This window comes from Salvelinus namaycush, chromosome 34, assembly GCF_016432855.1.
Source record: "Salvelinus namaycush isolate Seneca chromosome 34, SaNama_1.0, whole genome shotgun sequence".
Lineage (NCBI taxonomy): Eukaryota > Metazoa > Chordata > Actinopteri > Salmoniformes > Salmonidae > Salvelinus > Salvelinus namaycush.
The window spans coordinates 23,881,087-24,024,577 of NC_052340.1; the positions used below are offsets into that span (position 1 = coordinate 23,881,087).

A 143,491-nucleotide genomic window follows, 5' to 3' on the forward strand; every position below is an offset into this window, starting at 1 on the left:
ACATTATTGTACATAATTCATCATACATTCATGTGTAGGCATCCACTAACACAAGACTGTTTTGTTACTGTAGTCTGTCGGGCCATTGGTGTGATGCTGATGTGTAGAGAACATGGAGGCCTTTGAAGACTACACCTGATCTTCCATTATATTGATATAAAGTCATATTTTTTATATTTAATTAAAACATTTTTTTTTTAATGTAGATGGTAGATCAGCTTTAATATTTCAGATACATTGTGGCTTCCATCAATGTAATGTTCTGCATAATTTCCAATCTCCCATATTTTGGGGGGAAATATATATAAATGATATACAATATATATATTTTTTTATGTATTGTCTTTTACTATTTTCCCCTAACCCTGCCATCCCTTCCCTAATTGGAGTAAACTAATGGACAACAACACATAGGCTTCTACTTCCAGCTTATACATACTATATACATTTTACGGACACAATATATTTTACAATAGTTATCTTTTGTTTGTTTTTAGTCCCATCCTTCAGCTCCACTCAACCTCTCCCATCCATCTCTGAACACCATACAGTTTCTATTTGTCATATATGTTTCAACTGTGCTGTGATGTTTCACAAAAGTTCTAAATGTTTCTATTCTCATAGATTCTACATATTGTAAATTAAAGATAAACATTTTTGCTAAGAGTATTATTATATTATTGATCGATTGACTATTACTTTTTAAATCACCCAGCAGTGCTATTTGCAGAGTTAACTCCAGGTAAATTCTGCAATTCTTCAGCCATTCCTGAACCTGCGACCAAAAGCAAGCTAGATATGGAAAGTATCAAAACATATTATCTAATGATTCTGTTTTTTGCAGCAAAATCTGCAGAGCTGGGAAGGTTGTATCCCCCATATACAGTGGGGCAAAAAAGTATTTAGTCAGCCACCAATTGTGCAAGTTCTCCCACTTAAAAAGATGAGAGAGGCCTGTAATTTTCATCATAGGTACACTTCAACTATGACAGACAAAATGAGGGAAAAAAATCCAGAAAATCACATTGTAGGATTTTTAATGAATTTATTTGCAAATTATGGTGGAAAATAAGTATTTGGTCAATAACAAAAGTTTATCTCAATACTTTGTTATATACCCTTTGTTGGCAATGACAGAGGTCAAACGTTTTCTGTAAGTCTTCACAAGGTTTTCACACACTGTTGCTGGTATTTTGGCCCATTTCTCCATGCAGATCTCCTCTAGAGCAGTGATGTTTTGGGGCTGTTGCTGGGCAACACGGACTTTCAACTCCCTCCAAAGATTTTCTATGGGGTTGAGATCTGGAGACTGGCTAGGCCACTCCAGGACCTTGAAATGCTTCTTACGAAGCCACTCCTTCGTTGCCCGGGCGGTGTGTTTGGGATCATTGTCATGCTGAAAGACCCAGCCACGTTTCATCTTCAATGCCCTTGCTGATGGAAGGAGGTTTTCACTCAAAATCTCACGATACATGGCCCCATTCATTCTTTCCTTTACACGGATCAATCGTCCTGGTCCCTTTGCAGAAAAACAGCCCCAAAGCATGATGTTTCCACCCCCATGCTTCACAGTAGGTATGGTGTTCTTTGGATGCAACTCAGCATTCTTTGTCCTCCAAACATGACGAGTTGAGTTTTTACCAAAAAGTTATATTTTGGTTTCATCTGACCATATGACATTCTCCCAATCTTCTTCTGGATCATCCAAATGCTCTCTAGTAAACTTCAGACGGGCCTGGACATGTACTGGCTTAAGCAGGGGGACACGTCTGGCACTGCAGGATTTGAGTCCCTGGCGGCGTAGTGTGTTACTGATGGTAGGCTTTGTTACTTTGGTCCCAGCTCTCTGCAGGTCACTCACTAGGTCCCCCCGTGTGGTTCTGGGATTTTTGCTCACCGTTCTTGTGATCATTTTGACCCCACGGGGTGAGATCTTGCGTGGAGCCCCAGATCGAGGGAGATTATCAGTGGTCTTGTATGTCTTCCATTTCCTAATAATTGCTCCCACAGTTGATTTCTTCAAACCAAGCTGCTTACCTATTGCAGATTCAGTCTTCCCAGCCTGGTGCAGGTCTACAATTTTGTTTCTGGTGTCCTTTGACAGCTCTTTGGTCTTGGCCATAGTGGAGTTTGGAATGTGACTGTTTGAGGTTGTGGACAGGTGTCTTTTATACTGATAACAAGTTCAAACAGGTGCCATTAATACAGGTAACGAGTGGAGGACAGAGGAGCCTCTTAAAGAAGAAGTTACAGGTCTGTTAGAGCCAGAAATCTTGCTTGTTTGTAGGTGACCAAATACTTATTTTCCACCATAATTTGCAATGTGATTTTCTGGATTTTTTTTTCTAATTTTGTCTTTCATAGTTGAAGTGTACCTATGATGAAAATTACAGGCCTCTCTCATCTTTTTAAGTGGGAGAACTTGCACAATTGGTGGCTGACTAAATACTTTTTTGCCCCAGTGTATATAACATTCTATTGGTTGCAAGAATTTTGTATAATCATTTAAATTATGTATCAGTTCATAAACCATGTGCCATGGAAACGGTACATTGAAAATCTCTTCACAATTATTTTGCAATCTATATGGCACAGCTGTCAATTATTTTGTCCTTAAATGAAACTGGTATACATATTTATTTATCACAATTTCCTTTAGCAAATTTGGTCTTTAATCCACTTGCATCTTCCATTTTGCGGTAATGCTGCAAATAGTTGGTTGTAATTTTGTGTAATTTTGTTGTGTGTGACATAACTCCACCAGTCCTATTTATGATAAAATTTACAAAGATTATACCTTTTTAGATTATACCTAAATATAGTTTTTTTATCAATCAATTAGTATATTTGAGTTTAACCATAATATTTGTTCCTATATTTGTTTTGTCTTTTCTGGTGGATTAAACTGAAATCGCAACCAACTTTCTATGGCTTGTTTTAAAAATAACGATATTTTTGGAGATTATTTCATTTTCAAATAACCAAAAGTGAGAGGTTGCAATTTGAATAAAGGGATATAGGCCATTCTTGAACATCGGTTGAGACATTCGTACTAATCTGCTAGAGAACTAGTTTGTATCTAAGTATAACTTCTGTATTACTGAAGCCTTTAGTGAGAGATCTAATGCTTTAATATTGAATAATTTCTGCCTTCCGAATTCATATTAATTATTTAAATAGGCCCGTTTGATTTTCTCTGGCTTGCCGTTCCAAATAAAATTGAATATTATTATTTAAGTCGCTAGCTGTAGGCAAGGCCATAAGCAAATTGGTAAATTGGGATATGACTAAAGAGTTAATCAAGGTGATTTTACCACAAATAGACAGGAATTTTCTATATTAAATTAAATTAAAATATATTGTAGTGAGAATTTCTTTCGGGATATGAATACCGAGTATGTCCACTTCACCGTCAGACCATTTTATTGGTGAACTACACAGTAATGTAAAAGTTGTCTTTTTTAGTGATCCAATACGAAATATAGTACACTCATCATGTAATTCAGAGAGGTTAGAAAAAGTATCTAGATCATCTATGAGGCTGTGGGTTTAAAAGCAAACATGAATCATCATTTTACAATGACACCTTTGTTTTTAAGCCGTGGATTTCTAGGCCCTTGATATTATTGTTGGATCTGATTTTAATAGCTAACGTTTCATAATAAATAGATATGCTGATAGTGGACAAACTTGTTTTACAGTTTAATACGTTCGAGAAGTATTTACTATTTTACAGCTAGGTGTCACACCCTGATCTGTTTCACCTGTCTTGGGCTTGTCTCCACCCCCCACCAGGTGTCTTCCATTTTCCCCCATTATCTCCTGTGTACTTATACTTGCATTTTCTGTTTGTCTGTTGCCAGTTCGTCTTGCCATTTTCCTGTTCTCAAGATTTGTTTATAGTCTTCCCGGTTCTGAACTTTCTGCCTGTCCTGACCCTAAGCCTGCCTGTCGTCCTGTACCTGCCTGACTTTGACCTAGTTTATGAACCTCTGGCTGCCCTCGACCTGTCATTTGCCTGCTCCCTGTGTTATAATAAATATCTGAGATTCTAACTATCCGCCTCCTATGTCTGCATCTTGGTCTTTTTCTGAGCCATACTAGGTTTACTATGCATAACTTTAACCCATTGTATAAGAGATTCTCCAAAATTGAAATATTCCAGGCATTTAAATATAAATTCCAGTCGTACTTTATCTGAATCCTGCGTTAGGAAGGCCACCAAAAATGTGGAGATTTCCATACCCAACTACAACATTTTCCATCAAGATAGAACTGCCAAAGGAGTTGCAATCTACTCCAGAGATAGTCTGCAAAGTTCTGTCATACTTTCCAGGTCTATGTCCAAACAGTTCGAGCTTCTAATTTTAAAAATGAATCTCTCCAGAAATAAGTCTCTCACTGTTGCCGCCTGTTATAGACCCCCCACAGCTCCCAGCTGTGCCCTGTGTGAATGTGAATTGATTGCCCCCCATCTATCTTCAGAGTTCGTTCTGTTAGGTGACCTAAACTGGGATATGCTTAACACCCCGGCAGTCCTACAATCTAAGCTAGATGCCCTCAATCTCACACAAATTATCAAGGAACCCACCAGGTACAACCCTAAATCCGTAAACATGGGCACCCTCATAGATATTATCCTGACCAACTTGCCCTCCAAATACACCTCTGCTGTTTTCAATCAGGATCTCAGCGATCACTGCCTCATTGCCTGCATCCGCTATGGGTCCGCAGTCAATCGACCACCCCTCATCACTGTCAAACGCTCCATTAAACACTTCTGCGAGCAGGCCTTTCTAATCAACCTGGCCCGGGTATCCTGGAAGGATATTGACCTCATCCCGTCAGTTGAGGATGCCTGGTCGTTCTTTAAAAGTAATTTCCTCACCATCTTAAATAAGCATGCCACTTTCAAAAAATGTAGAACTAAGAACAGATATAGCCCTTGGTTCCCACAAGACCTAACTGCCCTCGACCAGCACAAAAACATCCTGTGGCGGACTGCACTAGCATCGAATAGTCCCCGCGATATGCAACTTTTCAGGGATGTCAGTCAGGAAAGCAAAGGCTAGCTTTTTCAAACATAAATGTACATCGTGTAGCTCTAACTCCAAAAAGATTTGGAACACTATAAAGTCCATGGAGAATAAGAGCACCTCCTCCCAGCTGCCCACTGCACTGAGGCTAGGTAACACTGTCACCACCGATAAATCCACGATAATCGAGAATTTCAATAAGCATTTCTCTACGGCTGGCCATGCTTTCCTCCTGGCTACCCCGGCCAATAGCTCCGCACCCCCCGCAGCTACTTGCCCAAGCCTCCACCGCTTCTCCTTCACCCAAATCCAGACAGCAGATGTTCTGAAAGAGCTGCAAAATCTGGACCCGTGCAAATCAGCTGGGCTAGACAATCTGGACCCTCTCTTTCTAAAATTATCCACTGCCATTGTTGCAACTTCTATTACCAGTCTGTTCAACCTCTCTTTCGTATCGTCCGAGATCCCTACAGATTGGAACGCTGCCGCGGTCATCCCCCTCTTCAAAGGGGGGGACACTCTAGACCCAAACTGTTATAGACCTATATCCATGCTGCCCTGCCTTTCTAAAGTCTTCGAAAGCCAAGTTAATAAACAGATCACTGACCATTTTGAATCCCACCATACCTTTTTCGCTGTGCAATCCGGTTTCCGAGCTGGTCACGGGTACACCTCAGCCACGCTCAAGGTACTAAACGATATCATATCCGCCATCGATAAAAGACAGTACTGTGCAGCTGTCTTCATCAACCTGGCCAAGGCTTTCGACTCTGTCAATCACCGCATTCTTAACGGCAGACTCAACAGCCTTGGTTTCTCAACTGACTGCCTCGCCTGGTTCACCAACTACTTCTCAGACAGAGATCAGTGTGTCAAATCGGAGGGCCTATTGTCCGGACCTCTGGCAGTCTCTATGGGGGTACCACAGGGTTCAATTCTCGGGCCGACTCTTTTCTCTGTATATATCAACGATGTTGCTCTTGCTGCGGGTGATTCCCTGATCCAGCTCTACGCAGACAACACCATTCTGTGTACATCTGGCCCTTCTTTGGACACTGTGTCAACTAATCTCCAAACGAGCTTCAATGCCATGCAACACTCCTTCCGTGGCCTCCAACTGTTCTTAAATGCTAGTAAAACCAAATGTATGCTTTTCAACCATTCGCTGCCCGCACCCGCCCGCCCGACCAGCATCACTACCCTGGACGGTTCTGACTTAGAATATGTGGACAACTACAAATACCTAGGTGTCTGGCTAGACTGTAAACTCTTCTTCCAGACTCATATTAAACATCTCCAATCCAAAATTAAATCTAGAATCGGCTTCACTCACGCCGCCAAACATACCCTCGTAAAACTGACTATCCCACCAATCCTCGCCTTCGGCGATGTCATTTACAAAATAGCTTCCAATACGCTACTCAGCAAACTGGATGCAGTCTATCACAGTGCCATCCGTTTTGTCACCAAAGCGCCATGTACCACCCACCACTGCGACCTGTATACTCTAATCGGCTGGCCCTCGCTACATATTCGTCCCAGACCCACTGGCTCCAGGTAATCTTTCAGTCTATGCTAGGTAAAGCGCCGCCTTATCTCAGCTCACTGGTCACAATAACAACACCCACCTGTAGCACGCGCTCCAGCAGGTATATCTCACTGGTCATCCCCAAAGCCAACACCTCCTTTGGCCGCCTTTCCTTCCTGCCAATTACTGGAACGAATTGCAAAAATCGTTGAAGCTGGAGACTTATATTTCCCTCACTAACTTTAAACATCAGCTATCAGAGCAGCTAACCGATCGCTGCAGCTGTACATAGCCCATCTGTAAACAGCCCATCCAATCTACCTACCTCATCCCCATATTGTTTTTATTTACTTTTCTGCTCTTTTGCACACCACTATTTCTACTTGTACATCATCATTTGCTCATCTATCACTCCAGTGTTAATTTGCTAAATTGTAATTACTTCGCTACTATGGCCTATTTATTGCCTTACCTCCTCACGCCATTTGCATATATAGACTTTCTTTTTTTCTATTGTGTTATTGACTGTACGCTTGTTTATTCCATGTGTAACTCTGTGTTGTTGTTTGTGTTGCACTGCTTTGCATTATTATGGCCAGGTCGCAGTTGTAAATGAGAACTTGTTCTCAACTAGCCTACCTGGTTAAATAAAGGTGAAATAAAATAAAACAAAACAATTAAAAGTATTTTCAAAGTCAGCTATGAATACCAGGCCTTTTTTCCCCAGATTTTTCATAGTGTTCTATTGTTTCCAGTACTTGTCTTATATTATCTCCAATGTATCATCCATGTAAAAAACCTGTCTGATTAGGATTAATAATGTCACGTGTGCTCTCTCTCCGGCGCTCTAGTTCGCGATGCTCCCGCTCCTCAGCCGGATCGACAGATTCCTGTGCCTCAGCAGAGGTGACCGGTCCGCTCCTGATTCCCGGGATCGTAATATTGGTCGGCGTCCTGCGGCAGGGGCCGCGCGTCAGGGACGGGGTACTGTCATGTGTGCTCACTCCCCGGCCTCTAGTTCACCAGGCTGCTGATTATTGCGCACACCTGTCACCCGCATCAGCGGGTTCCTCCTCTGTAATTTTCTGTACAGCTGTCAATTTTACATTATTAATAGGAAACAAATCCTTACAATTAACTTTGTTTTGTGGAGATGGAGACTGAAACAAAAATATATGCTTAAAGTACTTTGCTTCATCTTTCAAAATATTGTTTGGTGAATCATGGGTGAGCCCGTCATTTGAAAGTTTCAGTAAATTCTTTTTGGTAGCATTTCTATGCTGAAGATGAAGAAATGTTTTGCATTTTTCACCATATTCCATCCAGTCTGCTTTTTATAATATATTACACTTGTTCTTTCTTGAATAAGTTCCTCTATTTATTTGTGTTTTTCCTCTAATGTATTCTGTGCCTATATGGTACAGTTTTTTTTTGCTATCTATCTGTACTGTTAGTCACTCTATTTGCTTTCTTAATATGAATTATTTTGACTTAAATTGCTTTTGTTTTAAAGATGGAAAAAGTAAGTTATAATTTATTCTGTCCTGGTAAAAAACAAGTTGACATCCAATAAATAGGCTTTGATTACATATCCAATACCCTCTCCCACATGGACATTCTGTAAGAGTAATGTATATGCCAATTGTTTCATGGTCTGACTGAATTCTGTCCCCTATCAACACTTTTTAAACTTTTGGTGCCAGTGAGAATGACATAAGAAAGTAGTCAAGATGACTAGCTTGATTGAGCCTCCCCCATATATATCTCCCCAGGTCAGAATATTTAAGAGTCCATATATCCACTAGTTCCATTATATCCATGATATTTGTAATTTTCTTAAGTGTATATAGGTGATAGTTTGTAGTGTGATTTCCTTTACTGTCCTTTGAGGTATTTAATTAAAACCATATTATAATCTCCCACCATAATAATAGTCTTGTATTGCTTGTAGGCTTGATCAATTATTACATATGTTTTGAAAGGAGCTTGGATCATCATTATTTGGACCGTATAGATTCATGAGTCAAATCTGTTTATGATCCAATAAAATATTTAAAAGAATCCATCTACCCAGATCTGTTTGAACAATTTGCACATTCGGATCAAAAATACTGATCGTCTTTTCTTATTATCTGCTAAGCTATTACATTTTTAACTAGCAATAATTATTTCACCGTTTACCATAATGACACACAATTTTAAATTATATTTATCGTAATAATTGTTTGTAAACTTACCATAAAATATTACCATCATGATTGAGTGTCCATACAGCTATACCATGGTATTTGCACTGCTACTGAGTAAACCTCCAATTTTCTCCACTATTCCACCCGCTAAAACCTCCCCCGATCCCAAGTTGGATTGTCGTCCCAGGGACTGGCAGACCACCCCTGTCCACCTGTATCCTAGGGCCACTGTTCCCCGGGCGCCGAAGACGTGGATGTCAATTATGGCAGCCCCCCGCACCTCTGATTCAGAGGGGTTGGGTTAATGCGGAAGACACATTTCAGTTGAAGGCATTCAGTTGTACGACTGACTAGGTATCCCCTTTTCCCTTTCCCTTTGAGAGATTGGGACCAATCCTTTAAAAAGAGCACATTTTGCCACCCACAGAACAGAAGCAGATTAACTGCCAAAAGCATTTCCAATGCACTCACCTCGATTGTATTATATACAGTTAATAAAAAAATATACAGTACCAGTCAAAAGTATGGACACACCTACTCATTCAAGGGTTTTTCTTTATTTGTACTGGTTTCTACACTGTATAATAATAGTGAAGACATCAAAAATAAAGAAAAACCCTTGAAAGAGTAGGTGTGTCCAAACTTTTGACTGGTACTGTATATAGAGTTGAAGTCGGAAGTTTACATACACCTGAGCCAAATACATTTAAACTCAGTTTTTCACAATTCCTTACATTTAATCCAATTAAAAATTCCCTGTCTTAGGTCAGTTAGGATCACCACTTTATTTTAAGAATGTGAAATGTCAGAATAATAGTAGAGATAACAATTTATTTAATCTTTTATTTCTTTCATCACATTCCCAGTGGGTCAGAAGTTTACAAACATTCAATTAGTATTTGGTAGCATTGCCTTTAAATTGTTTAACTTGGGTCAAACATTTCTGGTAGCCTTCCACAAGCTTCTGGCCCATTCCCCCTGGCAAAGCTGGTGTAACTGAGTCAGGTTTGTAGGCTCCTTGCACGCACAAGTTCTGCCCACACATTTTCTATAGGATGGAGGTCAGTGCTTTGTGATGGCCACTCCAATACCTTGACTTTGTTGTCCTTATGCCATTTTCCACAACTTTGAAAGTATGCTTGGGGTCATTGTCCATTTGAAGACCCATTTGTGACCAAGCTTTAACTTCCTGACTGATGTCTTGAGATGTTGCTTCAATATATCCACATAATTGTCCTTCCTTAAGAGGCCATCTATTTTGTGAAGTGCACCAGTCCCTCCTGCAGCAAAGCACCCCCACAACATGATGCCGCCACCCCCGTACTTCACGGTTGGGATGGTGTTCTTCGGCTTGCAAGCCTCCCCTTTTTCCTCCAAATATAACGATGGTCATTATGGCCAAACAGTTCTATTTTTGTTTCATCAGACCAGAGGACATTTCTCCAAAAAGTGCGATCTTTGTCCCCATGTGCAGTTGCAAACTGTAGTCTGGCTTTTTTATGGCGGTTTTGGAGCAGTGGCTTATTCCTTGCTGAGCGGCCTTTCAGGTTATGTCGATATAGGACTTGTTTTACTGTGGATATAGTTGCTTTTGTACCTGTTTCCTGCAGCATCTTCACAAGGTCCTTTGCTGTTGTTCTGGAATTGATTTGCACTTTTCGCACCAAAGTACGTTCATCTCTAGGAGATAGAACGCGTCTCCTTCCTGAGCGGTATGACGGCTGCGTGGTCCCATGGTGTTTATACTTGCGTACTATTGTTTGTACAGATGAACGTGGCACCTTCAGGCGTTTGGAAATTGCTCCCAATGATGAACCAGACTTGTGGAGGTCTACAATTTTTCTTCTGAGGTCTTGGCTGATTTCTTTTGATTTTCCCATGATGTCAAGCAAAGAGGCACTGAGTTTGAAGGTAGGCCTTGAAATACATCCACAGGTACACCTCCAATTGACTCAAATTATGTCAATTAGCCTATCAGAAGCATCATTTTCTGGAATTGTCCAAGCTGTTTAAAGGCACAGTCAACTTAGTGTATGTACACTTCTGACCCACTGGAATTGTGATACAGTGAATTATAAGTTATAAATTATAAATAATCTGTCTGTAAACAATTGTTGGAAAAAATGACTTGTGTCATGCACAAAGTAGATGTCCTAACCGACTTGCCAAAACTATAGTTTGTTAACAAGAAATTTGTGGAGTGGTTGAAAAATTTGTTTTAATGACACCAACCTAAGTGTATGTAAACTTCCGACTTCAATTTTTTACTGGGTGGCAGGTAGCCTAGTGGTTAGAGTGTTGGACTTGTAACCAAAAGGTCCCAAGGTCAAATCCCTGAGCTGACAAGATAAACAGCTGTCATTCTTCCCTTGAACAAGGCAGTTAACCCACTGTTCCTAGGCTGTCATTGAAAATAAGATTTTGTTCTTAACTGATTTGCCTAGTTAAATAATGTTTAAAAAAAAATATATATATACACATATAAATAAATCTTGCATATCTTAATTTACTTCCACAATTAACAAATAATATGCGTAATAATGCTGGCAGTTCATACGAAGCATTTTTACCTATAACCAGGATTAGCATTACATTAAAATTACATTTTTGGAAAGCAATTATTATTTCTGCAAACAATTATTGTGATTCATCCAGTATTGTCCCTAACATCATTACCCAATAGCAACAGATATGGGTTACATAAACCACACACACACACACCCCACCCTTCCCCCACAAACAATCACAAGCTCAGATGTTCAACAGTTGTTCCATCCCCGAGCCCAACTCAAGAGAAGACTTGATTTGTGAATGCATGGATGTAAAGTATTGGGTGGCAGGCACAAAATGCATCAGTTTGTGCACTTTACCATGGGGCTGGCCATGGGCCTCTTTGTGTCACACCCTGATCTGCTTCACCTGTCCCTGTGATTGTTTCCACCCCCTCCAAGTGTCGCTTATTTTATAAGTGTATTTATCCTTGTTTTTCCTGTCTCTCTCTGTGCCAGTTCGTCTTGTATGTTTTCCAAGTCAACCAGCGTTTTTCCCGTTCTCCTGCTTTTTGCTATTCTCCTTTTTCTAGTCCTCCCGGTTTTGACCCTTGCCTGTTTCTGGACTCTGTACCCGCCTGCCTGACCTTTCTGCCTGCCTTGACCACGAGCCTGTCTGCCACTCTGTACCTCCTGGACTCTGATCTTGTATTGAACTTTTGCCTGTCCACAACCATTCTCTTGCCTACTCCTTTTGGATTAATAAACATTGTAAGACTCCAACCATCTGCCTCCTTTGTCTGCATCTGGGTCTCGCCTTGTGTCATGATACTTTGGTGTTGTATAGAGTAGGAATCAGATCCCCATTGGTACAAGTACATTCAAATCACAGTAGTATCACACTCTCCAACACATTTACCAAGACCTGAGCCAAAGAATTAAAGAGGGTTCAAATAGATTTAGTTCCTTTTGAGAAAAACATCACAGGTTGTTAGATATTGGAATTGACAGATTCAAGTTGTTTTCATGCAGCAAACAATCCTCAACCATAATCGGGAGAAAATATTGGATTCCACTTCTTTGTCAGCTATTTTAATATCAGAACATATTTCCCTATGAATGAAAGTACCCGGTGTGAGATGAAACAAAATTGCACAAAACAACAGTTGAAAAAGAACATCAAATAAAATAACCCCCCATGTAGAATACTTACAGACAAGAATTTATGTGACTACAGGCTACATAGAAATGAATTGATTCTTTTCAGATGTCTTATACTGTCTGGATTCTTACAATAGACCTAGTCATCAAACATTTACATATCCTGCTTCAAATCCACCGTACCATCACAAGGCTTATCAAAGGCATTGCTATAGGGAGAAAAATATTGCAAAGATGGGCTTTACTGTTACCTGCTACTTTCTCAGAGACAAATCATCTCCTCTTGAAACAGGTAATCCATTTCATAAAGATTGTGTTTCACTAGAACAGATTAGTTTTGAATGGCACAATTAGATAATCTCCATATGAAATTAATGCAACAAAGGATAAAAATTAGGCCCAAAGTTAAATTGTTTCAAATAGGCCATTGGGGGAGGCAGTGGAGGTTGTGAGGAGTGAGAAGGCACCAGAGCAGGGACACAGGGGCTTGCTCAGTCAAGTGCTGAATTACTTAGAACCCCCCCCCCCCCCCCCCCCCCCCCATGTGTTCCTGCACTGAAACCTTTTCTACCAAAGGTAATTAAAATCTGCAGCAAGCACTTAACAAGATTAATTCCATCTTGATCTCCAAAATAAGGGGGGTTGTCAACATATGTGTCTCAGGATCTCAAAATATGTTTGAGCTAGGAGGCACTGCACTCTAATAAATTCCCAGGTTTTCTAAAATAACTCAAGCAATGAACTTCAAAGTAAACACACCAAGACCGTCATGAGGAGGGTACAACAACACCTTTTCCCCCTCAGGAGATTGAAAAGATTTTGCATGGGTCCCCAGATCCTCAAAAAGTTTTACAGCTGCACCATTGAGAGCATCCTGACTGGTTGCATCACCGTCTGGTATGGCAACTGCTCGGCATCTCGGTAAGGCGCTCCAGAGGGTGGTGCGTACGGCCCAGTACATCACTGGGACCAAGCTTTCTGCCATCCAAGACGGTAAGCTGTCATTGTAAATAAGAATTTGTTCTTAACTGACTTGCCTAGTTAAATAAAGGTTTAAAAAAATATTATGATAATAATTAAAACTGTACTGGAGCGCCAAGTCTAGGACCAAAAGGCTCATTTACAGCTTCTATCCCCAAGCCATAAGACTGCTGAACAATTAATCAAATGGCCACCCGGACTATTTACATTGACCCTTCCCCCCACCCCCAATTTGTTTTTCCACTGCTGCTACGCGCTGTCTATTATCTATGCCCCCTGTATATAGCCTCGTTATTGTTATTTTATTGTGTTACTTTTTATCATTTTTTACTTCACTTTATTGAACTGTATTGTTGGTTAAGGGCTTGTAAGTAAGCATTTCACAGTAAGGTCTACTACACCTGTTGTATTCAGCGCATGTTACAAATAAAATTCGATTTGATTGGAAACAGTATCTCAAGGCTTATACAATGCTAAGTTTCAAAGTGTAACCTGCAGCTTGTGTTTACTGGTAAACATAAATATATCACCACACAGAATATTTGCTGTACACACACGTTATGTGCACATCGCATGCTGAACCGTCTCTTTTAGACCAATCATGGGCTCATGGGCTCTCCGCATGAGTCAGGGGTGTAGTTTTTTCCAAACAGTATTCATTGCCATGTTAATCTTAGTTTAGCAGTCAGAGCATTAAGGTACTGGCCATTATGTTGTTATTCAGCGCCCAGGGCAGTCAGAGCGTTAAGGTACTGGCCACCATGTTGTTATTCAGAGCCCAGGGCAGTCAGAGCATTAAGGTACTGGCCATCATGTTGTTATTCAGCGCCCAGGGCAGTCAGAGCATTAAGGTACTGGCCACCATGTTGTTATTCAGCACCCAGGGCAGGCAGAGCGTTAAGGTACTGGCCATCATGTTGTTATTCAGCGCCCAGGGCAGTCAGAGCATTAAAGCACTGGCCACCATGTTGTTATTCAGTGCCCAGGGCAGTCAGAGCATTAAGGTACTGGCCACCATGTTGTTATTCAGTAACCAGGGGAGTCAGAGCGTTAAGGTACTGGCCACCATGTTGTTATTCAGCGCCCAGGGGAGTGAGAGCGTTAAGGTACTGGCCATCATGTTGTTATTCAGTGCCCAGGGCAGTCAGAGTGTTAAGGTACTGGCCACCATGTTGTTATTCAGCGCCCAGGGGAGTGAGAGCGTTAAGGTACTGGCCATCATGTTGTTATTCAGTGCCCAGGGCAGTCAGAGCGTTAAGGTACTGGCCACCATGTTGTTATTCAGCACCCAGGGCAGTCAGAGCGTTAAGGTACTGGCCACCATGTTGTTATTCAGCGCCCAGGGCAGTCAGATCATTAAGGTACTGGCCATCATGTTGTTATTCAGCGCCCAGGGCAGTCAGAGCGTTAAGGTACTGGCCACCATGTGGTTATTCAGCGCCCAGGGCAGTCAGAGAATTAAGGTACTGGCCACCATGTTGTTATTCAGCAACCGGGGCAGTCAGAGCGTTAAGGTACTGGCCACCATGTTGTTATTCAGTGCCCAGGGCAGTCAGAGCGTTAAGGTACTGGCCACCATGTGGTTATTCAGCAACCAGGGCAGTCAGAGAATTAAGGTACTGGCCACCATGTTGTTATTCAGCAACCGGGGCAGTCAGAGCGTTAAGGTACTGGCCACCATGTTGTTATTCAGTGCCCAGGGCAGTCAGAGCGTTAAGGTACTGGCCACCATATTGTGATTCAGCAACCAGGGCAGTCAGAGTGTTAAGGTACTGGCCACCATGTTGTGATTCAGCAACAAGGGCAGTCAGAGCGTTAAGGTACTGGCTACCATGTTGTTATTCAGCGCCCAGGGGAGTCAGAGAGAGAAAGATGACGTCAGCCTGGCCTGGGCCATCTTTAAAACCAAACAGACTCTGGCTCCTCTCTTCCACATGACTGTTGTAGAAAAACAAAACTGGTAGTTCTACCAGTAACAGGTCTTGGGGGCTTAAGCCACACAAATCCCCCAGATTCAAATGTCATAGGGCTTACCTTCTCTGCTGTTTTGCTTTGCCCACTTGGCCAACCTTAGAGTGAACTACCTCTGTTGAACCAATCTATTAATCAGTTATGTTTGATGATTGAGCCGTTGACAGAAAGTTGAACCGGATCAGGTGTTACCTGGCTGTAAATTGAGAGAGGGGGTTGGAGGACAGGAGTTCTGTACAATCATCCCTCTGGGGCTGGACAACATGCTCTCCACAGGTTCTTGTCACCACTCTTGTCATGACAGTAACAAATTACTTTTGCCTGTCTTTTTTGGTTTGACTTTGCAACTTTGGAATCGCGGTTACCTAAACCATTACATAACTTCAGTTGTTCCATGAGGGCTAGAGCCATGAGAGCTCAAATGCTTAATAAGCTAAAATGTTGAATGTAAATTGCCTTTCACGTACGTTTTCTTGCCCATATCATCATGGTACCATAGTGCATCTCAGTTATCAAGGGAAGGATCACTTATACGGCAAGAATGTTAATCAACTCAATCATATAAATACAGTTGTTTTTATTGTTTTGGTGCTATTTTCATAAGTATGTGGTGAATTTTAAAAACTCAGTACAAAACTCCAAACTGGTAACCCTTGTAATGCACAAAGTCTCATATTCAAAACGTTTTATTGTGTATTAATTTTGCTTGAAGACATCTTTCAATACACAACCATTGATACAAAATCTAAGTTTACTGTGATGAGAACATTGATTTAATTGCAAAAAAACAACACAATGATATCTTCTCAATTTTGTTATTTGAACAATCAAATCAAATCACATTTTTTTTGTCTCGTGCAGAATACAACAGGTGAAATGCTTACTTACAAGACCTTAACCAACAATGCCTTTCTAAGAAAATAGAGTTAAGACAATATTTACTAAATAAACTAAAGTAAAAACTGTTTTTTTAAGTAACACAATAAAACAACAATAACGAGGCTATTTACAGGGGGTAGCGGTACCGAGTCAATGTGCGAGGTAATTTGTACATGTACAGTACCAGTCAAAATTTGGGACACACTTACTCATTCAAGGGTTTTTCTTCATTTTTACTATTTTCTACATTGTAGAATAATAGTGAAGACATCAAAACTATGAAATAACACATATCATGTAGTAACCAAAAAAGTGTTTAAAAAATCAAAATATATTTTATATTCTTCAAAGTTGCCACCCTTCGCCTCTATATTTAACCAGGCAAGTCAGTTAAGAACAAATTCTTATTTACAATAAAGGCCTAGGAACAGTGGGTTAACTGCCTTGTTCAGGAGCAGAACGACAGATTTGTACCTTGTCAGCAGGGGGATTCGATCGAGCAACCTTTCGGTTACTGGCCCAACATTCTAACCACTAGGGTACCTGCCTTGATGACAACTTTGCACACTCATGGAATTCTATCAACCAGTTTCACCTGGAATGCTTTTCCAACAGTCTTGAAGGAGTTCCCACATATGCTTTTTTATTTAACCTTTATTTAACTAGGAAAGTCAGTTAAGAACAAATTCTTATTTACAATGACGGCCTACAAGCTGAGCACTTGTTGGCTGCTTTTCCTTCACTCTGCGGTCCAACTCATCCCAAACCATCTCAATTGGGCTGAGGTTGGGTGATTGTGGAGGCCAGGTCATCTGATGCAGCACTCCATCATTCTCCTTCTTGGTCAAATAGCCCTTACACAGCCTGGAGATGTGTTGGGTCATTGACCTGTTGAAAAACAAATGATAGTCCCACTAAGCACAGACCAGATGGGAGGGCATATCGCTGCAGAATGCTGTAGTAGCCATACTGGTTAAGTATGCTTTGAATTTTAAATAAATCTTTAACAGTGTCACCAGCAAAGCAACCCTACACCATCACACCTCCTCCTCCATGCTTCACAGTGGGAACCACACATGCAGAGATCCTCCGTTCACCTACTCTGCGTCTCACAAAGACACGGTGGTTGGAACCCAAAATCTCAAATTTGGACTCATCAGACCAAACGACAGATTTCCACCGGTCTAATGTCCATTGCTCGTGTTTCTTGGCCCAAACAAGTCTCTTCTTCTTATTGGTGTCCTTTAGTAGTGGTTTCTTTGCAGAAATTCGACCATGAATTTCTGATTCACACAGTCTCCTCTGAACAGTTGATGTTGAGATGTGTCTGTTACTTGAACTCTGTGAAGCATTTATTTGGGCGCAGTTAACTCTAATGAACTTATCCTCTGCAGCAGAGGCAACTCTGGGTCTTCCATTCCTGTGGGGGTCCACATGATAGCCAGTTTCATCATAGCGCTTGAAGGTTTTTGCGACTGCACTTGAAGAAACGTTCAAAATTCTTGAAATTTTCTGGAATGACTGACCTTCATATCTTAAATTAATGATGGACTGTCATTTCTCTTTGCTTATTTGAGCTGCTCTTTACATAATATGGACTTGGTCTTTTACCAAATAGGGCTATCGTCTGTATACCAACCTTACTGTACCTTGTCACAACACAACTGATTGGCTCAAATGCATTAAGGAAATAAATTCCACAAATTAACTTAAGGCACACGTGTTAATTGAAATACATTTCAGATGACTACCTCATGAAGCTGGTTGAGAGAATGCCAAGAGTGTGCAAAGCTGTCAAGGCAAAGGGTGGCTACTTTGAAGAATCTCAAATATAAAATATATTTTGAGTCGTTTAAGACATTTCTGGTTACTACATGATTCCATATGTGTTATTTCATAGTTTTGATGTCTTCACTATTATTCTACAATGTAGAAAATAGTACAAATAAAGAAAAACCCTGGAATGAGTAGATGTGTCCAAACTTTTGACAGGTACTGGATATAAATCAGGTATTTCTGTTTATTATTTTTAATTTAAAAAAAAGTCAAACCTTTTTTCACTTTGTCATTATGGGGTATTGTATGTAGATTTATGAGGAACATTTTTCATTTAATCCATTTTAGAATAAGGCTGTTACATACAGTACATCTCTGATTTTGACAATATCAGATTTTCGAAAACTTACTTTGAAGTAAAATCAGAATAATCATCATTATAATAGTACATTGCAGTATATATATCATACTTTATATGTTTATACTTTACAAACATACATTTTAATTATTCGTTCATTATTATTAATTATTATTATTTCATCATTAGTTCTCAAAATCTGTAGTAGACAAGCCAGTTTAAAATCTATAGGTTTACCAAACGGTTAATTGATGACCAATTAAGAACAGTCGGATTAAGTAATAGTAAAATGTATTTTAACCATTGATAAGAGAATCATATCAAAAGTTAAGTGAGCTCTGCATTGTGAAAGGCAAGTACTTAATATAAACATACAGTTGAAGTCGGAAGTTTAGCCAAATACATTTAAACTCAGTTTCACAATTCCTGACATTTAATCCTAGTAATAATTCCCTGTCTTAGGTCAGTTAGGATCACCACTTTATTTTAAGAATGTGAAATGTCAGAATAATAGTAGAGAGAATGGTATTAGTATTTGGTAGCATTGCCTTTAAATTGTTTAACTTGGGTCAAACGTTTCAGGTAGCCTTCCACAAGCTTCCCACAATAAGTTGGGTGAATTTTGGCCCATTCCTCCTGGCAGAGCTTGTGAAATTGAGTCAGGTTTGTAGGCCTCCTATCTCGCACACACGTTTTCAGTTCTGCCCACAAATTTTCTATAGGATTGAGGTCAGGGCTTTGTGATGGCCACTCCAATACCTTGACTTTGTTGTCCTTAGCAGAAAAGCACCCCCACACCATGATGCTGCAAGCCCTGTGCTTCACTGTTGGGATGGTGTTCTTCAGCTTCCAAGCCTCCCCCTTTTTCCTACAAGGTCTACAATTTGAGGTCTTGGCTGATTTCTTTTGATTTTGTAACGGCAGTCTATTTCGTCCTCCTCATCGGACGAGGAGAGGCGAGAAAGATCGGAGGACCAATGTACAGCGTGGTAAGTTTCCATGATTTAATAACAAGAAAACTAGACAAAATACAAAACAACAAACGTACTAACCGTCACAGTCCCGTGTGGCACAAACACTGACACAGGAAACAACCACCCACAAATCCCCAACACAAAACAAGCCACCAAATATGATTCTCAATCAGGGACAACGATTGACAGCTGCCTCTGATTGAGAACCATATTAGGCTGAACACAGAAACAGACAAACTAGACACACAACATAGAATGCCCACCCAGCTCACGTCCTGACCAACACTAAAACAAGCACAACACATAAGAACTCTGGTCAGGACGTGACAGATTTTCCCATGATGTCAAGCAAAGAGGCACTGAGTTTGAAGGTAGGCCTTGAAATACATCCACAGGTACACCTCCAATTGACTCAAATTATGTCAATTAGCCTATCAGAAGCTTCTAAAGCCATGACATAATTTTCTGGAATTTTCCAAGCTGTTTAAAGGCACAGTCAACTTAGTGTATGTGAACTTCTGACCCACTGGAATTGTGATACAGTGAATTATAAGTGAAATAATCTGTCTGTAAACAATTGTTGGAAAATTTACTTGTGTCATGCACAAAGTAGATGTCCTAACCGACTTGCCAAAACTATAGTTTGTTAACAAGAAATTTGTGGAGTGGTTGAAAAACGAGTTTTAATGACTCCAAACTAAGTGTATGTAAACTTCCAACTTCAACTGTATATTTCTAGATGAAACACTGATTAAGTTTGGTGAAGAAGTGACTGTATGATTTTGTGTGTTGTGCTTAGTCAATTGAAAATGTGCTTAGAATTTTGAAAAATCTGCCTTTTTGATGATCTGTTTTGAGTTTTGTACTAAGAGCGGTGAAAATGTTACCACATACTTGTGAAAATTGCACCAAAGCAATAAAAAAAAATGTATATATTGATTTGAGGCAAAAGAATATAGGCTAGCTACCCTTGCCTAACATGGCATGTATGGATTCCCTTTCTACAGAATCCAGTACATTGGAATTTGAAAGGGGTTCATTTAATTTATTTAAAGCCTGGAAATATGGGAAAGTACAGGCCAAAACAAATTGGTTCAAAAACTACTCCAGAGAAAATACTTTTTGATGTAATGACAGCTCTTTCAACCCCTAGCCCAAAAATGGTATCCGTAGATCTAGCTCCTTCGTCTGTGGTTGAAAAATAGTGTCTTTAATGTTGGATTTCTATGTCATCTCTTTGATATTCTTGACATGTCATTTTCACTCAAATCTATCAGGTTTTATCTTGCCTTTTCTGCTATATATCTCCAGCTTTTGCTTTAAAGATTAAATGGCTAACCGAATATCAACCTGCTTTCTTTCTCACAAAGATTTCTGCTTTGTTTGAATTTGGATCTGTAGCGAATGATGGGGAACAGAAAGAGGACTATTACAACATATTTACCTCTAAAGTCAAACACAGCTGGGTCAGAGGATTAGCAGGCTAAGGTTTTCCAATGCTTTCAATTGTTATAAAGCTACACTACAGTGAATAATAAGCATATAAAACTGATGATGAAGTAATTAATACCCTGATACCTAAAGTGTAGTAAGTAAAGTAGTATTAAAATAGTAAACTATTATTGTTTGTTAACATCTTTCACTACATTTTGGAAAGTCTGCTGTCTTTGGAGACTGAGTAAAATGAATCAGCAAAAGGGTCCACAGTCCCAGACTTGTTCGAGGCAAGACAACATTGCAAAGTTGGAGATCCATACTCTTTGGCAGCTTGGCAGATGCATAGGTTATTGCAGGTCTGTGAGCAAGCCCAAACCATCCCCATGATAGACACAATGTTTATAATTACATATCAAAATCCAATAATCAAGATACTGTAGTGTTCCAGTGCAATAACTATAAATTGTACTAGACTCCTAAATTAATGTGGGATTTGATCTGGCCTCACATCAAAGAGAGGAAAGTTCAACATTAAATGATTTTCCAGTTTGCCTGTTTAAAAAAAAAATATACAGTATATATACATTTAAACACAATCCATAATTAACCTGTATCATTGTCTGCATCCATTGCATTAGCTTGTGATGTTATACAACAGTTGGATTAATGAAACGCTTCGGACCATTGTGCACATGTTGCACATTGGGAGAAAAGCGTAATTAGGTATCTATAAACATAGCCGGTAAGATGTTCTGCTGTCAATTTTTTCTCTGGAGGGGGGGACCAGATTTATTTTTTTGCCCGTGCTACAGACGGCTATATCGGTACGCTAATACAGGACTAGTAAAGGCCCAGTGCACTACTTTTGTAAAGAAAAAAACATGTTTTATTCAGATTTCTCAGTGGGTGCTGCAGCACCCTCAGAACCCCTACTTTCCCGCGGCTATGTCTATAAATCTCACCTCATTAAACACACAATTTTCAAAAGTTATCATTTGTTTCTTTTCTGGGTTTGCGTTCTGATTGTAAGCCTGCAGGCGGAGAAAACATAAGTACGGTTGATTCCAGAGGCATCATTAGCTGACAAACCAACAAATAATTGCAGGTTTGGGTGAGCATAAACATTAGTGATGCCTGACAGCTGCCTGAATCCTAGCAGACAGGCCGATGTCTTTATGAATAATTTCTCCACCTCTCTAGCTACCAGCGAGTAACATTTAGGGATATAACAGGTACCAAACAAACAGCACAACACAGCACAGCACAACACAGCAGCATGCATGGCAGACTACACAGTGAATGCCACAGACTGAGTAATAGAGGCTGGGAATAATTAGCCCAATTGAAACAATATGACGGGCCTAACTACAATAAAGATGCAACCTGCCTTGTTGCTTTAATAGATAGCATCAATAACCCATTTTTATTGATTACCTTAATATAATGATGGACGACTTGAAGGGGATCAAACACAGAGATCTGGAACTATGAGGAGGATGAGTTCTGAAAAAAAGTTTAACTCTACAGAGAACAATAACATCGATTCCGACACTGACTCTTCGCAGAGGCAGAGCTAACCTGCCATCGACCACTGGCCGCTCGCACACTCAATCAGATTAACTAGTGAAGCAATCATCGATTGGAGGCTCTGCTGCTGGCTGACACAGGGCCGGCCATTAAGTGGATCCTCATCTCCCATGGACACAGCACAGAGAGAATGTCAGGGTCACTGTGTTCTCCGTCCGCTCTGTTCCACGGCCTTGTCACAGAGCCTATTCACTGGGAGACTAATCACTCCACCACTGGCCCCTGGAGGAGATGTGACCTAGGCCTCCTGCTTCATGGGACCTGCAATATCATGTCCCCAAGGCCCAGCCAGGGGACAGCATGCCCTGTGTCATATCATACATGCTGCTTCTCCACAACGGAACACAGAGACAGAAGCAGGATTACTATCAAGGCTATGATGGTGTAATTAATGCACCATGTTTCATTAAAATGTCACTCTGCTGTCCTGTTCAATGCCTTATATAGCCTATTCAGAGCATGAGATGATAAAATGCACTTAGGTAATCAATATATCATTATGTTACAGTCACTTAAGACCCTCAAAATAAGTAATAAAAACTCCCCAGCAATGTAATGATTTCAACCCATGAAAGAGGTATGTTGACTGCCCCTAGATATAACTAGTTTTATTCTACGAATTCATAGAAACGCAAGGTTATTTTTATTCACCCTGATAGCAAGGGCAATGTCACAAGATGTCTCAAAAGATGTCAAGGCGAGAACATTCTCTTTCATCAAATAAAAGATGTGAGCATCGGTACAGTGGCTCAGATATGACATGATATGCTGTAATTCATTATTCCCTGTGAAACCTTATTATTTAGCTCTGTGGATAGCAAATGCTTTCCAGTGCATACTAAATATTACTACTAAATTACTGGGTATTCATTATCATTCTTTCCCTCCTAAACAAAAATATATATTTTCCTAGCCACTGTGCTTCTACATCTGCATTGCTTGGTCTTTGTGGTTTTAGGTGGAGTATTTGTATGAGCACTTTGTGACAATTGATGGTGTAAAAAGGGCTTTATAAATATATTTGATTGATTTAGTATTGTACTATTTTGTGTGCACCTTTTAGAACTAACAAAGCTACATTTGCTAGGATTTGCATAATATGTCATTTGTAATCTGTAACACAATAAAAAAAACTGCATTATCTTGCAATCTTGTATAGTATGTGGAGTTAGAGACTCTTAGAGATAAAGTTTTTAATGTTCTTGTTCAACTATCTCAACTATATATGTTGGCCATCACTTCTTTCAGATGTTCAGTCTTGGGGTTATTTGCTTTAGCCTTGCCTACCCTAGCTGGTTTATGGGTCTCCTGAGATCCCAGCTCAAGTGCCAATTATACCAACCTGTTTTTGTTTGGTAATTGAATGCCGAACGAAGTCTAAGGCTTTGTCACCATTCTGACCCAATCATTCTCACCCGTGTGGAAAAAAATAAATAGTTATCTTTTTCTTCCTGTGCAGTCAGGCATATCACTCTCACAGAATATTGCTTTGTGGTTCACTCCTAATCAAATTGCATTTAGTTTTTCACAACCAGTGCACACAGTACATCCTTACAAAACCATTGTACTTGAAATCCTTCTCCGGTTAGATACATTTTCACCCCCACAAATCGGCTTTTTACCCAAGCTTGACCACTCAGTTAACAGCACAGTGAGAGCTAAGTTCACAATGTCTGGTTTTGTCAAATGCAAACTCCATAATCTCACTCACTTCTGATTCTCAGTCTCACCTCTGAATGTCTAGCAGCATTAGAAATTATGCTCTGCTCGTCTGATCAGAGCACAACCTCATGAAATTGGTGCTTTGATGGAGTCACTGGCAGAGGCTTCAAGGTAGATATGAAGCTCAACAGACACAGAAATAAACTCTGAGTCACAGAAACCATCTAAAACCCACTGCCATCTCAGTTAACTGCAGCAGCAGCACACCTCAGCCTTGTACATATTACCTCGACTAACCCCGCACATTGACTCGGTACCTCCTGTATATAGCCTCGTTATTGTTAAGTAATTTGTGTTCATTTTTATTTGATTTTTTTCTTTAGTTTATTTAGCAAATATTTTCTTAACTCTATTTCTTGAACTGCATTGTTGGTTAAGGGCTTGTAAGTAAGCGTTTCACAGTAAGGTCTACACCTGTTGTATTTGGCGCATGTGACAAATATAATTTGATTTGAAAACAAGTAAAGCCAGCAGCAGCACAGTCTGAGTCTAGTGGGAGTATTGACTGTATAGTACTACCTACCCAAACACAAGTACTGACTGCTCACATCCTCTCCAACCTTTAAGATACCTCTGTCCTCATTATAATCAACACAGGATTAAAGTTTAACACCTGACGTTGCACAATGCTGAGCCTCTAATCAGGATGTTAGTGAGGCGCTAGTTTGAACACCTACTGTCTCTCTCTGCCATCAGCAACTGAAATCAGGATTCAGTAAGGGAGGAGCGATGTAATCTAGACATCATGCATTTTACATTTGAGTAATTTAGCAGACACTCTTATCCAGAGTGACATAGAGCAGACATTGGCAGATTTTTCACATAGCGGGCTCGGGGATTTCAACCAGCAACCTTTCGGTTACTGGCCCAACGCTCTTAACTTCTAGACTACCTGCCGCCCACATCATGCATTTTATTTCAGTCATTAGCATTAAAAACTTGGGTGGCACATAAAACAGCACCTTAGCTATGAGGAGTCACAATAGAAACTGGCTGCAGTGGAGACTTTAGTGCTAGCCCACACCCCACCCTTTTCACATCCAGCCTGGCCTCAGAGCCATACGAAACATACTATACTTGTTTCTGAGCAGCTCCAAGATGTATGATATCTACTTATGGTCTAGTTACTTTAGACAGAAACAAAAGTAGGGAGGTTGGTCGGAGAGGATGCGTGGGTGTAATCCACGACAGTCTAGCAATCCAAAGGTTGCAAATTCCACTGGTATTTTATTCAAACTATCTCTTGCAATGCAAAGAGGCAATGTAAAATAACAGTGCGCTGCAGTTATGAATTTAAACTATGAAGAGCCACCTTGAGCCTCCCACTGGGCAGAAACTGGCTGAATCAACGTTCACTGTAATGATGTTGAATCAACGTGGAAAACTTATTGATAGGGGAAATTCTTGTTTTTTAACCTAAATCCAATGACATGGTGACACATTTTTTTATTTCACATTGAATTCACATTAGTTGACAACTCAACCAAATGTAAATCAAAACTAGACGTTGAAATTACATCTGTGCCCAGTGGATTATTTTGGCCACTGTGTATGCTTATACTTGTCTTACTTCACACATGTACAAATGCGTATTAATTTCAAAATGTGTTTTTTGCATATCCCACTCTCCCTGAGACCCTCTGAGCGTGGGGTCACGGACAGGGTCTGCCATTATCAACAGCGACCCTGGATCAAGTAGGGTTAAGTGCCTTGCTCAAGGGCACATCAACAGATTTTTCAAATTGTTGGCTCAGATATTCTAACTAGCAACTTTTTCGTTACTGGCCCAACACTCTAACCGCTAGTCTGTGTGTGTGTGTGTGTGTGTGTGTGTGTCTGTGTGTGTGTGTGTGCGTGTACGCGCGTGTGTGTAATGCAGTGCGGAGTGGGATCCACAAGATTGTGGTAGATCCTGGGCGGAGTTGCTGTAAAATCCTACCCTACAGAGCTTCCCGTCGTCGCTCACTCGATGCGCTCCCACATTTGTTTGCCAATGCAAGTGAGAGAGCACATGTTATACAGCAGTAACTGCACACAGTGAATATTTAACCCTGAAGTTTACGGAAAGAAGTTAGCTGATCGATAATAACAAACATATTATCGACCTTTAGGAACAGCAGGGCAAGGATATCTGGCTTTCGCCAGGATGCATTTTTCCAGCTGTCTGTGTGCCCTCCTCGTCGCTCTTGTCTACCAAGGTACTGTATTTAGCCTATCATGCATCATATCTTACATTGTTTAAAAGAAAACTGATACATTTTGTCATAATTTTTAACAAACACATCATGGGAACTGCATGGTGGTGATGAGTTTGTAGACGATACATCTGAAGTGAAAATACTTGTCATTCGATTAGCAATTTTGATTTACACTGAGGTTTGTGAATACAGAGTTATAGCTAGTTATAGTCATGGTTAGAACGTTATTTTGCAACTCTACCATTATTGCTCATAGCATAACTACTGCGTAACTACAAGTTGTATAGCGCATTAAGTGTGTACAACCTCTGGCCACACTTCGTGGGAGTGTTGAGTATGTTTCGCCAGGTGATAGTCATGCGCTCTCAATTTGGGAGCGATGTCCTCTCATTTTATTTCAATAATTACAACAGTAAACCAACTTTTCACAATAATTTGTGTGATAAACGTGTGTGGTAAACGTTCATTCCCAAACATATACATTACGCACTCAAACGCGCACACTTGTTTCCCCACGAGGCAGGAACACCTTGCAGATTAAAGTTAGGCTTTTTTACATTCTGTAAATGTCGTTAAAGAAAGCTTTTTTTCCAATCCAACAAGTATGCACCATGTGTTTAAGCATTCAGACTCAACATTTAACCAAACTGCAGTGGAGCTCTCAATAGTCCTTTGGGAGAGGGAAAAATCTGTTCTCAAAGCATTTCGTATTATTTTTTACGTAAATCAGAGACACTCCATTTAGTATGATATGTTACATTTCGTATGGTATGTATTAATTTATGGATGTCCATCACCCATTTCATATATGTTACGAATTACAATTACTATTATATGTTACGAATTTGCAAACTTTCAATATGTTACGAATTTGCAAAATGGATGATTTGTTACGAATTCTAGCTAGGTGGCGTTAGCTAGGCTAGGGGTTAGGTTTAAGATTAGGAGTCAAAATCAAATCAAATGTTATTTGTCACATGCGCTGAGGGGTTAGGTTTAGGGGAATAATTTGCTAAAAGGGTAAAGGTTAGGGGAAGGGTTAATTAACATGCTAAGTAGTTGCAAAGTAGCTTAAAAGTAGTAAGTAGTTGAAAAGTTGCTAATTAGCTATAAAAAAAAATAAGTTGTCCGTGATGAGATTCGAACCCACAACCTTTGGGTTGCTAGACGTTTGCGTTATATGCCCGACCAACCAACCTCCCTTTGTTTTTGTCTTAAGCAACCATCTGTCTTATGTAACCATACCAAACAGAACATATCATACTAAATGGCTCGTCTCGGAATTACATACAGAATAATACGAAATGCTCTGAGACCAGATTGGGAAGGGAGGTGGGTGATCTGACTTAGGTCCTCCTCTGTCTGACACTGTCACTTGACATGCCTGTCATTGTAAATTACAGTGTGCCTCCCTTGTCACTGTCACCCGCTCTCAGGCGTTTGTACTTGAACTGGTTGGAAAAAAGAGCCTCCCCTATAATAATAGCATGTCACGTGTTAACAGTTTTTCTAGTTGGACTGTGTGTTGTAGTTCTGTTGCCAATTGCAGCAGTTTTTAAAACAGTGGAATTTGAAGGCCTTTAGGGTGGGGCTGTAATTTAGGTTTATAGCCCTCCACACCAACATTTGATGAGTAAACATGATGCTGGCAGTTTGGCCGTCAGTCCTCCATAAATGGTGAAACCATGTGTCTGTTTGCTTGTTCTATGGAGGATTGATGGTGACTTTTCAATGTGCTGGTTACTCATTACAACTTCATATGCAGTGTCATTTTAAGAAGCACTAGGCAACCATCTAGTTATTCATCTTCATCAAATCACAAAATCCCTTAGTCTAAACACCACATATTTCATCTATCACTCATGCCACCTTGTAAATGTTGAATTGGAGGTTTTAAACTAAGTGCTCAGTTTGTGAAGGTAGTTTTCAGAATAGACACCATCAGTCAGTAATTAGATACACTGTTGATCTTTTATTCCAAAAATTCTCCTCTGGCAAGCGGTTCAGGCCAATCATGCTCAAAACCTCCCGCAACCTGAACAGTTTCTTTCCCCGGGCTGTGGCCCTCACCAACCGGCCATTGGGCCCATAGAAACGAAAGGACTATGCACTCTATGCTGCACACGGGATCAAGCCATCTCTGAACTGTACACAAAATAACTGCACTATACTGCATTGCACTCTGTTCATCTCTCTGCATTTAGATATATTCATACTGATACTGTACATCCACTGTATATCAACTGTATACCCATCATATATTTGTTTACCGACTGCACATTCTCTTATATGTTTATCCTCAATCTATCTAGTTGTATATAATGTACCATATGTAAACTTTGTTTAAACTCCACTGTCGGTATTCTGGCTCTAAATGTTGTCTATCACTAGCAGCACCATATCACCAAGTCACATTCTGAGTATGTGTAAATGTACTTGGTGAATAAAGGTGATTCTGATTCCGTTGTTTTAGAGGGAAGCGGAGGTTGTTAAATGCAGTTCCTCTGGCTCAAACACTGAGAGCTGTGACCCTCGGCCTAGACCAGATAGTGCTGGAAAAACAGGGCCCTGAAAGACTTTTAGAACAAATAGTCTGCGTAGATCCATTTGTTTTTTTGTTCCCTGCTTTCCTCCACCCCTCCCCCACCCTCATCCTACCCTCCCTGGAATAGACAACACTCAGTATCACACCTGGTATTACTCGTCAAGCAAGTAGGGCTCTTCATTTGCTAATGGACTAATCTGGCCCCTGTTCGCATGGGGACCACAAGGTTTCATTGTCTGAGTGAAACCTCATTGAAATATGTTCATCCACTTTCTCACTCTCCGTAACCAGTTTTTGTCCTGACATGATAGATAAATGTTCAGTTGATTGGTGTAGAGAAAGACTGGAGCGATTTGTGTTCTCAGTTTGCACTTGGGATTTGCGCATGTTAATTTGTGTGACTGTGCACGTCACGTCTTGTTTAGAGGCGGGTTTGTCTAGATGTTTGTGGTTGTTCTATCTCCCGTTGACTCCTTATACAACGTGGCCCTTCATGCAAAATGTCGTTTCATGGATGGAAAGCACAATAACATGAAACTCTTCATCCTTAATCGTAGATGTTTATGATCCAGATCCTATTTACAAAGGAGAGTGTATGTGGGGCAAGACAGTGATATCAGATAATGCAATTGTAATATCGTTATTAACTTGATGTTCTACAGTTAAATAAAGGTAAAAAAAAATTTTTTTTAATGCTGATGACAAGTTTCATGACGGTGTTACAGGGAGGTGATAGAATATAGATAAATATAGATTAGAATATAAATAAAGTGCCACTGCTATGCTGAAAATGCCACACTTAGCTCTGAGGAGAGTGGGTGTCACTCAGGATGACATCATCATTTTGTGTGCTCTACACTTGCATTTACAGGTCTTCAATCTGTAAATCATTCCTGTAGTATCTTTGCAGAAAATGTCACCATCCTACATCATAATACTGCAAATATGGATGTTTTTAATGAGACAGTATCAACAGTTTGGTATACAAGACTATATATTTATTCCTATGTGTGTCTTTCTCTCCTTTTCTGAATTCATTTCCTACCCCTCATTTAGATATGAATTACTGGAAATGGCCTCAATCACACATCATACCCAATAAGCATACCACCTTTATCCAGCTTTGCAAATTTTCAACTCGCACTAACAGCTCTTAATTTCCTTCAAAGCCACTGTGGGACAGTCAGTGTTGTGTTTGAACTGACATTTTATGTATGTCATAGGAAATTGCAATGAGCAATGTTAAATGGTCTCATTCATTGAGGGTGTCTCTTGCTTTCTCAGTCTTTCCACTATATCATTGAAGTGCTAGAAAACAACTGGTGAAAAAAGAAAATAACTTGTATATTTCGATAAGGGGCATCATATTTTGGGCAATCTGGGAGTGGGAGGACATATTCATTCTAGTAAACCAACTGCACTATTGTGGCTCTGCCTCTTTATAATTCAATCCAGATTAGGGTCACAGAGACTAATTTAGTTTTAATCCACTTTGAGGCCTCTCGAGAAAAGGGGTGAGTGAAAAATGGAACCTATCCTTTTACCCAAATGCTGTGGATGAGGGTGAGCTAGCCAATAGGTCAGGGTTCCCCAAATGGCGGCCCATGGGCCAAATTTGGCCCGCAGGTGGTTTTTATTTAATTGGGAGGACAATGTGTACAGAGACAGTTGACTAGGTGGAGGGTCCAGGATCCTACTGAGGGACCTGTAGTGGTTGCAATGGCCCTGCTCTCTGTGTGTTCCCAGTCGTTAGTAGGACCAAAATTCAGTGTCTTTATGTCTACATATCATTACGATAACTGCTGGTGAACTGGCCAACATTTACCTAGCTATTTGAAGTGGAGCTTTCCCGTTACAGCTAATATCACAGGTGAGAGGGAGAGCATACAGCTCCATGAATTAAAACTCTATAAATCATCCCTACACTTTTAGGAAAAAGGGTTCCAAAAGGGTTCTTTGGCTGTCCTCATAGGAGAACCCTTTTTGGTTCTGTGGAAAGGGTTCTATATTGAACCTAAAAGGATTCTTCCTGGAGCTAAAAAGGTTTCTTCAAAGTGATCTCTTATGGGGACAGCCGAAGAACCCTTTTAGGTTGTAGACAGCACTTTTTTTCTAGGAGTGTACATGAGTGAGAATAGGCTATGATATGCACACATCTAGCATACTAGATTCATTCACTCTGGTTCAATCTCTGATTTCTCCCCTGAAATGTTAAATTCTCAGTATTCACTTAGTTTAGAGAAAAGTATCGGCACTTTCTGTTAAGAGCTCAGGATTCTCCGACATTATCTGTCGTGAGAAAATGTTTCAGCACTACAGAGCTATAGTCAGGCAGCAATGAGAACATTTAAGCCAACACAGAGAACAGTGTATTTCCGCAATGTATAAAAGAGTATTCACAGTGACTGGACACACAGCTTTGCTTAAGGAAAATGAAAGGGCTTGTGTGGCCAGTGTAATCAGTCTCAAACAATGACTCACTGGTGAAAAAAACATTTTGTCTGCCTGTGACAGTTTTACACATGAGGGTATCAGTAAAACAGCCAAGGGAGTCTCAATTACACTAGCTAGTATGATTAGCTCGTCCCAGTTTTAGAAAGGAGCGGGAGATACGTTCTGTTTCAACATTCATGATTGAGATTTCCCCTTAATCCTCCCCTTATCCAGAACACTCACAACTCTGCTTGTATTGTCACTGGTTAGACAGGTTATAAAGGCCTGGGTTGGGTTTTATTAGACAGCTTAAGATATATGACATGTTTTACATATAGATTACGTTTCCAGTCACACATTCCTGCGTGAAAGCTATAATGTAAAAATGTTGGAGAATGGCACAGAACACCCTGGTATTTCATTGAATGGAGATGCCAGCCTTCGAGTCCGTATATGTATTCTACTCCCCATTATCTCTCAGCAATCTTTCTTCATCATAGCACTCCTGCTATTCACACACAAAAAATATATTTATTTGTTATATGAAGGGAGTGACTACATTTTTGAGAAAGCCTTTAATAACAGGAGTGAGATGACTGGTCCCTGGTCCCTTATGCCGAAATGCACCCATTGAAATGCATGAGGGTATCTTTGGTTTTGGGGAAAGCCTACAGCGCACTGGAAACGGCTCTACCCCTGTTTTGGGACAAAAAAGTGAGGTTGTTTCTCTGTTTTGTTATTCACATTATCCCCCCTGCTTTCTCTGGTTTCCTGCGGACTCCCCCCGACAGTATTGATGCTGACTTCTCCTGCCGTCTCCTCTCTTTGTCATGAAGATGGAACAGTGCACCCTCCTGGGAGGGCATTGAGTATCTTCCCCCTGTTCTCCCACCTCCCATATGCGCAAGGCAATCCAAGCCTACTGGGGGAAAATAGGTCTGGTCCATATGAAAGCTAATGACATGGCCCATAGTGAATGACACAACAATCTTAGTTGAAATATTCCTTGGAAAGCTTTTTACTAGGTGTGATTTAATTAGAATAGTTCATTAGCTGCATGAAGAGGAAGGGGAGGTGTTCCCAAGCTCTTTGTTCTCAGAACTCATAGAAGAAAATGTATCTTGTCTTGTTTTCCTCACATTGCCTGATGGAATCTGAAAAGAGAAAAAGCCGAAATAGTGTTTCCCATTATTGAGAGCCTATTAAGAGCTCTCAATAAGAGAGCTCCCAAGCACTAGGAACTCAACCAGACCCACTAAAGGTCAGTGGGGAAACTGCCAAAATGTACACACCCATAAAGTGATTATATTGCCACCTATTTACATGGAGTCAGGGCTGAAGCAGGTGGTACTATTGTATCACACCTATTTTTGACTCTGCAATTCAGAGCGGTCTATTGAGATGACAATGTCATTGTCCAAAAGATGAAGCAGAAATAAGAAGCAGTGGGCAATAAAATGTCATGCAATTTTCACTTTCCCATTCACTTTTAAATCGCTTTTTGGTCAGAAACAGTCCATCAATAGTGACTGGTCTCTATTCATTCAAACTTTATTTTGCAATTTTCAGCCATGAAAACACAATGTCATATTTAGTGTAGCTCCATGAAGTATCCTGCCCCAGGGATCCAAACATAAGTGTTTTGTGTCTGCATTTGACCTCAGTGGGCCCCCATTCTAGCCTTTATAAAAGCTAGTTCTTTGTGCACTGTTGATGTCCCTCATCTATCCTTCTGAGAAGGCGGCACACTACGGAGCCTGGAGCTATCTATGATTACATGCTGCTTCAGATGAACTTGCAGGAGTTCTCATTCAAACCCAGAGAGCGCCTCACTTTCAACAGGGACAGACACTCAGTCACTGCATATCTCTGCTTTCTGGAGATTAAAACGCCTGTCATTTTTGCATGCCAGGGTATATAAACTCGTAAAAATACAGAATATCATATTCAACCCTTTTTCTTCAGCCCACTCACATGTCAAGAGTACAGGGTACTCTTTCTTAGTTGCTTTAAAGTATTCTTCAAGGTCCTAAACATGTTGCTCAGGAAGTTTCAAATGCATGCTTCCTCTCATGCGTTGGATTCCTGGCTGTAAATCCCAGGTGGTAAAGGACTTTGTAAGAGAGTGGTTTTTATGCTGATACTTATCTGGCTGTGGCGCTCTCGCTGCCTGGAATTCAAAGCCTTGTATTAGCCTCGGATGTATGGAGTTCCTTCACCTGATGCATACATGAAAAATCCAGAACCAAGGCTTTTGTGATCATTTGTAACAATACATTTTAGTTCATCTTTTATATATTCTAAACATAAATCTGAATTATTCTTTTTACCATATGATAAAAGTACGTTGAAAGGTGTCTGGTGAGGTTGAGAACTAGACATATTTACTGGTCAGTCACTGGTTGATTCTGGCCTTAAGGCCGTGATACTCATAAAACTGCCTTGTGAACGACCACTGCAATTTACTGTTTATATAGAAGGTATGTACAGTACAGTGTATTTTTTAAATTAAATCTAAGTACTCAGAATTCTTCACACCAGCTCTATTATCTTAGATGTTGAACCACTTCACTTTCAATTAAGTAAAATGATGCTCTAGTCACTGTGTGGATGCCGTTGATAATGAATGCCATGTAAAACTGTGAGGTGTTTCATTAGCTAGTTGTTACTGTGCAGTAGCTGTAGTCTAACCCTTCCATTGTCAGACGTTAGTGGGTAGGCGAAAAGCCTATTGTGCACCATTTAGATGGAGAACCTAATTGTCTAATGGGACCCATCTTGAGAGGTCAAGTAGCCCCATGTTCCTGCAGAGAATTCTGAAAAGTACTTTAACTCCCATCGGAGCTGTTAAACCAGGGTTTCCCAAACTCGGTCCTTGGGACTCCAAGGGATGTACGTTTTGGTTTTTGCCATAGCTCTACATAGCTGGTTCAAATAATCAACTAATTATCAAACTAATCATCAAGCTTATCTATGCATTGTCACTTCACCCCTACCTACATGTACAAATTACCTCGACTAACCCGTACCCCCGCACATTGACTTGGTACCAGTATCCCCTGTATATAGCCTCGTTATTGTTATTTTATTGTGTTACTTTTTATTTAAAAAATTACTTTCGTTTATTTATTAAATATTTTCTTAACTCTATTTCTTGAACTGCATTCTTGGTTAAGGGTTTGTAAGTAAGCATTTCACAGTAAGGTCTACACCTGTTGTATTTGGTGAATGTGACAAATAACATTTGATTTGATTTGAAAAGCTTTGATAATTTGAATTAGCTTTGTAGTGTTAGGGCAAAAACCAAATGTGCACTCTTTGGGGCCCCCAGGACTGAGTTTGGGAAACGCTGTGTTAAGCAGTGAGACAGCTTAAGACGCATCACAGGAATTTGCAATGAAACACTAGAATCTGTTCTACAATTGTCACGTTCTGACCATAGTTCTTTTGTGTTTTCTTTGTTTTAGTGTTGGTCAGGACGTGAGCTGGGTGGGCATTCTATGTTGTGTGTCTAGTTTGTCTATTTCTATGTATGGCCTGATATGGTTCTCAATCAGAGGCAGGTGTTAGTCATTGTCTCTGATTGGGAACCATATTTAGGTGGCTTGTTTTGTGTTGGGGTTTGTGGGTGGTTGTCTTCTGTCTTTGTGTTCTCTGCACCAGATAGGACTGTTTCGGTTTTGCCACGTTTGTTATTTTGTATTGTGTTCATGTTCAGTCGTTTATTATTAAAACTTGGACACCTACTACGCTGCGTCTTGGTCCGATCCCTGCTACACCTCCTCTTCAGACGAAGAGGAGGAAGGCTGCCGTTACAACAATGATGAGTCTTTTGCTTTAGAAACACCTTTCATGTTAGAGAGAAGGAATTATGTTTTCTAAAGGAATCACAAACAAATTCAGCTGCATAGTTCCGTGTCAAATAAATGGTGCATTATTCGAAGTGCCAGCCCAGTATATGAGAGCGAAGCAGTTGTAAAATAAACTTCCAGGTGTTTCATTTTGAGTAATGGAGGTGCCATAACCCATTATGAATGTGTTTACATTCTCACCTGCAGTAGATACAACGAGGAGAGGATTTCTCTTTTCCTAATGTAATGATAGTGATTTCATTTAAATCCTCCGGGTTATGCAATAAGAGATTCTCACAATGGAAAATGCATAACAATTGGCTAGTCATATTAGTTTATGTGTTGTATGTATGACTGGGTATGGCATTCCCCCTCTCTCTCTGAGGAATTTTCTGGATTACCTGTCCCATGCTCCAGACCTTGCCATTGTGTGTTTGCCTATAAGCAGATCTGACACAGGGAATGCATCACAGTGGAGAGCATCACTACCCCTGTCTGCCATTACATGCACATTTACCCAGACAGTAATGTCTCCAGATGGCCTCACCAGTAATTGGATCGCTTTGTCACCCTTTGGCACCAGACAGTACTTTTCCGGGTTCTCATATACATTCTTTATTGATGTCCATGCTTCATAGAGTGTTGTCTCATATTGTGATCCCCACACAGAATGTTGCTGTTGCTTGTTCTTTTGTCCGTGTGGACTGTTGAGAGGCTGTTGTTCTGTACGTACGGAATGTTCTAGGGCAGGTTTTTCATTTGACTATTCAAAGTGTGAGGATCCAGCCCAAGAGCTCTCCAAGCCAACGGACTCTTTAATCAGGAGATGTTTCCTGCGTGGATTCATTCTGTTGGAATGATATGAGTCATACAGCTGAAATGTTGCTTATCGACAGGCTCCTGTGAAGTTATCGTGTCTTTCTGCTGCTGGTGATAGTGAAGGCAAATCAGCTCATTATCAGGAAAATTGGCAAACCTCCTGTTCAAAAGCACCAATGTTGGAATATGTTCTGTACAGACAGACAGGAGGGGATACTAGTGAAAGGCGCATGGCGCCAGGCTAAATGGTTTAAAGCACTTATGTTGATATATGGCTGCTCTCGTGTGATGATGGAAGGAGAAAATGTAATGGCCATTGAGTCATTTGTAGTAAAACTAATGAAAATATGTTACACCTGAGAATGAATTCTCATAAACGAGGGACACCTAATACTCGATGTGAGGTGACAGTTCTAACAATTGATTGATTTGAAAAGTAAATACAAGTGTTCAACTTCTCTCCTTTGTTTCTGAAGAACATAATAATCTTACCAGAACATTACCTTTTTAAACAAGTCATGTTCTCTACCCCACTCTGTGTATAAAATGTATTCATTTTAGTTTTATAATACTCCCTGTGTTTTCAAGCCTTTAAAAAAGGGAACATTTGTCAGCAGTGGGCAGTGAACTTAAATAAGCAATTTTGTCTTGTAATTGTGAGGGGAAGTGTGGCTGAAGTATGCAATTTTCTCGAAGTGCTTGAATGACATTTGAATGTATGCAATTTCTCACATGGATTTTTGTGACAATGCCACGTTTTATAATAATGGGTCAAAAGCATACTTATATTATAATTTTTCACACGGCCACATTTGCATATTCACTGTATGTAGTACACTTACCATTTTATGCTTACTGTAATCCCGCCAAAATCCCTGCACAGAAATGCTTATTACATACTTAGTGGAATACAGCCTCTTGAGGATTTAATCACATCTTATGAAGGTTGATAGTAAATTCATTATCTTTTCTGTACAGTTGTCTGTTGGGGAACAGCTTTGCATTGCACACTTTAATTGACTGAAAGCCTACTTAAATTGAAAACTACATCTGCATATTATGATTATGTTGGGAGAGCGCTCAAGCACTGCAGTGTGGTGGTTAGAAAACGACAGGTATTAAAACCTACTGCCTCCCGAGTTTTACAGGCTGCATCCTGCTCAACCAGTTTGAAAAATACTTTTTAATTAAAAAAAAAAGTTGTATAATTGTAAGTGTCGCTCTTTGCCAGCGAGGCCAGGCGTGGAGACAGTGATAACAGTGTAGTAATAGTTGTAGTAATAGTTGAGTTCAGTAGGGCATTGGGTTTTCAACTCATGCTGTCCTGGAGGCATCCATGTTAGTCACTGGACTGTGTGCTCAGTCTGTTATTGGACCAGCACAGCGTTCCCTCTCTCCCTTTCTCCTTAATCTCTGTGTTAATCTCTCTGAGGGAGTGAAGGGGGAGATCACTGCACTCTATTCTAGATCCATGGCTCAACATTGACCTCAGGGTCAACAGGCAGAACCTTTGGCAGCCTAGCCCAGAACCCTAGAATGGGGGGTGCCAAAGAGTGTGCCAAGTCCCACACAAAAGCTTTCTCTGTTTTGTTCTGCATGTTGAATGTTACTTCCCGGTCCACTTTATTTAGATAGTGCATCTGTAGATGCTCTACCGACTGTCCACAGAATATCAGTAACATTTTTACTAACTATCTACTAACCCTAGCTCTAACCCTAACCTTTACCCTTATCCTAACTATAAACTGAACCCTAGCCCTAACCTTAACCCTTACCCTAACCCTTATTCTAAACCTTACCCTAACTGTAATCTTAGCAAGCAGATGCTTATCAACAGAGAGTCATAATATCAACAAACTATCTGTAGAGCATCTAAAGATGCAAAATCTGCGTTATACAAATAAAGTGTGACCTACTTCCCTTGTTATACATTTACTAAAGCAGAGTAAACAATATTATTTCTGCAAGGAAGACACTCGAGACAACACATCTTCCTTTTGGAATTGATAGCAACAGTAACTAGGAGTGTGATATCCCCCTCATAAGTCAAATCAAATATTATTGGTCACATGCACCGAATACAACAGGTGTAGACTTTACAGTGAAATGCTTACTTTCGAGGCCTTTTCCAACAATGCAGAGTTAAAAAGTAAGAGAAATATTTGCTAAATAAAAAAGGAAATCGTAACTATATAGAGACTATATACAAGGAGTACCAAGTCAATGTGCAGGGGTACGAAGTAGTTTATATATATATCAAGGATATATAATAAACAATGTAGCAGCAGTGTATGTGAAGAGTCTGAAAGTGTGTGTGTGTGTGTGTGTGTGTGTGTGTGTGTGTGTGTGTGTGTGTGTGTGTGTGTGTGTGTGTGTGTGTGTGTGTGTGTGTGTGTGTGTGTGTGTGTGTGTGTGTGTGTGTGTGTAGGTAGCCATTGGATGAACTGTTCAGCAGTCTTATGGCTTTGGGGTAGAAACTGTTCAGGAGATTTTGGGTCCCATTGTAACGCTCAATGAGGGAATTTGTGTGGAGTCAGGTGCAGGGAGCAGAGGATACGGTAAAAAACATGTCCAACCGAAAACGTACAAGAGGTGACGCCGAACACAGGCGTAATACACTCCACCTAAGTACACACTGGTATCTAACCGGACAGTGGAAAACCCACAATAATAAAGAACACCTCTTAATTAACAGAAACAAGCCCGCACAAACACAAGCGGGCTAATCAAAGTTAAATAACACCAACCCAACAACCCCAACAAGGAACAGGTGAAAACAATTAGACAAAACCAAACGAAAAGGGAAAAAGGGATTGGTGGCAACTAGTAGACCGGTGACGACGACCGCCGAGCGCCACCCGGACGGGAAGGGGAGCCACCTTCGGTGATATTCGTGACACCCAGACTTGGCACTCTGGTACTACTTGCAGTGCAGTAACAGAGAGAACAGCCTATGACTTGGGTGGCTGGAGTCTCTGACATAGCCTTAGACTTTGGACACATTTTCAACCTGTCACAGTAGTTCTCCAAAACATGTGACGTTGGTTGGTGGGCATAACATTTTAAAATACACAGACAGGATGCCCATGCAGGTATTTAATCATCTGTGTGTATTATCTGCATTCTGTGTGTTCATTCATGTTATCTGTGTTGCCTTCTGAGTGACCTCAAACCCCCAGTGTTTAGAATGTCAAGCAGAACACAAACTCTCCGAATTCACAGCTAATGCCCTCTTAATACCAACCAGGCTGCGGACCTTATTGGAATGGAAGACAGGCCTGGTCTGTTTCACAGTGAAGGGTTGAAAGGTCAGTTCTGTCATTAGATGTTCCACAACACAGTGCACTACTTACTGGGATCATGAGGAAGCATCAAGCACCGCTATGGCAATTACACAAGATGAAAGCCATTGCCGGCAGTTAGTTGAACAAATGGACATATTTGTATTAGCTTTTTTACAACATAATAAGACATACATTATTGATAGCGCAAAGTACAAACAAACAATGAAACTGTAGGTTCGGTTGAGTGTATACACCCATTAATCATTCATTTTGCATCGGGGAAATGTCAGCTCCTGCTTCTTACACCATCTAATGAAGCACTTTCAGATCAATAGCTGGATGGTGTTTTGTTTACACATAAATATAAGTGATCAGCCTTGGGGTCGTATCACCTAACTCCCTCCACACACACCCCCATCCACACAGCCAGGGCAGGAGTGGGGCTGCTAGCATGATCGAGGCTATAGAAAAGGTTTAGTTTACGCTCAACATAGGTATTTTGTGGCACCAAGTGTGATCGGTATCTACCGGAACAGCCTGCTACCATATGTAGATAGCATAAATACAAGGGGCCCCTCCAGCACCCATGGAATGCAAATGTTCAAAGCACCAGGTACTGGGGGAGAGAGCGAGAGAGAGAGAGAGAGAGAGAGAGAGAGAGAGAGAGGAAGGGGGAAGTAATGAGCCCTGCAGGGGATGCTTTAGGAGGAGTGCCTGTAACTGAAACGTACTAGATGTTTGAATGCAGGTTAAACACCAGTCATTCTTACACGAAAGGCAATGGGTTAAGAGCAGCCTATAGCTTTGGTTCTTCTCTGTTTTAATCTGACTACTCCAAAGTGCCTTTCCTTGTCATTGTTGATATAATAGGCTTGCCACAAGGGTGTTGGGTGTCCAGGCTTGCTTGTGAAGTGGTTTGTTACAGGGACATTGTTAGAAACCCCCAGGGCTACTAATGAAATTGAACTGAATGGTAAATTGAATGTCAAACGAACCCAGTCTGAGAGAGGACTGGGCCTAGAAATTGTGCTCATGCTCTGCTGCTTGTGTGCTAGCTTTGCCTCAGGCAGGGAAGGATAGGATAAGAATTTTATGGCTGGCCGTATGCAAAAAAAAAAAAACGTGCTGTCTGATGCAATACCTGTTGAAGAGGTGTGTTGAGAGTAGGAACACTTTGATGTCAAGAATGTTGTCTTCGGGTGCCAAGACCATTTTGAAGTTGCCTTAATAACACTTTTGTCAGAGCGCAGTCATACCAAGCCTGTCAGAATGGACCAGTGGGCTATGTAATGATTTACCTGTGAGGAGGCTAATGTCTTTGTAAAGAATAGAAAGACCCTCACACTGTTTCTGCTCCCAATTCACCGCTTTGTCTTTTCCATAGACATGGCGGAATCAATTTAATTTCTGCAGCAATTAGAAGAAACATGTTCTTCAAAGGTCACATGTCGACACAGCTGTTGAGCAGATGTTTAGTGAATAAGCTGGAAAGAAATAACACTGAGGTAAGAATGTCTGATTTGTCATCAAGTTCATTCAAAGTCGAGACTCCAAAACGTGGTTCTGACTTGGTAATCAAGAAGCTCAATTAGCCCTCCCACACTGTTCTTTCACTCTGTAGTCTGACTAGTTCAAAGTTACATTAAGTGCTTCCGTAATATACAGTACGTAACCCATAGACTACTATGAGGTAATCTCAGTTTCTGCAGAAGCAGCAGAATGAAGTCATTGCTAAAAATCTGGATGCAGTGAATTAGATTAGGAGTTAATGGACCACAGGGGAAGCAGTGTAGCTGTGCTTTGTTAATGGCCTGATGTGGCATTAATGGCACGCCGTTAATGGGAGATGTTGGTGGATCTTTGGGGTCAGTACTGTGAGCCTCTGTTGGGGTTTGTTCCTTGTTCCTTGTCAATCATTGGCTCATTGGTGAAATTAGCATTCAGACAATTGCAGACAGAAGTTGACAACAGGAACATAGCACGCATGTTTCCGAGTAAGTTCTGCACCCCACCTAAGGGCACAGCTGATTTTATACATGTGATCACTCCCTAGTGGTATGATCACCTACGTCAATGTATGTGTGTATCAATAAACTGAGGTTACCTTATAAGACAACCTAGTACAGTAGTTTCTCTGAATTTATTAGAATTGTCCACTGTCTCACAAGATCAAAATATCAAAACCAGACAGTGGTTACATCTCTTTATCTATTTTCGGTCTGACTCAGACCTAGCCTGCAAGCACACTCTCACAACAGCCAGGGCTTAACCACAAAGACTAATATAGATGGCTTATGCAGCGTATAGTGGCAGAGTTTTTAGACACTTAGCAACAGTATCTTATTATAAGGCCTGCAGCAAAACATATGAATCTTAAGGTCCCCTTAATCAATAAGGGGAGGGTCTTTGGTACCCACCCCCTACACCTCCCATGATCTGGCCCTCCCTTATCTGGAGAGACGTCCCTTAACCACCCCTCCCCTGGGGTCCCCTCCCCGGCCGCCCCCTTCAAATACATCATTCACAACATAATGGATGTGATTTCAGAGTGCACTTATCCCGTAACCCAACAGAAGGCTGCTGTTTCTGAAAGCAGTTCCTGTACCCTCCCTGCTCATCCAGAGATAATTTATTAGGTTTTTTAAGAGACTTTACCGGAGCTTGCGTCGGGTTTGAGTGCGTAGAAGAGGACATTTGAAAGGCTAATGATTCCCACAAAATCAATTTCAGGCCAACCATGCTGGTCTTTCTAATTTGGTGGCTTTTCTTTTTTCTTATAATGTGCTTTGTCTCTTCCTGTCTGTCTCGTCCACATACATACATGCATACATGCATACATACATACATACATACATACATACATACATACATACATACATACATACATACATACATACATACATACATACATACATACATACATACGTACGTACGTACGTACGTACATACATACATACATACATACATACACACATACATACATACATGCATACATACATACATACGTACGTACGTACGCGAACACACCCTCATTCACCCTAATGTCCTCTCTTTTGTACTGCAGTATGGCACATCAGTCCTTAGACATAATGGCATAGCACAGCATAGATATAGCTTTGTAGTGTCCCAAATTTGAACTCTGTCTGTATTCTTACATAAATCCAGCTATACTAATATAGGTAGCTGCCAAATGTCATTTGGGAGTGAACTATCCCCTATAAAACACAATTATCAAACTAAACTATACATAAAAATAAATAAAAAATTATTCAGCTTTATGGTAAGGATTTATTCCTAATTACTCTCAGCTCCAAGGTAAACAGCATCCCCAGATATTCCTCTTTCTAAGTGAGTGCTCTGCTCTAGCATGTGAACATTTTTAATTAAACAATTTCAGTTAATTGGAAGTTAGAGATACAAGATTTTCTCTCTCGATTGCGCTGTCAGCAAGATTCAAAGCCTTCTTTAAATGAGCATAGGATAGATTGCAGGTTGCAAATGGAAAATGTAAGTATTAATCATTTACTGAAATGATCTGCCAATACTTTCCTCGTTTCATCACTGTAAAATCAACTGAGCTATTTTAGGCATTTACTGTTGGCAATAAAGATCAGTAACATACATTTTTTATGTTCAGTGACTCCTGAGCTTGAATGCTATTGAGCTGGAACCTGTGTGAATATCAAGGCCTGTTTTCTTCTCTGTGACACTGGGATGTGGAAGGCTTCTCTCATGGGAGGGCAGGTGGAGGAAAATGAGGCACCTGTTCACAAACAATGCACAGACTGCTGGGTAATTTGTTTGCATCACCTGGCGATGGCTTAGGGCTCAGAGGAGACAAGAGACAGAGAGAGGCTTCGTATTGTCTGCCTCTTTGTGTTTTACTCTTCAAAATAAACTCTGGTGATGGAGAATCTAGAATAGACTTTTCAGCAGGTGTTGCTGGTGCCTGTGTTGTAGGGTGATAAAATAAATGTGTTAAAGGGCAATTCCACCGCTTTTCAACATCATTTTCATTATCTCCAGTACAATACCAGTGTCACTGTCTACATATGTGAAAACGGCGCATTTCTATGCTTTGTAGAAAATAATATAAAGTTAAAAAGTTTTACCCGATGACATCATAAAAAGTTCGCAGTGATTCGCAGTGGTGTGGAGAGCCAGAAAACACCCTCCCTCAGGCTAGAAACTCGTTGCAGGTTTTGAAAATCACAGTTTTATTTGTACTTTTAATCCTACCTTTTGATGTCACAGACAAACGTTTTTTAGGACCTTTCTTGTTATCGTTTTAACCACAGTTCATAGAAACGCGCTGTTTTCACATACACTCTGTGGACACCACTTCAAATGAGTGGATTTGGCTATTTCAGCCACACCTCTTGCTGACAGTTGAATAAAATCGAGCACACAGCCATGCAATCTCAAAAGACGAACAATGTCAGTAGAATGGCCCGTACTGAAGAGCTCAGTGACTTTTAACGTGGCACCGTCACAGGCACTGTCAAATTTCTGCCATGCTAGAGCTGTCCCGGTCAACTGTAAGTGATGTTATTGTGAAGTGGTAATGTCTAGGGGCAACAACGGCTCAACCACAAAGTGGTAGGCAACACAAGCACACAGAACGGGACCGCCAAGTTCTGAAGCGCGTAGCCTAAGATCCCCATGCGCAATGCCAAACGTCAGCTAGAGTGGTGTAAAGCTCGCCGCCATTGGACTCTGGGGAGGTGGAAATGCGTTCTCTGGAGTGGTGAATCAGGCTTCACCATCTACCAGTCCGGCGGATGAGTCTGGGTTTGGCGGATGCCAGAAGAACGCTACCTGGACGAATGCATAGTGCCAATTGTACAGTTTGGTGGTGGAGGAATAATGATCTGGGACTGTTTTTCATGGTTCAGGCAAGGGCCCTTAGTTCCAGTGAAGGGAAATCTTAACGCTACAGCATACAATGACATTCTAGATTATTCTGTGCTTCCAACTTTGTGGCAACAGTTCCCTGTTTTAGCATAACAATGCCTCCGTGCACAAAGCGAGGTCCATACAGAAATCATTTTTCGAGATCGGTGTGGAAGAACTTGACTGGCCTGCACAGAGCCCTGACCTCAACCCCATCGAACACCTTTGGGATGAATTGGAACGCCGACTGTGAGCCAAGCCTAATCGCCCAACATCAGTGCCCGACCTCAGTGACCTTTGTGGCTGAATGTAAGCAAGTCCCTGCAGCAATGTTCCAACATCTAGTGGAAAGCCTTCCCAGAAGAGTGGAGGCTGTTATAGCAGTGAAGGGGGTACCAACTCCATATTAATACCCGTGATTTTGGAATGAGATGTTCGATGAGCAGGTGTCCACATTCTTTTGGCCATGTAGTGTATGTAGACACTGGTTTGGTGCTGGACATAATGAATGAGGTTGAAAGGTGGCGGAATTGCCCTTTAACCTTATTAGTGGAACCCTGTTGGGTGTCTTTTCAGCGCCACATCCTGGATAGTATTAGAATAGTATCATTATGCACCGATCAAACAAAGCATAGGTAACTGTGTATCATGCTGTCACGTTCATTGAAAGGATCGGACCAAGGCGCAGCGTGCGTAGAGTTCCACATTCTTTAATAGTGAAACTTGGCCTCCCGGGTGGCGCAGTGGTCTAGGGCACTGCATCGCAGTGCTAACTGCGCCACCAGAGTCTCTGGGTTCGCGCCCAGGCTCTGTCGCAGCCGGCCGCCCGGCAGCCGGCCGGTGGGGCGACGCACAATTGGGCTAGCGTCGTCCGGGTTAGGGTGGGTTTGGCCGGTAGGGATATCCTTGTCTCATCGCGCTCCAGCGACTCCTGTGGCGGGCCGGGCGCAGTGCGTTCTAAACAAGGGGGCCAGGTGCACGGTGTTTCCTCCGACACATTGGTGCGGCTGGCTTCCGGGTTGGAGGCGCGCTGTGTTAAAGAAGCAGTGCGGCTTGGTTGGGTTGTGCTTCGGAGGACGCATGGCTTTCGACCTTCGTCTCTCCCGAGCCCGTACGGGAGTTGTAGCGATGAGACAAGATAGTAATTACTAGCGATTGGATACCACGAAAATTGGGGAGAAAAAGGGATAAAAAAAAATAAAAAAAATAAAAAAAATAAAAAAAATTGTGAAACTTACAACAAAAACAACAAAGAATATAACAAACGTGCAGTATTGTAGTGCACATGGCAACTATACAAAAACAAGATCGCACAACACAAATGAGGAAAATGGCTACCTAAATATGATCCCCAATCAGAGACAACGATAAGCAGCTGTCTCTGATTGGGAACCATATCAGGCCAACATAGACATACAAAAACCCCATGACATACAAACGCCCTAGACATACAAAAACTAGCATACCCACCCTAGTCACACCCTGACCTTACTAAAATATATAGAAAAACAGAGGTCAGGGCGTGACAGTACCCCCCACCAAAGGTGCGGGCTCCCGGCCGCAAACCTGAACCTATAGGGGAGGGTCCGGGTGGGCATCTACCCTTGGTGGCGGCTCCGGTTCTGGACGCAGCCCCCCCTCCTTACGCTAATCCCTCCGCTTTTGTGGAACCGGACCATGGATCATCGCCGGAGGCTCTGGACTGCAGCTCGTCGCTGAAGACTCTAGACTGCAACTTGTCGTTAGAGGCCCCAGACTGGGGATCGTCGCTGGAGACCCCGGACTGGGGATCGTCGCTGAAGACCCCGGACTGGGGACCGTCGCTGGAGGTTCCGGACTGTAGACCGTCTCAGGAGGTTCCGGACTGTGGACCGTCTCAGGAGGTTCCGGACAGTGGACCGTCATTGGAGGTTCCGGACTGTGGCCCGTCGTTGGAGGTTCCGGACTGTGAAACATCGCCGGAAGCTCTGGACTGGGAACTGTCGCCGGAAGCTCTGGACTGGGAACTGTCGCCAGAAGCTCTGGACTGGGAACTGTCGCCGGAAGCTCTGGACTGTGGAGGCGCACTGGAGGCCTGATGCGTGGGACCGGCATAGGTGGCACCGGGCTGATGACACGCACCTCAGGGCGAGTGCGGGGAAGAGGCACAGGACATACTGGACTGTGGATGCGCACCGGAGACCTGATGCGTGGGACCGGTACAGGTGGCACCGGGCTGATGACACGCACCTCAGGGCGAGTGTGGAGAGGAGGCACAGGACGTACTGGACTGTGGAGGCGCACTGGAGACCTGATGCGTGGGACCGGTACAGGTGGCACCGGGCTGATGACACGCACCTCAGGGCCAGTGCGGAGAGGAGGCACAGGACGTACTGGACTGTGGAGGCGCACTGGAGGTCTGGAGCTTAGAGCTGGCACAATGCGTCCTGGCTGGATGCTCACTTTAGCTCCATAATTGCGGGGCGCTGGCACAGGACGCACTGGGCTGTGAAGGCGTACTGGCGATACAGTACGTAGAGCCGGCGCAGGATTTCCTGGTCCGAAGAGGTGTACTGGAGACCAGGAGCGCTGAGCCGGCAAAACCCGTCCTGGCTGGATGCCCATTCTAGCGCGGCAAATGCGGGGAGTTGGAATAGAGCGCACCGGGCTATGAATGCGCACTGGAAACACCGTGTGCATCACTGCATAACACGGTGCCTGACCAGTCACACGCTCCCCGCTGTAAGCACGGGGAGTTGGCTCAGGTCTAAACCCTACCTCTGCCAACCTCCCCGTGTGCCCCCCCCCAAAAAAGTTGGGAGCTGCCTCTCGGGCTTCCGTGCTAGCCGTGTCCCCTCGTATCGTCGCCGTTCCTCTTTCGCTGCCTCCGCCTGCTTCTATGGCAGGGTCTTGTCCCCTGCCATTACCTCCTCCCAGGTCCAGGATGTCCTCCACTCTCTTTTCTCCCGGGCCCAGGATCCCTGCTCCTCTTGAACATGCTGCTTGGTCCGTGTGTGGTGGGGTCTTTTGTCACGTTCATCAGTGTTAGCTCTCTGTGTAAAACCAAGGGCCAGCCGTGCTGCCCTGTTATGAGCCATTTGCAATTTTCCTAAGTCCCTCTTTGTTGCACCTGACCACACGACTGAACAGTAGTCCAGGTGCGACAAAACTAGCGCCTGTAGGACCTGCCTTGATGATAGTGCTGTTAAGAATGCAGAGCAGCGCTTTATTATAGACAGACCTCTCCCCATCCTAGCTACTTTTGTATCAATATGTTTTGACCATGTATCAGAACTCAGGATAAGACTCAGATGCAGACAGCTAGAGTCACAGATGTTTATTGGCCCAAGCAGGGGGAGGCAAAAGACAGGTCAAAGGCAGAGGTCCGTAATCCAGGGCAGAGTCAATAAGGTACAGAACAGCAGGCAGGCTCGGGGTCAGGTCAGGCAGAGGTTCGTAAACAGGTCAGAGTCAGGCAGGTACAGAACGGCAGGCGTATAGTCCCCGCTGTTCCATAAGGTGTATTTTTTCTGTTTTTTTTAAATCTAAGGCTCATGGTCAGTGCAGGCAGAAATGGTCAGAACCGGGGAAACTAGGAAACAGAACTTGAGAAAGCAGGGAAACGGGAAACACGCTGGTAAGACCTGACAAGACAAAACGAACTGGCAACATACAAACAGAGAACACAGGTATAAATACACTGGGGATATGAGGAAGATGGGTGACACCTGGAGGGGGTGGAGACAAGCACAAAGACAGGTGACACCATGACAGTTTACAATCCAGGGTTACTCCAAGCAGTTTAGTCTCCTCAACTTGCTCTTATTTCCACTTTATTCATTACAATATTTAGTTGAGGTTTAGGGTTTAGTGAATGATTTGTCCCAAATACAATGCTTTTGAAATATTTAGGACTAACTTATGCTCTTTGTTAAGTGTTGCTGTCATTTCAGTCGCTGTGGTAGCTGACGTGTATAGTGCTGAGTCATCCTCATACATAGACACACTAGCTTTACTCAAAGCCAGTGGCATGTCGTTAGTAAAGATTGAAAAGAGTAAGGGGCCTAGACAGCTGCCCTGGGGAATTCCTGGTTATACCTGGATTTTGTTGGAGAGGCTTCCATTAAAGAACACCCTCTGTGTTCTGTTAGACAGGTAACTCTTTGTCCACAATATAGCAAGGGGAGTAAAGCCATAACACATCCGTTTTTTTCAGCAACAGATTATGATGGATAATGTCAAAAGCTGCACTGAAGTCTAACAAAACAGCCCCCGCAATCTTTTTATCATCAATTTATCTCAGCCAATCATCAGTCAGTGCTGTGCTTGTTGAATGTCCTTCCCAATAAGCGTGCTGAAAGTCTATTGTCAATTTGTTTACTGTAAAATAGCATTTGATCTCAAACACCATTTTTTCCAAAAGTTTACTAAGGGTTGGTAACAGGCTGATTTGTTGGCTATTTGAGCCAGGTAAGGGGGCTTTACTATTCTTTGGTAGGGGAATAACTTTTGCTTCCCTCCAGGCCTGAGGTCACGCACTTTCTAGCAGGCTTAAATTGAAGATATGGAAAATAGGAGTGGCAATATCATTCGCTATTATCCTCAGTGTTTACTTATTTACATCAAGATCTCACCAGTCATCACAAACAGGCACAGCAGCACAGGAGAAGTCCCTTTTCAGCTGAAGTAGAGAACTCAATTTATATGCCCCTTCTCCTCTAAGAGCTGCATGTTCAATATGTTTTGTACTTTTCTGGAGTGACTGTCACTGTAACACAACCATTTTTTGGTGTGGCCAGTGAATAGAGTATTCACTATAGCTGCATCTTTCCTTTCTGGTATTTTCTTCTTCTGGTACACAGGAACTCACAAGGACTGTGTTTCTTACAATGCCCTTCTTGCATCATCAACAACATATTCTTTACTACTCGTCATAGAGGCTGCAAATTTGGCATTTCTGTCAGTTGTTTTGAAAATGGGGCTGTAGGCCTAAGTGTTGCTACACTAGCTCTGTGTAGAAAATAAAGCCAATGTTGCAGATAGATTGCACTCTGCACTTGGTTTATTTACCTTTTATGAATTCACATGAACCCTCTGTGTTCATCCAGACCCCGTAGGCATTACAGTCACTAAACAAGGTCATAGCCGCGGGAAGTAGTTTGGGGTTGGGGGTCCTGAAAAATAATTGTTGCCTGGGTTACAGACAGCTAGCTAATACAGGACTAGATAAAGGCACTACATTTGTGAAAACATTTTTTTATTTTTTTATTCTCAGGATTTTTCATAGTCAGTGAAAGATTGCCAGATATTGATCTAATATATGATATCCATCTGGAGGTTTTGTCATCATACATGATTGACTCTAATATCTGTGGAATCTACAGTAAGTCACATCTCCTATAGAGGAGTGATTCATCATTGCACAGTTCAACAGAGCCCGGGGAAACACTTGTTTTGGTCTCAGTGTTAAAGAAACTACATGAACATTAAAATGTACCCTTTTCAATAAATAATTGATTGCAAAATATATAGCCTAGCTTTGAAAGTGAGAAAGAAACCTTGGGTTCCTCCTCATTTTTCTGCGTCTCAGAATCTCAGTACGAAATGTTTCTGTCATAATCCCCTCAGACATAGAATTGATGACCTGAATTGATAAAACCCCAGCTTAATTTAGTCCCCAATAGAATTCTATAATACTGCTGTAGATTACTGAGAATTTACAAGATAAAGCTCATTTTCTCACACGTTTCAAACAAACAGACATAGCTCAAAAACAAAGAACAAATGACAATTACAAGTTAACTTACTTTTAAAGAGCACAACCTGATACCACATTCATGTCAATAATAATAACACAAATTTTGTCTTCCATTGTGTGAAGACACTCACTATCAAAAAAGGATTAACACTCAACACAACGAAAAACCCTAGAGTATTTCATTGTAGTACATTTGATTAAATGACTCACTCAACATGTACCAAGTATAATATATTATACTTTTAAATATTATTTACATATAAATACAATTATCCAAAATGTGACCAATTTTCAGAAAGTATTTGAAAACCGACACAAAGCAGACGATTTGATTGACAACAATTCTTACTTCTGTAATAATGTAAAAATGTGAACAACTATTTCAGAATGTAGGTAACCTCTCTCAATAATATTTAGTACAGACCAGGCCTGACACAAAATGTAGAAATAGCAGCCTACTGTGACAACAATTCAGTGAATGCAACAAGTATTAGATAGAGGCAGATAAAGAGAGAAGACACAAAACACAACAGTTCAGAAACAATCAAATATTTGTAGGACTAAATATTTCACATGGTCACTTTAGTGTTTAGTCCACAACATGTCATGGAACTTCTGGAAGCACTGCCCCATCCTGCAAAGTGGCTCAGAACACGTAGAGCACACAAAGGATGTTTCTACACATCTCCAACTCTTTGCCCTGCGTCCACTTCGGATGCAGACCACACTCTATCGCCCTTCAAACTTCACCTGCTTTCAAATGAGTTACAACTCAGTCTACACACCCTGGTGCCACAAGCTTGGCTCCCCTCTTCCTACCACTGTAGCCATATCACAAAGTGAATGCACAAGCTGCATTGTGAATGCCTTCAGTGACCAAAGCCTGCAGTTTCTGGGAAGGGGCCTTTGCAGGGTCCCTGACACAATGTATGCATTTATGATGGCAATGTTGAGCATCCCCCAAAACACATACTTCCATAATTTTCTGCCTGTGTGTCCAACATTGTAATTGCTCCTCAGTTGGTCAAGATGGTCAACCCCCTCCCATTTCTTGTTGTAATCCATTACAAGCTCTGGAACAGATATAAGTTCCTACCACTTTTAAAAACAACTCCAAAACCCCTGCCACTATCACTTATGGCCCAGGCTGTGTGGTACAAGGGTGAGACACACTCCATGGAAACGTAGGCTCCCCTCTCAGGTGTAATCTCCCTCTTCCTCCTCCTCTCCCTCTGCTTCCTCCTCTCCCTCTGCTCTGTACTCTCCCTCTGCTTCATACTCTCCCTCCTCCTCTCCATATCTGTCTCCCTCCAGTCTCCTCTCCCTCCTCTTTATTCTCCTCTTCCTCTCTCCCTTCACTCTCCTCTCGCTCTACTCCTTCCTCCTTGCGCCACATCACTATCCCTCCAATCATCTCTAACTCCTCTTCCTCCCTGCCTTTTGCTGCTCAACCCTGACTTTCCACATCACTTCCCTCACTTTCACTGACCTAGAGGAACAGAGTAACAGAGGGAGAGGAGAGGAGCAACAAATAGGATATTTGTGGTCAGGAACAAAATCTCTCTCTCTCCCTCTCACACTATTTCTCTCTTCCTTCCTCTTTCTTTTTCACAACCATACACATACTATCTTCCTAATAAGGTCTTTCCATATTAAATTGTGTGATACATTTACACGCCTCATATTCCCCCCCCCCCCCCCCCCACACACACACTCTCTCGCTCTCTCCCCTCCAATTAGCTCTTCCTTTTTTTGTCTGACAGACAAACTACAGAGTTTGCCAGTGTTAGCTGATTAGTTACTAAACTGGGACAGTTTCCAAATGAAATGCATCGGTAGAAACTAGCCTAAACAAGCAACTTGTTAACTATAAACAAATATCCAACTCATAATATGAGCTCTGCACGGGCATCTACTACCCTAACACGACAGCTAAACAAAGCAATGTATAGCCTATGAATATCTGCACCTAGCAAACATGACAAACCATAACCTAAACCCAACAAATAAAAACAAATGACTCAAGCCTTCATTCCGGTGGCTAGTTAGCTGGTCGTCTGTATGGCTAGCTAGTGAAAGTGACAGCTGAGTTTGACACTTTGTGAGCGCAGCCCTAATTTACCGCAACACACAACTTTTCTTGCCTGCAGACTAACTTGGGCTGTTTCCAAATGAATTACATCGGTAGAAACAAGACAAAACAACCAACTAGTTCGCTGACTATATACAGCTAAACACTGCAACTACTTCCATGAGACAGAGAGCAATCATTCGAGCTCTGCCGCTAATGTGCTCACCTGTACCAACCCAGTTAACATGACAGGATTTGCTAATCGGAGTGTTATTGCCCTGGTTTCACTGCATCAAACATCGACAACACCAAACATATATCTGCTGTTTACTTACTTCACTCAGCTCATTACTTTTCAAAGTGCAAGGACACATCCAGATCAATTTCCTGTAGGGAGTGTAGACATTTCGTAATTTTTTTTCTCTCTTTACTGGCCCCCCATGCAAATGGAACCCACAACTCTGGTGTTGCTAGTACCATGCTCTACCAACTGAGCCACACATCACCAACATAGATGCAGCTTATTTTACAGTGAACAGTCTTGTCCGCTTCTGCGCCGTCATTTTGAGTAATGAAGTTTTAAAAAACCTGGAAAAGTCCAATGACAGAATACCCTGTATCCAGTTTCTGGTTGGTGACAACAGCCACGTGAATACGACAACAGGTTGCTAGTTGTCACGTTCTGCCCTTAGTTCCTTTGTTATGTCTTTATTTTAGTTTGGTCAGGGCGTGAGTTGGGGTGGGCATTCTATGTTGTTTTTCTATGTTTTGTTCTGTTGTTAGATTTCTATGTGTTGGGCCTAGTATGGTTCTCAATCAGAGGCAGGTGTCAGTCGTTGTCTCTGATTGGGAGCCATATTTAGGTAGCCTGTTTGTCATTGTGTGTTGTGGTTGATTGTTTCCTGTTGTAGTGTTTGTTTCACATTTCAGGACTGTTTCAGTTTTCGGTATTATTCACTTTGTTATTTTGTAGTTTTCAGTGTTTTAATAAATTAAAATGGACACTTACCACGCTGCGTATTGGTCCGATCCATGCTACTCCTCAGACGAAGAGGACGAGAACCGTTACACTAGCAAGTACATTTTGCGATAGTGACACAGATATTATTGTTGTGGCTGTTTTCAACTCTCTAGAGACCGCAGGAGCGGTAGAGATACTCTTAATGATCGGCTATGAAAAGCCAGCTGACATTTACTCCTGAGGTGCTGACTTGCTGCACCCTCAACAACTACTGTGATTATTATTATTTGACCATGCTGGTCATTTATGAACATTTGAACATCTTGGCCATGTTCTGTTATAATCTCCACCCGGCACAGCTAGAAGAGGCCTGGCCACCCCTCATAGCCTGGTTCCTCTCTAGGTTTCTTCCTAGGTTTTGGCCTTTCTAGGGAGTTTTTCCTAGCCACCGTGCTTCTACAGCTGCATTGCTTACTGTTTGGGGTTTTAGGCTGGGTTTCTGTACAGCACTTTGAGATATCAGCTGATGTACGAAGGGCTATATAAATAAAGTTGATTTGATGATTGTTAGAAAAACAAGGCCGTTCGCGGCCGCTATAGTAATTTAAAGAAAGGCCGTCGACGGCCGCTATGGTTCAGTTGCCTTTACCCTGTCATGTCTAATCATTAACCTAGTTGGACTGGATGTAGTCTGCAGAACAACATGTAGCTTATCATGGGACAGCATCAGGCAGAACAACATGTAGCTTGTCAGGAGACAGAATCAGGCAGAACAACATGTAGCTTGTCAGGGGACAGAATCAGGCAGAACAACATGTAGCTTGTCAGGGGACAGCATCAGGCAGAACAACATGTAGCTTGTCAGGGGACAGCATCAGGCAGAACAACATGTAGCTTGTCAGGAGACAGCATCAGGCAGAACAACATGTAGCTTGTCAGGGGACAGCATCAGGCAGAACAACATGTAGCTTGTCAGGGAACAGCATCGGGCAGGACAACATGTAGCTTGTCAGGGGACAGCATCAGGCAGAACAACATGTAGCTTGTCATGAGACAGCATCAGGCAGAACAACATGTAGCTTGTCAGGGGACAGAATCAGGCAGAACAACATGTAGCTTGTCAGGGGACAGCATCAGGCAGAACAACATGTAGCTTGTCAGGGGACAGCATCAGGCAGAACAACATGTAGCTTGTCAGTGGACAGCATCGGGCAAGAAGAATGGACACTAAAGAGCACAACACAGATGGTCGGGTGCTCCCATGATATAGTGGCATGGTGCGTTGAACAAAAAGGGCCCTGTGCGATAAGGTTGTTGTGCAAGTGTGCTGTCAGTCATCCATCAGCGAGATGATTACACCCCTTCCTCAGAGAGTGAGACAGAGAGAGGGAGATAGAAAGAAAGAGTGAGATGTGCAGCTGTGTGTCACAAACCTGTTCAACTGGTTGCTCTATGCATGTCAAAAATGTTTCCTAAGAACAGGAATCAGTTGAATAACATTGACTTGGAATCATTGTGCAAATTAGCATATGAAACCCTGACTTACAATGAGCTTGATGAATCAGTGACTGAACCCCATTGATACAGTATGGACAAGACAAACATACAGTAGCTCAGCTTTTATCCTCAGCCTCACATTCCAATCTAGTTACATTAGTTAGCTCATAGTACTGAACAGCTGTGAGGAAATGGTAGGCTAGGCTAAACTGCTCTGTATTGTTTTGTTTCTTCAGATTCTAGATGAAAGAGTTTGTTAAATTACTGTTCTCTGTGCTCTCTCAAGAGACTCCAGGGATATGGGATTCAAAATTCCGTGGTGCTTGCTTAATAATTCACGAATACATGGAAGGAAAAGAAAACTGTCATGCAAAGTTAAGTTTCCTTTTATTTCTGCTGCCTATACAAGTATTGTACACTGTAGGAGTCTGGCCTTTCTGCAACCAGTATTGATCTAGTGGTTCTCCTAGCTGCTCTCTAACCCCTGCATTCCCAGCTATTTGCCATGGTGCCTTTGTGGACAGGCGCCACGGGATCACCATTCATTGCACAGCCCGTCAGTTTCACCACTTAATAAGTGTGGGCTTATTTTTTGTATCTCTCTCCGAAGAGGTGTGTGGCACAGAAAGAGAGAGAGATAGAGAGGAAAAGGAACAACAGAGAGAGGCAAAGGAGAGGAGTGCAGGCGGGGTGTGGTGGGGGGGAGCTGATTTCCCCAGTGAGCGCGTATCGGAGCTATCTTCAGCTGTCTCTCCTCAGGGACATAGCCACCTTAATCAGGAACATGAAAGTATCTCCCGTCCTGTGGTGCCGCTGTCTGTCTGTCTGTCTGTCTGTCTGTCTGTCTGTCTGTCTGTCTGTCTGTCTCTCTGTCTCTCTCTCTCTCTCTCTCTCTCTCTCTCTCTCTCTCTCTCTCTCTCTCTCTCTCTCTCTTATTTGATTTCCCATTTCCACTGTATGCAGTATTAACTCATTTCCACTGTATGCAGTATTAACTCATTTCCACTGTATGCAGTATTAACTCATTTGAACCTGAGGATTTTACTTTGATGATTTCACATCAGAACTGGTGATCTGAACTTATTAAAAGTCCAATGCAGCTGTTTTTATTTTAATATCAAATAATTTCTGGGTAACAATTAAGTAACATACTGTGAATATTTTCAATTCAAATTATCAAAAAGAAACAAAAATATAAATTTCTCATGCAATAATTTTGCTAGGACTGTCTGGGAGTGGTCTGAGTGGGAGGGGAAAACTGAAAATGAGCTGTTATTGGCAGAGAGGTTTGGAACTCTCTTTGTTATAGGTCTATTAACTAATTTACCTCATGGTGATGTCACCAGGCAGGCCAAAACTCTATCTCACCAAAACATGCTGAAATTTCAGCCGGCCTTTTCAAACAGTTTTTACAATAAAAGGGTATTATCAGCATTTTCACAATTTCATAGTATTATTCCAACCTCGTAGTGTGGAAATGTATATAAAACACAGGAAATCAAATGTTTGACTGCAATGGGCATTTAAATCTTCAGAGGACATAACCATGTCATAATATGTCATAACAGCTGACTTAACGTGACATAACTTGTCATAATATGGTCATAACACTGTCATGACACATATATCTAGACCTGTTGTGACATATATGTGTTATATTATGTGTTATATTATGGCTGGTTATTACACCTACATAAGAGTGTCAAATACCACAAAACCTACCACACAAGGCAAAACATTCCATTACACCATAGCCTATTTGTCTACAGTATGTTTATGTTATTTTAACATTTTCTGAAATTGACCATGTTAAATGATCATTGTAATTGGCATGGCCGATTAATTAGGGCCGATTTCAAGTTTTCATAACAATCGGTAATCAGCCTTCTTGGACGCCGATTATGGCCGATTACATTGCAATCCACGAGGAGACTGCGTGGCAGGCTGACCATCTGTTACGCGAGTGCAGCATCAAAAAGACCTTGTGGCTGCAAGGAGCCAAGGTAAGTTGCTAGCTAGCATTAAACTTATCTTATAAAAAACAATCAATCTTCACATAATCACTAGTTAACTACACATGGTTGATGATATTACTAGGTTAACTAGCTTGTCCTGCGTTGCATATAATCAATGCGGTGCCTGTTGATTTACCATAGAATCACAGCCTACTTCAACTTGATGATTTAACAAAAGCGCATTCACGAAAAAAGCACAATCGTTGCAATATTGTACCTAATCATAAACATCAATGTCTTTCTTAAAATCAATACTCAAGTATATATTTTTAAACCTGCATATGTAGTTAAAAGAAATTCATGTTAGCAGGCAATATTATCTAGGGAAATTGTGTCACTTCTCTTGCGTTCAGTGCAAGCAGAGTCAGGGTAGATGCAGCAGTTTTGGCCGCCTGTCACGTTCCTGACCTGTTTTCTGTTAATTTTGTATGTGTTTAGTTGGTCAGGGCGTGAGTTGGGGTGGGCATTCTATGTTTTGTGTTTCTATGTTTAGGTCAGGTGTAATTAGCCTTATATGGTTCTCAATCAGGGACAGGTGTTTGACGTTTCCTCTGATTGAGAACCATATAAAGGTAGGCTGTTAACACTGTTTGTTTGTGGGTGATTGTCTTCTGTGTCTGTGTATGTTGCACCACACGGGACTGTTTCGGTTTGTTCATTCGTTTGATGTAGTCTGTTCCTGTTCGTGAGTTCTTCGTGTATTTATGTAAGTTCCATGTTCAGGTCTGTCTACGTCGTTTTGTTATTTTGTAGTTTGTTGAAGTGTTTTCGGTTTTCGTCTTTACTTTAATAAACTTAATTATGTCTACATTCCATGCTGCGCTTTGGTCCAATCCCTACTCCTCCTCTTCTTCCGAAGAGGAGGAGGACAGCCGTTACACCGCCGGCTCGTTGCGAACTGTTGAAAGGCCATTTATTCCTAACAAAGACCGTAATTCATTTGCCAGAATTTGACATAATTATGACATAACATTGGAGGTTGTGCAATGTAACAGTAATATTTAGACTTAGGGTTGCCACCCATTCGATAAAATATGGAACGGTTCCATATTTCACTGAAAGAATAAACGTTTTGATTTCGAAATGAGAGTTTCTGGATTTGACCATATTAATGACCAAAGGCTCGTATTTCTGTGTGTTTATTATATTATAATTAGGTATATGATTTGATATTTGATAGAGCAGTCTGACTGAGCGGTGGTAGGCAGCAGCAGGCTTGTAAGGATACGTTCAAACAGCAGCTCTTAGCAATGCTGGGAGGCACAGCGCTGTTTATGACTTCATGCCTATCAACTCCAGAGATTAGGCTGGCAATATTAAAGTGCATATAAGAACATCAAATAGTCAAAGGTATATGAAATATAAATGGTATAGAGAAATAGTCCTATAATTCCTATAATAACTACAACCTAAAACTTCGGGATAGGCCCCTTTTTAAACATTTTTTGCCTAAAATGACATACCAAATCTATCTACCTGTAGCTCAGGCCCTGAAGCAAGGATATGCATATTATTGGTACCATTTGAAAGGAAACACTTTGCAGTTTGTGGAAATGTGAATTGATTATTGGAGAATATAACACAATAGATCTGGTATAAGAAAATATCAAGAAAAAAACTACCATCTTTGAAATGCAAGAGAAAGGTCCCAGTTCTAGCCATCACATTGGTTGTAATTCCGATGGTGTCCACAAGATGGCAGTAGTGTATGTGCAAAGTTTCAGACAGATAACTTGAGGAATGAGCGAACTACATGACATTTAGTGTGAAGTAGGTACATTTGGGAAAATCGTGAAGGATACATTTGCATTCATATTACATTTTTCTGCCAGAATATCGTCCAATCTGTATCCTTCGACTTTGATTTAGCTTTTCCAGTATTAGTAGCCATATTATAAGTTCAACATTTGCAAAACAACCAGTTTTCATAACTTCATAACTCTGAATATTCTTATAATTTTTGTCCAAAAGGAAAAGGCATGCTATCATACAAGGTTAGTAGCTACATTTTTTGACATATACAGGGTTTCCGGATACTCCCTTAAAGCCCAGCTCATTGGCTATCTAGCTAGCTTTGTTGACCCCGATTGGTGCTTATTTCACAAAGTTAGATTCGTTCAAGTGAAGACCGCCCACATCATCGGCGTGCCATGAAGGCGTGGCTCTCTGACCAAATATGGTGTCCTATAGGATATACTACACCCCTAATGATATAGTGAAGTCTAGCTATGTTCTAGGATCTCTGAGAAATACATACGAACGTGATTTGACTGGTTGAAACAACGTTTAGGGTTCGATTTTCACAGATTCCTTTCTTCGCAAATTGAACGAGTGGAAATACAAAATCGATTGTGCATGCTATATGGACCTTTTTAGGATATGAAAAGGGATTTTATCAAATAAAACGACACTTCATGTTATCTCTGGGACCCTTTGGATGATTATTCAGAGCAAGATTTCAGAATGGAAGTACACATTTCACCTTCAGAGGTGAATTTATCAAACCTATCATGGTGGAAAAAAGTGTTTTGTTGTTAGGAGCTCTCCTCTAACAATAGCATGGCATTTTTTCACAGTAATAGCTACTGTAAATTGGACATATTAACAAGAATTTAAGCTTTCAGCCGATATAAGACACTTATATGTACCGACATTTGTTGTTTCTCTAAAATCTGCGATGGTGACACAAGGCGCTGCATGATTTACAACTGTCCGTTGACAGGACGCCGATCCCTAAGAAGCTGGGAATATTGAAGACTTATGTTAACTTCTTCTGGCTGCAAGCCCGAGGCCGCCCACAATATGACAACAGCCACTTCAAGTGCAGGTCGCGAAATTCAAAATATATTTTTTAGAAATATTTAACTTTCACACATTAACAAGTCCAATAGAGCAAATGAAAGGTACACATCTTGTGAATCCAGCCAACATGTCCGATTTTTAAAATGTTTTACAGCGAAAACAGCACGTATATTTATGTTAGCTCACCACCAAATACAAAAAAGGACAGACATTTTTCACAGCACAGGTAGCATGCACAAAGCCAACCTAACTAACCAAGAACCAACCAAACTAACCAACAAACAACTTCATCAGATGACAGTCTTATAACATGTTATTCAATAAATCTATGTTTTGTTCGAAAAATGTGCATATTTCAGGTATAAATCATAGTTTACATTGCAGCTACAATCAGAAATTGCACCGAAAGCAGACAGAATAATTACAGACACCAACGCCAAATACCTAAATACTCATCATAAAACATTTCTGAAAAATACATAGTGTACAGCAAATGAAAGACAGGCATCTTGTGATTCCAGCCAATATTTCCGATTTATTAAGTGTTTTACAGCGAAAACACAATATAGCGTTATATTAGCTTACCACAATAGCCAGAAACACAAGCCATTTCCCAGCAGCAAAAGTTAGCGATCGTAACAAACCAGTAAAAGATATATAATTTTTGACTAACCTTGATATTCTTCATCAGATGACAGTCCTATAACATCAGGTTATACATACACTTATGTTTTGTTCGAAAATGTGCATATTTAGAGCTGAAATCAGTGGTTATACATTGTGCTAACGTAGCTACTTTTTCCCACAACGTCCAGATTTTTTCTGACACTTTTTCTGACACACATATTCTGACCAAATAGCTATTCATAAACATAACTAAAAAATACATGTTGTATAGGAAATGATAGATACACTAGTTCTTAATGCAATCGCCGTGTTAGAATTCTAAAAATAACTTCATTACCACCTAAGGCTTACGTTATGGCGACCGAGTGCCCAAAACCTGGGCGCAAAACTAATAGTACACAGTTCGACAGATATATGAAATAACATCATAAAATGGGTGTAACGGCTTTCCTCCTCCTCTTCATCCGAAGATTTTTGGGGTTTCTTCTCGGGCTTCCTTGCTAGCCGCGTACCTTCATATCTGCGGTTTTGAGCTTGATTCTCCGGCTTCCAGCCACGTCTCTTTGCTGCCTCCTCATACCACCGCTCCTGGGCTCTCGCTGCTTCCATCTCCTCACGAGCGCGGCGATATTCCCCAATATGAGCCGACGAGGAGGAGCAGGGATTGAACCAAAATGCAGCGTTGGAATATGACATACTGATTTATTGAACAAGACGAAAAAACACGAAAACACTTTAACAAACTACAAAACAACAAACGACGTAGACGCACCTGAACATAAGAACTTACATATAACGAAGAACGCATGAAACAGGAACAGACTACATAAACCGAACAAACGAACAAACAAACTGAAAACAGTCCCGTGTGGCGCAACGTACACAGACACAGGAGACAACCACCCACAAACAAACAGTGTGAAAACACCTACCTTAATATGGCTCTCAATCAGAGGAAATGAAAACCACCTGCCTCTAATTGAGAGCCATATCAGGTCACCCTTAACAAACATAGAAACACACAACATAGACTACCCACCCAAACTCACGCCCTGACCGTCAAACACATACAAAATAACAGAAAACCGGTCAGGAACGTGACATAACCCCCCCCTCAAGGTGCGTACTCCGAACGCACCACCAAAAGTCTAGGGGAGGGTCTGGGTGGGCGTCTGACCACGGTGGTGGCTCAGGCTCAGGGCGAGGTCCCCACCCCACCATAGTCAATCCCAGCTTACGTCTCCCCCTCAGAATGACCACCCTTTTACTCCACCCACCTAATTTAAGGGGCAACACCAAGATAAAGGACAGCTCCGGGACAAGGTAGCTCAGGACAGAGAGGTAGCTCAGGACAGAGGGATAGCTCAGGATAGAGAGGTAGCTCAGGATAGAGAGGTAGCTCAGGATAGAGGGGCAACTCTGGACTGAAGGGCAGCTCCGGACAGAGAGATAGCTCTGGACTGAGGGGCAGTTCTGGATAAATAACAGCTCCGGCCTGAGGAGCTGCTCATGGCTGGCCGACGACTCTGGACGCTCATGGCTGGCCGACGGCTCTGGACGCTCATGGCTGGCCGACGGCTCTGGACGCTCATGGCTGGCTGACGGCTCTGGACGCTCATGGCTGGCTGACGGCTCTGGACGCTCATGGCTGGCTGACGGCTCTGGACGCTCATGGCTGGCTGACGGCTCTGGACGCTCATGGCTGGCTGACGGCTCTGGACGCTCATGGCTGGCTGACGGCTCTGGCAGATCCTGTCTGGTTGGCGGCTCTGGCAGATCCTGTCTGGTTGGCGGCTCTGGCAGATCCTGTCTGGTTGGCGGCTCTGGCAGATCCTGTCTGGTTGGCGGCTCTGGCAGATCCTGACTGACAAATGGCTCTAGCGGCTCCTGACTGACTAACGGCTCTGACGGCTCGGGACAGACGGGCGGCTCTAATGGCTCGGGACAGACGGATGGCTCAGACGGCACTGGGCAGACGGATGGCTCAGATGGCGCTGGGGAGACGGATGGCTCAGATGGCGCTGGGGAGACGGATGGCTCAGATGGCGCTGGGGAGACGGATGGCTCAGATGGCGCTGGGGAGACGGATGGCTCAGATGGCGCTGGGGAGACGGATGGCTCAGATGGCGCTGGGGAGACGGATGGCTCTGGCCGGATGAGGCGCACTGTAGGCCTGGTGCGTGGTGCCGGAACTGGAGGCACCGGGCTAAGGACACGCACCTTCAGGCTAGTGCGGGGAGCAGGGACAGGGCACACTGACCTCTCGAAGCGCACTATAGGCCTGGTGCGTGGTACCGGAACTGGTGGTACCGGGCTAAGGGCACGCACCTCAGGGCGAGTGCGGGGAGAAGGAACAGTGCGTACAGGGCTCTGGAGACGCACAGGTGGCTTAGTGCGTGGTGCCGGAACTGGAGGCACTGGGCTGGAGACACGCACCATAGGGAGAGTGCGTGGAGGAGAAACAGGGCTCTGAAAACGCACTGGAAGCCTGGTGCGTGGTGTAGGCACTGGTGGTACTAGGCTGGGGCGGGAAGGTGGCACCGGAAATACCGGACCGTGTAGGCGTACTGGCTCCCTTGAGCACTGAGCCTGCCCAACCTTACCTGGTTGTATGCTCCCCGTCGCCTGACCAGTGCGGGGAGGTGGAATAACCCGCACCGGGCTATGTAGGCGAACCGGGGACACCATGCGTAAGGCTGGTGCCATGTAAGCCGGCCCAAGAAGACGTACTGGTGGCCAGATATGTAGAGCCGGCTTCATGGCACTTGGCTCAATGCTCAATCTAGCCCTACCAGTGCGGGGAGGTGGAATAACCCGCACTGGGCTATGCACACGTACAGGAGACACCGTGCGCTCTACTGCGTAACACGGTGTCTGCCCGTACTCCCGCTCTCCACGGTTAGCCTGGGAAGTGGGCGCAGGTCTCCTACCTGCCCTAGACCCACTACCTCTTAGCCCCCCCCCAAGAAATTTTTGGGGTTTCTTCTCGGGCTTCCTTGCTAGCCGCGTACCTTCATATCTGCGGTTTTGAGCTTGATTCTCCGGCTTCCAGCCACGTCTCTTTGCTGCCTCCTCATACCACCGCTCCTGGGCTCTCGCTGCTTCCATCTCCTCACGAGCGCGGCGATATTCCCCAATATGAGCCGACGAGGAGGAGCAGGGATTGAACCAAAATGCAGCGTTGGAATATGACATACTGATTTATTGAACAAGACGAAAAAACACGAAAACACTTTAACAAACTACAAAACAACAAACGACGTAGACGCACCTGAACATAAGAACTTACATATAACGAAGAACGCATGAAACAGGAACAGACTACATAAACCGAACAAACGAACAAACAAACTGAAAACAGTCCCGTGTGGCGCAACGTACACAGACACAGGAGACAACCACCCACAAACAAACAGTGTGAAAACACCTACCTTAATATGGCTCTCAATCAGAGGAAATGAAAACCACCTGCCTCTAATTGAGAGCCATATCAGGTCACCCTTAACAAACATAGAAACACACAACATAGACTACCCACCCAAACTCACGCCCTGACCGTCAAACACATACAAAATAACAGAAAACCGGTCAGGAACGTGACAATGGGTCCTACTTTTGCTGATCTTCCATCAGAATGTTGTACAAGGTGTCCTTTGTCAAGAACAGTCGTTGTTTGGATTTAGAACGTCCTTTTTCCCTCTTGAATTAGCAAGCGCACTAGCCAAGTGGCGCGAAGCTCTCCTTTCTGAACAAAGGCACACAACGCAACACGCCTAACGTCCCGAATAAATTTCAAAAATCTAATAAAACTATATTGAAAAAACATACTTTACGATGATATTGTCACATGTATCAAATAAAATCAAAGCCGGAGATAGTAGTCGCCTATAACGAAAGTTTTTCAGAAGGCAAATCCAGGTCCAACCTCGCGCCTTCCTGAAAACAGGAAATGGGTGACACGTCATTCCAAGACGATTTATTCCAACTCAGACCAAGATAAACACTCCATTTCTTCTCTCACAGCCTCTTGACATCCAGGGGAAGGTGTATGACGTGCATGTATATTAATACGTATCATGCCCATTTATAGGCAGGACCTAGAAGAGAGCATCGATTTCAGATTTTCCACTTCCTGGTCAGGAAGTTTGTGCCAAATGAGTTCTGTTTTACTCACAGATATAATTCAAACGGTTTTAGAAACTAGAGAGTGTTTTCTATCCAATAGTAATAATAATATGCATATTGTACGAGCAAGAATTGAGTACGAGGCCGTTTGAAATGGGCACCTTTTATCTGGCTACTCAATACTGCCCCTGCAGCCCAAACAGGTTAAAGGATCCACCAGATTTCATATGTTCTCATGTTCTGAGCAAGGAACATAAACGTTAGCTTTTTTGCATGGCACATATTGCACTTTTACTTTCTTCTCCAACACTGTGTTTTTGCATTGTTTAAACCAAATTGAACATGTTTCATTATTTTTTTGAGACTAAATTGATTTTATTTATGTATTATATTAAGTTAAATTAAGTGTTCATTGTATTCAGTATTGTGGTAATTGTCATTTATTTATTGTCATTTATTACAAATATATATATAAAAATCGGCTGATTAATCGGTATTGGCTTATTTTGGTCCCCCAATAATCGGTATTGAAAAATCACAATCGGTCGACCTCTAGCATGTATGTGATAGGCCAATCTGGCTAATGATGGTCATAATACTTCTTGACAGTGTCATAAAGTGCATTTTCTTAGTCCAAGTAAAGTAACAGAGGATGGTCATAATGCTTTATGACAGTGTCTTAAAGTGTATTTAAAGTGTATGCTTTATGACAGTGTCTTAAAGTGTATTTAAAGTGTATGTTTCTACAAGTTATTTAAAATAAGCTGAAAAAAACATGACTGAAAAGAATTAATTACAACAAAAGACTTATAAAACAAACTTTCAAATGAAAGGAAACTTCTTGGCAGGGAAAAAACACTATTTTATGTAGGTGTCATACCTAGCCATAAAATAATACAATTTATAAACGGTGGTTCGAGCCCTGAATGTTGATTGACTGACAGCCGCTGTATATCAGACCGTATACCACGGGTATGACAAAACATTTATTTTTACTACTCTAATTACGTTGGTAACCAGTTTATAATAGCAGTATGGCACCTCGGGGGTTTGTGGTATATTGCCAATATACCCCGGCTAAGGACTGTATCCAGGCACTCCGCGTTGCGTCGTGCATAATAGCAGCCCTTAACTGTAATACAAAAGGCCGTATACCACACCCCTTGGGCCTTATTGCTAAAAAATTGTCACAACACAGGCGAGTTCAACAAGGCTTCTTTTTGCAGCGAACATGTTGCAAGAGTAACAATTTCAGTTGAGCGATTTGAAATGAACATTGCAAAATGTTACGGGGAACATCAAACAGCTACTTTTTGTAAGTGATACTGTGGCTTTTTAGCGACAATATTCAAACTGAAAATTACTTAGCTATTCCTACTAAATATAGTAAAAGGCCACTTGATTATTTTTAGCGGCAGTTTAGACCTGAAACAGACACTTACGTTCACCGCACACTATCTTCTCAGACTGTAAGCTAATGTTAGCGAACGGTTGCGGCTAACACAAAACAAATGGAATATGTTAACTAACGTTAGCCAAACTATTTCCCTTGTTGAACGTAACTCAGGTGTAAAGATAAGGGTCATGACAGTGTTTTGAGTATATTATGACATGGTAATGACCGTGTCATACCATGTTATGACGCTGGGTGTCAAGTAAAGTGTTACCGGATAATGTGTTACAGTATGGTTGTGACACTATGCTCATGTAACAGCTGCCCAGCGAAGACAAGAAGACTGGTCTCGGCACCAGTGTAACAGATGTGACTGTACTTCGTAACTCTCTTCCATTGCGTTTTTAAAGAAAAAACTGTCCAGCCAGCAGCCCCAGTTGATTGGTGTTTATTCTGACGATAGACACAAGGAAGCACATTAGATGTGCAGGACAACAATATGTTGATGGCTGTAGATTTGTGATTTTTCTGTTAGCATGAAAATAACTGTGAATTAGCAGGGAGCTAATGCAACCATTGCATTTAGAACATGCTAACTAACTCACTCATAAAGCAGTAACATACATACAAAAGGACATCGCTGGAAGCCCACAATATCTACTGGGAACCGTACACATACATATACACTGAGTGTACAAAACATTCCATGACATAGACTGACAAGGTGAATCCAGGTGAAAGCTATAATCCCTTATTGATGTCACTTGGTAAATCCACTTCAAATCACTGTAGATGAAGGAGGGGAGACAGGTTAAAGAAGGATTTTTAATCCTTGAGACAATTGAGACATGGATTGTGTATGTGTACCATTCAGGGGGTGAATGGGCAAGACTAAATATTTAATTGCGCTTTCAATGGGGTATGGTAGTAGGTGTCAGGGGCACCGGTTTGTGTCAAGAATGGTCCACCACCCAAAGGACATCCAGCCAAAATGACAACTGTGGGAAGCATTGGAGTCAACATGGGCCAGCATCCCTGTGGAACGCTTTCGACTCCTTGTAGAGCCCATGCCCCGACAAAGGGGTGCAACTCAATACTATGGAAGTGTCCTTACTGTTTTGTACTCTCAGTGCATATACATATATAAATATATCCAACGTGTAATTAATAACATAGAATATATTTAGAACTGCACTGTTAGTCACATGTTGTCAACATGTGGTCAACCCTCCATCTGGAGAGCTCCTGTGTCACGTTCCTGACCGGTTTTCTGTTATTTTGTATGTGTTTGACGGTCAGGGCGTGAGTTTGGGTGGGTAGTCTATGTTATGTGTTTCTATGTTTGTTAAAGGGTGACCTGATATGGTTCTCAATTAGAGGCAGGTGGTTTTCATTTCCTCTGATTGAGAGCCATATTAAGGTAGGTGTTTTCACATTGATTGTTGTGGGTGGTTGTCTCCTGTGTCTGTGTATGTTGCGCCACTCGGGACTGTTTCGGTTTGTTTGTTTGTTCGTTCGTTTTGTGTAGTCTGTTTTTCCTGTTCGTGCGTTCTTCGTTACATGTAAGTTCTTACGTTCAGGTCAGTCTACATTCGTTTTGTTATTTTGTTTAGTATCAAGTATAGTTCGTTTTTTGTCTTGTTTAATAAATATAATGTCAAACTACCACGCTGCATATTGGTCATCTGATCCGTCTCTCCTCTCCTCGTCCGAGGAGGAGGAAGAGCTAGAGAATCGTTACAGAACCACCCACCGAACCAGAACCAAGCAGCGTGAGTTCGAGCAGTGGCCTACGAAACAGGAATCCTGGACATGGGAAGAAGTATTGGAGGGAAAAGGACACTGGGCTCATATTGGGGAATATCGCCGCGCTCGTGAGGAGATGGAAGCAGCGAGAGCCCAGGAGCGGTGGTATGAGGAGGCAGCAAGGAGACGTGGCTGGAAGCCCGCGAAGAAACCCCAAAAATTTCTTGGGGGGGGGCTAAGAGGTAGTGGGCCAAGGGCAGGTAGGAGACCTGCGCCCACTTCCCAGGCTAACCGTGGAGAGCGGGAGTACGGGCAGACACCGTGTTACGCAGTAGAGCGCACGGTGTCTCCTGTACGTGTGCATAGCCCGGTGCGGGTTATTCCACCTCCCCGCACTGGCAGGGCTAGATTGAGTATTGAGCCGGATGTCATGAAGCCGGTCCTACATATCTGGCCACCAGTGCGTCTCCTCGGGCCGGCATACATGGCACCAGCCTTACGCATGGTGTCCCCGGTTCGCCTACATAGCCCGGTGCGGGTTATTCCACCTCCCCGCACTGGTCGGGCAACGGGGAGCATTCAACCAGGTAAGGTTGGGCAGGCTCAATGCTCAAGGGAGCCAGTACGCCTGCACGGTCCGGTATTTCCGGCGCCACCTCCCCACCCCAGCCCAGTACCACCAGTGCCTACTCCACACACCAGGCTTCCAGTGCGTTTCCAGAGCCCTGTTCCTCCTCCACGCACTCTCCCTATGGTGCGTGTCTCCAGCCCAGTGCCTCCAGTTCCGGCACCACGCACTAAGCCACCTGTGCGTCTCCAGAGCCCTGTACACACTGTTCCTTCTCCCCGTACTCGTCCTGATGTGCGTGCCCTCAGCCCGGTGCCACCAGTGCCGGTACCACGCACCAGGTCCATAGTGCGTTTTGAGAGTCCAGTGTGCCCTGTCCCTGCTCCCCGCACTAGCCTGAAGGTGCGTGTCCTTAGCCCGGTGCCTCCAGTTCCGGCACCACGCACCAGGCCTACAGTGCGCCTCATCCGGCCAGAGCCATCCGTCTGCCCAGTGCCATCTGAGCCATCCGTCTCCCCAGTGCCATCTGAGCCATCCGTCTCCCCAGCGCCATCTGAGCCATCCGTCTCCCCAGCGCCATCTGAGCCATCCGTCTCCCCAGCGCCATCTGAGCCATCCGTCTCCCCAGCGCCATCTGAGCCATCCGTCTCCCCAGCGCCATCTGAGCCATCCGTCTGCCCAGTGCCGTCTGAGCCATCCGTCTGTCCCGAGCCGTCAGAGCCGTTAGTCAGTCAGGAGCCGCTAGAGCCATTCGTCAGTCAGGATCTGCCAGAGCCGCCAACCAGACAGGATCTGCCAGAGCCGCCAACCAGACAGGATCTGCCAGAGCCGCCAACCAGACAGGATCTGCCAGAGCCGCCAACCAGACAGGATCTGCCAGAGCCGCCAGCCAGCCATGAGCGTCCAGAGCCGTCAGCCAGCCATGAGCGTCCAGAGCCGTCAGCGAGCCATGAGCGTCCAGAGCCGTCAGCCAGCCATGAGCGTCCAGAGCCGTCAGCCAGCCATGAGCGTCCAGAGCCGTCAGCTAGCCATGAGCGTCCAGAGCCGTCAGCCAGCCATGAGCGTCCAGAGCTGTCAGCCAGCCATGAGCGTCCAGAGCCGTCAGCCAGCCATGAGCGTCCAGAGCCGTCAGCCAGCCATGAGCGTCCAGAGCCGTCAGCTAGCCATGAGCGTCCAGAGCCGTCAGCCAGCCATGAGCGTCCAGAGCCGTCAGCCAGCCATGAGCGTCCAGAGACGTCAGCCAGCCATGAGCGTCCAGAGCCGTCAGCCAGCCATGAGCGTCCAGAGCCGTCAGCCAGCCATGAGCGTCCAGAGCCGTCAGCCAGCCATGAGCGTCCAGAGCCGTCAGCTATCCATGAGCGTCCAGAGCCGTCAGCTAGCCATGAGCGTCCAGAGCCGTCAGCCAGTCATGAGCTGCCCCTCAGCCCAGAGCTGCCATTTATCCAGAACTGCCCCTCAGTCCAGAGCTGTCTCTCTGTCCGGAGCTGCCCTTCAGTCCGGAGTTGCCCCTCTATCCTGAGCTACCTCTCTATCCTGACCTACCTCTCTGTCCTGAGCTATCTCTCTGTCCTGAGCTACCTTATCCCGGTGCTGCCCCTTTTCCCGGTGCTGCCCCTTATCTTAAGGTTACCATTTAAATTAAGTGGGTGTAATATGAGGGTGGTCATTCTAAGGGGGAGACGTAAGCTGGGATTGACTATGGTGGGGTGGGGACCTCGCCCAGAGCCTGAGCCACCACCGTGGTCAGACGCCCACCCAGACCCTCCCCTAGACTTTTGGTGGTGCGTTCGGAGTACGCACCTTGAGGGGGGGGGGTTATGTCACGTTCCTGACCGGTTTTCTGTTATTTTGTATGTGTTTGACGGTCAGGGCGTGAGTTTGGGTGGGTAGTCTATGTTATGTGTTTCTATGTTTGTTAAAGGGTGACCTGATATGGTTCTCAATTAGAGGCAGGTGGTTTTCATTTCCTCTGATTGAGAGCCATATTAAGGTAGGTGTTTTCACATTGATTGTTGTGGGTGGTTGTCTCCTGTGTCTGTGTATGTTGCGCCACACGGGACTGTTTCGGTTTGTTTGTTCGTTCGTTCGTTTTGTGTAGTCTGTTTTTCCTGTTCGTGCGTTCTTCGTTACATGTAAGTTCTTACGTTCAGGTCAGTCTACATTCGTTTTGTTATTTTGTTTAGTATCAAGTATAGTTCGTTTTTTGTCTTGTTTAATAAATATAATGTCAAACTACCACGCTGCATATTGGTCATCTGATCCGTCTCTCCTCTCCTCGTCCGAGGAGGAGGAAGAGCTAGAGAATCGTTACATCCTGGGTGTGCAGGCTAGGCTTTTCCAACATTACAACCAAATACTTTTGTCTTTATAAAGTTATTCCCTCAGTCAATAAATCAGGGATCAAATGGTTAAGGTAGGCTACTTCAAAGAAAGTTATCTAATTAGACATGTTCATATGGGCTCAAATATTCATGTTTCGGGGGAGATCTATGCACAGCAAGTTAAAGGCAACGAAATGAATGCTTAGTTAGCTATAGTTAACTAGCAAGATGGCATCCCAAGTGGTGCAGTGGTCTAAGGCACTGCATCGCTATGCTAGAGGACTCTGCAGTCCATCTCATTCCAAACCATCTCAAAAGTCAAACAATAAGTTGTACATATTCACTTTGTGTGCAGAAAAAGTGTTTAACATAATTTTTTAATTACAACCTCATCTCTGTACTACACACATACAATTATCCATAAGGTCCCTCAGTCGAGCGCTGATTTTTAAACACAGATTTAACCACAAAGACCAGGGTGGTTTTCCAATGCCTCGCAAAGAAAGGCACCTATGAGTAAATTGGTCAAAATAAAAAAAAGCAGACATTGAATATCCCTTTGAGCATGGTGAAGTTTTTAATTACACGTTTGATGGTGTATCAATATACCCAGTCACTACAAAGATACAGGTGTCCTTCCTAATTCAGTTGCTTGGGAGGAAGGAAACCACTCAGGGATTTCACCATTAGGCCAATGGTGACTTTAAAACAGTTACAGAGTTTAATTGCTGTGATAGGAGAAAACTGAGGATAGATCAGCATTATCGTTACTCCACAATAACCTAATTGACAGAGTGAAAAGAAGGAAGCCTGTACAGAAACATGCATCATTTTTGCAACAAGGCACTAAAGTAATACTGCAAAAAATGTGTCAAACCAATTCGTTTTTTTATCCTGAATACAAAGTGTTATGTATGGGGAAAATCCAATACAACACATTACTGAGTACAACTTTCCATATTTTCAAGCATCATGTTATGGGTATGTCTGTAATTGTTAAGGACTAGAGAGTTTTTCAGGATAAAAAAGATACGGAATGCAGCAAAACACAGGCAAAATCCTAGAGGAAAACTTGGTTCAGTCTGCTTTCCACCAGACATTGGGAGATTAATGTACCTTTCAGCAGGCAAAATCTAGACTGGAGTTGCTTACCAAGAAGACAGTGAATGTTCCTGAGTGGCCGAGTTACAGTTTTGACTTAAATCTGCTTAAAAATGTATGGCAAGACTTGAAAATGGTTGTCTAGCAATGATCATGTAACGCTCGTCCTCCTCCTCGTCTGAAGAGGAGCATGGATCGGACCAAAACGCAGCGTGGTCCTCCTCCTCGTCTGAAGAGGAGCATGGATCGGACCAAAACGCAGCGTGGTCCTCCTCCTCGTCTGAAGAGGAGCATGGATCGGACCAAAACGCAGCGTGGTTTGAATACATACTTGTTTTATTAAAGAAAGACGAACACGAAAAAACACTTGATAAACTACAAAACAATAAACAACGTTAACAGACCTGAACTTGAGAACATATAACATGAACGCACGAACAGGAAGGAACACACGAATGAATGAACGAAACGAACGAAAACAGTCCCGTGTGGCACAAACACTGACACAGGAACAATCACCCACAAACAAACAGTGAGAACAGCCTACCTAAATATGGTTCTCAATCAGAGGAAACGTAAAACACCTGCCCCTGATTGAGAACCATATCAGGCTAGATAACAATGAACCCAACATAGAAACACATAACATAGAATGCCCACCCAGCTCACGTCCTGACCAACTAAACAAGACTAAACAAAGGAAATAAGGTCAGGAACGTGACAGATCAACAATCAATTTGACAGAGCTTGAAGAATTTTGAAAATAATATTGGACAAATATTGTACAATCCAGGTGTGCAAAGCTCTTAGAGACTTACCTAGAAAGACTCACAGTTGTAATCTCTGCCAAAGGTACTTCTACAAAGTATTGATTCAGGGGTGTGAATACTTATGGAAATTTGATATTTCTGTATTTCATTTTCAATAAATTTGCTAAAAATGTTTTCACTTTGTCATTATGGAGTGTTGTCTGTAGAAAAAAATATTTTATCAATTTTGAATTCAGGCTGTGACACAACAAAATGTGAAATAAGTCAAGGGAAATGAATACTTTCTGAAGGCACTGTATATGCCAGTGATTTGTTTAGCATAGCAATGTCGAATGAATAGAAATATTAGAATTAAGGACTGGTTCAAAACATGAGAAAAGATCTAATGACCAGCCCACTTGGGTAGCAACTTCAAAATGCAAAAAAGATTTAACTCGTTAAAATAATGTTTTTAATGAAAACATTTATTTAATATTTGTATAAATATGTTGGCAACCGTTTTATGAAAGCAATAAGGCTCTTGAGCCAGGGGATTATCGTGTGATAACTCCTGACTAAAGGTTGTTCTTAGGCCCGAGGCGATAATCCCTGGGTTCTTATGCCTTACTTCTTAAGTAGTTCTACACACCGTTCTACTACTAATGTTCTGTTTTTGAAACTAAACATTAAATGGAGTGCACACGTCATTTGTAATAAAAACATAGTGGGGTTTTAAGGCTAGTAATTGTCACGCCCTGGCCTTAGTTATCTTTGTTTTCTTTATTATTTTAGTTAGGTCAGGGTGTGACATGGGGGATGTATGTGTTTTGTATTGTCTAGGGGTTTTCATATGTTTATGGGGCAGTGTCTAGTCTAGGTGTTTGTATGTCTATGGCTGCCTAGATTGGTTCTCAATTAGAGGCAGCTGTTGAGCATTGTCTCTGATTGGGAGCCATATTTAGGCAGCCATATTCATTGGGTATTTCGTGGGTTATTGTCTATGTCTATGTTGCATGTTAGCACATTGTTTATATAGCTTCACGTTTGTTGTTTTTGTTTAGTTTGTAAAGTGTTCTTCGTTTCGTGTCATTAAACGAGAAGAATGTATTCTAACCACGCTGCGCTTTGGTCCTCCTCTCTTCCACCATACGACGATCGTGACAGTAATTTAAATGGCTGATTATTCAGTTCATGGTTACCATTGTGTCATGTTGATGGTCACCTACTCTTGTTGCTGAGGATTACCTTATCTCAACAGGCAGCAGGAGCTTTATCGTCTGTAATCGTGTAATTTAGCACACTGATTCGTTCCCATTGTGGTCCATTGCAGTCTGGACAGATAGTATTTTTTTTTTACAAACTAATTTAAAGTTCTCCAAGAGGGTGAACACGGCTTTATTTGACTATTCAAAAATACATATTTGAATATGAATTACAAGGAGTAGTTATTATCCAATGGAAATAGGATAACTTCACAACTGCTTTGTTTGAGATTATACTGTATGGTTTTGTGGGGGTGTAATATTTAGAACTTGGATTTTAGACTTTTGGTTAAACATTTATATTGAATAAGGTTGTGTTTTTGTAAATCCTTGTAACTCCCTTTGTCACTGTCCAGTATTTGCAGGTCTACCAGGTTCTATTACTGTGTTCAGTTTGACGTGTAACAGAATGGGTATTGAGTGTAGAAAATCACACGTTGGGCTATTAGATCTGGTGTGCACATACAGTACAGGATGCAGGATGCCACTGGTCACTCTGGACAGATCTGTGTGGACTCCATGGTAACCATGGTAAAAGCATTTACTCCCATTCAAAAGGGATTCAAATTCAATGGTGCATGGGAAGCAAATGAAAACACTTCTAATGGTTACTTACTGCTTGCTGACAGGAAAAATAAATATTTCTGTGTTTTTCATTGGGGAAAAAACAACACTATATTGAAGTGGCATGTGTAAACAGTGTAGCGAGCGTCTATACAGATAGCATACCCTGCTGCTGCTGCTTTTGTTGAGAAGATTAGATCCCCTGATGTTGCAATGGAGGTGATCAATTTAGGTTTGAATGTAAAATGGATCTGGACAGTTGAGTACTTAGTTAATTGTTTACGTATGGGGTTAAGGCTTTTTACCAGTAAATCTAGCAGGTACAGTATGTTAATTGCCGTCCTTTAGCCTCCGTTCAAGGGGTTTTATTGGTTCCATGGCTCTCCTATGTCATTTCCTTTCCTACACACCCCCTAACCCTGACCTGAACTCTGGAAAGGCTGAAATGTGAGTGCTGTTTATGGCTAGCTGAGCAACACCTTGTAATCAGTTGAACCATGGAGGACCTCTTTTTTCTCTCTCTATGCCTGTGTGACTATCCCTCCCCTCAGTCCCCTGTTTTTTCTCTCTCTCATGCTGGACTTTGTCTCCACAGCAACATATTGGGGGCAGGAAAGGTTGTGAAGTAAAGTGGCTGTAAATAAGCAATTTCAAACGTTGGCTACCCTTGTGCATTTCGTTAATGTGCTATAAGGTAGACAGACACCTGTCAATTAACAACCTGTTAGATTAGATATATTTATGAAGATGAGCTGGAATTCCCCACAAAAATCAGTAAGACCTGAATCCATTTGAATGTAAATAGATCTCGGGCTGTGTTAAATATAATCAAATTGTCCCACAGACTGAGTAAATAACCATGTGTTTTTCACTCTCTCTCAGTGAGCGGTATGGATACAGTTATCGGCCTGTATGGAGAGACCATTGAGGTGCCATGCAACAATGGAGCCCCCAAACCAAAGGACCTGTTCATGACCAAATGGAAATACGTAAGTTGTTCATATACACTTAATGTTTTGAGTGTATCAAAACATTAAGAACACCTTCTAAATATTTTGTTGCTCCCCCAATTGCCCTTAGAACAGCCTCAATTCGTTGGGGCATGGATTCTAAAAGGTTTCGAAAGTGTTCCACAGGGATGCTGGCCCATGTTGACTCCAATGCTTCCCACAGTTGTGTCAAGTTGGCTGGATGTCCTTTGGGTGGTGGACCATTCTTGATACACACAGGAAACTGTTGAGTGTGAAAAACCCAGCAGCGTTGCAGTTCTTGACACACTCAAACCGATACCATATCCCGTTCATAGGCACTTAAATCTTTTGTCTTGCCCAAAAACTTGAAATTGGTGAACTTAATTATAGATCAGATCAAATCTAATTTATTTATATAGCCCTTCTTACATCAGCTGATATATCAAAGTGCTGTACAGAAACACAGCCTAAAACCCCAAACAGCAAGCAATGCAGGTGTAGAAGCACGGTGGCTAGGAAAAACTCCCTAGAACACGTACTTATGCAGTTAAATTAAATCGTAAGAGAAAATATATATTTTACAAACATGCTTTTATTGATTGTAAAATTTATTTAAAAAAGGTATGGAATACAGTTATGGGCTTACTTGGTAAATCTATTTCATCATGCCCATCTAGTGTGGAGGTTGACGGGAGAACAATAACAAAACCAGCTGATATTGCCAATCATTTTGCAGATTTTTTTTTACAGAGAAAACTCATTTACTGAGAGATAATGTAAACACCCATTCTTGCAAACAAGCCAATGGATTGATGATCGTATTATGAGCAAAAAAACTGTTATTTTAGTCTACCATTGGTGTCTGTAGAGGAGGTGTTAAACCTATTAAAGTCATTACCTATGGTTAATCTACAGATGATGATCTTATGGACAATTTTTGACTTTACTATACTGCTCCCCAGATTGCAGCTCCACTGAAATACATATTTAATTGGTCACTGGAAAAGGGGAAATTTCCAAATGTTTGGAAGAATGCTAAACTGTGTCCAATCCGAAAGACGGCAAAGAACCCATTACTCCTGCCAATAGTCAGTCTACTATTGTGTGTAGACAAATATGGGAGTATCTGGAAAATAATGATCTGGTCACAGCCGATCAGCATGCTTATCACAAAAAACATTCCACTACCACTGCATTGGTTGACATGAATGCTATGGATAATGGCAGGTTTGTGGGTGTACTATTTTTAGATTTCAGTGCAGCATTTGATTTAGTGGATCATTAAATAACTGGGACAAAAATATTGCATTATGGGTTTAAGGGGGCAGCATGGAATTGGGTACAGTCATATCTAACTGACAGGAAACAGTCCACCTACAGTATATCAATGGGTCGTTTTCTTCCCCTCATGGTTTAAACTGTGGAATACCGCAGGGCAGCTGCCTTGGGCCACTTGTTTACTTAATATATATCAACGACCTTCCTTATGCTTTATCTGAAACTCAAGCTACTATATTTGCAGATGATACTACAATTTATACAGCAAGACAATCGGTACAGCAAACAATCGGTACAGCAAGCTACAAGTAGATCTTGGAAATATCAGGGAGTGGGTTTTCCAGAACAAACTTGTTTTGAATGCCAAGAAAACCAAAGTTATGTTGGTCTGTTCCACCAGGAAAAGGCCAACACAGCATGGGAATGCAATTAAGCTTGGGGGAGTACGAATTGAGGAAGTGGCAGAAACCAAACTACTTGGTGTGCAGCTAAACAACTGCTTATCATGGTCGTCTCATATAACTAATATATGTAAAAAATAAAAAACTCCATGCATGATCAGAAGGATAGCTAAATATTTACCGAGAAAGATTCTTAAGCTAACAACCCAAGCATTAATTGGGAGTTAGGTGAACTACTGTTCTGTGGTCTGGGGAAATGCATCATCAAATCAAATCCAATGTTATTGGTCACATACACGTGATTAGCAGATGTTATTGCAGATGTAACGAAATGCTTGTGCTTCTAGTTCCAACAGTGCAGTAATATCTAACAAGTAATATCTAACAAATTACACAACATATACCCAATACACACAAATCTAAGTAGGAATGATTTAAGACTATATACATATGGATGAGCGATGTCAGAGCGGAACGGACTAAGATACAGTAGAATAGTATAGAATACAATATATACATATGAGATGAGTAATGCAAGATATGAAAAACATTATTAAGTGAATGAGATACCGTAGAATAGTATAGAAAACATTATATACATATGAGATGAGTAATGCCAGATTTGTAAACACTATTAAAGTGATTAGTGTTCCATTCCTTAAAGTGGCCAGTGATTTCTAGTCTATGCCTATAGGCAGCAGCCTCTAATGTGCTAGTGATGGCTGTTTAACAGTCTGATGGCCTTGAGATAGAAGCTGTTTTTCAGTTTCTTGGTCCCATCTTTGATGCACCTGTACTGACCTCGCCTGGATGATAGCGGGGTGAACAAGCAGTGGCTCGGGTGGTTGATGTCCTTGATGATCTTTTTGGCCTTCCTGTGACATCGGGTGCTGTAGGTGTCCTGGAGGGTGGGTAGTTTGCCCCCGGTAATGTATTGGGCAGACCGCACCACCCTCTGGAGAGCCTTGTGGTTGCGGGCGGTGCAGTTGCCATACCAGGCGGTGATATAGCCCGACAGGATGCTTTCAATTGTGCATCTGCAAAAGTTTGTGAGGGTTTTAGGTGACAAGCCAAATTTCTTTAGCCTCCTGAGGTTGAAGAGGCTCTGTTTCGCCTTCTTCACCACACTGTCTGTATGGGTGGTCCATTTCAGTTTGTCAGTGATGTGTACGCCAAGGGACTTGAAGCTTTCCACCTTTTCCACTGCGGTCCCGTCGATGTAGATAGGGGGGTGCACCCTCTGCTGTTTTCTGAAGTCCACGATCATCTCCTAATCAGCAGGTGAGATTAGGAGGCTGCAGATTGGACAGAACAAAGCAGCAAGAATTGTTTTAAGGTGGAGATATGGTTCTTCTGTTGTAGTCATGCACAATGCTCTTGGGTGGTCTTGGGTGGTCAAAACATGCTTATTTTATTTCACAATGTACACCATTTAAAACGGCCAAACTCCATTCACAAAAGTATTCAGTTAGTAAGAGACAGACATTCAGTCAATACTAGGAATAGATTGTCCACCGTCTATGTGTTATCCCGGCAGAAAAGAGAAATAGGCTGAATAACATTTAGATTCAGAGTAATAAAGAAATTGAATAATTTATCTGAGCAAACCAGAAACCTTTCAATATATAAATTAAAACAATATTTTAGAACCATTTAAATATAATAAATTGGAAGGTTGTGCAGGGCTATGGTAGATGAAGGAACAAATCTATCTTTTCAGACTGTAAGTGTCACGCCCTGACCATAGTTTGCGTTGTATGTTTATATGTTTTGTCTGGTCAGGGTGTGATATGAGTGGGCATTCTATGTTGTATGTCTAGTTTGTCTGTTTCTATGTGTTTGGCCTGATATGGTTCTCAATCAGAGGCAGGTGTTAGTCGTTGTCTCTGATTGGGAGCCATATTTAGGTAGTTTTGTCTTTGTGTGTTGTGGGTGATTGTTCCTGTTCCTGTGTTTGTGTTCACTATTACGGGACTGTTACGTTTTCGTTCGTTTGTCGGTTTATTGTTTTGTTCGTTGTTTAAGTATCCTTATTAAAATGAATACTCACCACGCGGTCCTCTGATCCTTCCTACTATTCCTCCTCAGAAGAGGAAGACGAGCGTTACAGTAAGAGTATTTATCTGGTCAATATGTCAGTGTTATATGTCTGTTGTTTGTAACAGTGTGTTAGATGTGAAAATGTGATTGTATTATAAACTGTATTTTAATGTTTAAGGACTCTTGGAAGATTAGTCCAAATGAAGACTAAAAGATCCTAATAAAATAAAATCAAAATCACCCTCTGAATGGCACACACACAATCAATGTCTCACTTGTATCAAGGCTTAAAAATCCTTCTTTAACCTATTTCCCCCCTTTTAACTACACTTGTTGAAGTGGATTTAACAAGCTACATCAATAAGGGATCATAGCCTTCACCTGAATTCACCTGGTCAGTCTATGTCATGGAAAGAGCAGGTGTTCCTGCCTAAAGTTCACTGGGCTAATGTTGGAGAGACTGATAGAGACTGAGACAAACACATATCTGAACCCCACCCTGTCTGGACACACATATACACCTTTAAGTGTATTTCCACTGTGAAGACCACAAGGAGATATAATATTTTGTATACTATATGTATACATGTCCTCTTTACACCTTCAAACTTCCACAGCAGCAAAAGTGTAAAAAGAATGGTTGATATTCTAAAATAGCTATTAATAAGTCACAAATTAAGTCTATTTAGCTCCTGCACCATTAGTGGGTGCATGTTTTGTTCAATGGTTTTTATACCAAGACAGTCTTAAAGTAGTGCAGCTCCATTAGCTAAGTTTTTAAAACCCAAACTGTTTTATATTTACAGGATGATGGAGACCTGCTGACCCAGCTTAAAGACCAGGACGCCTCTGTCATAGCCACTGACAAGTACAAGGACCGTGTCAGCATGGCCGAAAACTCCAGCCTGCTGATTGCTGCAGCAACACTGAAGGACGAGAAGACTTTTACTTGCATGGTGGTGGCTGGGGCTGACATCTCAGAATACCCAGTCAAACTCCTTATCCACAGTGGGTACATAAGGGCAATAGTGCAGCCATACTAATGCATGCTATGGAATGGGCCTTTGAGGTACAAGTCAATGCTGTGCTGTGTGATATTATTATGGTTAGCCCTGGTGATAGTGAGTGCTCTCTGAGATGCCTACAGCTAGTTAATGTTATGAACTGTGTTCTACAGAGGCTCCAACCGGAGTGGAGATCACAGCCCTAGCCACGGAGCTGGAGATTGGCAAACCAACCCAGGTAGGTTCATCATGTGCTTTGCTTATGCCTACATTATATTAAGCAGGAATATCAAGGGAAATCCTTCATTGCAGATGAAGTATCTTGAGGCAAACTAAAGAAGGACGGTGCTGCTGGAATGATGAGAGATTTGAAGTGATCCTGATGAATTAGTAAACAGCAGAATATCCCTCCAATTAAAACAACCATGGGATCTAAGAGGGGGTTTAAAATGCTTTGGGCATTTCATGCTACATGAGGGGAGTTCACAAATGCAGTAAAGCCAACACAGATGAGAGATAGTTTGCACAGATATTTGATAAATTTAGCAACATTTTGGAATTTTACTGGGCTACTTTCATAACATAAGGATTTTCCAACCTTTCGTGTGCCCTTGTGGATTGTTCTAAAAGAGGATTTTGCAGCTTTTTTTCCTCACTTTGTTTTATCATCTGCACAGCTAGGGCAATGCAGCACCTCTGATGCCAACCCAGCTGCCAGCATCACATGGTTCAAGAACAAGAAACCTCTGGTGGCTGATGGGAAAGGTACGTTATTGAAATTCTAATGGATTATTTACAAGTGGTAAATAATGAAGATTGCACATTCACACATTTCACTTGTTCGGTGTGAGATTCCAAAAGAACCGAGCAGTGAAATATCACCTCTAGAGCTATATATTTTCTTCAATACTCATAAATGTGTCTGTTTCTACAGGATCTAAAATGTCAGTGACTTGGTGATCATATTATTATTTATCTGTGTGTCTGTAAGCTACTCTGTGACCATACCATTTCTAATCAGTATTGTTGTGATTTTTAGGCATTATAATCAGTTCCAACGTAAAGGTGGACGAAGTCACTGGCCTCACCACCACCTCCTCCACTCTGCACTACACAGCTGAGAAGGGAGACACAGCAGCTCTGTTCACCTGCGGGGCGTTGAATACCTTGTCCTCTCCAGTCTCCTTCACTGTCACCTGTAAGTAACCAGAGAGCCACCAAACTACTCCAACTACCCAAACTAGCCCAACTGCCCCAAAGACCTAAACTGACCAAACCAACCTCAAACTGCCTCAACTACCCTTACTACCCAAGCTACCCCAACTACCGTAACTGCCTCAACTAACCGACACAACTTCCCTAACCGCTGGTTGTCCTAGGAAGGCTTTTTGATCTGCTATCAGCCTCAGCAGTCAGCAGTTAGTGTATCGACAACCAGATTGATGGCTATTTTATTTTCAAGTTATAGTTGGATAATTTGTGCCTCTATGGCTTTTTTCTTGCAGCCCAGACAGACAACAACAATGACACCGTAATGGCACTAATTTAAAAATGAGGTGAGCATGAGTCTGTTGTGGGAGTGATTTGGAGCATAGCGTTCAAGGAATAGCATAGTCGGTGTTATTTGCTCTAGATGGCCCTTTAAATAGGACAGGGCTCAGATGCTGTTTGAATCCTGTTTTTAAAGAAATGTGGGCAATTTGGCTCGTCTGGAGCAGTACCATTGACGTTTGAAAGGAGCTTTTTGTCTAGAGCCTTGGGGTGTGACTGCCATTCGAACAGCTCCAACGCTGCATTCAAAAGCAGCCATCGCCACAGGGACACACTCAGAAATGGAGTGTACAGCCCTGAGGATTTCACTAGCTTGGCTAGTCTGCTCCCTGTGATGGTCTCAGAAGCCCTGTCAAACCAGGGTCACTGTCAATCACCACATTCTTATCGGCAGACTCAACAGCCTTGGTTTCTCAAATGACTGCCTCGCCTGCTTCACCACAACTACTTCTCAGACAGAGTTCAGTGTGTCAAATCGGAGGGCCTGTTGTCCGAACCTCTGGCAGTCTCTATAGGGGTGCCACAGGGTTCAATCCTTGGGCCGAGTCTTCTCTGTATACATCAATGATATCGCACTTGCTGCTGGTGATTCTCTGATCCACCTCTACGCAGACGACACCATTCTGTATACTTCTGGCCCTTCTTTGGACACTGTTTTAACCAACCTCCAGATGAGATTCAATGCCATTCAAATCCTTCCATGGCCTCCAACAGCTCTTAAATGCAAGTAAAACTAAATGTATGCTCTTCAACCGATCGCTGCCCACACCTGCCCGCCCGTCCAGCATCACTACTCTGGACGGTTCTGACTTAGAATATGTGGACAACTACAAATACCTAGGTGTCTGGTTAGACTGTAAACTCTCCTTCCAGACTCACATTAAGCATCTCCAATCCAAAATTAAATTAAATCTAGAATCAGCTTCCTATTTCGCAACAAAGCATCCTTCGTTCGTGCTGCCAAACATACCCTCGTAAAACTGACTATCCTACCGATCCTTGACTTCGGCGATGTCATTTACAAAATAGCCTCCAACACTCTACTCAGCAAATTGGATCCAGTATATCACAGTGCCATCCGTTTTGTCACCAAAGCCCCATATACTACCCACCACTGTGACCTGTATGCTCTCGTTGGCTTGGCTGGCCCTCACTTCATATTCGTTGCCAAACCCACTGGCTCCAGGTCATCTATAAGTCTTTTCTAGGTAAAGCTCCGCCTTATCTCAGCTCACTGGTCACCATAGCAACATCCACCCGTAGCACGCGCTCCAGCAGGTATATTTCACTGGTAACCCCCAAAGCCAACACCTCCTTTGGCCGCCTTTCCTTCCAGTTCTCTGCTGCCAATGACTGGAACGAATTGCAAAAATCACTGAAGCTGGAGACTCATATCTCCCTCACTAGCTTTAAGCACCAGCTGTCAGAGCAGCTCACAGATTTCTGCACCTGTACACAGCCCACCTGTAAATAGCCCATCCAACTACCTCATCCCCATACTGTTATTTATTTTATTTATTTGCTCCTTTGCACCACAGTATCTCTACTTGCACACTCATCTTCTGCACATCTATCACTCCAGTGTTTAATTGCTATATTGTAATTATTTCGCCACTATGGCCTATTTATTGCCTTACCTCCCTTATCCTACCTCATTTGCACACACTGTATATAGACTTTTTCTATTGTATTATTGACTGTATGTTTGTTTATTCCATGTGTAACTCTGTGTTGTTGTTTGTGTCGCACTGCTTTGCTTTATCTTGGCCAGGTTGCAGTTGTAAATGAGAACTTGTTCTCAACTAGCTTACCTGGTTAAATAAAGGTGAAATCATTTTTTAAAACTGTGTGCCAGGTCTCAGCCTGACTGTGTCCTCCTCCTCTCTGACCTCTTTTCTCTCTCTCTCTCTCTCGCTCTTTCCCTCTCTGCTGTTCACTCTCTGCTGTTCTCTTGCTCCTGTTCTCTCTCTCCTGTTCTGTCTCTCTGTCCTCTCCCAACAGACCCCACAGAGAGGATCAGTCTGCATGTCATTTCGAAAGGGCCCCTAATGGAAGGAGCCAACGTGACTCTGAAGTGCAAGGCCGACGGGAACCCACCTCCCACCAGCTTCAACTTCCACATTCTGGCAAGCTCTCAGTGATATGACTCCATTACCCTCCCACACAACCAGAAACCCCACCTGGCATACTGTATGCCCTTAGTTCCTACTCTGATCCCATTAATTACTTGCCTTCTACTACTATTGTCCTCTTTAACCCAGTCGAACCCTACACCTGGTCAAACTCTACACATCCTACACCATCCACCCTGTCTTTAAAGCGCTACATTAACCTAGACTCAAGCCCATCTGAGAGTTTCCAAATGTATTCTTATGTTCCTAAAGGGAAAGGTGGTGAAGGTGGAGAACTCTGACTCCTATACTGTGACTGATGTCACACGTGAAAGCACAGGGGAATACAAGTGTTCTATCATTGACAATGCCAAGATGGAAGACTCCAAGAACATTACCATCAATTGTAAGTCACTCTTTATCTACAGATATCTTGATCAATGGTTTAAGTTATTGATTATGCGCTCTTCAATTAAGTTACGTATTATCTTCAACTGAGATACTGCCAGCAATTTCTTTAACGATGCTAGGCCAGCAATGAATTCATGAGAAATACCAGCCATAATGATAGCCCACTTCCTCCTGCTATAGATTGCATTACTCATCATCTAATTCATAATTAATTTTATGTCCGGCTGTATAACCTCATTAGGGTTAGTTTTCTCAAAGGGGAACATTGTCAGAGTATATTTCCGTTTGCAACCTCATCCCTCAGCAGGAAAGGACATACGGTTTGTTATAGAGAATAGAAGCCGAGCATCTCCTCTCACGCTGTGAGGTGAAAATGCTTGGAGAGCTCAGGTCCTTTAATGCGTTAAATAAGCTGGATCAATGAGGAGGTGCTGGGGCTTCTGTAGGGAGCTGATATGGTTTTCAACAGGAGTGCTGTGGCCCCGTCTCCTCCAGACTGTTAAACTGCCTGTTTACAGTGTGTCCTCCTCCCTTCTCCCTTTCAGACTTGGATATGAGTTTGAGCCCCTCAGGGAAGGTGATGAAGAGCTTTGGCGAAGGCTTGGCTCTGACCCTGCAGACCCATGCATCTGGAGAACTTAAGGTGTCTTGGACTAAGGTAAGACTAAACAGTACCAAAGTTATTATAAGGCCAAACCTTATGTTTTTGGTTGGAAATGGGTGATAAAACCTTCTCAAAGCGATAAGACTTCCCGTGTTTTTCATCCTTTTAATGTAGGTGAAGGTAGCCGACAGGTTGATGGTTCAAATACCTGAGCCGACTGCGTGAAAAATATGTTGATACTCCCTTGAGCAAGGCACTTAAACTTGTTGCTCTGAATAAGAGTGTCTGGTAATTGTCAGTTTTGTTCATTCATTTCAGGACAATGGCAAGCTGGACAGTAGTCCCACATTTGACAAGCTGACCTACTCTGATTCTGGAAAGTATGAGGTTGTGGTCACCATGGGTGCTCTCATCAAGAAAGCCTCTTTTGAGCTGGTCGTTGAAGGTAAAAACTTTGACAGTTACTCAGATATGGCTTTTCTGTTGTTACTGGGCACATTCAACGCTGTTTCACAGAAATCGATTTTTGTACTTGTTCCTAATGATAGAGATTTTTATTCAAAGATCCCGATTCCCCAGTGGATGGCAGTCTCACTTGAGGGAGAGGCTTTCTCCATATTTGTTTGTGTTGTCCATACCTCATGTGGTGTTGTGGCATGGCATGGTGTGATCATTTTCTTGTTCGTTCTGGTGTAGCTGAGGAGGCCGTGCGTCTTCTTGCAGGTGTTCCAGTCATTCGGCGGGTGGCCAAGCAGCGCGGCGAGGACGGCCAGCATAAGGTACTTACCTGCGAGGCTGAGGGCTCCCCCAAACCCACTGTGGCCTGGAGCGTCAACGGTACCTCGGTATGAACAAACACAGACATCTTCACTAAGGCGCCAGGACACTCCACTGACACACAGGAGGCGCCATTAGACTTCACACCCATAGAGACAGTCATTATACAGATCACACATACTGTATTTATCCATCAGTTACTGTAAAAAGCACAACACCCTTATCTATCTTGGAATTGCAGCAAAGACTCACAAAATCATTAGTCTATCTGGAATTCTCTCAAAGTAACACTTTGTGCCATGCACCCATTTTTGTGTGGCGTGTCACCACATGAACGGAATGGAACACACAAATCCTCGCCATCTTTCCGGATGTGTTACTGCCAATATGAAAGCAGCTCCTGACCTTATAAAAAGAGTCCATTTAAGCTTCCTTTTATTGGAATCTGTCAGGAAGCCAGGGATCTCTAAATCTGTGAGGTTTACAGTCAATGAACCTTTGGATGTCTTTGTAGTGAATCAGTGCTTGTGGTTTTTTACTCTCCACACTCTATTTCAGACAGACAGAAACTTCCCCCATAATATTTTTCACTATGTTACTATTTGTGACTTCCTAAGTAACTTGTATTCTTGAAACTTTACTGACTGACACTTTCCAAATGGATGGGCTCAGTGTTTTTGTAGATAGGTTTCCTTCTCTCAGATGCACACCACGTTTATTATGCATTAGTCTGTCATGAAGACAAAGGCTTTTTGTTCTTGGCGTACCTGTGTGTGCACTGATAGCACAGCTACACAATGAGCCAGCGTGAGATGATGTGCAGCTGTCTGTGTGTGTGTGTGTGTGTGTGTGTGTGTGTGTGTGTGTGTGTGTGTGTGTGTGTGTGTGTGTGTGTGTGTGTGTGTGTGTGTGTGTGTGTGTGTGTGTGTGTGTGTGTGTGTATTTTTTTTGTGTGTGGGTGCATGTGTGTGGTCATGGCTCATGACCACGCACACACCCATTGGGTCTGCATGACTAATCCAATCCAATGTGGCACTGACCTCTTTCAATGACTATTCTAAGGCTGAGTCACTCACACACAGTAATTTAGTCACAGCTCACATTGCTGCGCATTTGGGGACAAACACACCAGTGCATTCAAAGTTTAGTCTTTCATCTCTTATTGTGTGATAAAGAGTTCTTTAAAACAGTAAATAGGATAAGAGATCAAATGTAAGCTTAGTGCAGGCTCTTTTCATAACAGACGCACACTGTTTGCCTGTGTGTCTGGGGGTTTCTCTAGTCACATCCCTCTATGCCCTGAAGATACTCCTTATCAGGAGTAGGTTGAGCCTCACAAAAATACAACACCACCTCCTAGTGATAGTACATAAAATGCACGTATTTTATTTTATTCTAGCAATGTTCATTCTGCCATGGAATAATATAAGATTCCATATATTCCTCGCAATAGATTTATATGATAGGCATCTTTGTGCTATTACTGAAGAGGAAGCAGCTATGTTCTGCCATCGTTAAATCTCTATCAGATACACAAGATATAAGATAAGCCTTTGTACACTAACTAACTGCATCTATTTGATTTTCAGGCTGATGAGGGTCCCTATGTCAATGGAAAGATCACACACAAGCTGACCATTGTGCCTACAGTCAACCTGACCGTTGTCTGCACTGTGTCCAATGAGCTTGGCCAGGACACCAGGACTATTAATGTGTCGACCTGTAAGTACAGTGTGGTGGTATGGCCTACAATTCCCTGCCCTATCCCCTTCCTTCCTCTCTAAAGGGTAACTCACTAATTCTTGTGTGGGTCTGGTCTATCACCCTCTTCCGACGCTAACAAACTCACCCACTGTCTGTATGCATGATGATTAGTCAAATAATATGGAACTGTTTTATGGAGGGAACCTTGGCCATGGGGACCTAGTTCTTGTCTCTAGCCAACCTAAAACATGCTAGTATGCATACTGGGCATACTATGCATGCTCCTTGGCAATAATAATCTCCCTTTGGTTTCTGCAGTATCTGAATAGATAAATCAGTATAGACAGCCATATCTCACTCATCTTTGTGTGTTTTGAAAAGCATTTGTCCCTTTTTAATTCGACTCCTTCACTTTTGGTCTGTTTGTCGGGATGCTGGACTCTATCCTTTCCCCTCTCTGCGTCACGTTCTCAGTTTGCATGCGACCGGAAAATCTACACAACTCACAGCGTTACACTCAAGCTAGAGTCTAACATAGCCAATAACGCACTGTCTGACCAATGACATTATACAGTATACTTAATTGATTTCTGGGTTGGACGTTAATATCCCTTTATATCTGATTTCAGTATTTGAGGAGGTGAGAATGGATAAACAAGGTAAGTTGTGATGGTCTTCTTTATCATTTCCTGTAGCAAGAGGGAGGAGAGGAGGGATTCTGTAGAAAATATGTAGGATTCCCAGAGAAAGTGGAATCTGTTATTGTGTATTATACCCTTCAGAGCACAATATCAGATTAACAGCAGCCAGAAATTTCCCCACTGCTGAAAATCTGTTCAACAACAAGATGTGGTGCTGGGGATGTTGGAAATATTTGTTAAGATAAACATACACATTCTGAGGATCAGAAGGAGTGGAGCCACCAGCATCCTGACAAAATCTCTCAATGTTATCTATCCTTTCATTTGCCAAAATTGTATTTATTACCCATTCACAAGGAACAGATCACATTTTCACACATGGCTTAGGGATAAACTGGGTTTGCATACTGTTCGTATGTAGTCAGTGATACATTTATTTAAATCATAATACAGAAGGTTACAAATTGTATAACAACCATCTAATTTTGTGGCATGTTTGTGTATACCTTATTCATTCATTCATTCATATGTATTCATTCACTTAAAAAAAAAAAAATATTTACCCCTTTTTCATGGTATCCAATTGTTAGTTACAGTCTTGTCCCATTGCTGCAACTCCCATACGGAGAGCCGTGCGTACTCCGAAACCAAACCGCACTGCTTCTTGACATAATGCCCACTTAACCCGGAAGTCAGCCGCACCAATGTGTCGGAGAAAAACACCATACACCTGGCGACCGTGTCAGCATGCACTGCACCTGGCCCGCCACAGGAGTCACTACTGCGTGATGGGACAAGAACATCCCTGCCGGCCAAACCCTCTCCTAACCTGGACGACGCTGGGAAAATTGTGCGCCTGGTCGCGGTCGCGGCTGGCTGCGACAGAGCCTGGACTCGAATCAGGATCTCTAGTGGCACAGGTAGCACTGTGCCTTAGACCACTGCACCACTCTGGAGGCCATTTATTGACATTTATACACTGGTTTGGGCAGTAACTTTAAACAGTTACATGTAATCTGATTACAAAAACCCCAAACTATAATTAGTTACGTTACCAGCTAAAATATTGTAATCAGATTGCAGATACTTTGGAAAACCTATATGGTCCTGTGTGGCTCAGTTGGTAGAGCATGGCACATGTGTTGCTAGGGTTGTTGGTTCAATTCCCATGGGGGCCCAGTATGAACAAATATGAAAATCACTACTCACTACTGTACATTGCTCTGGATAAGAGTGTTTGTCAAATAACAAAAATGTAGATGATTATCTCTTGGATTACATTTAGAAAGGATGTTTGTGAAAACATACATTATGACACCTTTCTATTTTCATAATGACATTTAATTCAGCCTTGAAAAAAGGCACGTTTAACTCCATTGGTCCTAGGACTCCCACAGTGAAAAAGCTGAAATTCACTTTCATTAATCTGCTTGCACTGCCCTCATATTTATCCTCACATTGAAGTGTTTTACCATTTTCTTTTCAGGACAACCATGGCTACAGGTAGAACACAAAACAATGGCTTGAGCATCATAGAGAAAAATGTGTTAGTGAGAGTCTCAGCCAGTGGAGGCTGCTGAGGGGGAGGACAGCTCATAATAAGGACTGGATCGGAGCTAATGGAACGGCATCAAGCACATGTAAACCATGTGCTCGATGTATTTGATACCATTCCACCTATTCCGCTCCAGCCATTACCACAAGCCTGTCCTCCCCAATGAAGGTGCCACCATTCTCCTGTGGTCTGTATAGATGGGTCAATAGTTTGTAGCTCAAACCGTTCTGACTTTACAGACATTTTTGTGAGAAGAACCACTTTTGGGATCCACCCTTGTCTCACAAACACCACTCTAGCACAGCCCCTGTTAATTACACACACTAATGGTTAGTATCAGCGGATGCAAAAGAAATAGAAGAATCTAATGCAGCAGTAGTCTGGAGCTCAAACACACAATGTTTAAAAAGAGTTAGAAGTCCAAAATGCACCGGCGTGACCATGGGACTCAAGTTAAGTTTGTTCCACCTTAGCATTCTACTTGCCATTACTGTGAGATGTTGTTGTTGTTCATCAACCTTAGTTGAATGCACTGATTGTAAGTCGCTGTGGATATCAGAAGTCTGCTGGCACAATCAAATCAAATTGTATTGGTCACATACACATGGTTAGCAGATGTTAATGGGAGTGTAGCGAAATGCTTGTGCTTCTACAGTTGTGGCCAAAAGTTTTGAAAATGACACAAATATTAATTTTCACAGTCTGCTGCCTCAGTTTATATGATGGCAATTTGCATATACTCCAGAATGTTATGAAGAGTGATCAGATGAATTGCAATTAATTGCAAAGTCCCTCTTTGCCATGCAAATGAACTGAATCCCCCCAAAACATTTCCACTGCATTTCAGCCCTGCCACAAAAGGACCAGCTGACATCATGTCAGTGATTCTCTCATTAACACAGGTGTGAGTGTTGACGAGGACAAGGCTGGAGATGACTCTGTCATGCTGATTGAGTTTGAATAACAGACTGGAAGCTTAAAAAAAAGGATGGTGCTTGGAATCATTGTTCTTCCTCTGTCAACCATGGTTACCTGCAAGGAAACACGTGCCATCATCATTGCTTTGCACAAAAAGGGCTTCACAGGCAAGGATATTGCTGCCAGTAAGATTGCACCTAAATCAACCATTTATCAGATCATCAAGAACTTCAAGGGGAGTGGTTCAATTGTTGTGAAGAAGGCTTCAGGGCGCCCAAGAAAGTCTAGCAAGCGCCAGGACCGTCTCCTAAAGTTGATTCAGCTGCGGGATTGGGGCACCACCAGTACAGAGCTTGCTCAGGAATGGCAGCAGGCAGGTGTGAGTGCATCTGCACGCACAGTGAGGCGAAGACTTTTGGAGGATGGCCTGGTGTCAAGAAGGGCAGCAAAGAAGCCACTTCTCTCTCTGAAAAACATCAGGGACAGACTGATATTCTGCAAAAGGTACAGGGATTGGACTGCTGAGGACTGGGGTAAAGTCATTTTCTCTGATGAATCCCCTTTCCGATAGTTTGGGGTATCCGGGAAAAAGCTTGTCTGGAGAAGACAAGGTGAGCGCTACCATCAGTCCTGTGTCATGTCAACAGTATAGCATCCTGAGACCATTCATGTGTGAGGTTGCTTCTCAGCCAAGGGCTCACTCACAATTTTGCCTAAGAACACAGCCATGATTAAAGAATGGTACCAACACATCATCCGAGAGCAACTTCTCCCAACCATCCAGGAACAGTTTGGTGACGAACAATGCCTGTTCCAGCATGATGGAGCACTTTGCCATAAGGCAAAAGTGATAACTAAGTGGCTCGGGGAACAAAACATCGATATTGTGGGTCCATGGCCATGAAACTCCCCAGACCTTAATCCCATTGAGAACTTGTGGTCAATCCTCAAGAGGCGGGTGGACAAACAAAACCCACAAATTCTGACAAACTCCAAGCATTGATTATGCAAGAATGGGCTGCCATCAGTCAGGATGTGGCCCAGAAGTTTATTGACAGCATGCCAGGGCGGATTGCAGAGGTCTTGAAAAAGAAGGGTCAACACTGCAAATATTGACTCTTTGCATCAACTTCCTGTAATTGTCAATAAAGGCTTTTGACACTTATGAAATGCTTGTAATTATACTTCAGTATTCAATAGTAACATCTGACAAAAATATCTAAAGACACTGAAGCAGCAAACGTTCTGGAAATTAATATTTGTGTCATTCTCAAAACTTTTGGCCACGACTGTACAAATAAATATATGGATGAGCGATGGCCGAGTGGCATAGGCAAGGTGCAATAGATGGTATAAAATACAGTATATACAGTACATATGATATGAGTAATGTAAGATATGTAAACATTATTAAAGTGGCATTGTTTAATGTGACTAGTGATCCATTTATTAAATTGGCCAGTGATTGGGTCTCAGTGTAGGCAGCAGCCACTCTGAGTTAGTGATTGCTGTTTAGCAGTCTGATGACCTTGAGATAGAAGCTGTTTTTCAGTCTCTCGGTCCCAGCTTTGATGCACCTGTACAGACCTCGCCTTCTCGATGGTAGTGGTGTGAACAGGCAGTGGCTCGGGTGGTTGTTGTCCTTGATCTTTTTGGCCTTCCTGTGACATTGGGTGCTGTAGGTGTCACGGAAGGCAGGTAGTTTGCCCCCGGTGATGCGTTGTGCAGACCACACCACCCTCTGGAGAGCCTTGCGGTTGAAGGCGGTGCAGTTGCCGTACCAGGCTGGTATACAGCCCGACAGGATGCTCTCGATTGTGCATCTGTAAAAGTTTGTCAGGGTTTTGGGTGACAAGCCAAATTTCTTCAGCCTCCTACTGTCTGTGTGGGTGGACCATTTCAGTTTGTCTGTGATATGTACGCCAAGGAACTTAACTTTACACCTTCTCCGCTGCTGTCCCTTCCATGTGGATAGGGGGGTGCTCCCTCTGCTGTTTCCTGAAGTCCATGATCATCTTCTTTGTTTTGTTGACGTTGAATGAGGGGTTTGTTTTCCTGATACCACTCTCCCGAGTGCCCTCACCTCCTACCTGTAGGCTGTCTTGTCGTTGTTGGTAATCAAGCCCACTACTGTTGTGTCGTCTGCAAACTTGATGATTGAGTTGGAGGCGTGCATGGCCTACACAGTCGTGAGTGAACAGGGAGTACAGGAGGGGGCTGAGCACACACCCTTGTGGGACCCCAGTGTTGAGGGTCAGCGAAGTGGAGATGTTGTTTCCTACCTTCACCACCTGGGGGCGGCCGGTCAGAAAGTCCAGGACCCAATTGCACAGGGCGGGGTTGAGACCCAGGGCCTCCAGCTTTATGATGAGCTTGAAGGGTACTATGGTGTTGAATGCTGAGCTGTAGTCAATGAACAGCATTCTTACATAGGTATTGTGATAAGAGTGTCTGCTAAATGACCAAATATAAATATTTTGCAAGCGTTCATTTTACATTTACATTTTGGTCATTTATCAGACACTCTTGCCACACCATTGTGCCAGCAGACTTCTGATACCAATGTAGGGTGAAAGGGGGACACAACATTGTGGACCGCTATTTTAAAAAATGGTATAGAAAGTATTTTGTATTTTATTTATTTTTGGAAAAAAATGACATGCCCATTAAGTATATTGTTACCAAATACATTGGATGAAGTAGTTCAGGCCGGTGAAATACAAATTACTAAATACTCAAAAGAAATTGAAATAAAGGATTACATTCAGAAAGTAGCCTACCCAACCCTGTTTATGCATACATGTACGGAAATGTATTTTTTGCAGTCTCTTCATTTGCAGTGTTCTCTCTCCTAGTTTCTGATGTTTTTCCTCTCGCTTTGTGCCTTTACAGACTCATCAGATGAGGGTGACACGACAAAGTTGGTGGTGGGAGTTATTGTGGGTCTGCTCCTGGCCACTGTAGTTGTGGGTCTAGCATACTGGCTGTACATGAAGAAATCCAAGTAAGTGCATCAATTCAAAATGCCATTCTTATATAGCATGTTATGGTGATATATGTATTATTATTGGAGGGCTGTGATTAGTGTTAAACAATCTGATTTGTGTTAAAAGGCAAGGCAGCTGGAAGACTGGTGAGAAGGAGGATGGATCCACTGAGGAGAGCAAGAAACTGGAGGAGAAAATAGAAGAGAAGCTGGAGGAGAACAGCCAGAAAGTTGAGGTGTAAAGAAAATAAATGTTTAAAGAAAGAGAGAAAAAAAAGGTAAAGAACTTGTTTTGAAAAACACATCTACTACTGAATATTATAATATTTGCTTCTTATGTTTTAGATTAAAATATGCCGTTAACATCATCACTTTTTATTTTTCTGCAGTGTGGAAGCAGCAACTAGAAGATTTTGCACACTTCTGTTAAAATTTGAAAGGGGGCATTGAATTGGATGAAGACCATTTGGATTCGGACTTATACACAAAACTTTGTTTCCTCTCAATATTGAATGAAAAAAACTGGCTAAATGAACAGATATGTGTTGTACATAAGCCTAAATTGTCTACACTCTAGATAAAATGCATTAACTTTCCTACTATAATAGTTTTTGTTTCAAGTGTTGGTTAAGAGGGATTTGGTCAAATTGAGAAAAATGACAATTGGAGTGTTTGGCTTGGATTTAATTAACATTATTGCTGGTAGAATTACTACTGGACCAGTTGCCTTTTCTGTAAGGATGTGTACATTGGCCTATACCTCCCTGACTCTCAATGCATCCCGAAGAGCTGAAGGTCTTCACCGCAGTTACGTCTCAGTTCCATATCATCAACACAACCAAACACCCATCTACACAACCACAGTCAGTGCATTTTGTCTGTTTTTAATGGCACATTCACTGCCATTTTTTGTAGTCTCCACTGGGAAAATAAATTGTAGAAAATGTTAATGAAAGGGCTAAGGGTATAGGCTACATAAACAGCTTTGGGTGTTGTAAGGTAATATGAGTTAAGTATTATACCAAGATGCATCGCCTTGCATTGCAGGAAGTAGAGGATCTGTTGTACAAATTATTTCATGACATGTTTCATGGTTCCTGTTTATTTAAAAAAAACATTATTACCATCAAAAGTATCAGGAGATAGAGTGATGCTGTTAGGCATCCATTACACTCTTACCATCTGTTTGTGTATCAGTGGGTCGTGTTTAGTTTGAACATAACCACTACATTACAGAATATGTCTTATCTCAGTTGTGTTCATAGTGTTTATTTCTGTGCTTTCATGTCATTTTTTATGTGGAAAGAGACAAGTTGTCCAGCAGTTGTATACTTCACAATTTAGGTCAGGGTTATGAGCAGCATTTAATGAACCTGTAAATATATCAGATCTGGATGTAATTGTGATTTGTTTAGGTTATTTTTCGCTATTTATATTGTTCAAGGTTACACATTTAGCATCTCTGTTAGTTATATTCAATTATTCTCACAAATTCCACCACTTAGGTTTAAAGGTACTGAACAATTGATGGTACTTTCTTGCAGGTATTTGACAATAATAATTATAATGTAAGCATTCTGTGGATTTCTATGAGATTTACCACATGTTATCTCATACTGTCAGCTGGCTGTTTGTTTCCTACATTGTAGTTAATCTGAAACCATCAAATTGGAAATAAGACCAAAGAGGGTAAATGTTGCCATGCAAGTATTGTAAATACTGGCTTTTGTTTTTGTACTTTTGTTTAAAATAAAGTGTAGCCTACATTTTGAAGAAAGTTGTTAAAGAATGTTTTGTTGGCTCTGTCATTCTACTCACAATACATCCTAAAAATGATCGCCCTTCGGTCATCATTGAGAATAGGTACATATACACACCAAAATCCCAGAGAATCAATCTCTATTCATCATCCATAAATCCATATTTTACAATTGGACCACTATTGAGCATTCCTCAACACTAATAGCATGACTCTGATAAATCAATATAGAATCAGAATCATACAAAACCATGATAATCAGAAATCCAGAACTGCACATAGAAAGGACGTATGCTGCCATCCATTGGCCAAAGAACATAGCACATGGATTTGCTTCATCATCATTCAGAGAGATAAAAAATGTTACAAATAAGATCCCACTTGGATATTTAAATCAGATTACTTTCTGTAGTTTGATCTGATTTATGAATATCTTATCACATGTAAATGTTACTAGTAAATTCATGTCAAGCATCAGGTTTTGCTAAACTGAGTTCATGGAACCTTAGATAACCGTTAAGCTGACAGCCATACAGTATAGGCTACATGTGGGTGCCCTTTATACCTCTAGTCTCTGCTGTAAAGCACAACAGCCACTAAAATAAAAACTGAATTTAATTCTGTCCTGATAAGGAATGTATTTTATAGCTGTGTTCTATGCAACAATATCACACAGCTTGTTCATATTCAGGAATCATGATGTCAATCTGACTGTTTTTTAATTTATTTTTAATTTAACCTTTATTTAACTAGGCAAGTTGGTTAAGAACAAATTCTTATTTACAATGAAGAAGACTAGGTCTGCATGTCTTGCATTTCATTTTCTACTCATTTATTTTTGCAGTCATACATACAGTTTTATGACTGCCTCAAAAATGCATGCAAGAAAGTTTGGCAAATTCCTATTCATGCATTTAATTTAGAAATCCTATCTAGATGATTTTATTCTACTTTAGAATGTTATAGTTAAATTGAAACAATTTCTTCATTAGAATTACTGATTGATTGACAAGTTATGACAGCATGCAACGTTGAATCTATGGTTGAATTATTCTCGTCATTGGTTCATCCGGGGATTGGATAATTTGATTGACAGTTGTCATAGTAACAACTCAGGCCGTCGCCATTTTGTCAGAAGGTTTTTTTGCGGATTATTTTCAAATGTTCTCCCTTCCCGCCGGAATAATGCAATCACTGGATATACCATTGACATTTGTGTTGAAGACAATGCGTCGAATGGATCGAATTTAGACAATTAAGAAGCAAATGATTTAGCATAGTTTAAATATATTTAGGGGGAGCCGCATTTATAGTTGTCAGTGTCTCTGGTCTACCGGGCCGGTTCACTGCGCAGGTTTGGGACGCGCGCCATTTTGTGAAAATTGACATTAAAATTATTGTCCAAAATAAGCGTATATTTTAGGGCATGATATTTGTTTCATATTTTGGGGGATTTTGATTATTATTCGTTATGATTGCCTACGTCCGTGTTTCCCGTGGTGAGCTTGCAAGAAAACGGAACAATCTGAATGTAGCAACCTTTTATTTAGCTATTGAATTCCTAGCTACAGAATCTTGTTAGCTAACCTTAGCTAGTCAACAGCAGTAGCCACGTTCGTTTTGTCAACTAGCTAGCGAGCATACGAGCTAGCTGGCGCTAGTCATCAGCTGATGCAGGTCGAAGTTGGGTGGATAACTCATTTTCTTGGTTGGGAACTCATTTGATCGTCAAGGAGTTTTACTTGGCTGGCCAGAGGGGGATACTTTTCACCTTCGCGTTACGGGAATTGAGTTGACTGACTGCTACCGTTAACTTAGCCGACGACTGAGGGCGGAGAAGCTCAAGCTGGATAAGTTGCCCTATCATACAGGTTATTTGACTTTAAATGAAGATCGTGCCATCAGAGGTGAGCCCGTATATGAAGCTGACTATGTGTGTTGTGTAATAAAGGTAGCTAACTAATAAACTATCTAGCTAGCGATCAGCAACCATCGCATTGGCCGGAGGATGTCATCCGAATGTCGCTAACATCAGCCAGTACAGATTTACCAACTAACGTTAGCGCTCTGGATCTAGCTACACCTAACATGTTTTAAACCTAACTAGTGAGCTAACAACATTGTACCTTTAGTTGTAGCTAGCGGCTAACTAACGTTACGTCAGAGTGCTAACGTAAGTTAATAGCTAGCTAACGTTACGTCGAAGTGTTAACGGAAGTTAATAGCTAGCAAACGTTAAGGGTTTATGGGCAAGCAAGGCTCGTTAGCTAGCTACGGTCGTTAACATGGCTAACCTGTTAGAAAGGTGTGGGCAAGGTAACAGTAACAAGGTAGCCAGTTAACAATTCAGGCCCCATATCTTGCGTTATTGGCTTGCTAACAAGTTGGCAAGCTCGCCACATAGCTAGCTGGTCCTCTAACGCGTAGCTTGCTAGTAGGCCCATACAGCTCGCTCGCAGAACACATCGTCACTGCAATCACTCTGGCGAGAGGAAACGGGTGGCTTGCCTTAACGTACCAAAGCTAGAAGGGTAACGTTAGCTAATGAGCAACCAAGCTAGGTAGTATTTGTCATTGTGGACGAAGCCAGACTTTGCCGTTGACATTTCTGCTCTTGAGAAGGCTGAACTAAACAGATGATTTCCTTTCCAAAGTCCAACCATGGCGAGAACCACTCCATCACCTGTGAGTAGTTAGCTAACAGTTGACAATTCCTTATTTTGAACTGATGACAGCCCGATTTGAGTGTGCAAGTATGTAACAAAACTGAGGGAATCGTTTTTAATAAATAATGTCATAAGATAGACATAGTTAGATATGAAGATGCATACACACAATTCGTATTATAACGGTATATCAATGTAACTAGGCCTGTGTTCATGCCTCGACTCAATAGCCAGGAAAGGAACTGTTCAGAAGACGGTCCTGAAAACAGGGGATTTTATGATCGTTTATGCTTTACAAGCAATTACCATGTTTTTACTTCGAGGAACAATTGGATGCGTTATTTCTACTTTATATGCACTGTTCTGAATAATTTAAATGGTGTACAGTTTGTATTCAAAACACTTGCATTGCAATGTAGGCTTACACTGCATATCATATTTAGCAACCCTTCACACACTGATAATACTTCAGCTGACTGTCTATACATAGTGTAATATTTTGTTTATTTTATTAATTAGTTGCTGTTGAGGCATTCGGGTCGTTTTCATCACAGGCATATCAAGTTAATGGCTTTGACAATGAGTATAGACATTCTGAGAGGAGATCTCTAGTTTTACTAGGTCCAAAACAATGGTCAACCTGTTTTGACCTGCTTGTTAGGATGGCACCGGTCTCGGTGTGAACCATGTTTCTGAACTGTTCTTGCAAAAAGTCAACAGCTTTATTCAGCTTAGATTTATATGGTCAATTGTCAACAGGCCCAACACAATCTTTGAGTCATTGGTTCACTGAAATTAACCAGACTGACTGGGAAATGTGATTTGTTGGATTGATTAGAGCTTTCTATTTTCTAGAGTTACAGAATGTTACATTTACAATATATATTTTCTAAAAAACATTGTGTGAGTCATCCATTGCCTTTGCAATGTTTTGGTATTTTTCCTCCCTCTTTTTTCCACCAAAGTTTTTGTACTATTGGAAAGTAGATCCCACCAGAAATGCACAGTCAATGATACTTATCTCTTTTTGTTCTTCATAGTGGGTTGTGGTTTGCTGCTGGACTCTCCTCCCAGGATGATATGAAATTTTACAGGAGACGATGCATCCAGGTTAGCTGCAATATCTGCAATATTTTCTCTTTGATGGGGAGGAGGCAGTCTTCTGACAATTTACAATTTGGAGTTGGGATTACATTAAATGGAGTGAAGTTTAAAATAAACCATGGTGCACCTCAAGATGTCAGCCAAGAAAGTGGAGAAGAAAGAAATGCCAGTCATCCTTACAGATGAATCTTTTGCATTTAGTGAGCTTGGAAGGATGCTTCAACAACTGGCAAGCATTATTATTGAACAGTTACACAAAGGACAAGGGTGAACTGACCAGCCCCAGATATAATTCTATAATTGCCTATATAATATTAATTGTACAATATTATACATGAAATATAAATCACAATTTATAAGGAATAGTACTGTACTACATATAGTGAGAAACGGGGTTATTCTAGGCTACCTTGTTTGATTTTTGTCAGATTCTGAGGTCACCCCCATGATCAGTTATACTTAATACATGTTTTATTATTGTATGATGTGTCAGAAATGGCATATTACAATTGTATAATTCTAAACTGGATTCTCCTGGAATGTAGCTACTGTACATCTTTATTTCCAAGGTTCTCCTAATAATATCTATCAGTCTGGATATATTTGTTCCTCCACAGCTGGGTCAGCTCTGTTTCTAGTGCTCTCAGATGGAGTGCAGGTTTTAGGCTGTGCTGCTATTTTGCTGTCAGGCTCTAGTGTACTGAAAGAGGCCTCTAAGTGTGCCAAAGTTCAATTTTATTTCTTGTTTATTTCTTGCTTTCTCATTGGAAAATGGGAGCTGCTCTGCCCTGGCAACAAAAGTAGGCTATTTGCATACTGCGTTGTGATTGGCCTGTGCATTGATGGGCTTGCCAAATCACACTGTATCTCTGTGGTGATAGGCTATGCTAATTAGGTGCTGTTGCTGGGATTCTGAATAGTGGTTACTGTGTAGCGCTAGTGAATTGTTGTCTGGTGAGATGCTGATAGATGAACAAGCTACGTAATACTTTTCTGATTTCTTTTCACATAAAGAGAAGGTTGATTAACTACCCAGGCTGTATAAATATTGCATTTTTATTCCTGATCTTAAAGTACATATTCTATAGCCTCCCGCTGTTCTGTCGGCACCTTCTCATGGATGCTAATACAACAAACATACCATATATAATTTGAATAATAGCACTATTTAACAGTAAGAGTTAGGCCTATGTCTTCCTACTCATGTCAATTATATGAGAGAAATTACACTGACTAAAATGTTAGTTAGAATTTACCAACATCCCATTTCGGAATTTCAGTTGATAATCATTGAGATTCATACTACATAGTAACGCTGTGTGCCTACACTTCTAGACCCCTTGATGTGGTATTTTAGATCAGTTTGTCACTGCAGGAAACCTGCCATTGATAGAGTAATCAGTCTGAAAAATCAAATTGATTTCTCACTACTTCAGGGAAAGTTTGTTTAAGTTTAAATATATATATATAACATTTTCAGCATTAACTCGTGTAAATGTTGACTTCTTTCAGGAGGAGAGACTTCAGCATGCAAACTTTCGTCCGTCCGGCTTGCGCCCTCTTTTTCTTTCCACGCTGCTGGTCTTCAGATGGCTGCTCCAATGCCCCATACGCACCAGCAGTACAGTGACCGCCACCAGCCAAGCACTGACCAAACTGCTGCGGTCCTACCGTACAGCGACCAGACGCAACAGCTCACTGCCAACCCGGTATACAAGCAACCCACAAACCTCTCAATTTGTCATACACTTTAACACACACTTGCCCAGTAGAAATCAGAACTTTAAGTAGCCTATCATTTTGATTGCAAATTGTAAGAAAAGTTCATACACATTTTTTTTTGTCTGAGATATTAATGCTTTTCTTGTGATTTGTTACAGAGGCACATGCCCCAGTGCTTTCGTGACCCTACTTTGGCTCCCCTGCGGAAGCTCTCCATAGACCTTATCAAAACCTATAAACAGATCAATGAGGTGAGACTGGTTTCTGCTGTTTAATGTACTGCAATTGCCACAGCATAAAAATGTATAGTTTTGAATATTTTTCGTGTAGTCAGTTAGATAAGGACGTACATATGCTAATGTCTGTATTGCGGTTCTTTCCTGGACTCTAGGTGTATTATGCAAAAAAGAAGCGGCGGCACCAAACGGGTCAGGGTGAAGACTCCAGTCACAAGAAAGAGAGGAAGGTCTTCAACGATGGCTATGACGATGACAACTACGATTACATTGTCAAGAATGGGGAAAAGTGGATGGACCGCTATGAGATTGACTCATTGATCGGCAAAGGGTCATTTGGACAGGTACACTTTTGTAAATGATTCAACATTATTCTCGTGATCACATGTGTAGCTATTGTGATTAAAACATAAGAAAATGCAGTACCAGTCAAAAGTTTGGGCACACCTACTCATTCAAGGGTTTTTCTTTATTACTATTTTTTACATTGTAGAATAATAGTAAAGACATCGAAACTATGAAATGGCACATATGGAATCATGTGGTAACCAAAAAAGGGTTAAACAAATTAAAATATATTTTAGATTCTTCAAAGTAGCCACCCTTTGCCTTGATGAAAGCTTTGCACACTCTTGGCATTCTCTCAACCAGCTTCACGAGGAATGCTTTTCCAACCGTCTTGAAGGAGTTTCCACCTATGCTGAGCACTTGTTGGCTGCTTTTCCTTCACTCTGCAGTCCAACTCATCCTAAACCATCTCAATTGGGCTGATGTCGGGTGATTGTGGAGGCCAGGTCATCTGATGCAGCACTCCATCACTCTCCTTCTTGGTCAAATAGCCCTTACACAGCCTGGAGGTGTGTTGGGTCATTGTCCTGTCGAAAAACAAATGATACTTGCACTAAACGCAAAGCAGATGGGATATCACAGCAGAATGCTGTAGTAGCCATGCTGGTTAAGTGTGCCTTGAATTCTAAATAAATCACTGACAGTGTTACCAGCAAAGCACCATCACACCTCCTCCATACTTCATGGTGGGAACTACACATGCGGAGATCATCCGTTCACCTACTCTGCGTCTCACAAATACACTGCGGTTGGAACCAAAAATCGCTAATTTGGACTCATCAGACCAAAGGACAGATTTCCACCGGTCTAATGTCCATTGCTCGTGTTTCTTGGCCCAAGCAAGTCTCTTCTTTAGTGGTGGTTTCTTTGCAGCAATTCGACCATGAAGGCCTGATTCATGCAGTCTCCTGAACAGTTGATGTTGATGTGTCTGTTACTTGAACTCTGAAGCATTTATTCGGGCTGCAATCTGAGGCTGGTAACTAATGAACTTATCCCCTGCAGCAGAGGGTCTTCCTTTCCCGTGGTGGTCCTCATGAGCGCCAGTTTCATCATAGCACTTGATGGTTTATGCGACTGCACTTGAAGAAACTGTCAAAGTTCTTGACTTTTTTTGGATTGGCTGACCTTTATGTCTTCTAAGTAATGATGGACTGTTATTTCTCTTTGCTAATTTGAGCTGTTCTTGCCATAATATGGACTTTGTCTTTTACCAAATATGTCTATCTTCCGTATACCCCCCTGCCTTGTCACAACACAACTGATTGGCTCAAACGCATTTAGAAATTCAACAAATTAACTTTTAACAAGGCACACCTGTTAATTGAAATGCATTCAAGGTGACTACCTCATGAAGCTGGTTGAGAGAATGCCAAGAGTGTGCAAAGCTGTCATCAAGGCAAAGGGTGGCTACTTTGAAGAATCTCAAATATGATTCCATATGTGTTATTTCATAGTTTTGATGTCTTCACTATTATTCTAAAATGTAGAAAATAGCAAAAATAAAGAAAAACCCTTGAATGATTAGGTGTTCTAAAACTTTCGACTGGTACTGTATGTGTTGGTGTTTTCTCTCCTTGTGATTGCTGTAGGTTGTAAAAGCTTATGACCGTGCAGAGCAGGAGTGGGTTGCCATCAAGATCATCAAGAACAAAAAAGCTTTTCTCAATCAAGCCCAGATTGAAGTGCGTCTCCTAGAGCTCATGAACAAACATGACACTGAGATGAAATACTACATAGGTAATGCACTCTAGTGCTTGTCTGTTGTCCAAGCCATTATGGAGTACTGTTATGTTTTACACCAATCTCTCCTGTATGTGTATCAGCCGAACTTGACTGGCAGAATGTCTCCTTTTCCTATCATGTAGTTCACCTGAAACGTCACTTCATGTTCCGGAACCACCTCTGCCTGGTGTTTGAGATGCTCTCGTACAACCTATACGACCTGCTGCGGAACACCAACTTCCGTGGCGTCTCTCTCAACCTGACCAGGAAGTTTGCCCAGCAGCTTTGCACTGCGCTGCTGTTCCTGGCCACGCCTGAGCTCAGCATCATCCACTGTGACCTGAAGCCTGAGAACATCCTGCTGTGCAACCCCAAGAGGAGCGCCATCAAGATAGTGGACTTTGGCAGCTCCTGCCAACTGGGACAGAGGGTATGCTAATCTACTACTTATTGTTTTGGTCCAAAAGAGTTTAACCTTGTCTTTCACAAGTCTCATTTCTTGCATATGTTCTGTATACCTCTGACGTATATTCTGTTCTCAAGCTTGTAATGCTGATATCTGTAATGTTATCTTTAAGAATGGGTTGTGGTTTACTCTTTCTCCTTCCTCAGATATACCAGTACATCCAGAGTCGTTTTTACCGCTCCCCAGAGGTGCTGCTGGGCATGCCCTATGACCTGGCCATCGACATGTGGTCCCTGGGCTGCATCCTGGTAGAGATGCACACCGGAGAGCCCCTCTTCAGTGGCGCCAACGAGGTACAGTAGGCTTGACTGACTAGCTGGAGATCTTTTTAAATGTAGCCAACTCTGAGTAAATGAATTTGATACACGCAATTAACATTAATCCATGGCAGTATTTTGTTCTGTTCTATAATTCTCAGGTGGACCAGATGAATAAGATAGTTGAAGTTCTAGGTATCCCCCCCAATCATATTATGGACCTAGCCCCAAAAGCCAGGAAGTTCTTTGAGAAGCTATCAGATGGCACATGGAGTGTTAAGAAGACCAAAGATGGCAAAAGGGTGAGGGTTCTGCAGTTCCTCTCTCAATATGGTGTCCTAACAGTGGCTTTTGGTAGTGTTGTGTATTTGAGTTCAAGTACCTGACACCCCCTCGTCTTTCCTCTGAGCAGTATAAGCCTCCAGCCTCTCGAAAGCTCCACTCCATCCTGGGTGTGGAGGCCGGGGGTCCAGGTGGCCGGCGGGCGGGGGAGTCTGGCCATGCCGTCGCTGACTACTTGAAGTTCAAGGACCTGATCCTGCGGATGTTGGACTATGACCCCAAGAGCCGCATACAGCCCTACTACGCCCTACAGCACAGCTTCTTCAAGAAGACTGCAGACGAGGGGACCAACACGAGCAGCAGCGTGTCTACCAGCCCAGCGCTGGAGCAGTCCCAGTCCTCTGGAACCACCTCCAGCACCTCCTCCAGCTCAGGTAACACTCCCGGGCTCAATTGACCCTCTTTCTCTCCTCGGAATATTGTGGTTACGGGCTCATATCTCAAAGTGGTGCCTTTTCAGTGCACTGGTGGGAAACCCAACAGTTGATGGTGCTTAAAAAATATATACTATTTTAAACCTTTGTTAGGTTGTCATTTTTTAGATGTGATGGGCTGAGGTTGTGCCCTCGTCTCTCTCTTGCAGGAGGATCATCTGGGACAAGTACCAGTGGCAGAGCAAGGTCCGACCCCACCCATCACCACCTACACAGTGGAGGGCACTTTGGGGCAGTGCTGCCAGCCATCGATGGTGACACCCTCTGTCCACAGGTGACATGTCTTTGTCATTCATTTGAAGAAGCTAATTAATCAATAGACAACCTGTTGTAAGTCCTAATATAGTCAATATTATTTAAATGCACTGGGAATGTAATGGTATGACATTTTCCAAGTAGCATTTGACAAGAGTATTGACATTTTAGTCATTTAGCAGATGCTCTTATCCAGAGTGACTGAGTTAGTGCATTCATCTTAAGAGCTAGGTGGGACAACCACATCAGTCATATTAAGTACATGTTTCCTCAAAGTAGCTATCAGCAAAGTCAGAGCCATTATGAGAGACATTAATTGATTTGATTTCTGTATCTGTGGGCCTCACAGGCAAGAAAGACTTACCCTCCCCCATTGGTGAGGGGAGGCGGCATTGGACCAGAGCCAGTGGCCGGAGAGACCCACCCAGTCCAGGAGACCACCTTCCATGTCCCCCCTCAGCACCCCAAGGCCCTGCACCCCCACTCCCACCCCCATCATCACCACGCGCAGGTGATGGCCACAAGGCCCCGCCCACGGCATTACACCTCCCCCACACACAGCGCCTCCACACAGGACTCCATGGAGGTGGTGCATGGCCATTTGTCCATGACCTCCCTGTCTTCCTCTGCCTCCTCTTCCTCCACATCTTCCTCTTCCACTGGGAACCATGGCAACCAGGCCTACCAGCTCCGCCACCTGCCCTTTGGGCACCACGGCGGGCTGAGCATGGGGTTGGGTGCCTTCTCGAACCCCCGGCAGGAGACTGGCATGGCCGCCCACCCCGCGTACCCCATGGGCACAAACACTGGGCCGGCTCACTACCTACCAGAGGGCCACCTGGGCATGAGGCAGGGCATGGACCGGGAGGAGTCTCCCATGACTGGAGTATGTGTGCAGCAGAGTTCCATGGCCAGCTCGTGACTGCACTGACATTTGGCTGTGTGTTCCCCCTGTGCGTCATTTTTAAGGTGGTGTTTTTTACTACAGGTGTGTCGAACTAAAGCTGCTCACGTCAGAAGGGAGATATCACTGAACCGCTACTACAGAGAAGATCCTTTAAAAGAATGTGGTTTCCGTTTTTCTTTTGCAATCATTACACATAGTAATGTTGCAAAATAACCATAGTAAATTCAATCCATTTCACAAAATTCATGTAACAAATAACCACCATCTGGTATTACGTGGCAAAATCTTCTGGTGAGCATTGGGGATAAAGTTGGAAGCAGTTTTACAGGTAGCTGTCAGTAATGAAATGCTAACACATCCTCTTATTTAAAACTGTGGAATTTCTGACATTTTTGTTCCACAGGTTGTTGATTGTTTTACCCTTTTTAAAGTGAATTTTCACAAAAGAGCTGCTTTTAAAACATGTAGCTTGACCAGGAGGAAGTGTTTGCAGTGATATTTCGTGTTGTCTGTCGGTATTGTGTAACTCTGTGAGAGGGGAGCACATAGCAGTGGAGTTCCTATAGCGTGCGCTGGCCCAGACAGTGGAGGGGATACCCTGCAGGTGGAAGATGTTGGGAGGTTCTGAGGGGAGCGCTGCCCCCATTAAGTCCAGGGGCCTGGTGAGGTGGGCCCGGCCTGGCACCGATGAGAGATTGGCTCTGGAGAAGAAAAGGATCCGGCCCAGCGCGGGGAAGACTGGTTCAGTCAGTGGCTGGTTCTCAGATAACCCTTTGGCCTTACGACTCATGGACTTGGAATGGGATGGAGCTGGACATTATCATTTGAATTAACATGGCTTTCCTCTATTTTTTTTCTCTCTAGACAGCCCTTAATTCTTTAAGGAGAATAAACATCATAGAAAAAGGTTATTAAGAATGATTTCTGAGGCCTTTCTCTACAAAGATTTCTCATGAATGGGGCCCCACATTACAGGGTCTTCTTGTACACACCAATCTCCTAAACATTACTTCCTCAAAATCTTGTTCACAGATTAAGAATTTCACAGTGGAAAGAACTATCTTTTCCAGAGTCCCTTTGCTTACCCCCCCCCCCCCCCCCCCCCCCCCCAAATCTGCATGTAGTTCTTCATCTGAACAGCTGCACAAATTCTCCATCTTAAACGGAAACTGAAAAGAAAAAAAACGAGTTAAGTGACTGCCTTTTTTCCTCCTCAAATTATGCTGTGAATTTTACAATTTATTTTCCCTTTGGATATTTTTTATACCAAAGCAGTTGTTTTAAAGCATATTAGGTGTCTGTAACCAATAATGTAGCAGTTCACCACTTTTGACTCCGTTTATCAAGATCTTATTTTAACGTCAATACAAAACAGCAGCAATATATTGCTCTAGCAAAACGGGAACCCGTTGTTGAACTTAGCTACCGTATATTTTAACAGTTAAGGTTGCAATGTTTTACCAAACCTGTTTCCATATTATTTGGTTGATTAATTTGTGGAGTCTCTCTTTTAACCTTAGTATGTTTAGCGACATTGGTAGTTACTCTGCAGGCTCCAGAGTAGCAGAATTAAAAGCTCATGGTTCAATGGAGACAACTGCATTCTATTTCTGAATTTTCCCCCACGTATACCAATTATTATTTATTTTTTTACCTTTATTTAACTAGGCAAGTCATTTAAGAACAAATTCTTATTTTCAATGACGGCCTAGGAACAGTGGGTTAACTGCCTATTCGTTAAGGGTTAATTTGGTCGACATGCTAGCTACTGCCATAACTTAAGAATATTTTAGTTTCATTACCCTGGCAGTGTACAGACAATTGTTTCAAAATTATTTGGCAGGGCACCTTGTGAGCCTGGTCCTATTCAAATGGAAAGGGTACCAGTCAGCCCTCTTGCTAATGTCCTGAGGATGGTGCTCAACTTAGGCAGACATGCATGTCCGTAGAACTCGACAGTAAATAAAATACATGTTTCATTCAGTTTATTTTATATCAGGGATTTTGAAGTGCTTATTTTTTTTAATGCTTTTTTTTTTTGGTCATCTCCGGAAAAGTAACAAGACCAAAGTCCTGCTCATAACAGCCTTCTTAGTTAAACACACACAGACTGCAGGACACCATTCTATTGTCATCATAATTCAGGGGAGAGACCATCACAAGGACAAATCATGTTTGGTATAACCACAAACTCAAATGCAAAGCTACCTGTAATGATATTTTGATTTTATCTAAATGTTAAAATTTTAATCACAATCATTTTTCATACCCCTCGTGATTTTTGAGATTCAGAAAGTAACAGTGGTTTTGCTGGCACTCATACTGGTACTAAACATTCCAAAATAAAGGTTTAAAAAAATATTTCAAAAATTTTACTTGTGACTCTTAAGTGTGAGCCTGTTTCAGATCATGCTGAATGACCTTTGATCTAGAGCAGTTGTCATGACATGCAGCCCCTTTTTAATAGTTGAAATAGAATTTATGTATATATTTATATTTTTTAATAAAGGAAGTATAGAACTCACTACCTTGCTCCTGCTGGTATGATGATTGTTTGTCAATTTGGTGACCATTCAGTGGCAAAATCTCAGTTTTCTTAGTCAGTGGTGTATCATGGTCTCTGGTCAGAGGTACTTGACTACATCAGGACAACACTATGAGGTAGGGTTTGAATCAAACAGGGAAAGCTATATCTTCAAACCTTAATTTTCACAGGGTATATTGTAAGTGCATGTACATCCACAAACCTTACATTTTGGTTGTATGAGAAGCACATGGTGGGGAAAAAATGGTTCCATTTTCAATAAGGCTGTTATGTTTGGGTTTCACACATTTGAGTACTTGTTGACATCCCTCACCCTACAGAAAGAAGCGCAAGTCCTCTGATTTCATTTGAATACCTTTTCCTTCAATTTTTATTTTTTATTTCATCAAATTTTTTGTACATGCAACATGCACTATAAAACTGAACAGCATGGGGAAAAGGATAAGTCCATGTATCCACAGATTGTAAGATCTAGTCAAGACTTTGCTGTGTATATGACAATGCCCTTTGTATTATATTAAGACAGTCTTATGTATGATATATAAAAAGAAGTTAATTGAACTGTTGTGAGCCTCTGTTCCTCAACTTATCTTCACACACACCAATATGTATTTCTTCCAGGAATACACTATTGTCTCAATGCTATTTATACCTGCACAAATACCAAATAAATTACCATGATAGTGGACACTTTTCTGCTGAATAATAATAACTGTTTAACACCATAACTCCTTTGTGTAGCCTAAAATTACGATTCACACTCATTAATACACTAATCAGCACAACAAACCGGCAACGTTATCGTACTAGTGTTGTAAGAAAGCCGAGTGATTCTCTACACAACAGCAAGCTACATGTAATGGGTGTAGATGAGATGTAAATTATTTGTATTATAATTGAAGTGTCCTTATGAACTCTTTAATGTTAGTCAAATTATCACGTGGAATTTCCTATTTTATAATCATGTAGATCAGCTTGTTTTACGCTGTGGCTCGTTGGTCTAGGGGTATGATTCTCGCTTCGGGTGCGAGAGGTCCCGGGTTCAAATCCCGGACGAGCCCGTCTTTTTAAATTTGAAGAGTAATGGTAAGATACAAGTATTTGAATGCTGTAACATAGCAACAACGTAGTGAAAAGTGGTACATTTGGTGCAACTACATAGAATATAACAGAGATTGAACAATAACTTTATGACGCAGTGAGTTCTATTTTTGCTGGGTTTAACTCATGCACATGTATAGCGAATTCACCATGTTTCCATCCACAACGTTGACACATTAAATTTTACACATAAAAAGAGGGCTCGTCCGGGATTTGAACCCGGGACCTCTCGCACCCTAAGCGAGAATCATACCCCTAGACCAACGAGCCAGATGAAGCATATAAAGTATGTGTTTTGTCTTTATTCACGCTCGTTTACAAGTACATTAGTGTTGGTTTTTTTCATGAATCCGAACTGTAGCCGTTTAAAGTTGACTATATTTCCTATATGTCCAATTGCCATGACAAACTAGCTATATTTTTGCAAATTTGGTGTACCTCTTACACGAGTGTAACGAAATCGTTAGTGTAACGTAGAAGACGCACGGTCATCTGGAAGCCTCTGTTCACGGGTTTTTACACTGATCCGAGGTACGTTTTACTTTTAACCCTTACAATGTAAATGTGTAATGGTTGTTAGTTAGAGCTGATCCTGGGTCTGTGCGTAGAGATAACACAAATGAGCACGTGACAAGACATCATTGTGACGTACATTGTTGAACGGAAGCAGTTCGGTTTCCTCTTTCTCAAATCCTCCAGGCCACGCTTAGCACTGTTGCGCGCCTTTTAGGTTAATTTCAAAGTAACAGGTAGCTAGCTTGTGTAATATACATTATTCAAACGCAAAGCATATGTCTGAATACTAAATTCATTTGAAATCGAATAAACGTTTATGCACAATGCCCAATTTTTGCGCGGCTCCAAATTGTACCAGGAAGAGCACTCAATCCGATTTGGCTTTTTTCAGGTTTCCAAGAGATCCAGAAAGGTATGACAACGTCTGACCGTCACAATATGAACCCCTACCTTTCCCAGGGAGTAACCAGTTATACGTTAGCTTGCTAAATGTAGCTATGTTGTGTTCAGTAGCACGCTAGTCATCATAGCTAACTTTAATATGTGGAAAATGGCTACCTAGCCAGCTCACTTGCAGCGAGCCAAGTGGTGTGTGTGGCTTACAGTGCTGACATTCGCCTGTAGCTGAGTTGTACAGATAAGTTAGCCCCCATGGCATTTGTGGTGTAGATCCATCGTACCTCTAGTGAAACTTTTGGACATATACATTAGGTACCACCCCAGCACCAACACACCTAAATAATAAATTAATCATCGTCTTCAGTCTGGACCATGATTCTTTAAAACTAATAGTTTACAGGTAACTAGGCCAATAAGAAAATTCCACCTAACCCCTCCTATTCTGGTTTGTTCAGATGTAGGCTCTGGGTTGAGAACTGTCGCCGGGCGGATCTGGAGGCGAAAACATCAGACCAACTCAATAAACACTACAGACTGTGTGCCAAACACTTTGACCCGGCTATGGTTTGTAAAACAGTAAGTGCATTTCAAACCACAAAGGTCTTTCTTTGAAACATGTCTACCTCACTGAACAATCTGTCTTTTTAGAGATTATCATAATCTTACATTTGATAGGTTAGGAGCTGTGTGTTTTGATATTCATGTATTTGAATAACTTGTTTTGTCGACATTATTGTTTTTCAGAGCCCTTACAGAACAGTACTGAAGGATACTGCTATTCCAACCATATTTGATTTAACAAGCCACCTCAAAAATCCTCATAGCAGACATCGCAAGCGGATCAAAGAATTGGTATAATATCGCTTATTTTTTTACTAGGACTTTATATCCTTGTGTTGCTTCAAAAAAAAAAAAATTTGGTTAACTACTACTGGCTATATTTCTGTAGGTCTGTTTTCAATGTAATAGTTAACATAGTTACATTGTCTTATGTTTCAAATAATTGTTTTAACAGACTGAAGAAGACATAAGGAGAATTAAAGAGAGAAGATGTAAGTTGCATTGTTTTTGTTTAAAAGTATTGTTGTATCCATACACCTTTTAAACATCAGCTTATATCGAATTTCATTTTTTTGTTTCCTTGCAGTGGCATCCTCCATTGAACAGCTCCACTCAAAGAAAGACATTGAGGCAACTGAGGGTCAAGATGCCGCTGAGGAGGAAATCAAGCTATCCCCAGAGGAGAAGGAGTTCCGAGATTACCTGAGGTCTCTGTTTGAGATTGTTTTCATGCTAGGAAAGCAGAACATCCCATTGAAGACCAATGTCCCAGAAGGACTGGAGAGAGATCCCAGTAATTTCCAGGCCTTACTGGAGTACCGCATTAATGCTGGAGATAAGGCTCTGAGGAGACGGTTTGAGGCCACAGCAGTGAATGTGGAGTACCTCTCCACGGCCCAGCAGAGCCAGCTCCTAGACGTCTGTGAGGGCACTGTCAGAGAGGAGATCCTCATGGAGGTGAGAGAGAGTCGCTTCTTCTCACTGGTCACAGGGGACCTGGTGGAGTTCGCTGGGGAGAGACACCTGCCTCTCTTTCTGCGGTTTGTAGATCAGTCCAACACTCTCAGGGAGGAGTTCTTGGACTTTCTGCCGTTCGAGGGGGACGAGGCCTCACTGGTGGAGAGGCTGGAGACTCAAGTGACAGACGGGTGGGGGCTGAGGATGGAGGACTGCCGTGGCCAGGCCCATGTAGCCACCGGCACCTTTGCCACTAAGATGAAAGCTGTGGCAGTCGGACTGATGGGAAAGTACCCCATGGCAATGCACACGCCTTGTTCCACCTGCGCACTGAATATACACCTGGCCAACAGCCTTCCCTTCCCCAGTGTTCAGGTTGTCATGGCAACCCTGAGAAAGATTGGCATCTTCTTTAAGCAGTCTCCATTCTTGCAGGCTGAGCTGGAGAAGGCCATCTCTGTTTACCACCAGGGAAATTATGAGAAGGCAACCGAGCTGAAGGAGGCCTGCAGCTCTAACTGGACAGTGCAGCACAACGTGTTTGAACTGACTGTGGACCTGCTCGAGTCCCTCCTGCTGTGCATGGATTGCATTCGGGACAATGAGAATGTCAAGTTCCCTGACGCTATGACTGGGGACGCCTACTCAATCGCAGAGACCCTGGCTGACTTTGAGTTTATTGTCACCTTGGTCATCCTGAAAAATGCGCTTTCTTTCACACGAGCCTTCGGCAAAAACCTGCAAGGGGAGGCCCTTGATGTGTTCTTCGCTGCCAACAGTCTAACAGCTGTCCTGCACTCTCTGAATGAAGTCTTCGACAACATCGAGGTCTACCATGAGTTTTGGTTTGAGGAGGCTGTGAATTTGGCGGCTACCATGGAGATCCCTGTGAAGGTGCCTCGTCTGTTCCTCCGGAAGCACCGATTGCCCGACACAGACGAGATCCCGCCAGAGACTTACTTCAAGGAGTACGTGACGGTCCCGGTGATCCGCGGCATCATCGATGAAGTGGACGACATCTTCTCCCAGAGCAACCTCAAAGCCCTCAAGTGCCTGTCACTGGTCCCTGCCATCATGGGCCAGATGAAGTTCAACACCTCAGAGGAGAACCATGCAGATGTGTATCGCAAGGACCTCCCCAACCCAGACACGCTGCCCGCTGAGCTGCATTGCTGGAAGATCAAATGGAAGCACCGGAGCAAGGAGGTCCGCCTGCCCTCCACCATCCACGAGACACTTCAGCTGTCGGACGTCAAGTTCTTCCCCAACGTCAACTGCTTCCTGAAGGTCCTGACCACCCTGCCTGTTCTGATGCTGGAGGACAGCGGCAGCTCTGAGACATCCAGGAAACGCCTGCAGACTTATCTCAGTGACACACCTATCAAACACAGGTGCAAGAGTCTAGCCGTGCTCCACATAAACTCTCATGTTAAGCATGACCTGGATGTCATGGTTGACAAATACTGCAGACTGTACCCCGAGGATGAGCCTGAACCCGAGCCTGAGTCTGAGATCAGCACCGTGGTGATGTAGCATATTAAGTTTGAACTTGTGGAGTTTTTTTTCCGTATAAAGGGGACAAAATCCAATTAAAATTACATTCAAATGATGTCTCCCTGTTGTATTATAACTTTAGTCTGATAGTTTCATGAACATAGTAACTGTAAAGTCTGAGTAAAATATGACCTCTAGACAAGGTTTTTTGGGGCATAATTATGTACCATTTTGATAATTAATATTGCTCTGTACCTTAAGAATATTGCCATTAAACATTTTTTTAATATTTTGTTTTGTTCTAATTAAATGCCACTTGGTGTCTTGAATGATACTGCTCTTTATTTTATGGGAATTCATCATATACATTTATGTTGATTTAGGACTATAGGCTACCACTATAATTTTGGAGGGTAAATATGTATTTGTCACCATTATTTGCCATTCTGTTTTATGACAACTTTACAAAAAAGGTTATACCATTTCCCTCCTTTATGCTACAAGCACAAGTCTACCAGTTACTGTGACCTGCCCATGACCTTGCGCAGAGAAGGGAAGATGATACCAAGATACTATAATCGTATAATGTTGCAATTTTACTGCAGGCTACGTTATTACTATGACGTTCGAATTTTGTCTTGAAATTATTTCGGAAAATCCACAAGAGGGCAGTCCAATCTCAAAAGTTGCAAAGTAGATATCGTCATCCCGAAAGAGAGCCATAAACCTAGTAATGGCGTCTTTTTGTAGGCACTAATTCCGCCATTGTTCGTTGGACAAAGCCACAGATACAACAATGAGACAGATATTTCACTGGATGTATAAATGTGAAGCATCCGCTTGTCGTTTCCACTCATACTAGCCCACTGGCGGGAAGTGGGAGAGGATGAAATTAGATGGATTTTGGCCGAAATTCTGCACATTTTCTCACCAATGGAACATTTGATCTCAATACAATTATATGTTCCCATAACTACAATATGTTATGAACAGAGTGGACTCAGGTTTGTAGACTTTACCCATTGCAAAAGTTTGAAAAAATCGCGTTGTTTCGGAGGAGTGCAAAGGCGAATTGAGTTATTGCACACGCGCACCTCACAGAGTAGGTGTTCCCTAACGGAAATATGCAGATGATGCTAGAACGCGCCAAGAGGATCTCGCTAGCTCATGCTTGGCTCTGCCCCCCATCGCTCATTTGTTCCCATTAAAACGAAAGGATGTGGTCTTAGTTATTGAAATGTTTGACAAAGCCTATGAGGAAATTAATGGAGGTTTTTTTTACACCGAAAATAAGGTCTGGTAAATTCATAATGGTCGTGTTAACTGATTAATATTATCTCATAGAATAAAACATAAAATCTCATAAGCCTGTGTTAGACTCAGACCTTATTTGGCGCATTATCCGAAAACCCAAATTTTTCCCCATAGGAATGGCTGAACAAACCAGAGGTAACTCATTTCCAGTTTTTAGGACTACAAGCTGGCCAGATGGTAAATAGTTACACATTTTTGCATTGCAAAATTACCTGTTGTAAACAATTCTGATAATAACTAGACTTTGTAATATGTCCTGGGAACAACAACCTTAATATGGTGCTTTAGTATGTCACTTAATTGGGGGAGAGTTGTGCATGTGACTCCATTTGATAGCTGTTTCTTTTTGGTATGTATGACATCCCACAGAGCCCAGAACAAGGCCGCACTCAATTTTTTGTTGTTGTTGCTCTTTTGCATGTTATTTTGGCATTAATACGTGTCACATATCAGTTTGCAAACAAACAATGTAAAAAATATATATATTTTCATAATAAAGCTGCATACATACATGGTGTTTTTTGCTTTTCTTAAATAATGCAACTCCAAAATGCAGGTGTTTCAGTCCAGCTCGGTGCTTTCTGTGGTGGAGGGTCAGCCGCGGAAAATACAGAGCATAGGGGTTGGTAATCTTCTCTAGTTGCTCCGTGATTGGCTCAGTGTTCTGTCACTCATGGGGACCGCGTCACTGCAAAATCTACAGGGATAGCTTGAAAGTTCAAGCCCCCTTGGGTGCTGCCATAGATTTACATTAGAAGTGCCCATCTAAGAAGGTTCAAGGTCATTGGCCAAAGATACAATTATGTAAAATCACGTTAAATCTACCGTAGCTTTGATTGAAATGATCATGTCAACATCATACTTTCAAAATCTGAGCTAGCAAGCTTGACAAGCAGTCAAGTGATTCATCATGAATCACATCGACAATCTACTGGCAAATCCTTTTCAATCCTTGTCATATGAAGAGAAATTATAGATAAAACGTATCAATGCTCATCGGCCATTGGACATACATCACACAACAAGTTGGAAATCGCAAATTCAACAAAGAGTGGTTTGGAAGGAATCAGTTGCTAACTGCAAGCGTTGCAAAGCAATACCTATTTTGCTTCCCCTGCCTGCTATTCGGTGGAGAGGGTGTGTGGTCCAAGTCTGTGTTTAAGGGTCTCTTTTCCAAGCTTAAAACCATAGGATAAATAAAGGGGGCATATAAACAGACTATGAAAACTCTTACAATATTTGATGACATTTCTCTAAAACAGGCTATAGGCTACATGTGCACCACCAAGTCAGAACTGTAGGCTAAGTTATGAGGGGGAAAGGGACCAAATTCTTAGGGTGAAGCACATGGGCTACTAACAGCTTAGTACACAACATAAACTTAGTATTACTTTCTTAGCTACAGTATACATATCTCCCTGACATATTACATAATTTATGCAGCAGCATAAAATACATTTTTGGACTCACCTTGTTGTGCTGTGAATGCTTGAACAGGATGGTGGCGCAGCGGTCCTTTTTGTGAGCAAATTTTGTCATGAAACTTTGTCATCTAAGTCTAGCTTTCATGGTTCCTTCTATTAAGGCAAGTCGTCCAGGTCCTGAGGCAGCAAAGCATCCCCAAACCATCACACTACCGCCACCATGCTTGACAGTTGGTATGAGGTTCTTACTCTGGAATGCACCGTTTGAAAAAAAAAATTTGTATCCAATGACAGGTTATGAGCATGTCAGTCTTACAATTTCATTATCCTTATACAGTACAGTAAAAAAAAAAGTGATTTTTCAGGATTGCTTTCATTTTCTCCGAACACTTGGTGTACTTAGTGCAAAACACTTGCGTTGTTTTTCTTTGGTTTAGATTTTAGCAATTACTCTCTTGGTTTTTGAGATACATACATCATTGCAGCATTAAGAGTTTTGTCCTTGTAGCCTCTCATTTTGAATTTATCTGTCATTTTCTTAGCATTGCTGTCAAAATCTGACAGATGGCCACAAATTAATTTAACCCCGCATAACTGGCTATATGGTATACAATTCTTGAGGGGAAGTGGATGCATACTATCTGCCCGTAGCATGGTGTTGCGGTCTGTGGGCTTTGTGTATAAGTCTGTATGTAATGCATCATTCTCTTTGATCATCCGTAAGTCCAGGTAATTAATTTTTCTCTCATCAGTCTGCATGGTGAATTTGAGATATTCAGAGCTCTCGTTTAACAGAGTTTGGAATTCATTTAGTTCCTGCTGACTTCTTTCCCAGAGCAAAAATACATTGTCTATGTATCTCTTCCATAGGAGGATTTTAGAAAGTAGGTGGTGTGTCTCTGTTTTGTAAATTGTCCCACATACAGGTTCCCATAGTTAGAGGCAAAAGGGGAGCCCATGGCTACACCTCGAATTTGAAAGAAAAAGTCTGACTCAAATACAAAGTAGTTTTTGAATAATACCAGTTCAGTGAGTTGCAAGATGCAATCATTGGATGGAGCAAGGGTAGGGTCTCTCTGCTGAAGGAAGTGTTGTAGCACCTGCAAGCCTCCAGTGTGTAAGCTGTTAGTGTACAAGCTCCTCACATCAAAAGTTGCCAGCAGGGTGCCCTCCGGTATCCTTCCAACGCCCTCTATCAATGAGATCATGTGACCGGTGTCTTTGACATAAGATGGGAGATTCTCAACCATTGGTTTAATGTGGTGGTCCACAAACGTAGAAATGTTGGACGTCACGAGTGGCCACCTGTCATTCAGGGCAGGTGGGGCGGAGACCCCATTTTTAGCAAAATAAATAATAATAATAATATACAGTGGCAAGAAAAAGTATGTGAACCCTTTGGAATTACCTGGATTTCTGCATAAATTGGTCTTCAAATTTGACCTGATATTCATCTAAGTCACACAATAGACAAACATAATGTGCTTAAACTAATAACACACAAATTATTGTATTTTTCTTGTCTATATTGAATATATCATTTAAACATTCATAGTGTAGGTTGGAAAAAGTATGTGAACCCCTAGGCTAATGACTTCCCCAAAACCTAGTTGGAGTCAGGAGTCAGCTAACCTGGAGTCCAATCAATGAGATGAGATTGGAGATGTTGATTAGAACTGCCTTGCACTTTAAAAACACTCACAACATTTGAATTTGAATTGGCTATTCACAAGAAGCATTGCCTAATGTGAACCATGCCTCGAACAGAAAAGATCTCAGAAGACCTACGATTAAGAATTGCTGACTTGCATAAAGCTGGAAAGGGTTACAAAGGTAACTCTAAAAGCCTTGATGTTCATCAGTCCACGGTAAGACAAATTGTCTATAAATGGAGAAGGTTCAGCACTGTTGCTACTCTCCCTAGGATTGGCCATCCTGCAAAGATGACTGCAAGAGCACAGCGCATAATGCTCAATGAGGTTAAGAAGAATCCTAGTGTTAGCTCCAGAAATCTCTGGAACATGCTAACATATCTGTTGACGAGTCTACGATACGTAAAACACTAAACAAAAATGGTGTTCATGGGAGGACACCACGGAAGAAGCCACTGCTGTCCAAAAAAAACAGCTTGAAGTTTACAAAAGTGCACCTGGATGTTCCACTGCGCTACTGGCAAAATATTCTGTGGACAGATGAAACTACAGTTGAATTGTTTGGAAGGAATACACAACAGTATGTGTGGAGAAAAATAGGCACAGCACACCAACATCAAAACCTCATCCCAACTGTAAAGTATGGTGGAGGGAGCATCATGGTTTGGGGCTGCTTTGCTGCCTCAAGGCCTGGACAGCTTGCTATCATCGACGGAAAAATGAATTCTCAAGTTTATCAAGACATTTTGCAGGAGAATGTTAGGCTATCTCTCTGCCGATTGAAGCTCAACAGAAGTTGGGTTATGCAATAGGACAACGACCCAAAACACAGAAGTAAATCATGAATGGCTTCAACAGAATGGCTTCAACAGAAGAAAATACGCCTTCTGGAGTGGCCCAGTCAGAGTCCTGACCTCAACCCGATTGAGATGCTGTGGCATGACCCAAGAGAGCAGTTCACACCAGACATCCCAAGAATATTGCTGAACTGAAACAGATTTGTAAAGAGGAATGGTCCAAAATTCCTCCTGACCATTGTGCAGGTTTGATCCGCAACTACAGAAAATGTTTGGTTGAGGTTATTGCTGCCAAAGGAGGGTCAACCAGTTATTAAATCCAAGGGTTCACATACTTTTACCACCCTGCACTGAATGTTTACACAGTGTGTTCAATAAAGACATGAAAACGTATAAACCGTATAATTGTTTGTGTGTTATTAGTTTAAGCAGACTGTGTTTGTCTATTGTTTTGACCTAGATGAAGATCAGATCAAATTTGATGACCAATTTATGCAGAAATCCAGGTATTTCCAAACATGAATTGTTCAGCAGTCTAATGGCTTGGGGGGTAGAAGCTGTTGAGGAGCCTTTTGGTCCTAGACTTGGTGCTCCGGTACCACTTGCCGGATATGATATTATGCTGGAATTCTAGGGTAGGGTCATGATTCAGTTTGTGATAGAAGTCACCTTTAGATAGTTGTCGGCAACATTCATTCACATAGTCACATTTGTTTTGTATGCAAATTCCTCCTCCTTTGTTAATTTTCTTTATGATAATAGAAGGATCTGATTGTAAGTCCTTAAGAGCCATTTTCTCGTCTCTACTCAGGTTATCATAGGATTTGTGTTTCTGTTTGTCTTTCAGTCTGTCACCTACATCATTCTCAACAATCCTGCAGAAGGTTTCTACGGATGCATTGCGTTTGGGGGAGGTATGAATTAACTTTTTGCTCTAAATGTGTTTCTCTCAGAGTTGTCAGGTACCTTAGCTTGGTTGATGGCTCTATCTCCTGCTTGGCTCATAGTATGGCAGGTAAGTCTATTGATTAACATGGTAGACCTATGTGTATATCTCACTGAGGATGACATTTCAAGTGGAGTCATGTAAATTTCACTGTTATTAAAGAACTCACACAATCTCAGATTACAGAAAAACTTAAAAAGATCTATATGGAGGTCAAAGTCATTAATGTATGTAGTACAGTTGAAGTTGGAAGTTTACGTACACCTTAGCTAAATACATTTAAACTCAGTTTTTCACAATTCCTGACATTTAATCTGAATAAAAATTCCATGTCTTAGGTCAGTTAGGATCACCACTTTATTTTAAGAATGTAAAATGTCTGTCACGTTCCTGACCTATTGTTCCTTTTTCTTTTATTTATTTAGTTGGTCAGGGCGTGAGTTGGGGTGGGTAATTGTCTATGTGTAGTGTTTGTGTCAGCACTATTTGTCAGTATAGCTTCACGGTCGTCAGTTTGTTATTTTGTTAGTTTGTGTATAGTGTTCGTTTCGTGTTTTTCCTCTTCTAAATAAAAGAAGATGTATTTTGCACACGCTGCGCCTTGGTCCTCTCTCTCACAGCAAGATGATCGTGACAATGTCAGAATAATAGTAGAGAGAATGATTATTTCAACTTTTATTTCTTTCATCACATACCCAGTGGGTCAGAAGTTTACATACACTCAATTAGTATTTGGTAGCATTGCCTTTAAATTGTTTAACTTGGGTCAAACGTTTTGGGTAGCCTTCCACAAGCTTCTCATAATAAGTTGGGTGAATGTTGGCCCATTCCTCCTGACAGAGCTGGTGTAACTGAGTCAGGTTTGTAGACCTCCTTGCTCGCACACGCTTTTTCAGTTCTGCCCACACATTTTCAATACCTTAACTTTGATGTCCTTAAGCCATTTTGCCACAACTTTGGAAGTATGCTTGGGGTCATTGCCCATTTGGAAGACCCATTTGCGACCAAGCTTTAACTTCCTGACTGATGTCTTGAGATATTGCTTCAATATATCCACATAATTTTCCAACCTCATGATGCCATCTATTTTGTGAAGTGCACCAGTCCCTCCTGCAGCAAAGCACCCCCACAACATGTTGCTACCAGCCCCGTGCTTCACGGTTGGGATGGTGTTCTTCGGCTTGCAAGCCTCCCCCTTTTTCCTACAAACATAACGATGGTCATTATGGCCAAACATTTCTATTTTTGTTTCATCAGACCAGAGGACATTTCTCCAAAAAGTGCGATCTTTGTCCCCATGTGCAGTTGCAAACCGTAGTCTGGCTTTTTTATGGCGGTTTTGGAGCAGTGGCTTCTTCCTTGCTGAGCGGCTTTTCAGGTTATGTCGATATAGGACTCGTTTTACTGTGGATGTAGATACTTTGTACCTGTTTCCTCCAGCATCTTCACAAGGCCCTTTACTGTTGCTCTGGGATTGATTTGCACTTTTCGCACCAAAGTACGTTCATCTCTAGGAGACAGAATGCGTCTCCTTCCTGAGCGGTATGATGGCTGCGTGGTCCCATGGTGTTTATACTTGCTTGCTTTTTGTACAGATGAACGTGGTACCTTCAGGCGTTTCGAAATTGCTCCCAAGGATGAACCAGACTTGTGGAGGTCTACAATTTATTTTCTGGGGTCTTGGCTGATTTCTTTTGATTTTCCCATGATGTCAAGCAAAGAAGCACTGAGTTTGAAAGTACGCCTTGAAATACTTCCACAGGTACACCTCCAATTGACTCAAATGATGTCAATAAGCCTATCAGAAGCTTCTATAGCCATAACATCATTTTCTGGAATTGTCCAAGCTGTTTAAAAGCACAGTCATTTTAGTGTATGTAAACTTCTGACCCACTGGAATTGTGATACAGTGAATTATAAGTGAAATAATCTGTCTGCAAACAATTGTTTGAAAAATTACTTGTGTCATGCACAAAGTAGATGTCCTAACCGACTTGCCAAAACTATAGTTTGTTAACAAGAAATTTGTGGAGTGGTTGAAAAACGAGTTTTAATGACTCCAAACTAAGTGTATGTAAACTTCCGACTTCAACTGTAGGTACAAATGATAACCCATGTCATAATAGAAAAAAGGCAAGAGACATGAGGGCATAGGTAATGGTAAAAAATGGAAATGTATGTGCTGCATTTTAAATAATCATGCCAATATACATAGTATGCTAATAATATATTCTACAGCTGGTTTTCTAGTCTTTCATTTATTGATTCACTTTCAAGATTAGGTGTCAACCCAACTTTATGATACTACTATAAAGTATTTTGTTTTTTCCACATTTTGATTGTTTTGCTGTAAAATCCAGAAAATGAAAACAACAACAATTACAGGGTGAATGGCTCAAAGGCATGAGTTCTTTACAATGAACAAACAAAGATATCAAATGTTTTACAGGCATATGTAATGTTTGAGAAGCAACTGAAAGTCAATATGGTGACATACTGTATCTTGTTAAGCTGTGGTAACAAACACATTACTCCTTCAACAGATGCACATGTGGATGGATGTAGAGCTGGGGACCACTGCACTGACTGACAGGCAGATTCAGGGCTTTCAGTGAGGGCTTAATGATTCAAACTATGATCAATAACATCTGAGGGCACCAATGAGAAATCATGGCCTTCATACTTTATTATCGTTTTAAAGAAGGAATAAAACATGTAGTGTGACGACAGTTGAATGTTTTTTGTGTTCTGTGCCCTTCTAAAATAAAGGGAGAAGGTTATAGTGTGTATATGTTTTATTAAAACCTACATTCGCATCACTGTTTTGTGAACAGATAGTCACAGACTATGATAATGTGGAAGCTACACCGTGAGTGTCTATTGACCTCACTTGTTCTTATGTGGAAAAATTTGAGGACAAGTGAATTTAGATAGTGTCTCTCTGAACAATATCTTTAAATTTACACACTGAACCACTGAATAGTTATATTAAAACATACAAGCAACTAATAATACATGATATTGCATGCCTGCTTGATATACAATATTTTACAAAAGGTTTGAATAGCTGGGATACATTGGTTCGTTCACTGTAGTGAAGAGTCAAGACACCCCCGTGTGGCCATGCAAGTGACATGTTAAGACAAATACAGAAAGACTTGTTAAGACAAATACAGAAATGTTTTGACATCACTATGTTCTCGCTGCAAAATATATTTAGAAAGTGCCTAGAAAACAACCCAGTTCTGATTCAAAAAGCAAATGTTATGGATTTAAAATACACATGATCTGTTTTATTTTCATCAGCAGAACCATAAATTGAAGAAATATGCTGCCCCCTGGGGGTTATATTGAAGTGAATGTGATGACAGTAATAATGCATCAAATGTGTTACAGCAGGCTATGGTTCCAGACAGAAAACAACAATCTTACCCCAGGACACTTCACCTAGTGATTATCCTAGAAAAGAACCGGCAGCATCTATTGTGTTTCTGTCTGTCTTGACAGGTAGCCTTTGATCTGTGAGATGGTTCCTTTAGTCACAGCTTCAGTCATAATGTACAAGGCTTATCTGGAGCAGCCAACGAGTAGTGCTTGCGTCTGACCCGGCCAGGGTATGACCACTCCTCAGTGAATCACCAGAACATTCTCCTCCCTCAGCTCAAAGTGGGTCTTGTGCTTGTCAAAGAGTTGTGTAAGGGAGCTCATGTACATGGTGTGGTAATGATTCACTTCTTCTTGGTTGGGTGAACTGATCTTGGGCATCTCCAGGGGTTTTCCAACTGAAAGGCGAAATCATTTTCTCAGTTTTACTCACCCTAAAATAGATCAAATGTACTTGAATTCTAGATTACATCCAAGGTCATTCTCCACATACATACTTTAATGGGGTAAAAAAAAAATGTAAACGCTTGGTTGCACTTTGTTTTAGAGGAACAGAAATTACTAAGAAATGACATGGTCAAATGGTAATTACATAGTAATAACATATAAATAACTTTACACAAGACCCGCTAGTATTTCTAGGGAACATGGTAAGCTTACCAACTGAGTTGATGGGTTTGAAGAAGGGGACCAGGCCCTAAGTGTCAGGGGAGAAGAGGCCCCGGCCCTGAAACACACAGGGGGCAAATCCCAGGATCTTCTGTAGCCTCCTCTGGATCAGCCTCCACCACGATCCCTCATTCAGTATCAGCTGCTTATACACATCATTCTCTCCAAATGAGTACACAGGCACCAGGTTAGCCCTGGTAGACAATAACACAATAAGACACAACACAACATAGATGATTAGTTTGACAGTCTGTTCAAAGTGTATCTCCTTGAATCAATGTAGCTTTCTGGTGTGGATTGTTTGTGTATACCATGGGGACCCACCCTTGTTGCAAAGCCAGTTTCACAGAGCCCTTGTGGTTCTTTAGGGTCATACAATGAACTCCTAGAGTACAGTCCAGAGATTCAGCTGCCCCTCCAACACTAATAATGACTGCATTCCCTGTCCCATTAAATCAAATCAAATGTATTTATATAGCCCTTCTTACATCAGCTGATATCTCAAAGTGCTGTACAGAAACCCAGCCTAAAACCCCAAACAATGCAGGTGTAGAAGCACGGTGGCTAGGAAAAACTCCCTAGAAAGGCCAAAACCTAGGAAGAAACCTAGGAAGAAACCTAGAGAGGAACCAGGCTATGAGGGGTGGCCAGTCCTCTTCTGGCTGTGCCGGGTGAAGATTATAACAGAACATGGCCAAGATGTTCAAATGTTCATAAATGACCAGCATGGTCAAATAATAATAATCACAGTAGTTGTCGAGGGTGCAGCAAGTCAGCACCTCAGGAGTAAATGTCAGTTGGCTTTTCATAGCCGATCATTAAGAGTATCTCTACCGCTCCTGCTGTCTCTAGAGAGTTGAAAACAGCAGGTCTGGGACAGGTAGCACGTCCGGTGAACAGGTCAGTAGCCGCAGGCAGAACAGTTGAAACTGGAGCAGCAGCACGGCCAGGTGGACTGGGAACAGCAAGGAGTCATCATGCCAGGTAGTCCTGAGGCATGGTCCTAGGGCTCAGGTCCTCCGAGAGAGAGAAAGAAAGAGAGAAAGAGAGAATTAGAGAGAGCATACTTAAATTCACACAGGACACCGGATAAGACAGGAGAAGTACTCCAGATATAACAAACTGACCCTAGCCCACCGACACATAAACTACTACAGCATAAATACTGGACAGAATGAACTCCAGAGTGGCACGATTCACAGGACAAACCCCTGAAGATTAATAATGAATCCCTATTTTTAGGAGCAACATTTACAGAACTACTCAATCATATCTATAAATTAAACCTTTACTGTCCTTGGAGGGAAATTCATCTACAATGTATGTCCATGTTACGAACAATCACTCATTGTTTTAGTATGGGTTGAGACTAACCAGAGACCAGTGTCCTCACCTGCAGACATCAGGTACTCTCTGGCTAATGGCATGTGGAAGTTCCCAGCCAGGGTAGCCACAAATGGTGTTATTCCAGGGAACTTTGCTGAAAAACCATTGGCCTCTGTTGCAAAGTTACAAAGTGCTCCAGTTCCATGTGGGTGGTAGCCAAGGATATAGTTTCGATTGGGCAACAAGTTGTGAGTCTTGATAAGCTGAAATCACAAGATTGTTAAATATGAGACTCAACATTGAAATAATACTAAATAGCAAATATTGGCTTGAACAACAGTTAATTTGACCTTGGAATGTGACAAATCAGTGTGCAGTTACTATCACTCACTCGGATACGGAAGTAGTTTCGGTAGTAGGTCCACGCTGTCCAGTTCCTTATCCACGAGAACCTTCGGCCAGCTAGGAGTCAACACACCATATCATCAACAAAAAGCTACAGTAAGTCTGAAGAACAACCAGTGCCCTACTCCAACTGTATTCTCTAAAAGGCTGTAATGTAGCGATTAGCTCGCCTTGTTTGTGTGTGTTCCAATCATCTACTCTCTTTATTAGTGCAGGGGACATCTGAACATTGTCCTTGTATATTATCTGTTCCATTATGTCAGAATCCCCAACTGGGCTACGTTGCCTCTCTTTAGTCATATTACATGACATTTATAAGCTACATAAGCAAGCATCCTGGTCTCATAGACTAGGCGTAACATAGTACATGTAAATCCGGGGCACTCAAATTATTGTGGTATGTTAAGTTTGGTATGGTTACATAAGACAGATGGCTAGTTAAGGCAGAAACTAAAGTAGGGTGGTTGGTCAGGGTGAATGAGTGGTCGTATAAAGCGAACAGTTTGAACTTCATCATGTAATTTGTAAATTATAATATGAAAGGGGTGATGGACATCCACATATTAATACATACCTTAATATGAAACGTAATATCATACTAAATGATGAAGTGTTGTGGATTTACGTACAGAATATGCCACTTTTAGTCTCATTGATGGAGGCAAAATGCCTAAATGCATTATAAGCCTCATATTGGCTTATTTAATAACATTCCCACATGATATGAAACCTAAACAATTGTGCAATTCACCCATTCACAAAGCCTATCTAATACGCCCCTCCATTATAATTGATGATACTTTGTATCTCTCAGCCACGTGTAAATGTTTTGAATAATGCCCTGGTTGTTCCAACTGCTTGTAGCTTTTTCTATCCCTCTGTGTTTCTGTGTTTGTTCCCAGCGGTGTCTCTGCGACTGATATTTGTGACCTTTACATACTCAATAAAGTAGGACTACTCACACTAAATCACACCCCAATAGCCTCAAGCACCATAGGTCTACTTATAATTATTCAGTATTGATGCTACGCTATATATACAAAGGTATGTGGACACCCCTTCAAATTAGTGGATTCGGCTATTTCAGCCACACCCAGTGTTGACAGGTGTTTAAAATTGAGCAGCTATGCAATCTCCATAGACAAACATTCGCAGTAGAATGGTCTTACTGAAGACCTCAGTGACTTTCAACGTGGCACCGTTATAGGATCCCACCTTTCCAACAAGTCAGTTTGTCAAATTTCTGCCCTGCTAGAGCTGCCCCGGTCAACTGTAAGTGCTGTTATTGTGAAGTGGAAACGTCTAGGAGCAACAACGACTGAGCAGCAAAGTGGAAGGCCGCACAAGTTCACAGAAGGGGACTGCCGAGTGCTGAACTGCGTAGCGCTTAAAAATAGTCTGTCCTCGGTTGTAAACCTCACTACTGAATTCCAAACTGCCTCTGGAAGCAACATCAGCACAAGAACTATTCGCCGGAGCTTCATGAAATCTGGAAGTCTGACGGACGAATCTGGGAGCCCTACCTGCCCCAATGCATAGTGCTAACTTCAAAGTTTGGTGGAGGAGAAATAATGGTATGGGGCTGTTTTTCAAGGTTTGTGCTAGGCCCCGTAGTTCCAGTGAAGGGAAATCTTAACAGCATACAATGACATTCTAGATGATTCTGTGCTTCCAACTTTGTGGCAGCAGTTTGTGGAAGACCCTTTCCTTTTTCAGCATGACAATGCCCCCGTGCACAAAGCGATGTCCATACAGAAATGGTTCAGTGTGGAAGAACTTGACTGGCCTGCACAGAGGCCTGATCTCAACCACATCAAACACCTTTGGGATGAATTGGAACACCGACTGTGAGCCAGGCCTTATCGCCCAGCATCAGTGCTCGACCTCACTAATGCTCTTGTGGCTGAATGGCAGTAAGTCCCCGCAGAAATGTTCAAACATCTAGTGGAAAGTCTTCCCTGAAGAGTGGAGGCTGTTATAGCAGCAAAGGGGGGACCAACTCCATATTAATGCCCATGCTTTTGGAATGAGATGTTCGACGAGCCGATGTCCACATACTTTTTGACATGTACTGTATTGAACTAAAGCCTACTCACAGAGCTTTAGGCTATAGACATACAGGTAACTGCCAAAATAAAGTAAATACCAGCATAAAGTGTCTTAATTAATTGTGCGTTGGTGCACCACGAGCCAGAACAGCTTCAATTCACCTTGGCATAGAGTGTCTGGAACACTATTGGAGGGATACGACACTATTCTTCCAAGAGAAATTCCATAATTTGGTGTTTTGTTGATGGAGGTGGAAAACGCTGCCTCAGGCACTGCTCCAGAATCTCACATACTGTAAGTGTTCAATTGGGTTATGATCTGGTGATTGAGATGGCCATGACATATGGTTTACATAATGTTCATGCTCATCAAACCATTCAGTGACCACTCATGCCCTGGATGGGGGCATAGCCATGGCAGCCAAAATAATGTCCAAAATAATGATGGGATGCATGATGGGATGTTAATTGCTTAATTAAGCCAGGAACCACACCGGTGTGAAAGCACCTGCTTTTAATATACCTTGTATCCCTCATATTCAAGTGTTTCCATTATTTTGGCAGTTACCTGTACATCTCCCATCATACATTCTAATATATAGTTTGTGAGGGCAGAGGTAAGCTATACTGTACACTAGATCGAGGTCGGCCGTGTCTGTACATCATCCACGGGAAAAGGAGGGTTAACCAGGCAGCGTCTCCTCCATCTTTAAGGAGGGTGACAGGTGACAGTTCACAATGCAGACCCAGGGCATCTTCTGAGGTTTTACGAAACGTAGCGGGGTGGGGTCGCTCTGATGCGCAACCAGAAAGCCGATCCAGACCGCGAATGCAATGTGCTCCACACAGCAAATCCAGTCTATTTCAACTTAAATTATTTTAGCTGTGCAGAACTAGTAGCCTACAGAGGACTTTGCTAATTTGTATTATAAGGCTCTTACATTTCTTACCATCTAGCAAGCATCGTAGGATTTCTGAAAAAAATGAGACATAGGTGGACAAGTACATTTTCCTGACTGGACAGAATTTGAGTGGGTGCAAGGAGCATCATTTCTCCGTCTCCAGTCCGTGAGTAGGACGTTCTTTCAGGACTCTCATCAGTAGCCTAACACTTTGATTCAGATTTGAAGTACAGAGGTTATTCTATCTCCATCGTTGATTATGGCATGGCCGTGCATCACACGGGCTTGCTGCATTAACCGCTTCTGGAGTGAATTAGACAAAGCGGACATCGCCGTCCCTCTGGTTTTCACGAAATATTCGGATGTGGCCGAGTTGCAACACCTCCATCCTCAGCCTCCATCTAGACAGAAGAGGACCGGACCTATCACCATAGAAACCCAACCTTCTCACAGTGAACCGGCGGCGGTGGCGGCCAAGGCACCGCCCGCGACTGGTGCCGCATCAGGAAAACATGGCTGTAGTGCGTCTGTGATGCGCCAGGATTTCAGGGAATGGAAAGATATACGCCCGGAGCCCAGCTACAAACCCAAGAATGAATATCACCCCTCGGCGACTCCTTTCAACAACGTAACCCAGTATCAGAAGGATTATAAACCATGGCCTGTCCCGAAAAAGGGAGACCACCCCTGGATCCCCAAACCCAGCCCCACCGCCTCCTCCGGTGCCCAAGAAGTAGGCGTTGGGACCAAATTGGAGCATGCAGCCACAGAGCCCGAGAGCGGTGTTGAGAAGAGTGAAATTGAAGAAAAGGTGCAAGAGAAAGAATCCATAGAGAGGAAAAAGAAACCAGTGAAGAAGGAGAAGACTGTAGAGAAGAAAGTGAGTGCCAAAACGGAGGGACAGCCACCAGCAGGTGCCACTGTGGAGGGGAAAGGAAGGGCAGCAGCAGACGCGCTGAACAGACAGATAAAACAGGTCGTCTCAACTGGCACTGGCAGCTCTTATAGGTGACGATCTGATTACTGTGGGACTATTTTCATTGAATGTTCATTACTGAATTTCTTTATGTACACATTTTCTGCCTCTGAAATATATTTTTTTCACAGTTTAAATACAGTATATCAACCATAAATTAAACATGGAATGTAGGCCACAATGAACTTTATTGTGGAGGCCAAAATTATTTAATAAGGCATAACACAATATTTTGTGTTGCTTAGCCAATACTCAATGTACAATTAATTACACAACATCTTAATATAGCATTACAGTAACTACCTAAATACATGCATCAATTGTTAATCAACTGTATTTAAATATTGTGCACATGTTGGTAAGAGAAGAACATATTGTGCACAACATTTAAATACAATTGATTAACAATTGATGCATGCATTTTTGGTAGTTACTGTACTAGCAGTAGCAAAGCCAAGATGCATGTAGCCTTCAGTCTATTGACAATAAAGTGCACATAATCCCTACTGGGTTTTATAATCTACTCAAGAAAGCCCACGCTGCCTCTCCATCATGAACTGTACATGTCAGTTTCTTTCTAGATTAATCTTACATGTTTTTTTTGTTTGATATTTGATATAACATATGTTCTCTCATTTCAGTGTCCTGTGATCATGATGATCGGACTAATATTGTCATAGGTAGCTGCTGCAGCATTGATTGTCCCCTGTTTCATCCTCCTCTATTACCAGATCAATACAGAAGCGCATCATGTCAGGGCCAAGGCAGTAAAGGAGCTCTGGATATAATCATGTCTACTGTTCTCAACCTATCCCTAAGGCCTCTCTAGGGGGGCTCTCCCTTTGTTTCCCTCCATTTTGACTGCAAGGTCAATGAGTTTCTGTGTAAAATATGTATAGAGTTTTGCAGCTGTCGTCTGTGTGTAAAAGTAAGCAAAAGCTCTGTTTTGTAGTTACTGTAATGGATAGTAAAGTGACTAACGAGTCATGCTACACTCCCGGTGTACACTTTGGCTGTAGATGTCATTTTGGTCAATTTCCTCCCACCGATTTTGGGCAACAGCAATGTTTGTTTGGGATTCATAATAAGACTTAGTCATTTGTTTTATGATTAATTAATACAGTAGCATCTAGAAAAAACAACAGTGGAACTAATGCTGAGTTTGCTGATTCATTGTTTTTCAGGAATGAGTTCAAGGCGTACAAAGATGTGAAGCCAGTGAAGTTAACCAAGCCCCAGTCTCAGTACAAACCTCCTCTGGATGAGAAGGACAAGACCAGCCTGGAGACCAGCTACAGCGCCACCTACAAGGGGGAGCAGACCAAGGTGCAGCCCACTGACAACAAGCTACTGGAGCGCAGGAGGATACGCAGCCTGTACAACGAGCCGGGCGGCAAGGAGACCACCAAGGTGAGCCCACATCAACATGCATGTGACACTGAACACTAACTATTTTATGTTAAAATGTGTATCTAATTGCACAAAATACATGTTCAATTTAGAGTTTTCCAACCTGTTGCTGTGACGGGCCAATTCATGTTTATGTATTTATGTCTCATTGAAAATTAAGATAATGCAAATTACACTTCCAACTGCATTAGTTATTCTGGACATGGTTGTTTTCATGTATATGTTCTCCTTCAAGCAATATACTATTTTGATTTAGATGCTACAATAATAATGATTGAGATCATCACTGTAGCGTGTTCCATGGTCCTAATTACTTTGTAAAGTTGTACAGCATAAAATCCCAGAGGAACTGTCTAAACTAGAAAATGAAGATAAGCATTAGCACATCACAAAACTAATGTAATCAATCAAGGTTAATTAAATCTCCACGTGCATGTTTGTGCGTGGTAGGAACGTCTCATGTGTCTGCATGCTATGTTTATATGGCCCCTCCCTCTCTCACTCTTGTAGGACTGTTCTGAGACTGAGAGCAGCTCTATTCTAGATCTGCTGTAGTCAGGTGTGTTGACAATTTCTTCTGGAAGGCATGGAGGTTAACCTCAGATTAACTCACGCCTTGATGAATGCACCTTAACCAACAGGACTAGGGTCACATTAGCCACCAAACTGACAGATAATTCAATCCTTCTGTAAAGCTGTCAGCCACATCTTCAGAGTTTGGAATGCCTCTCTCAAGACCACCAAGAAAGCTTGGATTCATTAAATGAATGTATTATTTTGCATGACATTTCAACTCTCAGTCCTTTGGTTTGATTGGTGTCAGAAGAGGCACTTTATACAAAAGGCAAACATCACAATGTTCTTTAAAAAAAAACAAATTAGATGAATGACCAAAAATATAGTCTCGTCCCAGGGAAATAGAATAAGACTGTGCATATTAAGTTAGTTGTTCATATACTAACCCCAACTTTATACTGTAAATTTGTATTTTAGACACAACCTTTGTTTTGTGAAATTCGTTTTTCTAAACAGAGATTTTGTTACAATGGACACAAGTGGTTTTCTTCCATTGTAAAGTGCACTAACCACGCAGTGCAAATATTACCAACAAGATGATGACATTTGCTATTTTATTTTTATTTGATGTTAGTAACAGGAAGGTATGTATTGCATGCTCATAATAAAGATTTACTGTAACATCTCCAGGAAATGAATTACCTTATAGATTCATGAGCTCTTTGTATTACTGTATCATATAGTATCATTGCAAAGAGGATACTGTAACCTGGACTGATGACATTTTGGCTGCATAGTTTGCCTCCAGTTTTAGGAGGATGTCAAGTACAAAATGCCCTCGTCTCTGCCCCTATAGGTGGACAAGACAAAAACCAAACCAAAAAAGACACCAACAACAACAAGCAAAATGGTGAAAAAGGCGAAAGAGAAGACCATCGCTGGTGCACTGTCAACCAAGAAGAAAACCTCCACGAGCACCAAACCAGACGAGTCCAAGCCAGAAGGAGGCGTTATCTCAAAGAAGAGCAAAGAGATAAGCAATAGACTGGCTGAGGCAAAAAAGTAAAAACAAAACATCTCTGCACTACTTAATTTTGGGAATTAAAGGCTGCCTAAAGAATTAGAGAACTCTCATCCATTTGGTCTATCTCTTTCTCTTTGTCTTTTCCTTCATGTTCCTCATCTCTGTGTATACTCACTAGATGTGGAGCTTTTAAGTTGACAGTTTGACATCTTCACCATGCTCTCGTTTAACTATAATGCTTTGTGTGTGTGTGTGTGTGTGTGCGTGCGTGCGTGCGAGCATGCGCACTTCCTCTCTCTGTTATAACTTCAGCACCTTTATTGCACATTATTTTGTTGCATTTGTCAAACCTTTGTAGAAAGAATGATTAACCATTCTAAAACAGAGAGCCATTGATACACAGTATGTGGCTCTTAAACGGCTGTTGAAGGCAGTGAGAGGTTAAGCTTTTTTTTCTGACTACCTATCATCATACTGATGATGGATTCTCTATGGTTCTTCTTATCCATCTCTTAGACGGCATTGACTATGTGGTCTCTGCAGATATAAAATCTTAACTACTGTAGCGTTTCCTGGTTACAGTGACTCCGCTCTTTGAACCAAGATTTAATATCATTTAATATTTCATCATATTCGGGAGGATATCTGGTTTCATAAATTTGGTTGCTAAGAAACCAATTGAACTGTAATGTAATTGCTACAGCTTGCATGCAAAGGCCCTATTTGTGGTCGTATAGTAGCATTCTAGTATCCTATTCTCACGGTCACAATCTAGCTTGTAATTGAAATCATTCATGAGAAATCAAATGGGGGCAAACCATTTCCAGAATGACTGCATGTGTAGTCATAGTCTGATCTCATACCATAAGTGTCTACACAAACAAGAAAACTGTCACTGACTTACAGTACAAAAGATAGCACTTAGTACTCTAGTGCCTATTGAAACTGTTATGTCAACCCACCAGCTTTGTAGTTCTCACCTTCACACACATGGTTCTACTGCCTTCTTCAATGTGAGAACCACTTTGTCCACTTCCCAGTTATTTGATACAGTATGAAAACTGATGTATTTCTGATAATATACCCCTATTTAATGATATGTCATTATTGTATCCATTACAAAGCTGTGATGCTATTGGTGTGCAAAACCATGTATAATGTAAGAAATTAGCATATGTATGATATAGGACATAGGAAAACCTACTGTATTTACTCAATCACCTCCACTTTCTTCAATGAGCTCAGTAGTTAGGTGTAGAAAGATGAGGGGGCCAGGATAAGAAGATCAAAACAGCTTTTTGGAACATGCAGCTGTCTGTCTGGAACCATTGATATCACATCTATTCACAGTGAGTGCTACTCTAAAATCATCTCACCCTGTCTCTCTTATGTCTGTGCACCTGCAGTCCGCCAGTGTGTTACAGTATGTGGCAGTCCTCCTCCCATATGCTGCTGTGTGTCTGCTACTATCTATTGTACCCCCAGACCACCCTGCTCTCTAGTGCCTGTCAGGGTTCAGTGTGTTAGACCTCCGCAACTCGCCGGCTCCTAGCGCCTGCCCCCCAGTACAGTAACTAACGTGCTGAGCACACCACACCTCGGTGCTATTACTCTCTCATCTATATGCTGTCAGTTTGATGCGAATGTACTCAAACCGTGTGAAATGAAGATAATAAGATGTCATATATTGCAGACGTGTTGTGATTGTGTGCTTGTGTTCTCAGCTTGCTCTGAATGAACTAATTAAAAATGTTGAAGCAGAATCTGAATGTTGTGACTTATTATCATGATACAGTATTAGTTAATGCACCTGTCTTGAAGTCTTGAACTGGCCCATAGACACTCTCTCAGACTCCTTCAGAAGAGGTATTAGTCATTTTCATTACGCTACATAGACAAAGAGAGATTGAAAAACCTATTGGAAAATGAGGGCACCAAAACTGCCTCTTTATTTTAGTGGACATTAAAGATTCAGAGAAATGATGTAAGGTCCAGTGAAGATGGTTTGGTTGCTTTGTTATTTCCCATTGGGTGGTAAAATAAAGTGTTTGTTATGGCAGTGGAATTCACATTCTGTCAAATTACAATTATTTAATCATATAAGCATAAAGTACAACTTGAACAAAAAAAATGCTGTCAACTTGAAAAAAAATTGCTTTACAATTTGTAAAACAAGGAACACTTCCAACTATTGATAAATGAGGAACAGAAAAACATCATCAGGAATTAGTTCTGAGATATAAATGGCCCCATCAACAAGAAGTCAACAAATGATTTTGCTTCCCACAAACAAAAGGTGCCCTCAGGCAACTGCAGCTATAAAATGGAAACAGTAATTGATTGCTTTCCTAGCCAATCCAATGAAGGACTGAACACATGCAGTGTCTGTTGTTTGTCTGTGATTCAGTCATCCTAATGTAAAACCTCCTGAATAATTAAGTTGTTATGGGCCACTATTTGGAGAGCGAGCTGTATGAAATATTTAATGGAGGAGCAAAGATGGCAGTGGAACTGCCTAATGCAGAATCCCCTGTTTGGCCAGAAGTATCTTCACGCACATAGCTCGCCATACTGTAGACCTTTTACAAGAACAAAGGTGATGTTTAATTATTTTAATCTACATTCACCAGGTCCACGCTAAAAAGTCTAGCTGACTTTGTATCTCCCATTGGGTAAAAAGTAAAACATTAGTGCTACATCTTCAAACGGATATGATCAGACACTTCTTCATTTACCTTTTGTAAAGAACAAGGTGATTCAGGTAACCAATGTAGACACTCCCACAGGCTGCAGCTATTTAACTGAGAGACTGGACTCAGTGGAGACATGAGACCTATTAATGAATAATGAGCGAATCAGGAAAGGACTCTGATCTGGAGTGACAGACAACTCCTCCTGTCTGGGAGTTAATACCCAGGGAACGTCAGTCTGTCTGCCCCAGAGAAGTCTAGCCTATCAGGACTGCCCCTGTTGCCATGTGACCAGTCAAGAGCCCACCAGTATAAGCATTTTTATTTATTTAATCTTTATTTAACCAGGTAGGCCAGTTGAGAGCAAGTTCTCATTTACAACTGCGACCTGGCCAAGAAAGCAAAGCAGTGGGACAAAAACAACAGAGTTACATGTGGGATAAATAAACGTACAGTCAATAACACAATAGAAACATCTGTTTACAGTGTGTGCAAATGAAGTAAGGAGGTAAGGCAATAAATAGGCCAATAGTGGTGAAGTAATTACAATTTAGCAATTTACATGTGCAGATGAGGATGTGCAAGTAGAAATACTGGTGTGCAAGAGCAGAAAAACAAAAACAAATATGGGGATGAGGTAGGTAGTTGGTTGGATGGGCTATTTACAGATGGGCTGTGTACAGCTGCAGCGATCGGTAAGCTGTTCTGACATGCGTAAAGTTAGTGAGGGAGTTATAAGTCTCCAATTTCAGTGATTTTTGCAATTCGTTCCAGTCATTGGCAGCAGAGAACTGGAAGGAAAGGCGGCTAAAGAGGTGTTGGCTTTGGGGATGACCAGTGAAATATACCTGCTGGAGCGTGTGCTACGGGTGGGTGTTGCTATGGTGACCAGTGAGCTGAGAAGGTGGAGCTTTACCTAGCAAAGACTTAGATGACCTGGAGCCAGTGGGTTTGGCGACGAATATGTATTGAATCCCTGAGCTGACAAGGTAAAAATGTCGTTCTGCCCCTGAACAAGGCAGTCAACCCACTGTTCCTAGGCTGTCATTAAAAATAAGAAATTGTTCTTAACTGACTTACCAAGTTAAATGAAGGTAAAAATAAGTATGGGGCTTTGGTGACAAAATGAATGGCACTGTAATAGACTGCATCCAATTTGCTGAGTAGAGTGTTGGAGGCTATTTTGTAAATGACATCGCCGAAGTCAAGTTTTAGTCAGTTTTACCAGGGTATGGTAAAATGAGTGCGAAATAGGATGCCAATTCTAGATTTAACTTTGGATTGGAGATGCTTAATATGAGTCTGGAAGGAGAGTTTACAGTCTAGCCAGACACCTAGGTATTTATAGTTGTCCACATATTTTAAGTCAGAACCATCCAGAGTAGTGATGCTTGTCGTGCGGGCAGGTGTGGGCAGCGATCGGTTGAAGAGCATGCATTTCGTTTTAATATGAGTCTCGAAGGAGAGCAGTTGGAGGCCACAGAAGGAGTGTTGTATGGCGTTGTCCAAAGAAGGGCCAGATGTATACAGAATGGTGTCGTCTGCATAGAGGTGGATCAAAGAATCACCCACAGCAAGAGCAGCATCATTGATACATCATGTAGTCTGTACTAAGTGAAGGAGATTGGAGGAGCGAATGAGGTGCTTGTCTGCAAAATAGAATCACCTTCCTCCAAGACGAATAGAGGTACATTTAAAAGGCACATTCAAAATGAATAATATCAAAATTAAAAATTAAAAATTAAAATGAGCGCATTATGAGTTTTAGGGCTCCCGAGTGGCACAGCGGTCTAAGGCACTGCATCTCAGTGCAAGAGGCGTCACTGCAGTCCCTGGTTTGAATCCAGGCTGCTTCACATCTGATGCACAATTGGCCCAGCATCATCCGGGTTTGGCCGGAGTAGGCCATCATTGTAAATAAGAATTTGCTCTTAACTGGCTTGCCTAGTTAAATAATAAAACATTTTTTATTTTTTTTATGGGTTCATGGCATTGCACTCACACTGACACAGGTGATATCATGGTACTATATTCAGTTATCAGACAACTGTGGCTTCTGGTGGATTGCTTCAGTACTCTTATCCACTGCAATAAGATCCAGGCCATTATGCACTCAGTGAAGTTGCATACGTACACAATAGCACTTTAAAACAATATATTTAGTTCCCATTGCAATAGTAAATGTTTTCTCCAGATCCAAACATTATTCCTGTTCTCATGAGTGACAAATCTTAATTAATGGATTCTTGAAAGTCGGGACAATCCTTGTCCGGCATGGAAACTAGATTTTTATACTAGATTTTTTAATATATTTTTTGCATTATTTGAGCTTAAAATACATTTAGGGGAATTTTATTAGAGCAAAGATTTGCTTTTGGAATTGTCCAAATATTTTCAATATTATTCATTTCCATGTCGGCTCTATGCCCGGAAATGCCCTTACAAAGGATCCCAATTTCAAACTCTCCAAAAAAGTGTTTAACATTTTTAAAAACAGGCAATAATGAATACTAACTGAAAAAATATCTTATGTAGTTTCTTCCAATAGCCCTCTCTGACTTTAAATAATATTTCTCTCAAAACTAGGAGATTTGGTCAACTCTGTCAGATTTGTCTAAAATCCTAAATGAATCATGAATGAGCAGGGACAGCTTCACCATAAGGACCCCTTCTTCATGTCCTCATTACCTGTAGTGCAACAACTCATGGTCTGTAAAGTTCTCTCCTTTTGATAGATTTAAACAAACAATATTAAAATCACCATTGTCACAACCATAAACTGTCAACTCCATCTGCCGAATAGTTTAAGATAGGACATTATATGATTAGGTTTTAGAGTCATAAAGAAACTGAGGAAAAACTTTGTATATTACTTGATTGAAGAAGAAATATTTTATTTTTGTCAACTCCGTAAAACATCAACTCCGTCAGATTTTTGTCTAAAGTCAACTCCGTCAGAGTGTTGAAAGATCTGATAGAATGGTTATATTTTTAGAGGCTGTTTTGAGTATTCGTTGTCAGCCCCGTCAATGGCTTGTCAACTCACTGATGGCTAACCCTCTTAATATCGATCTTTGTGTCAATATATTTTAACATTGTTGCAACATATGCTTAAACTACTGACTTATTTGCTGTGTTAGACCTAAGGGTTATTGTTTGCTTTCTAAATGTTGTTTTATGTTCTGAATCTAGAAAAACATGTCAAAATGCTAACGAAATTAGCCTTGGAGCATTATCATATCATATTTGAATAATCTAATGTTAGAATTAAACAATCAAGGCCTTTATTAAACACTTGTTGGACAATAAATATTTGTCTGACGGAGTTGACATCAATCCAGTTGCATTTTATAAAACAATTAAAGAATTAGGACGTTGTTCCTTTACATGGTGTGATAGCTGATACTTTTGTCTATCAAAATATATAATTCAAATGTTATTAATATTCAATATCTTGATATTTTTTATCTCTGAACTACATCTGGTAAGAATAACATCCTTGTAAATAGTCATTGGACACCACCTGTCTGTTGTGCTCTGTGTGCTGGAGGTTGTATGAGGTCAGCTTGCTAGTTGCTCTCCTCACTGCGGTGCTGATCAGAACGACAACCCCGACTAACAAAATCAAGCCCAACAGAACTCCCAGGACTATGGTCGCCACTTTCCAGCCTTCTCCCGAGGCCGTTGATATCTGGGAAACTCCTACAGGGGAAAAAACGAATGTTTGGTCAATGTCTATAAGTAACTACTGAAAGGACAATATTAGATAAGCAGCATCCCACACAAAATAAAACAGAAGAAATTAGTGAAACCACAACTAAGTCACATACATTAATTGAACAGAACAAACACCATCGCCATGTAATGCCAATTCACACACAAAAAAAAAAAAATGTTTTAAACATACTTTTCAAGGTAGTTATGGCGGTTGTGCCCAGGTGTTTGCAGATAGTGTCCTGTAGAGCAGTCTGGAGAGCTCTTTCATCAGCGTAAATATTCCCATTAAAACCACACATCATCCTAACTACCACACTACCCTTCTGAAAGCCCACCACTGTCATGTCAAAGGATGGCTCTGACAGAACACGCCGTATTCTGGGGACAACCTGGATTTAAAAAAATAGTAAAGTAGATGTCTATTTCAAGAAATTGTTACGGAAAAGAAACCATAGTATTTTAAGATAGCATATTTAAGACATAATGATAATTACAAATCTATGCACTTACAGTTGTTACAATCTTTGTAGAGGCATACGCCCAAGCATCGCTCCCTGGGTCGTACAGAGAGGAATTGAAGATCCAAGAGTTTAACTTTGCTGTTAATTGGAAAACATTCCTCACTGAGGGAAGCAGAGAGAGTTGTTATAATAAGCTGTAGGTCATCATGACTCAGTCAGAGGCACAAAAAGGCCTCAGTATTACAGATTCCTCTTTCTCTGAATACCGTATGTGAGATCTGAAGAGTTGGTATGATTTCAGAACTTACGTGAGCAGAGAAACTTGGACGGAAGACACTGATTTTGGGATGAACAAAGTTCCTTTTCTTGATCAAAACAGTCCACTGGATCTAGAGTGGGTAGATTTTGATGACATGAAGATGTAATGTAACCTATGTGTAAGATACTTAAGTAAGGAATTGACACAGATACATTTTGAGGCAGAGGACGTTAGTGTACCTATGCACAGCTTCCCAGGATTAACAGGATTCTGATCTATCAAACCAGGATAGCAGCTACACTGCTGGCTGCCTCCAGGACCAACCACACACTGAGCACGTGATGAACACAAGCCTTTGCATGGATCTGCACCTGGAGAGATATTTCCTACAAAATAGTGAGTGCAATAGTGGTAAATACTGCTTAACTGGAGGTACTTACTAGTGTATTACAGGGTAATAACAAATGTTATTCCACTGGTAGTTACTCTTGTATAAAGTACTTATTTAATGTAAAGTGTAGCACACATTTCAAGCAACAAAGTTATTTTACTCTTGCAGTCGGTACCCAGTACGGTTGGATTATGGTCATAGAATTCTGCCTTGCATTCACATGTATGTGAAGGTCCCTCTCTGACACAGCTGGCATTTTTTGAGCATGTGTAACCTCCTCTTTGACAGATATCTGCCTCTGTAATAAAGTAATAAATTAAGTTACTAAAAGCCACTAAATACACATGGCGATATGATAGCCACCTGGTGTGAATGTAGACTTGTTTTATACCTAGATATACAAATCTATCATTCAATTTATCCAAAGCATCAATATTTATGTTACTTCTTAAATATTTATTCCGAAATCACTTGTTTGATTAACTAGCATAGAAAATATCATTGTACGTAGTTATTGGAATTGAACCTTTTACAGAGGTGATATTCAGATCCACTCCGAGTGCAGATGAATTCAGCGCATTAATGACGCTTTATGTTTATCTGTTTATGTTTATATTTATATTTATATTATGTTTGCTGAAATGTATTTCTTGATACTGCAGGATAAGTACTCAATAATCAGAGTGTATATGGTTCCAGGAGTAAGGTCTGAGAAAACAGCTTTGGTGGCTGAGGTCTCACTCTGGATTGAGTTTGAACCAGACTCCAGCTTCACCTTGTACTGTATCTGCTGGTCCAGGTTAATACCTGTCCAACTCACACTGATTAACATACTGGTGGCATTCTCCAGCCTGATGACATTCACCAGAGTTTCTGACACTGAAAACAAATAAAGATAAAATAATTCTGTGTATGTACAGCAATATTTTCACACATTTCAATAGTCTTTGGTATTAATTTGTAAGTTAAAAAATTAATAATTCTATACTATGTCTACTACTTTTTTTATTAAGAATCATATTCTCAAAAACCATCATAAGATGATGAGTGCATATAATCTTACCGAATTCTGCAACAGTGGTTTTGATTGTTGTCACCAAAGTAGTGTCTCTGAAAGTTAGTCCCTGTGAGGGAGTGGAGGGAGTGGATACTCCTACAAATGTTGAGGTTTTTGTTATTACTGTAGTAGTACCACTTGTTGATGGCATTATTGGTCTTAGAGTAGTGACATCACTTGTGACTGTCGATGTAGCATTGGGAGTGGTGGCATCACTTGAAGTGGATGTTGATGTAGTTGAGGGAGTGGTGGAATCACTTGAAATGGGTGTTAATGTAATATTACTTGAAGTCAATGTAGTAGTGGTGGTATCACTTGAAGTAACTGTCAATGTAGTTGACTGAGTGATGACATTACTTTGAGTTACTGTTGGAGTGGTGGCATCATTTGAAGTGGGTGTTGATGTAGTTGAGGGGGTTTTGGCATTACTTGTAATGAATGTTGATGTAATATCACTTGAAATGACTGTTGATGTCGTTGAGGGAGTGGTGGCATCACTTGAAGTGGGTGTTGGTGTAGTTGAGGGAGTGGTGGCATCACTTGAAGTGGGTGTTGGTGTAGTTGAGGGAGTGGTGGCATCACTTGAAGTGGGTGTTGGTGTAGTTGAGGGAGTGGTGGCATCACTTGAAGTGACTGTTGATGTAGTTGAGGGAGTGGTGGCATCACTTGAAGTGGGTGTTGGTGTAGTTGAGTGAGTGGTGGCATAACTTGAAGTGGGTGTTGGTGTAGTTGAGGGAGTGGTGGCATCACTTGAAGTGGGTGTTGGTGTAGTTGAGGGAGTGGTGGCATAACTTGAAGTGACTGTTGATGTAGTTGAGGGAGTGGTGGCATAACTTGAAGTGACTGTTGATGTAGTTGAGGGAGTGGTGGCATCACTTGAAGTGGGTGTTGGTGTAGTTGAGTGAGTGGTGGCATAACTTGAAGTGACTGTTGATGTAGTTGAGGGAGTGGTGGCATAACTTGAAGTGACTGTTGATGTAGTTGAGGGAGTGGTGGCATAACTTGAAGTGACTGTTGATGTAGTTGAGGGAGTGGTGGCATAACTTGAAGTGACTGTTGATGTAGTTGAGGGAGTGGTGGCATCATTTGAATTGACTGTTGATGTAGTGATGGCATCACTTGACGTGACTGTTGATGTAGCTGAGGGAGTGGTGGCATCACTTGAAGTGACTGTTGATGTAGCTGTTGATGTAGCTGAGGGAGTGATGGCATCACTTGATGTGACTGTTAAGGGAGTGGTGGAATCACTTGAACTGGGTGTTGATGTAGTTGAGGGAGTGGTGGCATCACTTGAAGTGACTGTTGATATAGTTGAGGTGGTGGCATCACTTGAAGTGACTGCTGAGGGAGTGGTGGAATCACTTGAAGTGACTGTTGATGCAGTTGAGGGAGTGGTGGCATCACTTGAAGTGGGTGTTGGTGTAGTTGAGGGAGTGGTGGAATCACTTGAAGTGACTGTTGATATAGTTGAGGTGGTGGTGGCATCACTTGAAGTGACTGCTGAGGGAGTGGTGGAATCACTTGAAGTGACTGTTGATGCAGTTGAGGGAGTGGTGGCATCACTTGAAGTGACTGTTGATATAGTTGAGGTGGTGGTGGCATCACTTGAAGTGACTGCTGAGGGAGTGGTGGAATCACTTGAAGTGGGTGTTGATGTAGTTGAGGGAGTGGTGGAATCACTTGAAGTGGGTGTTGATGTAGTTGAGGGAGTGGTGGCATCACTTGAAGTGACTGTTGATATAGTTGAGGTGGTGGCATCACTTGAAGTGACTGCTGAGGGAGTGGTGGCATCACTTGAAGTGACTGTTGATATAGTTGAGGTGGGGGTGGCATCACTTGAAGTGACTGCTGAGGGAGTGGTGGAATCACTTGAAGTGGGTGTTGGTGTAGTTGAGGGAGTGGTGGCATCACTTGAAGTGACTGTTGATATAGTTGAGGTGGTGGTGGCATCACTTGAAGTGACTGTAGACGTAGTTGAAGGAGTGGTGGCATCACTTGAAGTGACTGTAGACGTAGTTGAAGGAGTGGTGGCATCACTTGAAGTGGATGTTGATGTAGTTGAGGGAGTGGTGGAATCACTTAAAGTGACTGTAGACATAGTTGAAGGAGTGGTGGCATCACTTGAAGTGGATGTTGATGTAGTTGAGGGAGTGGTGTCTTCACTTGAAATGGGTGTTAATGTAATATTACTTGAAGTCAATGTAGTAGTGGTGGTATCACTTGAAGTAACTGTCAATGTAGTTGACTGAGTGATGACATTACTTTGAGTGACTGTTGGAGTGGTGGCATCATTTGAAGTGGGTGTTGATGTAGTTGAGGGGGTTTTGGCATTACTTGTAATGAATGTTGATGTAATATCACTTGAAATGACTGTTGATGTCGTTGAGGGAGTGGTGGCATCACTTGAAGTGACTGTTGGTGTAGTTGAGGGAGTGGTGGCATCACTTGAAGTGGGTGTTGGTGTAGTTGAGGGAGTGGTGGCATCACTTGAAGTGGGTGTTGGTGTAGTTGAGGGAGTGGTGGCATCACTTGAAGTGGGTGTTGGTGTAGTTGAGGGAGTGGTGGCATCACTTGAAGTGACTGTTGATGTAGTTGAGGGAGTGGTGGCATCACTTGAAGTGGGTGTTGGTGTAGTTGAGTGAGTGGTGGCATAACTTGAAGTGGGTGTTGGTGTAGTTGAGGGAGTGGTGGCATCACTTGAAGTGGGTGTTGGTGTAGTTGAGGGAGTGGTGGCATCACTTGAAGTGACTGTTGATGTAGTTGAGGGAGTGGTGGCATCACTTGAAGTGGGTGTTGGTGTAGTTGAGGGAGTGGTGGCATAACTTGAAGTGACTGTTGATGTAGTTGAGGGAGTGGTGGCATAACTTGAAGTGACTGTTGATGTAGTTGAGGGAGTGGTGGCATCACTTGAAGTGGGTGTTGGTGTAGTTGAGTGAGTGGTGGCATAACTTGAAGTGACTGTTGATGTAGTTGAGGGAGTGGTGGCATAACTTGAAGTGACTGTTGATGTAGTTGAGGGAGTGGTGGCATCACTTGAAGTGGGTGTTGGTGTAGTTGAGGGAGTGGTGGCATAACTTGAAGTGACTGTTGATGTAGTTGAGGGAGTGGTGGCATAACTTGAAGTGACTGTTGATGTAGTTGAGGGAGTGGTGGCATAACTTGAAGTGACTGTTGATGTAGTTGAGGGAGTGGTGGCATAACTTGAAGTGACTGTTGATGTAGTTGAGGGAGTGGTGGCATCATTTGAATTGACTGTTGATGTAGTGATGGCATCACTTGACGTGACTGTTGATGTAGCTGAGGGAGTGGTGGCATCACTTGAAGTGACTGTTGATGTAGCTGTTGATGTAGCTGAGGGAGTGATGGCATCACTTGATGTGACTGTTGATGTAGTATCACTTGAAGTGACTATTGATATAGTTGAGGTGGTGGCATCACTTGAAGTGGGTGTTGATGTAGTTGAGGGAGTGGTGGCATCACTTGATGTGACTGTTGATGTAGTATCACTTGAAGTGACTGTTGATATAGTTGAGGTGGTGGCATCACTTGAAGTGACTGCTGAGGGAGTGGTGGAATCACTTGAAGTGACTGTTGATGCAGTTGAGGGAGTGGTGGCATCACTTGAAGTGGGTGTTGGTGTAGTTGAGGGAGTGGTGGAATCACTTGAAGTGACTGTTGATATAGTTGAGGTGGTGGTGGCATCACTTGAAGTGACTGCTGAGGGAGT

General features: G+C 41.9%; 4 protein-coding genes, 2 non-coding genes and 1 pseudogene across 10 annotated transcripts; 5 read left to right on the top strand and 2 right to left on the bottom strand.

Annotated features, from left to right (window-relative positions):
- Positions 1–26,046: 26,046 nt before the first annotated feature.
- LOC120028687 (CD166 antigen homolog A-like) lies at positions 26,047–94,375 on the top strand. 2 transcript variants are annotated; one of them, XM_038973915.1, is made up of 16 exons: positions 26,048–26,286; positions 74,533–74,639; positions 79,147–79,348; positions 79,518–79,582; positions 80,022–80,109; positions 80,384–80,542; positions 82,897–83,021; positions 83,280–83,412; positions 83,963–84,075; positions 84,340–84,466; positions 84,745–84,866; positions 86,388–86,520; positions 87,132–87,161; positions 92,509–92,620; positions 92,730–92,880; positions 92,992–94,375. In XM_038973915.1, the coding sequence occupies exons 1-15, from the start codon at positions 26,235–26,237 to the stop codon at positions 92,842–92,844; spliced, it is 1,683 nt and encodes a 560-aa protein (XP_038829843.1). In that variant the 5' UTR covers positions 26,048–26,234; the 3' UTR covers positions 92,845–92,880; positions 92,992–94,375. The 2 variants fall into 2 exon arrangements, with proteins under 2 accessions (XP_038829844.1, XP_038829843.1); XM_038973916.1 differs by lacking the exon at positions 87,132–87,161 and having other exon boundaries at positions 26,047–26,286.
- Positions 94,376–95,497: 1,122 nt separating this feature from the next.
- Positions 95,498–107,350, top strand: LOC120028228 (dual specificity tyrosine-phosphorylation-regulated kinase 1A-like). 3 transcript variants are annotated; one of them, XM_038973383.1, is made up of 12 exons: positions 95,499–96,268; positions 98,068–98,137; positions 99,644–99,840; positions 100,012–100,104; positions 100,245–100,433; positions 102,030–102,177; positions 102,306–102,592; positions 102,775–102,921; positions 103,047–103,187; positions 103,298–103,601; positions 103,811–103,935; positions 104,266–107,350. In XM_038973383.1, exons 2-12 carry the CDS (start codon positions 98,128–98,130, stop codon positions 104,836–104,838), a joined length of 2,214 nt encoding a protein of 737 aa, XP_038829311.1. In that variant the 5' UTR covers positions 95,499–96,268; positions 98,068–98,127; the 3' UTR covers positions 104,839–107,350. The 3 variants fall into 3 exon arrangements, with proteins under 3 accessions (XP_038829313.1, XP_038829311.1, XP_038829312.1); XM_038973384.1 differs by lacking the exon at positions 95,499–96,268 and adding an exon at positions 96,281–97,046; XM_038973385.1 differs by lacking the exon at positions 98,068–98,137 and having other exon boundaries at positions 95,498–96,268.
- Positions 107,351–108,357: 1,007 nt separating this feature from the next.
- trnap-cgg lies at positions 108,358–108,429 on the top strand. Its single transcript has one exon. It is a non-coding gene; the product is annotated as a tRNA-Pro (tRNA).
- A 238-nt stretch (positions 108,430–108,667) lies between these two features.
- On the bottom strand, positions 108,668–108,739 carry trnap-agg. The gene has a single exon. It is a non-coding gene; the product is annotated as a tRNA-Pro (tRNA).
- A 419-nt stretch (positions 108,740–109,158) lies between these two features.
- Positions 109,159–112,725, top strand: LOC120028929 (52 kDa repressor of the inhibitor of the protein kinase-like). 2 transcript variants are annotated; one of them, XM_038974200.1, is made up of 5 exons: positions 109,159–109,397; positions 109,840–109,960; positions 110,129–110,236; positions 110,400–110,436; positions 110,532–112,725. In XM_038974200.1, the coding sequence occupies exons 1-5, from the start codon at positions 109,309–109,311 to the stop codon at positions 112,433–112,435; spliced, it is 2,259 nt and encodes a 752-aa protein (XP_038830128.1). In that variant the 5' UTR covers positions 109,159–109,308; the 3' UTR covers positions 112,436–112,725. The 2 variants fall into 2 exon arrangements, with proteins under 2 accessions (XP_038830128.1, XP_038830129.1); XM_038974201.1 differs by lacking the exon at positions 109,159–109,397 and adding an exon at positions 109,468–109,696.
- A 9,431-nt stretch (positions 112,726–122,156) lies between these two features.
- Positions 122,157–124,613, bottom strand: LOC120028447 (annotated as a pseudogene).
- A 2,909-nt stretch (positions 124,614–127,522) lies between these two features.
- On the top strand, positions 127,523–131,231 carry LOC120028833 (microtubule-associated protein 6 homolog). The gene is made up of 3 exons (XM_038974080.1): positions 127,523–128,271; positions 129,424–129,649; positions 131,022–131,231. The coding sequence occupies exons 1-3, from the start codon at positions 127,523–127,525 to the stop codon at positions 131,229–131,231; spliced, it is 1,185 nt and encodes a 394-aa protein (XP_038830008.1).
- The last annotated feature ends 12,260 nt before the right edge of the window (positions 131,232–143,491 follow it).

Excerpts from the sequence above, each read along its gene's own strand:
- LOC120028228 (XM_038973383.1), top strand. Across the intron at positions 102,922-103,046 it reads TCTTCAGTGGCGCCAACGAG|GTGGACCAGATGAATAAGAT; the intron begins GTACAGTAGGCT and ends TATAATTCTCAG. Across the intron at positions 103,602-103,810 it reads CAGCACCTCCTCCAGCTCAG|GAGGATCATCTGGGACAAGT; the intron begins GTAACACTCCCG and ends TCTCTCTTGCAG.
- LOC120028929 (XM_038974200.1), top strand. The coding sequence starts at position 109,309 with ATGCCCAATTTTTGCGCGGCTCCAAATTGTACCAGGAAGAGCACTCAA. Across the intron at positions 109,961-110,128 it reads CGGCTATGGTTTGTAAAACA|AGCCCTTACAGAACAGTACT; the intron begins GTAAGTGCATTT and ends ATTGTTTTTCAG. Across the intron at positions 110,237-110,399 it reads GCAAGCGGATCAAAGAATTG|ACTGAAGAAGACATAAGGAG; the intron begins GTATAATATCGC and ends TTGTTTTAACAG.
- LOC120028687 (XM_038973915.1), top strand. The coding sequence starts at position 26,235 with ATGCATTTTTCCAGCTGTCTGTGTGCCCTCCTCGTCGCTCTTGTCTAC. Across the intron at positions 84,076-84,339 it reads TTAAGGTGTCTTGGACTAAG|GACAATGGCAAGCTGGACAG; the intron begins GTAAGACTAAAC and ends CATTCATTTCAG. Across the intron at positions 84,467-84,744 it reads TTTTGAGCTGGTCGTTGAAG|GTGTTCCAGTCATTCGGCGG; the intron begins GTAAAAACTTTG and ends GTCTTCTTGCAG.
- LOC120028833 (XM_038974080.1), top strand. The coding sequence starts at position 127,523 with ATGGCATGGCCGTGCATCACACGGGCTTGCTGCATTAACCGCTTCTGG. Across the intron at positions 128,272-129,423 it reads GGCACTGGCAGCTCTTATAG|GAATGAGTTCAAGGCGTACA; the intron begins GTGACGATCTGA and ends ATTGTTTTTCAG. Across the intron at positions 129,650-131,021 it reads GCGGCAAGGAGACCACCAAG|GTGGACAAGACAAAAACCAA; the intron begins GTGAGCCCACAT and ends CTGCCCCTATAG.